Source organism: Lepeophtheirus salmonis, chromosome Z, assembly GCF_016086655.4.
Source record: "Lepeophtheirus salmonis chromosome Z, UVic_Lsal_1.4, whole genome shotgun sequence".
Classification (NCBI taxonomy): domain Eukaryota; kingdom Metazoa; phylum Arthropoda; class Copepoda; order Siphonostomatoida; family Caligidae; genus Lepeophtheirus; species Lepeophtheirus salmonis.
Window position 1 is genome coordinate 21547576 of NC_092584.1, and position 144179 is coordinate 21691754.

At 30.7% G+C, this 144179-nt stretch overlaps 2 protein-coding genes and 1 long non-coding RNA gene across 3 annotated transcripts; all 3 read left to right on the forward strand.

The window, feature by feature from the left end:
* The first annotated feature begins 10226 nt into the window (after nucleotides 1–10226).
* LOC121130351 (SET domain-containing protein SmydA-8) lies at nucleotides 10227–23669 on the forward strand. Its single transcript, XM_040726106.2, has 4 exons — nucleotides 10227–10494; nucleotides 21957–22071; nucleotides 22134–23151; nucleotides 23218–23669. The coding sequence occupies exons 1-4, from the start codon at nucleotides 10331–10333 to the stop codon at nucleotides 23451–23453; spliced, it is 1533 nt and encodes a 510-aa protein (XP_040582040.1). The 5' UTR covers nucleotides 10227–10330; the 3' UTR covers nucleotides 23454–23669.
* A 19176-nt stretch (nucleotides 23670–42845) lies between these two features.
* LOC121130512 (SCAN domain-containing protein 3-like) lies at nucleotides 42846–97982 on the forward strand. The gene is made up of 3 exons (XM_040726248.1): nucleotides 42846–43238; nucleotides 43477–44007; nucleotides 97770–97982. The coding sequence occupies exons 1-3, from the start codon at nucleotides 42846–42848 to the stop codon at nucleotides 97980–97982; spliced, it is 1137 nt and encodes a 378-aa protein (XP_040582182.1).
* A 28360-nt stretch (nucleotides 97983–126342) lies between these two features.
* Nucleotides 126343–128801, forward strand: LOC139907349 (uncharacterized). The gene is made up of 3 exons (XR_011783895.1): nucleotides 126343–126733; nucleotides 126986–128165; nucleotides 128215–128801. It is a non-coding gene; the product is annotated as an uncharacterized lncRNA (long non-coding RNA).
* The last annotated feature ends 15378 nt before the right edge of the window (nucleotides 128802–144179 follow it).

The following is a 144179-nucleotide window of genomic DNA, read 5'->3' on the forward strand; positions in this document are numbered from 1 at the left end:
AATAAACGTTTTAACTTGACTTCATCATTGTTGATGTCGGTCATTTTTTTATATTAACTTATTATTTAGATATTAAATTTATTGAAAAAAGTTGTAGACATAAAAAAATTTCCAGAAAAAACAAAATTTTTATGGACAACCTTCCTCGAAAAAGATTAATTTAAAAAAAAAAAAAAAAAAATGTAATATTGAGCAAAACTGGGAGTGTCAATGGCCCCTTGATGGGCCATTGATTTGATCAGTCTGTGATTTGCTGTTGTACGTGTTTTTTGTTCTTTTTATGGTCCTCTCATTTATATAATGAAGAATCAGCAGGAGGTTTAAGGGGGCCTTGATCCCTAATATACATTTTTAATTATTTGTATTTTACAGCCTTATTGGATGACTCATTACTTGTATTTTTGATCAAGTTCACCAATAAAAAACTACGATTACGAAGTTCTGTATTTAAAAATATCTAGTAAGTTCTTATCCTTTCTAAATAAAAATAGTATCATTCACATCTGCATTTTAAAACGTCGTTATGATTTTTGTCTGTCTGAATCTCCGTTGAAATATGACCTTTTCGTAGAGAACAAAAAATAGATGAGGGAGATACATCAAAAATAGCTTAAACTAGATTGGTGGTACTCATATTTCTTTGTGAGCCATGATATTGTGGTAGATATATGTAGTTGCTATTCATGAGTTTCTGTAACATACTTTTTGAAACAAGGACTATTTCAAAATTTTGTTTTAAAATGAACTACACAGAAGAAATCATTTTAACAAAAATAAACATCATTCTAAGCTTGATAACTGCATAAGAGGTCATAACACATATGGTACTTTTTAGCAACCCCCACTCCCTTTCGAACCACGTTTTGTTAAGCCATGCCTCTACTCCCCCCAAAAAGAAATAAAATGAAATACAGACCATTTTGTTGACCTTTTTTTATCACTATCAGATGACTTTTTCTATAGAAAGTCATATTTAATTTTATTTATAAACTAAACTTTTTAAAAAGATTTTGTCATGTAACCTATTTGATAGAATGCCATCTGATAACAGTTTATTTAGATCTATGTTTATGTCCTGTAACGGGTGGTCCATATCAATCTAAACATATACTAATTTAATAATTAAAGAAGTTTAAGAGATTGAAATTACTTTATTTTTCGATGTATTAAAGACAATTTGTCACGAAACAAAATAGACCTAATCTCTCTTAGGTACAAGTCGACAATATACCACTTTAACATGATGGACGATTTTAAAATTTGCACATTAACAAGCAATTAAGCGTCTCAAGGACCACCTTCTACGCCGTCAGCAAGTCCGAAACGTTCGAGAGGAATAAGGGGTCTGTCAAAAATGCGAAAATGTACCGGAGGAGCTAAAGATAACAGCCAGGCCAATTCCCTCAAGTCCATGAGGATCCCTGCAAGAGATCTTGGGATTTCACACCAGACTGTCTATAGAGCTATCAAAAGAGTGGATGGAAAGAGTCTTGTGAGGGTGGAGAGACCACTTTTGACACCAGCAAAGAAAGAAATCCATCATCTTTGTTGCAAGACTCTTTGGAGTTCTTTTGATCTCTTTTTCGACACTTTTGGCCACTCTAGAGTACTCATTCCAACCCCCTTCTAGTAGACTTTTTGGGTGCATGTCACAGGGGAAGTCCTGCAGTGGCTGTCATCCAAACACTGATGCCCTCAAGTCCATGTAAGCCAGCACTTGAACGCATTGACAGAGGACTACATCCACAGTTGGTGCCATCCCTTCCACCACCGCCTGAAAGCCGTCACTGTCGCTAAGGGCGTCTACATTAATGATTCAGACACATATCTATTTATAGTAGTAATTTGTTAAAATTTTATTGATAATATATAAATTATATCTTGTTAAAGTATAAAACTCAAAGTGTTCAGATATTAGGTTTTAATGAACACCATTCAGTATCCCATGTGGGCATGTTATTCAGGTCTACGTGGTCTGGTTCCACTTCCTCCTTAACGAGGATATAAGTGGATTATAGTTTAATTTTAGCCATGTTATTCTTTTTTTATGTAATTTTTATTCCCCCCCCCCTCCCCTCTAGAATCACGTGTTCTTGCGCTTTTTAAACTGAACTTTTTTTAATGGCGTGGCTTTTTGAAAGAATTTCCTCGAACGTCAGGATTCTAAAAAAACAAATACTTTTATCTACATATAAAATTACTTTTTTTAATTAGGTTTAGAACTTACCCCCCTCTCTCCCCCACCCACCCACCCAAATGGCCACGTGATTTGTAACTGTCTATTTTCGATACATCAATTATTTAAACATCGTATAATGCACAATAATAAATAGTTTTTACTTTCTCCTGACGAAATTTACCTCATATTTAGTGTATTTAAATAGATAATGATATTATCCCTTTATTACGTGATTTCTTTTGCAAGAGAGCACATAAGGTGATGTAAGGCGTACATGCAGTTAGGAGTTTTCTTACACTGATATGTCTACCTACATCTGCTTTCCAGTACACATAATACGTATAGTTACTTTTATTTTAATTCAAGAGTTATGGATACTCGAATTCAATTACAGATTGTTGTTTCTTCTCATATAAGAAACAAAAATATTTATATATTTGTCAAATATATACATAATATATTCATAAAAGACTCTCACGCAGAAAATCATGACGTTCCTTGACCTGAGTGAATAAATAATGAATAAGGAGGCCATTTGAAAACAGTTTTTTTGTTCCTATTAATAGTAGATAACTAATTTGTATCCTTTGTTCTTAACTGAGAGTATCCATTTCGAGTGTACAACAAGATTGTATTACTAGGCTATAACATTTAAGTAAAAATTATATCATTCTCTGACACAAATAGATCCATAAATATTTACTCTCTCCAATTGTATTAATCGACAGTTTTGCAATAACATCATCATAATATTCTTAAGTTTTTAAAAAGTGCATAATATTTGATATTTCTCTAAATAATCTTTCAGATTTATTGACTGTGTTATTCTAATATGCATTACTAGATATTATACTATCAATATAGTTATGAGAAATGCTGAGATAGTATTAATGAGTTGATCTTCACATTCGCTAAAGTTCTTTGTTTTTTCATTTATTTATGTCAACATTTTGCAGATACTACTCGTTTTTTCCCCGTGTCCATAACACCTCAGCAAAAGTTTGATATAATTCCCTCACACAAATGGATACATAAATATTTACTATTTGTAATTGTATATTAATCGTCAGTGTTGCAAAGATATCATGATAATATTCTTGAGTTCTTAAAAAAATTTGATACTTCTCCAAGTAGTTTTTGATTGTTCTATTGAAATATGTACTATTGACCGCTATTCTATCAATGGAGTCGTGAAAAATGCTGAAATAGTCTGATTGAATGGGAAGAAAGAAAAATATGTAACTGGTAGTATTACTAACTTGAATAAATCCTTACTTGTTCAATTATCTTACAATACACTTCGAAGTCACTTCAATTGTCCCGTCTTCAACTATCTTCTGAGGGATTTGATCTTTACATTTGCTACAATTCTTTTATTTGTTTTTGAGTATCGTTTATTAATGTTAATAAAATGTAGCTTATATAAAAAAACAGAGAAATGGAATTGCAATCGTATGCGTATTTATACAAATATCACATTTTTATGCATAAAGTAATGTGAAACATTTACAATATATATATATTATTGGGTTAGCTGTCGATTTTTTATCTACTTTACTTTTTTAGAAAATCAAAAGTGATTAATTTTGGCAATCCTAAATAACAAAATGTGTACCCTTAGTTGTGTTATTTAAACGGGATATACAATTTGTCACGACCCACTTCACCTTCCATTCAATTTTTTGGTCCTTGAAAAACGTTTCACATTTTAAAGTACCCTCTGCATGACATCATATTTATACATTTTTTATCAAACGCCTAAAGCTAACCAATTAAATTAATTTAGTAAGCTTTAATTATAGCTAATCACCAAAATAGTTGGTATTAAATTTACTTTAGGCCTGATTATAATATGTATTAAAATTACAAATTCGTTAATATTTGTTGATACTTTTCCCTGAAATGCAGGATAATATTGTTACGGGAAAATGTTCTTTGTGACGTGTTTTGCTCCCGTTTCGGATACGTCTTTAAAATTTAGGACAGTACATCCAAATTTGATGACCAATACATCTTTTCCCAATAATGCTACATCCAACGTTGAAGAAAAACGGATTTTGATCCTTTTTCCTTTCACTTTGTTTTAAAAAGAAAAGGTTGAGATATTTACAATGATATTTTCCATTTGGATTATTCCATGTTAAATCGACCAGGGCATGTAACCAGGCCATCTCAGACTACTATGATATTTGGGACACAATTTCAAATTCTTTATTAAATCAAGTGTGCCAAATTTCAACGTAACACTTTGAGTCGTTTAAGAGATATAAGTACTCGTCCCAGTACCTTTTTTGGACAAAATTTTAGCTTCACTTAAATGTCTAATTACTGGACGCTACAGTTTTTTTTGTATATTTTTGGATTCAAAATACCTTTTCAAATTTGGTACTTGACTATTCGGAAGTCCCAGGATTCCAAATATGAAGTCAAAGTAGAATATTTTAACGTCTTATCATCTCAAATTTGATTCTTTTTAAAATCTGGAATTCACTGGAATTACTTGATTAAGAATATAAAAAAAATGGACAACCCTTTTAAAAATAAAACTTTAGACGTATGTTCTACTTGTGAAGGTGTATCACTGATCCAAGAATCAAGTTGGTTTTTTTATCAAAGCTTTCAACGTTGAGTCTCAAATTTGGGTTACTTTTCTCAAGGAATTTATCAATTTTGCGTTTGTGTTAATATCTTCAAATTTTTTTTATGATTGAAATAGACTTAAATATTATATTTACAAAAATAAAATTTGGAATTTTTCTCCTTCTCTGTTTTTTTTTGTCAATTTTGCGTTCGTGTTTATATCTATAAAAATTTTTTTTTAATGATTTAAATAGACTTAAATATTATATTTACAAAAATAAAATTTTGATTCTTCCTCCTCGCCTATTTTTTTTTTCTGCCTAGCAGTAGTTTTTGTCCTCTCCTCTATCTACTATTAAAAGTAAGAAAAAGCTGGGAGTTTGCATTAGCCAGTTAATTAGTCTTATGAGAATTCCTTTTTTCCGATAATTTTTCAGGTAGTAACATGAAAGGGAGACTGCATTAACCAGTTAATTCGTCTCAGGTTGTTACAATTCAAATGAACACTTATGATCATTCTATTGAAATAATTTTAAAGTTATTTTGTAGTTGGTGTATGTATTAAGCGATGTTAACTTTAGACAAGCTAGGAATAGATTAGTTTATTACCATCACATCACACTTTCATTATCCTCCCCCATACGTCTGTGGAACGGGCAGGCTCATACTAGTAGACTTACACAAAAAAACAAAAAAAAAAAAAAAAAACTGAACTACGTTTTATTATAATGTTTCACAATTGTCGAAAAGTATAAGAAGGTTATAGTATATTCCTTTTTTATACAGCTGGACATAATTTAATATAGTTTACAAATTATTTTTTGAAGCTTGGAACTGTTGTCGTGTTTTGGCTTTTTCTGATGCTGCTTTTTGAATATTATTCCATGACCCTTTTTTTCGAGAATGAGTAACTTTTAGTTATATGTACATGAAAATAGAATACCTTTAGTCGAATTTTTTATAACATATTTTATTAATGTATGATTTATGAATGCACTTTTATCTCTTTCTATGTAGTCAAACTGCATGTTTGCTATTTTGAAAGAAATCATGGAATATTTGTTTTAAATAGTTTAGTAAATCATTAGCAATTTGTTAAAAATCCTAGAAAAATGTTTTATAGTTAGAAGATTTTCCATAATAGTTTGAAATACCCTACGATTTGCATGTCATATCATTCAACTCCCCCCTCCGTTCAGATGCTCAAAAATAAACAGAAAGTGTTCATTTTTCGCCCAATAACAAAACCAACACAAACACTTTTTCTTAAATATGTTTTTCTTTACTACATATTTACTTTATAAAAAAGTATCAAAGGATGATTTACAGACCGTTGTTCACTTATATATCAGCGGCATATTATTTGTCTGTATAGAGTTATATTGTGTAAGGCTTTTAGCTTCTTCCTATTTCTTCTTATTTAACACCTTCTTTCCCAATGATGCCATATGGCATCATCAACTTCAAATTCGATTATAAAATATTCCGATCAGTTTAATTATCATTCTCATAGGTAGATGGATTGCAATTGTGATGTGTTGCATTAGGTTTGTTGTTAGGCGTGCGCTATGCTTCTGTCATAGTTGATCAGTTGCACATGTCAACACTGCTCTGCTTACAACAGTAGATAGCTAACAAGGTGTACAGAATATTGGTATATTTATTTATTACAATTGAATGTAAATATCTTATAGATGATCCTAAAATTTCAGATAAGCTCAGTCCTGGCCTTCGGTACTTTCATTTCAATGGTAAGATTTATCAGTCTCAGTTCCAGTTTTGGTGTAGGTTATTTTTATAAAGGCTCAGTGTGGGTACAGGTATATAAAACAAGAGGCGTCGCAAATCAAAAAAATCTTTTAAATAAAAATGATATAAGATACAAATATGGATGCAGCTACCCTGTACAGAGTGTGTAGTGTCCCAAGCTCCACCAGGACCTCAAAATCTAAGGTTTGCTTAAGACAATGGTTTTCAAAGTGGGGCCATGAGGCAAGACTTGGGGCAGGGTAGTTCGGTAAGAGGGTTCACTTATTTGATTAACTACCAGATGATTTCGGGTCTATTTTAAGTTTCTTTTTGGATAAAAGGTTGCTTGATATAATAAAAGTCACGAAGTATTTCATATACATATTATGCAGATGCAATATTAAAAGGTTAAAATATACAAATGTTCCAATAACACGGTTCAGGTTCAATAATAATAAGAATACCCATAAAAATACCAAAACAAAGGTTTAAAATCGTGTTTTCGAAAGAAATACTTGATATATTTGGATCTGGATCCAAAAAATGATAAAAACCGTATCGAGTGGTGAGTCAATGTGAAATTTCAAATACGAGTGATGAGTCATGAAAGGCAACCTTAGGTCTATTCAGAGTACATTTGTTGATCTTGAATACAAATGGAATGCACATCTAACCATAGAACCAACAGGATGTTCCATATAAATTTATAATGAGATCTGCCTCTCTTCATAGCCTTGGTCAAACGGGGTTAGAAGCTTCGGTAGACGAGACGACCTCAATGATACAAGGCACAGACCTCATGGTCGAACCTCTCCTCCCGATATAGAAATCAAATATGTTCAGGTTTTGGGTGTTTCAGGCCAAAAATATAGGCTCCAAAAGGGAGGATCATTTTGGCCCATACCCTTTGGCCGAGTTGGGGCGGTGCACTGTCTTGTTGGAAGCTGTATTTTCTCTCTTTGGCTACTCCGTTCAATCAGCGAATGTAAATTAAAAGTGCAATACCAGAATCAGTAGAATGACAATGCTGGATATGTACGAGGTCGCACATGCCTGCCAATCTTTACTGTGCCGTTTGAACGCAGAGATCCAGAGAGGCAAATTATATTATAAAAATTTGTGGACTGCCCTGCCATCTATATCCTAAAATATTTTATATCTATAAATCTAAAAGGGCTGACGAATGGGAAAGAAAAATATGTTAAAGGTCTTGTTCTTTTTGGAATTTCAAAGGAGAAGGGTGGAACTTCTGAGGTAACAAGGGCAGCTTCAATCCGCTATGTCTCTCTCACAATGAAAATTCCTAAATCAGGATGTGAGTCATGGAATTTAGCAGGGGAAGAAATCCGGTACCTTCCATCAACTTCAAAGAATCATAGAAGTATTTTAAAAGGGGTTTTAAAAAACTTTAACAAATATTTATCATAAGTTTTAATTTGCATACTTAATGTTGCTTTTTCAAAGATTGATATTCATTTGAAATTCTACCGCGGAGCATTAATCATAAACTATAATGTTTATTTATGTAATTTTTTACCAATTGCTCCGGTTTATTTATATATATATGTATGTTCTATATAATATATAAACCAAATAAAGAATGTTGAAAAAAAAAAAATTGAATATAATTATATATACCTTTCAATCAAGTATAAACTATAGTTCCTCCTGTTCTAGGTTGTTCGTTTTAGCCAATAAAGAAATTCCTAATTTATCTGGACAATCCTCAAGAATCATAATAAAATATCATTTCTAACACTGAAAACTGTAAAATTATACAAATTACCCGAATAATTTAAAAAGAAAGAAAAAAAAAACACCTGAAATTACTTAGATCTTATATAAAGAACCAAAATCCATCCCTGGTACCTTTATTACTTGAGAAAGAAGTACAAATTTAGTGTTCACGACTTAGATGAACGGATTAGAAAATGTTTTAAAAAACGAGTCCTTCTCAGTTTTTATTATTGGTAGATATTTACTTTTAATAAAAAAATTGGAATAAATCCCTTTTTCTTAAAGTTCGGCAATCAAACTGTATTGATTTCATGATGGTGTTTTTTTTTTGTCAGTCGCTATTATATGTCGTAGTAGTGAGGAACGTGCCCTTGCCGTCAAAAATAAATTGGTAAAAAATCGGTGTGATCGAATATTGTATTAAATTAAAATAATTCAAATTTGGTTCCTAAGTTTTCACAATTAGTAGTCACAATGAAATAAATAGAAAATCACTTATTTTACTTACAAGGCCATATCGGGGCTAAACTTTAACAAATAAATCGAATGATAGTTACTAAATATAGTTAATGTTCTGAAGTATCTCAACGCAACTAATTTATGGGCGGAAATAACTCCTTAGATAAAGAAAGTTATGGGAGGGTACTACTACGGAGGCTAATGAGGAATGCAAAAATTGTATCAGATGGCAACATCTCGGGAAGGAATGCTAAGTAGATCCATTATTAGGGGGCCTTCCAGAAATATAGCTGCAAGAAATGATGGCTTGGAGAATTAAAAACAAATTTGAGGAAGAAGGATATTCTACAGGGTGTTTCAGATAAATTGGGACTGAACTCAACTGCTTATAGATCAATCAAGGTTGCGAGTGGGGAAAAAAAAGTGTAGGGATTCACTTTATTCTTTATTTTAATGATAATAATGTAATTCAAAGTGATCTCCATTTTCGGCAACCCTTCCCTTGATTAGTGGTCTGAAGGCCTTGCACACCGTGACAACTTATGCAGGATCAATAGTCACACAGTTCTTGGTAATGGATGCCTTTGGAGGATTGATGCTGTTGTTATCCAACTTCCCTTAGAAGTAGAAGTCCAAAAGGTCAAATTAGGGGAGTGTTGCACGGGGTTTGTACTCCAAAAGGGATTTTATTGCGTTTTAAGAAGGTCTTTTGTCTTTTTGGCTGTGTGTGAAGGAGCAGACTCTTTCTGAAACACGAACTGTGTTCCATTGGCCTCCTTAATCATCCAGGCAATGACAATAATCTTCAAAGGTTAACATGAATGTCATAGGTGATACATTTACTGACTTCTTCAGCCCTGTCACGAACCTCGTGGTTCTCTTTAGATTACTTCTAGGAATCTGGCCTTACTCTGGACCTTCCAGCCCTTGTTTACCCCGTAAACAGTTAATTTATGGTAGGCAGTAGCCTTCATTATAACAAGAGGGTCGTTCCCCGCGTCAGCAAGTTCGACAATTGTTGACCTTCTTCGCTGGTCTATCGTTAATTATTGCCTGATCACATTCAAAACAGACTTAATCAAAAGATAATGACATAAACTCTGAAATGTTACCTTAAAATGATATACACGGACTCAATTTATATATAGTCAGTCCCAATTGCTAAGGGATATCAGGTCTTTTTAGCTTAAACATATTCATATAAAGTTTCAGGAGCCACCTTAATATCTACATACAATTTGTATAAAAAAATTATTAAATAGAAAACATAGTAAATATCAAAGTGGATTTTTTTAGAATTAATAATATTGATATTCAATCTTTTGTTATTACAACTTTTGGATCTTTTTTTTTTTTGTTTTCTTTTTTGTATTTTCGAACACAAAGAATAGTCTTAAAATAGGAAAAATATTTTTTTTTGTTCAACATCGCATAATGTATATCTAAGCAGAAAAAATATTTTTTTTACATGCTCTTGAAAAGCTCATCTAAATATATATATATATATATCTAGTACGCACTATGAAGAAAGAACTAGTGAATAATTATAGCGCTTAGTGATCACTAATGACTCAGTTATCATTTTAGTATTAAAGAAAAAAAAATATCTTTGAAATCATCAGAATCATGTCAAGTTGTAAATCGTGTACTTTTTGTATTCAATCAGAGTCAATAGTGTGTCCAAGCTGTGGAAAAGGGTTTTGCTGTGAAGAACATGCAGTCATTCATAGGCTTCCAAGAGATGGATCATGCATTCCAATAGATATTAAAGAAGATGATATCAAAGGCCGGTAATGTCAAATAATACATAAATCCTCCTTTCCAATCGGTGTCGTTTATTCGTAAAATTATAAAAACTTGTTCTTTCAACTCAAAATAATGAAATGCTGATTCATATATATATATAATACAGTTTGTGTGTGTGTCTTTTATGGTTGTCCATGCAAACTTTGTATTGGAGCCTCTTCTGAAACTTGCCAATTTTCGTGATCAATAATAATGTAACTGACGTCTCAAAAAACAAATATACAATGAACAACGTTCTCTAAATTTATTACAATTAAAAAAAGCTTTGGGCAAAAATAGAAATCCATGAAAATCAGAGTTTCGTTTTCAGGTGCAAAAAATAAGATACAAAATTTAAAATATTAACTAAAATATCTGCCATTTTATGAATATGAACTTTCAATTTTTCTTCCTTATTTCATCAAAGGTTAATTTTCAATTTTAAAGAAGAAATGCTACAAGACAATGCATTTTGAACTTAAAATTGTATACTTCAACATTACAATATAGCACTTTTAATTTCTGGGTCATTTGCAAAAACGAACCAGTTATTGAAGGTTATTTTTTCGACGACATTATCCTCCATAACTTTTTTGGTTCTACAAGTAAAGAAAAAATCCTGGTAGATTTGTGTTCCTATTTACAATGTCAATGCGTAGAAAATTAGTGAAAACCCATTGTTAGGAATTTTCTTTACGAAATTTAGATTTTGCAATTTATTCACAAAAGTAAAAAAAGGACTTCTAATTTAGACAATTTTTTTATTGCATTTATATTGTAATGTTATTTTTAAGTTTATAAGATAAATTTAAAAAAAAATGATATTATGTAGGTACAGGTGCTATATTATTATGCCTGTAAAAATACCCATACACACTCCCCTGCACCACAACGGTAAGATTAAGAAAAAATTATCAATGCGATTTCTCGCTCCCTCCAATGCATTGTGCAACGCCAGATTTACCCTTTGATATTAATATTTTAATCCAGATTATCCTTCTTTCTAATTGGTGTTGTTCATGAGGAATATTAAGAAGTGCTTTCAACTCAAAAATTTGATGCTGTTTTTACATATGATATCCCGTTCATACAAAAGCAACCCATAACAATGTCTCTCAAATGTAAATTACATTTGTATTCTTCGACGACTACTTATCATACATTTTTATTAACAAAAAATCCTTATTAACCCCTTTGGGGCGCGTGTCGTAATTGTATTGAAAGTAGTCACAATTCATCGTCACAATGCAAGAAAGATAAATTGATAGATTTGGTTTTAAAAGGGCCATATTAGCCCCTTAAATCAAATAAAGTTTACGTACTATACTAAAAAATTCTTCATTCTACAAATTTAAATACAAAGCCCATAAATGACTCCAAGATGTTTATGAAATATGGGGGATTGTTTGTATATGAAGTAAACAAATAAATTGGGATTTTCTACTTTTCTGGATTTTTATTCAAATTGTTTTAATGTTAAGGTACCACACGTATGCCATTATTTAATAAAATGCAAAGCAATATCCCAAATATGTGGATTTACCGGACTTTTGAGACATTGAGAGATACAAATTTGCATTTTATTTCGTTTGGTATGCAAATGTTGGATTTGATTACTAAAACAGTTTTAAAGCATTACTTTTTCATTTTAGGAAAGTATGTTTTTCTTTGTTTCTTAATATCATTTATTTAAATTTATACAAACTATATAAAATGAAGTATTTCCAGGTGGTTATATTTGAACTATCCTCGTAACTTGCTCCAACACTTTTTGCTCGCCAATAAATTGATCCGAGAAAAAGTCATACTGAAAAAAAAAATAACAACTAGTCGTTTATAAAACTGTTTTCATAATTAATGTACCGCAGATTAGGATAAAAATTAGTTTAAGTTAATCTAATCGTGGTTGTCAGAGGCGTGATTCAACTTTTTATAAATCAAAACATTAATAATTTACTAGGGTCAGGTTGTAACCAATCTATTTTAGCTGCACAGATGCTTATTATAAAAGACGTATTGTATCTAAAACATAACACTTGCAAAAAAAAAAAAAAGTTTCATATTGACAATCTGAAAAGGGTTTTGTATTTAGCATGGCTGTTATCACAATATTTCTATGTTTGAAGAGAGAACATATAAGTTTAAAGAAATTACGAGTGTATTTGCTCTTAAAAGGTGGAGACTAAGCATAAGGATTTGTTCGGAGTTATAAGTATTATATTGAGTAACTCCGGTCTCCTTATGCCCTTGGTAGAAATAGGGTAAGATATGTGTTTATTTCTTTCATCTGACGGATAATTAATTACATCTAATCTTATTAAAGGTCATGACATCGAAGCTCTTCGGAAGCATCCTTCAAATTGCTTTGAATACCGTTTCATTTTTGGTTTCTTTTATTTCAACATATTTAGAGGTCAAAATAATTGTTACGAATTTCTATTATTGCATTTTTAAGTAGCGATGTTTCATGATCGCAAATTCTGTACTGGAGTTTTTTGTTTTGTTTTTCAAAATTCTCATAATAAACTCAAGTACTCTTGAGATTTACTAGTAACTCATCAAAAATATGATAACCATGATGTGACAGTTTATCAGTTATATCAGTTTGATTGAATTTGTTGCAGCAAGGGATAAAATAAATAGATTCAAGTCTTACTTGACTCAATTCTACTCTCAGTCCGTTACGCACTTACCCTTTATACTTATTTGTTCTCTCTTAAATAATGAGAGAATAATAATTCAAGTTTCAGAAGATAAATAAAACTGTTCAAGTTGCCGAAAACGACGACAAAACTTGTACGTTGTAAAATACCAATTTAACAAGAATAGTCATTAGATTTGTGTTTTTGGAAATTCCATTCAGTGTCTCCATTTGCAAGTTCGCTCATCTAAATCTGGACCATCTTTAGCTACATCTGGAACAATAAAGAAACAATTTAACTCGGTTATTTTAATTTTAAAATGATACCCACAGCTTTAAACTAGCTGCACAACATTTCATTCAAAACAAGTAGTTTTGATGTAGGAGACAAGGAAAAAAACACTATCATCTCATTTGCTGGCGGTGAACACAGCACAGCGTACATCAAGAAGATGCTCGGGTATCCAAAGATCAGTGTCTACGACATCTACAACTGATGGAAGGAGGAAGGAGTATATACGAGAAAAGTGATATAAACCCCATTCCCAACATTGCAACAGTCTCTTGACCATCAAAAATGACCTGAGGATGAAATCTCTACAAATGACATATCCTTGCAGACAAAATGACGGCCACCCAGGCAGCCAACATGAGAAAATTGCTTAATGATTTGAAGTCCTGTGGTAATCGAATCCTCTTTTATTCGGATGATAAACAATAGACTGTTGACAGATCCCACATCCTCCAGAAAAACAGATCCATGGCCACAAATAGACCGATTTGTGGGCAACACGTCTTTAAAACCAAGTTTTGTACGAGCATCATGAATCTTGGCGTCATTGGGAGTAACACCACTGTCATGCTCCCATCCTCTAAGAGCAAAAAGAGATGGTGGGTTCTGATAGGTAACATGAATTCCTTTCCGACCAATTGATACCTGTGATGAAGGCTAAGGCAAATAGTTTCGAATTTCTGTTTCAACACGACAGTTACTTAATTTTTTTTCTCTTTTTTTAAAAATTACAATTTTACTTAATCAAGTTGATCCTTAAGGACTTGACGTACGTAGACACAAAGAACATGACTACAATAAAATATTAAAGTGAATGAAAGCTCAGAAGACTCCGTTGCTCTCCATGTTCAATCATCCAGTACCTGCTCAACCGTTTGAAAACACCACTATAAGAAAGATAGTTCGGCAACAAAGAATACTCTGGACAGGAAAATATCATACAATTCTTAATTTATGAAAAAGTATCTGAAGCGTCAAAAATAATCTACGCCATTTTATTAAGAGGATTTGCACCAATATGAAAGTTGAGAAACGGACTTTAAGCTTTAAAAAGGATCAAATTCTGTAATAAATTCCAAATAACTTTTTTTGAATGAATAGAAACACTTTTAATCACATTCCATTGAATAATGAACTCCTTTGTGACGTTATAGTTAGTCAAATTTCAGTTGTCTTATTTTTGATGAGTAAGACTTTACATTTGTTCATTGATATAATAATTATATATTATTTTATCTAATAAAAAAATTGATGAGTCCATAACTTAAATATTTTTTATTCATGATAATTTGTCTCTCACGAAAGAGATAAAATAAGAAATACAGTTTTTCGCATGTAAAATAATCAATTTGCACTAAATATAGGAAGTAGTGTTGTGCAGATCGTTACCGAGGACAGAAAACTGCATTCACGTCCGGTTTAGTCTTAGTTCGGTCCAATTCATTCAGAAAAACTATCAAGTTCAGTCCTTGATGACGTAAATCAACTATATTTACTCTTCTTTTTAAGCAGTTCTATTAGTAATTACAGTCTAAAGGACCGACCGTCTTAATGAACGGTCTCAAAGACTGATATGAAAGATTCTGAGACATAATCGGAATAGACCGAATAAAAAAGGGCCGACAGAACACATGTTAGAAGTATTTATCATATAAATATATTTCTTTGATTCGCACTAATCCCGAAAAATATCATAAGGGTCCATCCATGTAATTGTACGGGTAATGGAGGTCTTCTGGGCCTCCACAGACAAATGATACTTGGTGTAGGCATCATACTCGACCCTCTCCTAGAGATAGAAATCCCAAAGGTTTAGGTCTTGGCTATTTGCAAGTCAAAAATCCTGCATCCAAGTGTGAGGACATTATGTGTTCAAAATATTTTGCTCTTTACGGCCTTGTGGGCTGGTGCAATACCTTATAGGAATGTGCAATTTCTTCTTTTGGATACTCTATGTATCCAGAGAATGTAAATTAAAAGTGCCAAACCAGAAGCAATACAATAGCAAAGCTGAATCTGCACGAGGTTACCCAGGCCTGCCAAAGCTTCGAGCGCCGTGTCGTCGAGGTTATCAAGAGAAGCGGCAGATCTCATTATAAATAGTTGAATATATTTAAATGTAGCTTTAAAATAATTAAAAAAGAATGATTCTACCATATAAAGTTCGTTTGTTATAAACCTATAAATATTTTCTAAATTTATCAGGACCACCTTGTATAGGTTTTGGATGCAAAGTAGAATTTGTTTTTATTTCCTCCCTCTCTAGGGTGGTTGCAGATGATCTTATAAAAATACATGTCAGCTTTTTTGGTCTCTTCCCAAAAATTCTTCAAATTGTGAAGGCTACTACGTGTATTTTTGGTCCCCCCCCCCTAAATCAAGGAGTTTTTGCCTTTTACTACAAAATCTATTCGTCGTTCGGGCAAATTATGCATCAAAGGAAAAAATGTAATATTTAAATTATTAAAAAATAAATAAATAACTTTCAATTTTTATTCCTCCCCCCTCAAAAGGAAAGCAAAATATATAATCCTGTAGACGCCAAAGGATTTGAAGGCCTTAAACATGTCTGAAGAGAAGACTTTATTCCAGTACTTGACGATAGATGCCTTTATGGAGTCGATGCTGATGTGTGAATCGGGAGAGACCTTCCTTTGTAACTCCCCCTGATAGAAGCAATCGGGATTCTTTTAGGCGGAGTTTGAGGGCCCGGTCTAGGCGTTTGAAAATGTAACCTTCTCTTCTTTAAACAAGTTTTAGGCCTTGGAGACCTTGTGAGAGGGGCCGAGTCTTGTTGAAACAGGAACTCGACACTTTTGCATCTGCTTTCATCCATGGTATCCCTTAGACAGATAGGTTAATGTAGACAAAAGCACCATCTAACAATAAAATAACGCGATTAAATCAACAATTAAACAACATAACTAAAAGTAAATAGAAAAAATGATAATACAAAACATGAATTGTCAATATTTAAAATATATCTCTATATTTATACTGTTGTCATTTAACCTCTCCTTTGGCTCAGAGAAGATTAGAGGCATGACACTGCTTTGCTTGTAATGCCCCCAAGAGTCATGCCGCTGATCAGAAAAGTGGTTTTAAAGACGTATAAGACATATATTTCTCTGGCCAACCATATTTCGTTCTGGATATTGTGGGATCTGTCGACACTACATTGTTTAATAAAAGATAATTCGGCTACCATGGGACTTCTAATGGGTTAGTAATTTTCTTCCTTGGGCAGCCCATGAGGCCTTCATTTTGTTGGCAAGGACATCTCTTTTGTAGAGGCAGAATGACTTTATACTCAAATCACTGTTTATGGCCTTAAAAACTGTTGCAAGGCTCGTGTTAACATTTGGAATGTTTTGCAAAGACTCATGAATCTGTTATGTTGAGCATCTCAGAGGTATATTCTGACCAAGAGACAACTCAAGCTTCTGTAAAGTCCATTGGACATCACAAAGAAGAGAAATCAAGAATTTGCAACTGGTAAGATGCTGTATGATTGGTTGTAGACCATTATATGTAGGATCCTGTCCTAAGACCTCGTGAAGTACTGAGATGTTCAACAAATCTTTTTATTTTAGACACTTAAAAGTCCATTCCGCTTGAAGTGCCCTCCCAAAACCTCTAAAATCCCCAATCCTTGAAGTGCCTTAGAGGTATATATTCGTTTGCAAGAAATGTTTCTCTTTTTCTTGAGATCTAAATATCCATCGACTTTTTGGCATACAATTTCGTCAAAACCTGTTACTTTAATATTATGAATGACTTTAGACATTATATATGTATTCCACACGTCTATACTTCCCATCGATGGAACCTTAGATATTTTATAGTTTTGATGTGGAATTCAATAATTTTTTAAACATTTTCTGTGTTGATTGAAGAAGCCCTGTTACTAATTTTTACTCATAAAACGTTGATTTCAGTTTTCAAAAAAAAAAAAATTATAAAATAGCATTTTTTTTTCTAAACGATTTCTCTCTTATCTTCATTGATTTCTATGCCCGAGAGTTTTTCAACCCAAGACAAGGTTTGAAACATTTCACTTATTGCACTTATTCCATGAGGGATGTAGTAATATCAGCATAGGTTTATAATGGTTTTCTCCATGAACTCTGGTCTTCTATATTAGTCTGTTACTGCCTATAGCCCTAAAAAGGGATAATAAACATAAATGCTGTAACGGGGTTGCCTGCTTACATCTTCATCCAACGTTAAAAGTCTAGAATTCTTAGTACCATTAACATACCTAGTTACAGATTTGACCAGCATAGTCACTATTGCCCGTACAATAATATCTTCAAACCCATATGCTTTCAAGTTTTTTATAAACAAAGGATGATAAATTGTGTCAAATGCCTTTTTAAAATTAAGTGCCACAATAGTAGCATTCTCTTCATTTTCAATGGCCGTTTGAAGATTAGTAATAATATTTTTAATTCTTTTCCCAGTAACAAATCCCCATTGAGGGCACATAATATGTCAGGTAGTGTATTCTTTAGTCGTTCATTAATGAAATATGAGAAAATTTAGTAGATAATATTTTGATGGGTTATTGATCTAAAGTTACTACCAAATCTTGTATCCTTATTCTTTTTTAGAATAGTTATGATTAATCTATCATTTATAAACATTGGAAACTCACCTTCTATAAAAAGAAATTTGAATAACTCTTTTGAAATAGGCGCAAGTTCTTGAGTATAATTTAAAAGTAATCCAAGATGTTCCTAGAGATTTCCCTTTTTTGCTACAGCTTTGGATAGTGAATACTCTTTCTGCCTCAGAAATATGTCCATCTGTGCCGGACACTGATTTGGGAATCTATATTAAATGAAATTATTGACTACTTTATAAGAGAAGCAGTCAATAGAAAAGTAAAAATAGTCAGAATAATCAAAATGTACAAAAGCATTGAAACTTGAAACTTAAATGAGATCTTCGAAATGATCGACAACTATATTGTTGATCATTAAAAGGTTCTTCCCGGTTTATTATCAGAGGCGTATATTACATTGTCCAGCCCATAAAATCTTTTTTGCTCCCTTCTATTCAGAAATTTATGCTTTTTCTTGGCAGCTTTATTTTTCTAAATTTTAATTCCGAGCAGGTGTCTCCAAATTTTTATCTGTAAGACACCTTATTTATATTTAAGTTTCAATGCTTTTGTACATTTTGATTATGTTGACTATTTCTACTTTTCTTTTGACTGCTTTTCTTATAAAGTAGTCAATTGCAATCTTCTTTCAGGAGTTTCCCATAGTTTCTATTTCATTTAATATAGAAGAGCCTTGTCTGAGGCAAATTCTGGTTAGAGTAATTACATTGAGCATTTTCCTTTGACAGTCTGAATCACTTAAGAGAGAACTGTTAAGTCTTCATCTCTTACGTTTGTGTCTCCTATTTATCATTATAAATATGGTCCGTATGGTTAGATGATCTGATATTGAATTAGGAATTACTTGAAAGTCTACTGGTTAATAGCTTCCACTGTTTCTATAAAGGCATAGGTCGAGTCTGGATGTGACTTTCTAATTATTTTGTGTATCAGTAGAGAATATGTATATGTTGTTCTTTACGAAACCAGCAGTGAACTCAATAATATTTATATTCATCATAATTTACTTGATTGCTACGGACATTTTTCGAATCACCATTCCATTTGCAGTTGTAGCCACCTTTTTCAGTTTTAAATTAAGTGCCCCGTAATAATTGTATTCACGTTACTGATTAAAGGCTGAATCATATTAAAATATAATTCTGGATTGTCTTCATTAGGGCAATATATTCCAAAGATATCAATATTCAAACCACGGTGTTCTATGGGTTATGCAGCATAGATTACCACTTGGATGTGCATACCTCATGATGGTTCTCAAGTTTTCTTTTAGCAATATAGCAACCCCTCTGTTAGCACTGCCTTCTAAAGATTGAAACAGAATGTATCGCTCCTTAAATCCATAATTTTCACTTATACTTGATCTTGTGTTGCAAAGAACAATCACATCGGAGCAATTCAGAAAGGAAATACATTTAGTGACTTCCATCTTACAGCTCAGACCTATGCAGTTGTTGTGGCAAAATTGATATAAATAGGGTTCCAACCCGGGATGCCTACTGCACTGGTAATCTCCCCCCTCATTCACTCTTCTCTCATCCCTCACCTTATTAATTTCATCACTGATTTCTGGAAAAAGTAACCCCAACAGGGAGTACAGAACGTGCAACGTCACTTGTGCCCATATGGCCACTCCGAAAATTTTGAAACCCCTTGTAAACAGTTCTAATCGATGGTGCAGAGTGCCTATTTTGTATATGAAGCTATTCTTTAGTCTCACAAAGCGTTTTGTCTTCCATAAATAATGTTTAATCAACACAAAAAATTCTTTATCGTCCATTTTTTGAAACTCACTCCTCCTCCTCGTTTCAAACAAAAATAAATAGACTGATCTGAATGAAGTTGGTGTATGTTAGTCCTAGAGATGCTACTAACTAAACATAACCACGTTACGCGCCAGTAGTGTAATTTCTTGGATTTTGCATGTACTTTTCAAACGACCCAAGTAAGCCTTAGATTATAACTAAGTTTTATATACATAAATATAAATAATCTTTGTTGCACGAGTTGAAGTCAGTAACATTTTCCGATATTTGACTCCGATTTCATCAAAAAGACTCCAATATAACTCAACAGCCCTGGTTCTAAGATATTAACAAACACTCAATAATGAATTATTAACTTAATATAGATATTTCTATATAATGTTAAAGTGCCAAAACACTCCTGGGGAAGTACTCCATTTTGGATTCTAAATGAATTATATACAGAAGGTTAAATAACTTCATCATTTGTTGGAGAAAAAAGAATCTGAGTTTCTTTATGTACATAACTTTAATTTGTTTGTTCAAAGAACAAAGTTTCTGTTTTTCAAACCACATTTCGTCATGTTTTTGCGTGTGTGTCATTTGTGTATTGGTAAATATCTGTGACCTTCACCTCAAAGTCTTTAATGAGAACTAAATTAGTATGACCTTCTAATAGTTAATAGCTTTGATTTAAGAGTAAAATAAAAAATGTCCATTGTCATTATATTATTTGCTAACTATTTTTTGTTTTAATGAAATAATTATTGTGTGAATATTAAACAAAAAAAAAAAAATATTTTTTTTTTAAATACATATTAATAACTAATATTGATTGGCGCGTGGATCGGAAATTGGAAAATTAGTTTTTTGACAATCAAGTTTTGTTTTTGAGTATTTTTGATATTTTTTTTTCATTTTTGTATGTTTAAATTAACTTTTGTGAGAACATTATCAAAAGATATTAAAATAAATTAAACATAAGTTTTTATCTATTGTACGCACACGCATACAAAAAGGTGAATGGATATATTGTTTTTAAGAATTCTATAATATGGCAGTTTTTTTTCATCTTGAATCGGAAAAGTTGTAATAGAAAATTAAGAAAATAACATACGCAAAATTTCATTCCCCTAAAATGTCTTAAATAAGTAAGATTTCTTATTCAAAGTTTGAAAGGAGACAAAAGTTATTCATTTCGTCAATAAATAATAAAATTCAGCATTCACTATTATTTTGTAGTTTTTAATTATGATAGACTTTATTCTAACTAGGGGCATCCACAACGGGTGAACTGGAGGGCCCCCACAATATCCAAATTTCCAAAAAATTAATCCTTCAAAGAATATTATAATATTCAAAATTCGAGTATGATAACATTTGCTTCATATCATTGTATAACTAATGATTAACATCAATAATATAATGATGTTAGTCTTATGTTCCTATCAAAATAGGCCAATCATAACAGTAACTTATTCAATGTTTATTTAATAAACAAAACAATCTTTAGTAAAAAAAATATAAAATCAACAAACAACATTACATTGACCTATCAACAAAATAAAATAATGATAAACATTCTTTCAAGTTTATTATTAATATACTACAATGTTGCATTGAATTCTTCAAAAGTAGCGCAATTGATGAATACAACATTTATAGTCTACATAAAACTGCATCAATAATTGATACATGTAAATTAGCATAGAAATTTCAAAAAGATGAGTCGTTTGTAGATTATCAAGATATTTTAAAGTGAAAATAAGGAACATCTTTTAAGAATTTAATATTAAGTTAATGCTAATTTGTCACACTTTTTAAAATAAGATCACGGAAAAAAATATATTAGGAAATATTTACGCAACCTATTAATATATAAATCGCCTAAGATATAGAAATAATAATTGATACACTCCCAAATATATTAATTTTCAGTATAAAATGCACAATGATTTTAGTAAAACTTTAACTTTACGCGTATTTACGATTATATGGCCAAAAAATATGACCTTGTCATGGTGATATTCGCCTGCAAAATAGATTTATTGAGCCAAAATTTCATTTTGCTGTTCATATAGATATTGTATGCAATTTTAATGAATATTTTTTGAATTTATTATTTATATATAATCTAATTTGCGTCCACATTACTTTTCTAGACATATAGTTGCGTCCAGAGATATTAATCCTGGAGAAGTAGTATTTGTTGATAGACCTGTCGTAGTTGGACCAAATCATGAAGTCACTCCTCTTTGTATAACATGTTCTGAAAAGGTTACATTAATATTTCAAAATGTGAAAACATCAAGTAATATAATCATCATTTTCACCAACAGGTCAAACCCAATAAGCTCTGCTCATCATGTGGGTACCCCTTATGTGATATGGAAAAATGTTCCTTGGTCCATGCCTCCAACAAAGAATGTACGGTTCTCTCATCCGTCAAGGACCTATGCACAGAGTTCATTGATGGGGAAATCAACAATCAAAATTGGTTTGTGGTTCTACCAATGCGACTATGTTTATTAAAAGAAACAAATCCGAAAGCATATGCCTTAATAGAACAACTTATGGATCATTCCGATAAAGTCATCCAAACGGATCGATGGAAGGATATTGATCATCACATTGTGAAAAGATTGATTGGTTACTTTACTCAAGAGGAAATCATAAAAGTGTCAGGTATTTTGGATATTAATGCATATGAGATACGCATTAATATTAGAGGTCTACTTCCAATTTCATCTCTATTAAATCATGGATGTCTACCTAATGTAGAGCATATTTATTCCTCTAAAAAGCCATATGAGAATATTTGTAGGGCAACACTACCCATTCACAAGGGGGAAGATATTTTATCACTATATATTAACCCCTTCATGTCCAAAATCAATAGGCAAAAGAGTTTACGAACTCAATGGCACTTTGATTGCTGTTGCTCTCGATGTGTCTCTGAAGGTAAAGAGTTCCTTGATCATGTTAAATGTCCATCATGCTATGGATTTGGCGCTCCCATACATAATACAATACCGGATCAATGGAAATGTACCAATTGTTCTGAAACATTTGGTGGACTGGATAAGATTCACTATTGCGAAAAGGAACTACAAGAAATTATACGCTCAGATCGATATAATATAAACAGATATTTAGACGTTTATAAAGTAACAAAAAATATTCTACATCCTCAACACGAACTAAATATTAAACTATATAGATGGCTTATGCCTATTTACTGTCGTGAAGAAACACAAGGCTTATATACATTGAGCGATCTTGAATTAAAAAAAGAAATGATTGACCATCTACTAGCATCCATTAATGTAATTATCCCCGGACTGAATCGTCAAAGAGGTATATTAATATATATATATATACTTGATACACTAATTATACACCATGCTTTTAAATTAATTATAGGCAAAGTTCTGTTCGAATTAGTTGATGTGGACTACAAATTACTCAATGCAGATTGCCAAAGAGGATCAGTACAGGATTTAGTATCCATTTCTAAAAGAGTTCGAGAGTTTTTAAAGTTATGCAAGGAAATTGAATGCATTTTTAAGATTGGTGAATTGTCAAATTTTGAAAGAGGAATACAGGAAGTAAACAATAGTAAAATAAAGTACTTTAATGATATTTTAAAAACACTTTAAGAAGAGAACGCAAGTTTTTTTAAAGAAAATCATCACAAAACCTTAAATTGAAGTATATAATATTTATTTTTTGTTCAAATTGTGTCTCTATTTTTTGAAAAATATATTAATTATTATTTATATAAAGCTAATTGGTTAGTTGGATGTCCCTCTAATATTTTTGAAATGACTTGAAACTTTGTTAAAACGTAAAATAAAGTATCAAATACATAAAAATACTTTGAATCTACTGTGATTGTTGATTACCAAAATGTAGTTTTCATTGCATCTTCCAAAAAATCCTCCGAAAAGAGAAAGAAATAAGATCCCAAATTATACGGCAATTACTCCCATTTTCTCCAATTATTTCTTTTCAAATTGTAGGGAATACTAATTGATCATTGTAGTAGAACATCGAGTTCGTGTTTAATAAATTAACATTTAAACGCTAATAAAACGTTTTCAGGTGATGTTACAGATTTGATGTCTTCCATTTTTGGGGGCCTTAACAACCAAACTTTATAGCAAAAAGAACCCCATTTTTTTCATTAACATTAAGAAAAATTGTGTAATAGTGGATGTCAAAACAGGGCCAACAAATATATTGACTTAAACTTTACTTAGAATTAAAAGTGTATTTTATATAAGACATTAAAATGTATTGGAAATTTGTTAATTCATTTTTATACAAAATAATTTCCGTGTTTAAAAACAAAATTATTTCCTACAATGAAAATAATAAGATATTAATCTCTGACTATCCTAGTTTTTGTCGGGCCTAATCGATCAAAATAACTGAAATTTTTTCTAAATTTAACCATTTATTAGGGAAATTCGGTACATATTACATTGATTTAATTCAAATATCATTATTTATCAAAGGCATAAAGTAGTATTGCATGGAGATGTTTAGTCAGGTGCATTCTTAAAGCAATGTGATGGAGATTTATCAGGTTTATTACAAATGAGTTTATTTTGTGAAGTATACATATCAATTTTCAACCCCCAAAATGACGTCTTCTTCAATTATGATGCAATTTATGACGTCAATTGATTTTTTTATAACGAGCAAGCTAGACTCTTAAGAAATCAACAATTGAAAAAAAATAAAACAAAGGTTTTTTTCTTTTAGAATGCTAAACAATAATAAAACCTTTATTTTTTCTACCAAATACGTCATTACTCATTTGTCAATCTGTTTTTTTTTTCACTTGATTTCAAAAAGAATGTGAAACAGTTTATAAGCATTTATGGTGGCTATGTGAAATTTTTGCGTATCTACGAGTAAGCGAATACGTATTAATATGAAACAACGTTGCTCAGTAGACAACACACTCAAGAGAAATAATACACTTGAACCCAATGTGGTTAGATTAAATTTATAGTGATCATAATATATTTTCAAGGTGGAGGGCCAAATTATTTACCATTTATTGTATTTTTTTTTTTTGGGGAGGGGGATGGCAGTGAAGTTGAACTTTTTGCCATCTTTGACAAATTTTTATTTTCAATAAATTTTACAAGGAATGTTTATTTTGATACCTTACTAATCGAAATTGGAGACAACGACAGCAGAACCATCTCATTCTAATATTCCAACCTTTCAATAATTAATAAATACATTGGAATATATTGATGTAGGAAGAGGAGAAAGGTCTCAACTTTTTCGAGTTATTCAGTTAATTAGCAGTTGTAAGGTCTCATCTTGCAGAACAAGCTATGGATTTAGCTTTTATGGAGTATTCGTTGGAGGGGATGTGAGCTATATCGGAGTCCATCCATTGACTGAGTCGAGACCCTTGTTTTCTTCCTCTGTCAATATACTCTTTGCGTTCCTACACTGCTGGAACTTGGACACTACACGCCCTGCGTATATGGAAGGTGAGGCCCTCTTGTATCTAATATAATTTCCTGGGCCCCCATTTTCTAGCAAAACCCCTTGTCTTTAAGTGACCGTTACCAAACTAAGGATGTATAAAAAGAACCAAAACCGATAAAGCCGAACCGAAATCGTTGAAATGAAATAACCAGGACAAGGATCGATATAACTGTTAAACTTGAACCGGACACAACTTTGATTATTCCAATTTAGTCTTATTAACGTTGAGTTTTTGGAAATGAAATAACTTTTTTTAGGTTCTAGGAGGATTCGCCTTGAACATTTTTGCCTTTTATGTTTTTGCCAGGTACATATATATAATACTTTTTATTCCATATTGAAGTCAGGGCTTGAGTATGTACTACGAATTGACTTCCATACTACCTATAAAATAAATAAATATCTCCATAAGCTTGAAATTTCTTTTTTTTACCTTTTCATCACTGACCATGATACTAGAAGATACATTCCAACAAAGACATCCACGAGTGGCTTAGCACTCTGCATAATGCTCACGTGTATAGTTTTAAAATTCATACCTGTGATGTGAATTTTGGATCAATTTGACGAGTCAGACTATTAACAGTATAAGATCTTTTACATCACTTTTGACGGCAAAAATGTAGGGCGGCAAGTATGCAGCATGCCAAGCATGTATGACGGAACAAAAATTGACGGCGAGGGTGCAGTAGGAAAAAGAGTGCAAGGCAACCATGTTTGAGGCAAAGCTGCCTGTCCCTATATTTAATTAAGGGTTGAAGAATTGTAATTGTCTTCTTTTTTTAATAAAGTTTTTTCTAATTTCTCAAAGCTGGAATACAATGGTAAAAATTATACTAAAAAAATATAACCCCGAAGAAGTAGTGTTACCTCCATCATTATGCAAGGCAAAGCACGTTGCAAGGCAATACAGCACAAGGCAATCCCTCCTCACGGCGAAAGTACCACAAGGCGAATGCGTACAAGACAAAACGTAAAATGCAAAAATGTTCAAGGAGAATCCTCCTGACTCGTTTTTATTAAATAGTGAATATGTCTCTCTTTTGAAGAATAAGTTAACTAGCAAATAATGTATCCTTTTTTTAGTATGTGATTTAAAATAAATTATTTAAACTGTCAATGAATGGTCTTAATCATAATTGATTAAAGCTCAAATTACTGCATTCATCACAATCCCAGTTATTCATTAATCACAATTATTAATCATCCATTCTTTTATAATTGACATAAAATATAGACATATTACTCGCTTTTACTTATGACACAAGAGTCTGACGCTGATGAGGGGAGATGAAATAAATATGATAATGGAAGAGTATTTTTGTAGTTGCAACCTTAAAAATTGTTCATTTTTAATTTTCGAAGCTATTATCATTTTTAAAGAGGGAACAAGATTATAGTAATGTGGGTGAGGGTTGGTTTACATAATTTTTTTGAACAGAAATAACAAAAATCGTTAGTTATTTACAAAAAAATAATTTAAAATATTTAATTTAAAAAAGAATCAAAAATCTATTGTTATTCATAGAAAAAAAATTCAAATATTCAATTTATTGGAAAAATAATGCAAAATCCGTAGAGATTCCAAAAAAATTTCACAAATCCATAGCAATTCAGAGAAAGTTTAATTTACAAAAAAATAAAACATTTAAAAAAATTAAATTTTAAATTTTTTTTAATAAAAATTTCAAATACTAAATTTTTTGGGAAGAAAAAAATTTAAATTCAGTTACTCAGAGAAAAAAAAATTGTAATAAAATGATATAAATAAAATTTTTTCCAAAAATTGACAGAAATCATAGCTATTCGCCAAAAATTAAGTTTTTGGAGAAACATTTTTGAATATTAAACTTTTTGCTCTGCTACATAATTAGCCCGAATGACGAAAAACAATATCTTGTAAAGAGCTAAAAGTCCTTAATTTTTTTTTTTTTTTTTTTCCTCCAGTACACTCCCTGCGGCTGCCCCTAATTGAAGTAATCATTAGTTCGTGAAGGACGGAGATTATCACTGAGGAATGGTGGCAGAGTTAGACTAGGGATAGAATTGAGGATCAGCATCAAAGAATATCATTGCTATATCCCGAGTGGGGTTTGTATATTTTTTTCCTTTATGTAACAGCTGCTCGTAGCTAATTTATTGAACGTAAGGTGAGTTAGGCAGCTTTTCTAGAAAATGTAATATACATATAAGTAATATTTCTTAAATTTTAATATATGAAATTTAATTCAATTTTAAAAAATATTTTCCAAAATCTTTCACTTTCTGTCAGTGACTAGATTTTTTAAATTTTTTAGCGGGAAACTTTATATTTATATTTGATTGAAATTTATTTTTTTCCCATAAAATTGTAGTTTTTCTAAAAAACTTTTTTCCTTTTCATTTTTATTCTCTAAAACTTAATATTTAGAGATTAACTATGAATTTTTAAAAATCTTTACCAAAAATTGAATATTTAAAATTTGGTTTCCAATTTTTTTTTTTTTTTTTTGAAAAATGTCATATTTAATATAATTCACATACTAACGATTAATTTATCCGGGGTGTCCATAGGGAATGTTCTGGAGGACTTGTAGCACTCCAGCCAGATTAAGGAATTTTTGCCTTTTTACTTTAATTTTTTTTGGTCCTTTGGGATAATTATGCAACAGAAAAAAAAATAATATTTATAATTTTTTAATTGAATAGTTTTTTTTTTATTTTTGATATTTTTTTCAAAAAAAATTTAATATTTTGATTTTTTTTTCAAAAAAGTTATAAAAACTGGGTGTACTCTACCCTCCCTCAAAAAAATATATGCATATATATAAATCATCCTAAGTACGCACCTGCTATTCAGATTATCAGAGTGATCATGTTAATGGTTTCCTTATTTTTGTAGCATATGAACAGATTAGATATATTAATTTCATCCATTGTCATATCTCATAACTTGAACATAAGTACTCATACAAATAAGCAAATACTCGAAATAAACCGTCAATATTGAGAGATGTATCACGTCTGAAAATAAAAAGAAACTGTATCCGGGTGCTTGTAAAATAAAAATTATAATATAAGTGGCTGACTGCTTATTCTTCCGGAAAATTATAATTACTTTTTATGATTTGCTGTTTTTGTCACATCGTTGTACAACTTACAACCAATAAGAAAGCGAATATATCTTTTTAGACAAAGTAGGCTAAAGCACAAAGCTACATTACTTTCTGTAATCCTTGTAAGAGCTTTTTTTCCCCCTAAGCTAGATTGTCATTAATATTTAACTCATGAATACTGAACTTCCTTTTCAACTACATTCAATTATATATCAGCCCCATTGGAAAAGGTAGAATGTAAACTTGAGGATTTGCTGTTAAGTTATATTTGTAAGTTCTTTGTCGGACTCAGAGAAGAATTGAGGATCAAAATTGGAGTAATTTCTACCAATGTCCGTGTCTATTTCATTCTCCCCCTCCTCGCTTGTCGCAACTAATTTTAGCTGATCAAATGAAACGTCATGACGTCTTAGCTGCTCTTCGGTTTCTTTTACATGCCCGAATACAAAGGACTTCTATTACCACACAACTGCAAAAAAACAAACACAGGATCGGAATACTTTAAAAAAATGATACCTTGCAAGATGTCAGTTATTTTTTACATTGATGTTCCATGTACGAATACGGATATTACGTGAAACGATCCCTATTATAGAGCCATGTATTTATCCTGAATAAAAAATAGGAACTGGCAGAGTACGTTACTCCCAACTCATTAAATGTAGGGATATCATTTGAAAATGGAATAAGCTGTCCCTAATTTTAAATATAATTTATCTACATTGTAGAGATTCTATCTATTTATCTAATCTCCTTTATGTATCCCTTGTCATTTGACTTTTATCTTAATTTTGTATGCACATACGATTATAATAATGTACTCTTGGAACATTTGGGGATTGCAGTGAACAGTGGAAAAAAAAAAGAGAAAAAAATAATACTCTCAAAAGCCATAAAACAACTTGACCAAAAATAGTAATAACTAAAAAATGAAGGCAATTTATGATATTCGTAACATGAGATTTAATCATAGATCTGACAAGGGGAGATGACCAAAAGATTGAAACATCTATGGATCTCTGTAAGGAAATACTCTATTATGGAATGGAAGTAAAAGGTACAATATATTTATAAGAGTGCCCCAAAATGACAGCTAAAGTTTGGACATTGGTATCATAGAGTATTTTTGTATTTTGGATTTTTTTCATTCAAACAAGAAATTAACTTTTAAAAATCGTAAGAAAATGATTTATTTATCTTGTTCCTCTAAATTATCGAATGAAATCAAAATAAGGAACTGCCGATTAAAAATGCATCCTTCAACAATATTTTACAACATAATCTTGTATTTTTAAGCATTAAAAAGATAGCTTTGATGGTTCAAAATGATAAATAAGCTTCATAAATTTTCATATTTAGCATCAAATAACCTTGAAAGTTTATCTATTAATAATATATTGAACAATTCGTATAAAATAAAACGAGATTTGAGTTGTGAAAATGAAGAAAAACGTCAAAAGATTTCCGGCTCAAAGGAGTAAGTTTATTTATTTGCAACATATAAAAGACTAAAATACTTTTAACGTGCCGAAAATCAAATGTATGTGGTTAAAATATCGTTGAAAGATATACACTTTTAATTTACATTAATCTATATAATAAAAATTAATTATCTAAATTTGAATAATGTTTTGAAGTTTAAATTTAAGCTGTATTGGTAAAAGGGGCTATAGCCTTCTCCTAAAATTTGAAGTTTTTATCGTTTTATAAATTCATCATCCTATAAAAAAAAAGGTTCAAATTTTACTTTATAAAAAAAGTATTTTTTCATATTTAGCCTCGTTCAAAAAAAATTTACTTTAAAATTTATAAAAATGTTAATTGTCAAATTTTGTATTTAATCTATCCTTCCCCCTCCTCAAACAAAAATCCTGCGGACGGCCATGTTTACACTTAAATACTCTTTACTCAAGAATTTTAAAATAAAAATAATGGCTTTGCTATAATATATTTTACATATACTCTTATTAAGCTATAGATAAAATAATATCTTGACATACGAGTTTAATTCGTTCCTGAACTGAGCTTGTTAGTCAAAGTAATTTACCCCATAGACAAATAACTCAAAAAAATTAAACTTGAATCGGTTCTCCGTTCTGTCGCCAACTCTCAACTACCTCGTATTTCCACATCAACTTCTATGTTGGAGGTACACGTATCCCAAGGTATGACTGTATCTCTTTTTAAACCCTTTCTTATTTTAGCAGAATAAAAGGACTATAATCTACTACGGCCTTTCTATACCAAACTGCCAATCGAAATCCCTTTGTAGTCTATGTGTATTTATTTTCTTATACGTGTTTTTTATTGATTTGTATATTCTATCCTCAAGAACGATAAAATAATAATACCCTATTCCAAAAATAGAAAAATCCCTTAATAAATTTACAACTACAAAATATCTGGCATGCTAGAAAATACTTAAAATTTACAACTCAATGTTTAAGATATTCATTTATGATCAAAAATAAACTGTTATTATTTAATTCTGAATTCAATTTTCATACTTATTGTTCAATATTTTGTAACACACATCCTTATTGTATATTGTAAACATCAGCCATTTTGCATTAAAAGTTTGTTTTTGAAAGAGAAAAGGATTTGACGGATTTTCTACTTCTGAAAAAAGTGGAAATAAAAATCAATTTCCAAAAAATTTAATACAATTGTTTATCTTTCTATATTAGTTGTTTGATATAAATCGAAATCCCTTTGTCGTCTGTGTATATTTATTTTTTCATGTGTGGTTAATTTGTATTTGAATGTTCTTTCCTCAAAAATGAAAAAATAATTATATCAGATTCTAAAAAAAAAAAAAAAAATACAAAATATATTTTCAACTATAAAAAATTTCGCGTATAAGAAAATGCTTATAATTTAAAAATTAGTTTATTTCAAGGGGTCTCTTCAAATCTGAAGACCTTGAATTTTAAACATTAACAAGATGTAATTGATTAATTAACAATAATTTCCTCAAAATTGATTAATTAACAAGATGTAATTGATTCTTAATAATTCATTTCCTCAAAATTAATACTAGATAAATAGTTGGGTGTCTAAAGCTCTCATAAAAATTCAATAACTTGGGGAAGGGGGGTGTTAAACTATAATCCACTTATATCCTCGTTAAGGAGGAAGTGGAACCAGACCACGTAGACCTGAATAACATGCCCACATGGGATACTGAATGGTGTTCATTAAAACCTAATATCTGAACACTTTGAGTTTTATACTTTAACAAGATATAATTTATATATTATCAATAAAATTTTAACAAATTACTACTATAAATAGATATGTGTCTGAATCATTAATGTAAACGCCCTTAGCGGCAATGATGGCTTTCAGGTGGTGGTGGAAGGGATGGAACCAACTGTGGATGTAGTCCTCTGTCAATGCGTTCAAGTGCTGGCTTACATGGACTTGAGGGCATCAGTGTTTGGATGGCAGCCACTGCAGGACTTCCCCTGTGACATGCACCCAAAAAGTCTACTAGAAGGGGTTGGAATCAGTACTCTAGAGTGCTCAAAAGTGTCGAAAAAGAGATCAAAAGAACTCCAAAGAGTCTTGCAACAAACAAGATGGATTTCTTTCTTTGCTGGTGTCATAAGTGGTCTCTCCACCCTCACAAGACTCTTTCCACCCACTTTTTTATAGCTCTATAGACAGTCTGGTGTGAAATCCCAAGATCTCTTGCAGGGGTCCTCATGGACTTGAGGGAATTGGCCTGGCTGTTATCTTTAGCTCCTCCGGTACAGTTTCGCATTTTTGACCGACCCCTTATTCATCTCCAACGTTTCGGACTTGCTGACGGCCTAGACAGGTGTCCTGGAGATGCCCAACTACTTGGATTGCACAAAGGGAAATTGTTCGATCACATACAAGTGTCATTTTATCGACTTTTAATTAATCTAGAGATCTCAGGTTTGTTTTCTTTTCTAAGTAATTTCAATCACTCAACCTTCATTATCTATTGAATTACTAACTGCACAGATTTCAATGGCCCACACGGTAAGATATACTTCTCCGATAAAAAAACAACAACATTTATTTATTAATTTAGAATGTTACTCTCTTTTGATTTTCAAACTTAATTTGTATTATATTGCTACACATCTCCACAGTGTATGATGACAATATCAACCGTTTCCCATTATTTTATTTTTTTTGACAGATAAAAAGATTAGATGTCTTCTGGTACCTCTGCAATTTTCTACTTTTAAAAAATGTGAAGAGAAAACAATATAGCATCGATTTCTTTGTTTATTCTTTATAAAATATTTAATTGAAAAGTAATGCTAAATTTTTAGTAATAAACACACCTCTTATAAGTTTTAAGGCATTTTCCCTCAGAAATGATTTTTTCTAACTAATTTTTTGATAATTGATAAATGCAGAGTACACCAAAAGACAACTAACCTTTTTATCTTTCAAAAATGAGCACACAATGCTGATGTTGTGGTTTTCAGTACCAACATTGCTAACCAAAAAATAAATACAAAATTTAATAAGGAATGATAAAATAACGGGTTTTTTTTCTCGATCATACCTCATAAATATATTGTTTTTATTATATTTGGCTAACTTACTTTAAATAGCTTCTTTAGAAATTGCAATCATTCCATTTTCAATTCAATGTAATATGTATCATGTAAGGTTTTAATATTATATACATTATATTCTACATACGTATAAAAGGCTGTCAAATCCTGATTATCTAATCCATGTTTCAGGGCAATGATGCGTCTGCTTTAAATATTTCTTCTTTAACGTGTCAGTTTGGAATGTTTTATATAATTTTTTTTGAAAGGAATGTTGTTTTACAAATTCATGTATGTTTAGTGTATACGTACATGAATGTACAGAATAAGATGAAGGATGCGGATCAATGATTTTGTTAAGGTGCGATCTGTATCTATATCCTTGATAGTAAAGACGACAAAATAAATCGAATTAGATAAATATACAAGTTGCATAATCTATCAATACCACGAATAGGATTTTTGTAAATGCAATTTTATCTCTTTAACTAATTATCACATTTAAAAATAAATATAGATTTTAAATTAATTTTATTCTTTAAAATCACCTCCACCCTCAATTACAGTTTCTACAAGAGGTGGAGAGCAAGTCCAGACATACGCTACTAAGTCCTTAGCAAATCCTGGATTCCTTTCTTGATCCGACTGATAAATTCGTCATTGGTGGTGCAGGGGATTCGGTTGGTTTGGCTTTCAATCGCTTGCCTTAAAAAAAAAAACAAAAAAAAACGATCAGATTTCGAACTGTCAATTTTGGAAGCCAAAAGTCTGGTTTGATAAAGTATTCAAGGTATTTGAGGTACGGCAGGGAGCCGAGTCCTGCTGCCATATGTAAGGCCTCCCATTGGCTACTATGTCGATCCAGGGATTCACCTTACTCTTGACAAGTTTTTATGTTTTGTCTCTCTAATAGTGCATTCCAATGTGGGCTCATTTTCTTTTCCAAGTATTGGGGACAAAGAATTCGTCAATTGATTCTATTTTTTCAACTACATAGTGCAGGGTTGAACAACTTATGTAGAGAAAAAAAATATAAACTTAAATGTCCGCGTTTACCCCGGAGAATACCCCAAATTGGCAGCATTGCACACACTCTAGGGGTGATTTTATTTTGGGGGAAGGATTAAGAATTAATACTGTCATACCTCTAACTCCAAACTTTTACTTCATACTTTAATTTCATTTTGATTTATTAAAGTTACATAGTTATTGCAATTATAAGTAATATAACAGTGATTAACAATATACTTATATTTTAGTAATTTGTATTAAATATGGATCATTCATGAAAAATTCAATCATTTTTCTATTGTCATCCAAAAGTACTGTAAATCCTTCATTTAAGATTAGTCGTAAATTTTTATTTTTCTAATAACTTGTACAAGGTGCAACTTGTAAAAAATCTCAACTTGTATACAAAAAATTATTAGTGATGAAATTTTGTTGCTTAGTGTCATGAAGTTTCAATGGATCAGCTACAATCAGCTGTGACAAGGGAAGAAAGAAATAAACAAGGACATCGTCAAGAATTACTTCGATGCCAATCACCAACTCTAATTTCAGTCCAACAAGGACTTAATATTTTAATTCTGCAACAAATCCTTAGTCTTTTTTTTTTGCATACACGAATGATTAATGAAGTTTGGAAAATAATTGGATATATTTAGAACACAAAGTTCACTATTCAGGAATCAAATAATAATGCAAACGACTACAACGGAAAAGAAAATTCATTCTTCAGATTACCAATTTTTCAAAAAAGTAACTTCTTTCTTGATTATTATGAAAACCTTTCAATATTTTAAAGCAAAATCAGAAATCTTGCTTCATAAAGGGTGATTTGAAATTGGGGACACCATTGAAGGACCGATAAATATGACTGATTTTACATCCCAAATTAAGGAAAGTCCTAATCAAAAAAATAAAACTGTTTTGTGGGTGGAAGATGGGAAAAATGCAAAATCATTACACGCATCACATTCAAAATGAATGAGTTTTCTCTTCAACTATTTTTCATTGTAATAGACATTACATATTTTTTTCTAAGAACAACATTAATAATTCATATAGTAAATTAAAACATATTGAGAGATCTAAAAAATATAAAAAGATACATCCTACATTGTTTTCACAATAATTGAGGAAAAAATTGATAAATTTTAAAACTTGGAGATCGTTGAGCTACCTTTAAACATTGTTCAATTTTGCTAAAACGTTACTAATTGTTTTTTTTTATCAAAAATAAAGTATTTTGACCCGAATAGTTGGACGTTTCAACAAAATAAACAATTTACAACATCTTACTGTATCTGTACAAAAGTAAAAGTAGTTTAGGGATCATGACGACAGCTGTTCCAGATATAAAGCAGATTGAATTGACAAAGGAGGAACGGCAGGGAGATGTGAGGATGATTTCTGCCCACAACAACACGGAAAGCTCAAATTGGGAGATGTTTCAAAAGAGACTGGTGTCCCTATCCGGACAGTGCAATTGATTTGTAAGGATCATTGGAAACCCGTAATCCCAGATCAGTCATCAGTCGTAGAAAAGTCACCATTCATACAAAAAATTTAGACTATAATCGATGACGACCCTTTCAGAAGCTTCAGCTTAATTGTTGAGGAGTTTGGGTCAGAAAAGGGACCGTGAGAGCTTGCGTATTGAAGGAATTGAGATTCAAGTCCTACAAGAAGGAGAATGGCCACAGACGTCGGGATCGGAATCCAATGGATTATTTTGTCTAGAACTACTTTGAATATAAAATCATTATACTTTTCTTGCCATCAAGGACTCTCTGAGTACCTCCATCGAAAAGAAAATGATCGATATGCTAAGGAACTACTTCGTCAACCCTTGCTACTTCTTCCAGGCCCGGATCCAGGCTGTGATCCATGTTGGCGGTGAATACATTAAATAAGCTCTTTTTCAACATTTATATGTCCAATTCTTGCCATTTTTCAAGAAAATCCGCAGTAAACTGTGACCTGGGTAACAATTTAAAGCTTTTATTGAATATACACTGATGTTATCTTAACAGCCTGGATATGAACAAAAATCAAGCGAAAAAATTTCATTAACACTTGAAAATACAGAACATATAACTTAAATGAGAAGAAATATGTCTTCTCTCTTGCAATATTAAGATTTTAATACTTTTTTTCTTAACTCATATGTAGAAATGGTAATATACATACAAAATAACATGCTTCTATTAAGAATACAAAGCATGTTTCACAAACATAGACAATGTATTTTTTTTCTCAACACACACACATGATACGAAAAATGGATCCCTTTAAATAAAAATAAATAAAATGAAACGTGTGTTTCATCAAAATGCTTGCATGATAGAGAAATATTTTTCCATTAAAATATTTCACAGTGCCTCATAAAACTGTCAAGAGTAAATAATTTCCATTAATTGCTTTAATTAAAACTTCTATCATCATCAACAACATCTAAATATGAATGTTGCTTTATGTGTAGAGCGTATATAATATACACATGTTTATTACAAATAGGCATATCAAAGTACCTAATTGGGTTTTTTCCATCTTTTGAGCAAAAAAAAAAAAAACGAAAAAAAAATAACCAACAACATTAATTTGGCGGTGTTTTTTTTAAAAGTAAAAGAATCAAAAGTTATACACATATCTCCAAACTAGAGATGTTGAACCCTATAACTTCTACGGGGAGTTTAAAAAGAGGAAAATGACCTTTTGTGCTGTATTCAGAGGTGTCGAAATAATAGGGGCCAGGGGCTATCGCAGTAATTTTTTTGTCGTTTCTAAAAACTTCTGAATGTTACACGAATTTTATATTTGCTTCAATTACTAATGAGGACGTTTTGGACGTTGATATTTTAGTATGCTTGAAGCTAAGAATACCTATTGAAGGAAATAAATTTATTTAAAATCTTGATTTGTTGACACAATATAGCAAAAATTACGAATAAATTATAATAAATACTAGCTCGAACACGCTATCTTAAAGATAATTAATGAAAAATTAAAAATATTTGACTAATATTCAGTTTGTTTATGCAATAATTCTAAAATAAAACAATCTACTATAAGATATAAATATATAATACGTAAATTTCTACTGTAAAACTTCCTTGTACACAATATTTCTTGTTGTTTTCGGTCCATTCTTCGTAAAAATAATCAAATATAGACCCCCTTTGGACACCTTCTCTAGGCCACTGATTCCACATTGCATCATTGTCCTTGTTTCGGATTTTCCGGAAATGTAATCCGTTAAACTAAAAATTACATTAGTCTTTTTATGTTTTTAAAATTAAAAATAAATTAGTTATTATTCTCAGTTTAAAAGTTGCCAAATGCCACGTGTAGGAAATCGTAATAGACAAACATTACATTATGTTCTTATTTGAAATCTATTTTACTGAATATTTTATTTTATAAGAAAATTATTTTTTTAAGGATAAACACTTAGTATGATTCATTTTCAGATTTTAATATCTTTATTACATAATTGCAACGTTATTTACATTGTTTTAAATGAACTAAATTAATATGATTCCAAATGTAACTAATGACTAGTAATGGTTATATACATAATAATATAAGACATAAGCTCTTACATCAATTTCTGCATTTTGTTGGTAATTCTTGGTTGATGAAAGTGGAAAGTACTTCAAGATATTTTTTCTATTATCGAGGCTATAATATCCCAATGTTTAAAAGTTGTATACTACACACTTAATTCAAAAGAAGAGTAAATATTTCCTTCAAAAACTAAATTTTCTATGAAAAGACAGTATGTCCAAAAAAACAACAACTAAGAAATTGGGAGTTAAGAATATGGTACGAACTGGAAAATCTAGTTTTATATTAGATTTATATATATATATATATTGCAAAAAAGAATCAGCACATACTTATGATTATAATTATTTTTCTCTGTGTTCTCAATCTGTTGCTTGGTTGTGTAACCATTTGCCAAAAAATAACAATAATTTTGTATTTTTTGACAATTTGTTTACGACTCATGAGTTATTGCTTTATTTCAAATCAAATGGTATACAAATAATTTACACTTTAAGAGTAAATTGTTTGAAAGTATATCTTCTGAAATCACTTATACCATTCAAAAAGCAAGAAAAATGATCCTTCAACCACAGAACTGATGGCAATTCAGGATTAGTTATTGTGACATGGTTGGACAACAGTGTGGTTCAACTGGGTTCAAATTTTGTAGGTGTCAATCCAATTGAAAAAATAGATTGTTGGTTAAAAACTACTAATGAAATAAAAAGATTCGACTGCCCGAAAATTGAATCAAGGTACCAAAAGAATAGGGTATTGTGAATTTAGTAGAGATGTTGATCAGTTTATATAGGACTCATATTATATTCCTATGATTGCACATCAAAATGTTTTGGCAAATGATGGATATTGCGAAAGTGAGTGCATGGCTTTTATAATGTAGGCATTACAAAATTTTCAACTTACCACCAAAGTTTCGAAAACCCTTCGCAGAATTTACAATAGAAATATGGTATTCCCTCATCCACGCCCATAAAAAATATTTAATTGTAAGTAATAAAGGTTGACCCTGGTATTGAAACTATGGCTAAGATTAGGAAAGAAAACATGGACCTGTTGATTCCATTTGCAGATGGACGACTATAAAGTAATCTCTATTTCCCAAATTACATCGCAGGAACAAATAATTTGTGTAAAATAACTATCAGAAAATTTACAAACCACTACAGCCTTTAAAAAAAATATTAATAGTATTACATAGATAGGTTAATAAATAACTACATATCGAGTGCGAACTCTTTTACATTACCAAAACGACATTTTACCAAATTAAAACTCTGTCAAATGGACACTTTACTGAATGGCACTTTGCGTAAAAAATAATAAATATATGTGAGTTACGATTCATACAAAAATACAATGTAATTATGATTCCCATTCATGTTAAAGCAATTTTAAAAGATAAAATGTTTAATTTATTATTTGTCACGAATATTACAGAACAAATATTAATATATTTGGAATGAAAGGAACAAATGATTCTAAATTCAGCATGTTCCGTTCTTGTGCAAAAAAAAAAATAAAACAAAATAACGTAGTTTTATTGGATAGTGCATTTATACATATATATCTTAATGTTAGAGATATGTGTATAAGACTCTGAATTTGTACTTGATTCTGATGATTAAGTGTTGATGAGTAAATAGTTAATTAATTTCAGAATGAGAATGCTTCAACTCGAACAACCACTCTCACAAAAATGAGAACTAAATCCCAATAAATAAATTAGAAATAGGAAAAAATGTTTAACGAAGAAAATGAGTCAATGATTGAGATACAATGGACAATGGGAATCAATCAATCATTTAATGTGCCGGAGTACTTATGTACCGGGTCAAGTCCAGATCGATACTCATCTATCTCAAATTTGTCTATAACTCTACTATTTGCAAGATGCGGATGTTATTGAAGTTGTGGATAACTTCAAAGTATTACAGCATGAATAATCATTATATATACTTAGTGTTTTTTTCGGCAAAGTGTCCGTTTGGCAAAATTGGATTCGGCAAACAGGTTTTTGGCAAAGAGTCCTAGAACCACTATATGTGTATGTGGTATAATTGCAAGCATGGGTTTTCTGCACCCATTGCTTACAATATTCCTACGAGAAATCTTTCTAAAACTCACGTATACGAAAGTGATGTGAAAAGTTTCCGACCTAACAAAAATAAGTTTTCAGAATGTTATAATCCTTTATTTTTCAGCATGGTCTTTTTAACTCTACTCGCTTCACTTAGCAATGTTCCAATCTCTATAACCCGTCCAAAATTTTACTCCCCGTTTTTCTCTGCAAAATAATTGTTTACAGAAGTGATTGCCACATCATTTGACGAAAATCTTTGGAGTTCCCTTTTGGAACTGTACAAGAGTGTATCCAAGTTTCATCTACAGTAATTATTCGGAGCCAAACCTTGGATTTATTGCATCAAAACTGAGGCGACAGAGCGATACTTAATTTGGTACATTTTCACAAAAACAGTCACATCAACTCACTCAAATCACTGATAGATAATAATTGTTAAAATACAAAATGACTGGCATTTTAGTAACTAACTGTCAAGATATTTTAGATAGATCTGACTGGCTTTTATTTATAAGTGATGCCATTTTCATGTTGAGGTCAGAAACTTTTCAGACCCTCTATGTATATATATTTTTTAATTTAATTAAAATTTCAAATCAGAATTCCCTGAATTTATTTTTCTTTAAAGGTAAATGGGAAGTAAATACCACATAGTATTTAAAATATAAATATATATATTTTCCCTCCTACTCTTTTAGAGTCTACAAATAAAAGAAAAAAAAAACATGAAAGAAAATAAAAAAAATTTCTTTCTTAAAAACTCCTTGGAATTCATAAATTATTTTAATTAAAGCAACAAGGAAAGGGCGGACTATATAAAAAATAAGAACAATTAAAACTAAAGATGAATATTAATGTCATTCCGTTTTTGTTTTAACAAAAACTCTAATGTTTGAAAAGGCTGTCGTTATTTTTTTTTTTTTTTTTTTTTTTGTAAAATTTAACGTTTCTGTTTTGTATATTTAGATTCCTTTTCATTATAAAGTCATTTCAAAATTAGCTTTTTCTATTACATAACACATTTGTAGTGCGTCTACATCAAAAACATCTACAACCAATATGAAGAAAAATAAAATATCTCAATTTATAGTTTTTATTTCATCATTCATTATTTAAATACAATAAACAATTATTATTCGCAAAGTCCTTCAGTCTATCACAGATTGTACAACAAAACTCTACCTTTATCCTGATCTAAGCTTTAGTTTCATAAATCAACTGGAACCAATAAATCATTCTTATTTATTGCCCTTAGTTTTACATTTTATGAAATTATTAATATTGAGCATGTTATGAACTGTTTTATATCAAAAAATTAATTATATTCACTATATGTACCTTGATTTAAAATTGCAAAATATAGGGCATTGTGAGGAGAAATAAAGGGGTTTCAATAGTGGAAATGAATAGTTTATGTGTGTTCTGAAAATTATTCTCTAACTAAGTTATATTGAAAGGAATAATTAGCATTATTATTAATCTCGAGGTGTAGTACATCAACATTCACTCACAGTATAAGGTAAATGAGTCAGAATACCTTCTATTATACTATGAAAAGGTGTTTCTGACTGCCAATCTATTCACAATTTTACTCATAATTAATATGGATACCATGGGGGAAAAATATATATAAGGAATTTATGAAATATCTGTTATTGAATTGTCATGGAAGTTTGATACCTTTGAGCTATATAAAATAATTTTTCTACGATATTTATTTTTGAAGCCATAAATACGCTTATAAGTAGTTCTAAAAAAAACTATGCGTACATTGGACACTGTTATTCCCTTGCTCAGGAACTAAAGAATAGCCAAAAATCCGTTTGGAAACATCTAAATCGGATAATCCATACTACGTTAATTTTATTGTAAAAGGAAAGTGAAAAAACACTTGAACTTTTTAATTCACCTATTGTTTAAAATATGAAATGCTGGACCAAGTTGTCTGATTTCTATTTTCCTTCAAAATTTTATACATTTTCATTTTTCTCCACCTATTGGGTAAAACATTTACTCAAATAGGCACTAAAACTAAACCTCAGTACATTTTGGCTCCGAGATATATTTCTCTTAATATATAAATACATGAGATTCATACAAGGTTACTTTTTAATTTTGGGTTAAATTGATGTTCACTTTCAATTTTTTAATTTGTAATGTATACTAGTATGAGCCTGCCCGTTTCACGGACGCATGGGGAATGATAATAAAAGTGTGATGTGATCTTTGTTTCAAAATGTATCGAGGTATGTACCCCATCAAATATAGAAAGATGATGTTGCCTTAAGTAATCAAGAAGACATATTATCACAGTATTATGACAAATTAGTTATACAATGTCACTATTTGGCTTTATTGAACATATTGAATTCTCATAAGTGTTCATGCAGCAATCCAAGACGAATTAACTGGTTAATGCAATATCCCCTTCATATTACTAAAAACTGAAAAATAGTTTAACACAGTGTTTCCCAAAGTGGGCGATACCGCCTCCTTGGGGGCGGTGCTTTGATCTAGGGGGCGGTAATGGGGGATGGGGGGCGGTAGAGCAAAAAAAAAAACCGGTGATTACATATTATTACATAAAACAAACAAATTGATCTACAAAAATAAAGAAATATGACTACAAAATAGCAGGAATGAATATCTTGAATATTATCCGGTTAATACGATGAAAATACGTTATATCGAGATTGTACAAATGTACTTCATTATTGGGCCCTATATATTTTGCTCTATACTCAGTTTACTCTTACTCTCAAATGCAAACAGTCTACTTCGAATAAATACTTATAATTTTGTTAAAAACGTGAAACTACGGAAAAGTAAGATCCAAAAACTACAACCCAAATTCCACATTCTAAAACTTCAAGCAAGGACTTCAAGGACGTCAAATAATTATAAAACTGTATTAAGAATTTTTTTGCATCAATTAGCTTTTATTTCTTTAACTATTTGGACTATAGACAAATCTTGATCTACATTTCTGCTGTTAAACACATGGTTGTAGTTGAGAATAGTTAGACAAGAAAATACAGTTACAGTATTAACCAGTTAACCAACCCAGTAAGGAGTTATTTATTTATTTTCTTACTGCAGCAACATTACAAACTCACATAACTTACTCATTTGAAAATTCCCAAAGCGATGTTTACGTAAAAACTCTCTAAATTTTTTCACCCATTTCCAACCCTAAATGAGAATAGTTATAGTCGTATCTTATATATTTTTCCAGAATAAAGAATGTCAACCCATCAACAAGCAAAAAAGAAGTGTAGGCAGTATAGTAAAGGAGAGTCGGTATTTGATATCGTTGATAATTTTTTCAAAGAGAAAAAAATCCCACTTACTAATGCTCTGGCGTGTGCAACAGATGGTGCACCATCCATGATAGGTCCTTATCGTGGCTTCATTAGTTTCTTGAAGAAAGCCGTACCTGGTGTACTTACAGTGCACTGTGTAATTCACAGGCAGCATCTGGTAGCAAAACACCTTAGTGGTCGACTTCACAAATCAATTAATACTGTTATCACATCAGTTAATAAGATCAAGGCACATTCCCTCAATTCCAGACTGTTTCGACAGCTTTGCATTGATAATGATGAAGAGTTTGATCGTTTATTGCTACACTCAGAAGTTAGATGGCTATCAAAAGGAAACTGCCTCAAACGAATCTATTCTTTGTTTGATACAGTTGTTGAATTTTTCCAAGAATCTAATATTGGCCTATGTCATGATTTAAAAAAAAATCAAGAATGATATTGCCTATTTGTCAGATATATTCCTAAAATTCAATGAAATTAATTTGTAATTGCAAGGAAATGATGCCAATCTTATAAAAGTCAAATCTGTTATCTCCACTTTCCTGTCTAAGTGTAAATTATTCAAACGAAATTTATCACGTCATGAACTTTACCAATTTCCAAGCCTTTGTGATTTGGATAAAGAAAAGAAAATATCTGATGATGCCCTTCAAGTGTATTGTGCTTATATAGAAGAGTTGCAAAGAGACATGACTGAAAGATATCAGGATATATTAGGGCTAAAAATACCAGACTGGGTTATCAATCCATTACTAGAAGTCAGTAGTGAGGAAACAAGAGAGGTAGAAGAAGAATTAGTTTCAATCAAAAATGACATTGAACTAAGTCCAAAGTTCAAGATATCCTATCAAGATTTTTGGTTACAAAAAAAAATAACTGACCTCTATCCAGTATTATGGAACAAGGTCAAGATATATTTGATTGTTTTTCTAACGTCATATCTGGTAGAACGGGCCTTCAGTGTAGTTACTATGCTTCTTTCCATACAAAGGAACAAACTTAGAATTACCGAACGTGGGGATCTACGTCTTCTTCTTAGTGAGTTTCAACCTGATGTGGATAAACTAACATCCTTACCTCAAGTACACCCATCTCATTAGAAGGAATTGTGAAAAACTATAGTTAATTTAAAAAAAAATATATATTTGGTGTTTAATTTATAGATTTGTTGTTTTAATTTTTGAAGAAAAGGTTATATGTGCAGGGGCGTCCGCAGGGGGGTAGCTGAAGCGGAAAATCGGGGAATTATAAAAAAATTATTAGTAATAAGAAATGAAAATTCAATGGATTTAAAGAAAAAGAATACTATGAAATTAAGAGAAATTTTTATAGAAAAAAAATAAATTTATAGGATTTCTTTTCTAAACAAAGGTCATTAGCCCCCCCCCCCCAAATGTCTATGGAGGGGGCGCTACAAGTTTATTTGGAAGCCAACAGGGGCGCCAGCATGGAAAAGTTTGGGAACCCCTGGTTTAACAGATTGAATTCTCAAATGTGTTCATTTGAATTGCAGCAATCCCATACGAATTAACTGGCTTATACAGTCTTCACTTTCCTTCTATTTTTAATAGTAGAATGTTGAACAAAAAATGTTGCTGGGCAGAAAAAATGGATGAAAAGAAGGAGGAAGATACAAAAAGTTATTTTTGTTTTAATAAACGTGGAAATCCAGTGTGGAATGGGCATGCTAAGAAAAAGAAACACAAAATTAACATGGTAACCCCTCACAATTTGAGTGACGTTTTGGAGAAGAGAAAGAATAATGATCATGACGTTTTATTAGATCAGCTACAATAAGTTGTGACAAGAGAGGAAGAAGAAAAGGATAGAAACAAGGACATTTGCTTCAATTACTCCGATATTGATCCCCAATTCTACCCTGAGTCCAACATAGATTTATAATTATAAATACGTAACAAATCCTCCGGGTTATGCTCCGTCTTTTATGAGCACACACGAACGTTTAAACAACTTTGGAATATAATTGAATCTATTAAGGAAAGGATATTCATTACTCAGGAATTAAATAATAATGAAAGGTGCTAAGAAAAAGAAAATTCATTCTTTTTACTCCCAATTACACATTAACGGGACGGCTAAAAGAACCGGATTTACATATTTGTAAATATAAGATTTCTATAAAATGCATTAAATTGTTGTAATAATGCCCAATAATTTCAATGCATATACATACTATCACAATCTCACTATATGTAATTAGACAAAAATACTTTGATAAAATTAGTATTATAAGAAAAATAACGGCAACGGTTTGAAAGAAAAAGTACTAATCATTTCTCCGTCTTCAATAATTATTTGACATGATGGATTATTGATTCTGGAAGGACTCATAAATTTACAAACTATGCAACTGCATTTTTCCGTCATTTTTCTAATAGGAAACAACAATATAATGAGTTTGATTGTAATAAAAGTTACATAAATTCATTACACATTTAAAAAAACTTCCTTTTTAGGCATTACTCAACAATAACAACGTATACATCTCATTTAGAGAGTCCAGCACTTATCCGTGAAATTTTAATCCTTGCCCAATTATATTAAAATCATTGGATGGCTTCTACACTTGCAAAAAAGTTTGGAAATAAATACTTTTTTGTCATTTTCATAAATGTTTATGACTTAACCAAATAACAATTATTATGAAAAAAATATAACCATAAATATTTTTTTGTTTTGGACAGGTTTTATTTCAAATGTAATGTTTCTCTCTGGCTAGTATGAGAGATTGGTAGTTAATTCTTTCAGATCATTCTATCCTGAAGACGCAAGCCATTCCTTCTGGACAGAGATGAATTGGAAGGAAGTTTGTTTTTTAAGAAGGCTACGGCCCAAAAAATACATCTCAGTACTGCAAACACTTATTGGAAAAGAAAGATGTCTCTCACATCTTATCGTTTATGCAATGCTCAGCTCAATCTCTTGATTTCAACCCAATAGAACTATTGTGGGAACACTTAGACAGAAAAGTTTCTTGAAAAGTTCCCCACAATTGATAATAATAATTGATACATTTGGAGGAATACTTGGAATGAAATAACACCTGCCTATTTTGAAAAACCAAGAAGAACAACAATGCCAAAAGTCTGTACAGCCGTTATAGTGGCAAAGGGATCATTTTTTGATGCAGATAAAATTTAAACATTTTTTTTTTTTTTTTTAAACAAATAAATGTAATTTTTCTTCATTGTAAGGGCCTTATTATTGTAGGTATTACCTCAATTACAAGTCATACGTAGTTAGAAAAATAAGTAAAATTCCATTTTTTCGAAAATTTGAATGTCAGTGTATAAATATTAGACAATTTAAGTTACAATCTCGTCCTTTCCGGAATTAAAGAGCACATGCCGTCCACCTGGAACGATACAATTATGTGTTTAAAAAATTAAGCATGGTACAAATATAATCTTCTCAGATGAGAAAAAGTTCGATCTTAACGCTGAATTTAACTGCCAAAATGACAGAATAATCGGATGTCTCACTTGAAGATAAGGCTGTTATTAAATCCCATTTGCAGCATTTGTAATAATCTTAGGATGCAAAATATTTTTCGGTGAAAGTACTGGTCCATCATCATTAGTATATTATTCCAAATGTTAGCATCGTACAGAATCTTGGAAAATGTAACGGACTTTTGGCTAAGATACTGTATAAAAAAATCATTTTTGACTTGAAGATAAACCCCAATAAATCACAACTGAAAAAAGAATATACCTTCAGAAATGCTCCTTCCCTTTTGAGAGTATCAGTCCTGAGGTCATTGTGGAAAATCCCTGAAATCAAATTGATTGAGAGTGTTGGGAGACGAAGAGGTCTGAATGTGGCTGCAAAGAAAACTTTTATAGGCTTTACGAACCCCATTTTGTCTCCAGCTGAAAAGTGGTTTACTTACAGAGTCTGTATAGACACACTTGAAGTGTCTTCTATTATGGAACCAGAGGAGTGGTTTTAAAAATAAGGTAAATGAAGAGACCACATTTCACATATTATAAGACGGCAAACTCTCTGGGCAGCTTTTAACGTCGTTCAAAAGAGGTGCCATCATTTTTTGGAGGAATCATTCTGAGGCACAACTTTTTCACTTCGGTTCCCTAAAAGAGATCCTACATCATGCCGTTATAACAAAAATATGGCATTACCTTTATTCACTTAAAGCAATTAATGACGCCACATTCTGTCTCTGTAGAAAATTGTTAAAGACTATGATAGATTGTTACTCCTTGTTTAAAAAAAATAAATTATTAATCTTTTAGCTTTTATTTGATTGTTTTTATAAATGGTAATTAAAAAAATTGATCATATATTTTAAATATTTTCTTTATACCTGGGACAATTATTTACTTCATTTAACTTGTAACTACTTATACCTATAAGTAAAATCTTTTAATTATAGTCTCTTGACTCAAATCACTCAATAGTACTTCTATATAGGCTATAATATATATTGTTAAAACATCCTTTGTTGGAATTGAGTGCAATATTTTATTTATAAACTTCCCAGTCCTGCTTAAAACTGTATGATTACTGATGAAGGAGAAAAGAAGTTGTATCTACTAGCATGTTCCTTTGGAAAACATTGTTAAAGACTATATTAGATTGTTACTCGTTGTTTAAAATAAAGAAAAATATTAAGGTTTTTTATTTGGTAGTTTTTAAATGATTTTTTTTTATAGCCACGTATCTATTAAGGATTATTGACGGTTCCTTAGTTTATAAATGCCTTTAGTTTGTTAAAGTTGTATCGAAATAAATGGTAATGTAAGAGAAAAAAAAAAAATAGATGATTAGAATTTGCCCTCTAAAATAACTCAATCCCCTTGTTTAAAAAAATAGATTTCATTGGACCATTATTAGTAATTGAAAGATTAGTAGGTTTCTTTGTCAATATTCATAACATCTTTTGAACATCCATTAACCAAACTTTTTTAAGTATAACAAGAGAAGCCTATAGGATGTGATAAGCATTGTTTTTATCAAGGTGGTCATTACCACATAATAAACTTACTCTATTTATTTATATGAAGAAAGAGACAAACGCACTCAGATTATATTTACACCATTAACTCTAAAGAAAAGTAAACAAACATTTAAAAAAAAAAACATTGTCAAAAAGTTAATTTACTTAATAATATATATAAAATGAAAGAACATTATTATTTTTCTTTTCTTTTGACAATCATTTTCTTTGTCTCAAAATAATATGTCTTATCTAATTTACTTGGATACCTTAAAAGTAAACTTGTCATTACCTCTCATACCCATGCTTATAATTCACCCCTGATTAAGTATTGAGTGTGTTTTTTTTTGTTGTCTGTCTACATATATATATGCATTAAATAACGACAAAAGTCAACACAAATACAAGCTAGAATCATTATTTTTTAAATCGTGGGCCGACATTTGTATGTATTGTTTGACGAATAGTCGTTAATTTCTATCAATGAATTATTTTTATGGATCCATTCGGAGTTTCTTAAATTAGACTTATAGTTGCCAAATGAAGGATAATTTTACCTTTTAATTTGAATAGAGTATTTAGAGACAACTCTTTAAAATCAAATAAAGGTTCTAAACCATATCTAAAATTCTTAAATATCTTAACTCATCCCACATTTTTTTTAATATAAAGCATATAACTTAATCAAGTATGTCTTTGAAATATTGGCCTTTATGTATATTTGAATTAAAAAAGTCAACTGTCATTTTATTTTTGTATTATTTTTGTTCAAAATTGTTTTTATAATGATTCACCAAATATGTTCTTTCTATTTATTTGATATAAGTAGGTTCATTTATAACTATTGTTAGTTTCTATATTCTTTTTAAAACTTTATTTATCATATTTCTGAATAATAAAAGTGTCCCCATTTTAATGCTTTCAAATATCAGACCAAAGTCTAGAAAATCCACCTTTTTTCATATTTTGATGCTGGACATTGAATTTTGCGCAGACTTTTTTGAAAAATAAAAAATGAATTCTTTCAGTTGTATTTGTGAAACTTTTTTTTATAGTCTAATATTGAATATATGGTTGAAAATGGCAAGTTTTGCTATTTCTGTTATTCAATAAGCTAGGGGAGGGGGAGGTTTAGAAGGATAAATTAAAAAAGTCACGTCAAACAAAAAGAAAAAAAAAGGAATTTAGACCATTATTATTTTAAAAATATGTCATTTTGACTAAAAAGTTTTTTGTTTAATTTAGTAAATAAACTGCCAAGTTTATATTAAAAAGATTGAATTAAAATATATTTAATAAGTATTAACGGCAAGATATATTATTTTTGTTTTTGCAAATTTGCTATAGTACTCAAATGGGACACTATCTTGTGTATTTTAGGGGCCTAAAAAACCATGTTTTTTAGCAATAAAAACCTTTTATTAATTAATGTTAAGGAAAATATTAACTATTAGATGTTAAAAGAGGATAACCAAATAAATGGACTGAAACTTTAATGGGTATCAAAAATATATATCATCTATTGCAGAGATGTTCAACTTTTAAACACTTTATGGTCGACTCTGACTAATTCGTCAGATCAATATTTTTTCGAAAAGAATCCAAAAACCATATTTATTTACAAAAAAATATATTTCAAATATTACTTTTTCATTAAATTTTTTAAAAAATTCATAACTAATCACAAAATGGTTAAATATATGTTATTCAAAATTCCGTCTAAAATTAAATTCCGGGCCTAAAGGGGCACCATTGCTACTTGAAATATGTTAATGGCCACATAAACTATTATATTAAATTTCATATAATATGGCTTTATCAAACAAAAGAATTTAATGCATAATTATTTCAGATAAAAAAAAGACCGAATCTTATTTCCAAGGCCAAACAGCTTCAAAACTGGGCAAAAGTTGTTCAAAAGCGTTTGTTGGATTATATATAATTTTTTAATCTTTTTTCTTTGGAAAATAAATTCTTAGAATGATTGGTTTTTCTCATTAAATTTTTTTTAAGAAGAGTGGTTTTTCAAAAATTCCTTTATATTGCGAGTGTTATATATTATGTCAAGGTTAATAGAAATACAAGGTTATCCCATAACGCGTTACGACTGATGTTTGACTTCCACCACGCTTTTAATATTGACGTCATGGTAGATGAGTGTTTTGGTGTTTTGTCAAAATCTATTTCTCTTCCCCAGCAGTCGATACTATTTATTCAATTGAAAATTCTAGTAATAGTGACGTCATGGACTATGTGTAATGGCGTATATTCTCAAAATCTGCCTGTCTTACCCAGCAATCCGTGTAATACATCAGATTACAAAATTCCAGCAAGCCTGATTGCATGATGGTCTAACCTTCTATTTCTATTCACCTTGGTATTACGTCATATGAGTTTTTGATGATATTTTTGCTAAAAAATACTAAGAATACTTGAACTGTAAATGGGAGTGGGCCGCACTAAAACATTCACCGGCCATGAATTGGACATTCCAGCGCTATTGCTTAGCTTTATAATATATCTGAAGCTAAAATGTATTGAAAATATGATATTACATCCTTACAAAACCTTATTTCCGTATTGTCGACAATGAACTCTACAAATAGTTGCCTAAAAAATGTCTATAATGAAATAAATAGGTATTTTCTCCTGTTTTTGATTTTTGTTCAAAATGTTGAGGGACCACAAATATGTTTTTATCATAATATTTGTCCCGCGAGTAGATACAAAAACAAAAGAATTGAAATTTAAAAATCAAGCTTTGTAAAGTATAAGATTTCTACCATAAACATAAATTTTGTGGTTGAATAAAGATATATCCACATTTTATAGGCTCTTAATTTTCAAAGGCTCATAAATGGTATCTCATAATATACCTACATAATGCCGTATGAATAAGTTAAAACCATCTTAGAATTTATTATCTTACGTTTTGTTTACTCATAGCTTTTAATGATTTATCTTCACATAATTTCTTTTGTCACGATTCCCCATCAAACAGCCACAGAGGAATAATGATTAAAACATAGGCAGTTCATCATCTTCTATTATTATTAGTGCCTATAAAAAAATACTCAATCATTAAGAGGCCATTTATGGATGTAGACAAGCCTTTTACATACTTAAAGTAAGGTACAAATTGGTATTCAAATAAAAAATCTTAATAGTAAAAACTATTCCTCAAATTATGGAATATTTTTTTCATAAATTACTCATCCATCATTTTCAACATAAAACAGGCAAAACGATAAATTTACCATATAATTTGCTTTTTGCAAAAATGAAAAGAAAAACCGTTTTTTTATGTGCAGATTTGACTTTAAATGAACTTTTGTTTAAGACATTATTGGTGAATTTGCTACAAATTAGGAATATCCTTGGATTTGATTTTTATGTGAGTTTATCTTACTACAGTTTACATCTTTGATAATAATGATATTTATGTGGTGTAAATGAGGTATAGAAGGGGCTTAACCTGATTTTAAGAAAGCAGTTTAGATCTACAAATTGTATTTATTTCAGGTTAGGGTAACAAATAGGATTGTGAGACATTTAGTTATCGACTATTGTTTTTTTTAGATATCGAGTACAATTGACACCTTAAATAGGTTATGAGCACAAAATAACCCTGTGAGCGTAATTCTTTTAGGTCTCACTCTAGTATCATCCTTTATGAACTCGGTCAGAGGGGGGTCCTGTGAGATTTCCTTCATCAAAGGGTTTAGTCGTAATACTCTTGATTTGAATGCAAGTTTATTAATTTCCATCCCTTTTAAAAAAGGACGATACCACAAGAAAGCTGTGGCTACAACTATCCAGGTTCGTCTGCTTTGGAACAAGTTTCCATGGAATGTTAGTACCTATTACATAGATTTAAAATTACCTCACTGATGGCAAGGTATAAACAATAAAAAAATTGTCCTATTTAAAAAACAAAAAACAAGAATAAAAATTGACTTTTAAAAACGTCATCTTATTTATATGATTAACCCCATCTTAAAAAAACTACCTTGCTTACACCCTTCAAAGTTGCAATTAACAATTTTTGGTGCGTAATTTTAGTAGCAAAAATGTCGAGGAGCATTAAAATACAGATACCAATTTCAGTACTAGAACCTATACCAAAAATACTGTATCGGTAAAATTACTATATTCATTTATATCAAAAAGTTATGACAAATGGTTTGTAGGAAGATTGCCCACGGGTATATTACCATCAATAGAAAATTGCAAGCAATTATGTTCTATAGAGAGTGCTCCACATCAATTGGTCAAATCTTTTGTGTAGAATCATATTTTTTTATTATTTGAAGGTTTCATTTTATTGAAATTCAATTATAGAAAATGATGTCCATCCTATTTGCTAACTTTTGTCACACGGCGCCGGAAGCTTTGGTATGCCCGGGCGACCTCGTCTATATCCGGCTTTACCATTGTACTGGTTTCTCACAATTAATTTTCATTCCTTAGATGGATTGAGTAGCTCAAGGTAGAAATTACAGCTTTCAACAAGACAAAAAAAGTGCTGATTGTCTTGCACAAAAATGTTCTCACAATTGAAGTCCAGATCTTTGCCCTGCATACGGCCCAGACCTGAGCTCTTGCGATTTCTATCGCTATAAGAGGATTTAGCATAAAGCTTGTGTCTATTACCATTCGTCTACTGGAGGCCCTCTACAAATGTAAGGCTGGATCCGTACGAGGTTGCCCAATCCTGACAAGGCTTATTGTGCCATGGTGGGTGTAAATAGTTATAGCTTTCAAATAATAATAAAAAATTTAGTTTTACCCCTTATAGTTGGTTTGTTATAACCCTTTAAACTTTTTCCGAATTTATCTGGACCACCCTGTATGTACTCATTCATATACTCATCTGTCCAGTACACATATAGGACTAACCCATCGTAGGAACCCTAAACAATTTCTCCATCTGCTAAATAATCATTAAATATAGATGGTGGACGTAAAAATGGTATCGTGTTAATTTTAATCCATGTTTTTATATCAAAAAAAACTTTTTAAAAACGGTCAACATTACCCTTCAGAATATCGTCGTGATAAATTTGTCTTTAGAAAAATTCCCCTCAATGGAAAATTGGCGCAATATTACAATATTTGCAGTGATTCATCTACCGATTTCTCAAACTCACAGATAGAACTGAGCCATCTAAAGATTCGCAGATAGTTTTCCCATATGCTGAAAAACCGTTGAACATAACACATCTACTGAAAAGTTCCGGGCCTCACATATAGATGGTGCTATTATTCTTCGAAATTCACGTCATTCTTCAAAAGATAATTGTCAAAACTTGATGACAATTTGTTCGTTAGTTGATAAGTTATTGCTCAAAGTGAGACGCTTCTAATGTTATTTATGAACAATGGATCAAAAACAAATTTCATTTTTTCCAATTTTACACTTCTTTCTAATGAGAAAAATAGGGTTCAAACCAAGCAATGGCTTCAAAAGTGTTATGGGGACTTCACTAAATAAAAAAAAAAAAAAAAAAAAGAAGCCAAATTTGAAAGAAAAAAACGGATTTTCTTTGTTAAGTACTATACTTTTTAGCCCATGTGTTAGACAGTGGAACTAAAAAATGCCATTGATTAACGTAGGTGGAAATTAAAAGGGGTTCTTTATCATTAATGAAGTGGCGACGGTTTTTTTAATCTGTCTCGAGGCTCCTAGTTTATATTTTATAACCCGTTGACCAGGAACATTGGGCATTATTCTATATGGGGATCCTAAAGTTGCTGTGTATTTTTTAAACCTATAATTTGGTCCATCGGTTATCCAACACCGATTTCAAGTGCCTCTGGTGTAACTTGGGAAATATGATGGTTATTTTATGTTCATCTATTTGCAAATGGAAACACTATCAAAGGATCCTTAAATGGTACAGACCCAGATTAGTAAGTAAATTTTTATTAAGTAGTCTAACTGCAGAATGTTTTTGAAGATGAAAATTGTGTTGAGGGCAATTTTCAGATTGCAATCCTCTGCACACAATGAAAAACACACATTGGAATGTTCACACAATTCAATAAAAAATATCCACAAAAACTACAAGATTATAACATCTTTTTTTATTAGATGATGACTTAAGCTAAGTATTATACCTATAATATAAAAAAAAAATATCACTTACCTGCTCAAAAAACGTCATTAATAAAAAATGAAAAATATATATAGGTATCCCCCCCCCCATACAAAATAAAATATTTCATTTAATATAAGTGTATATATATATATATATAACATTATATCAGAATAGCTTGAGTATAAAGATTAATATTTTTTGTAGTCAAAAACATCTGATAAATAAATGAACATGTCAATACGTCCGAGAAAATAATTTTTCAAGAGCTTAATAATAATAGTTATTTTTTTCTACGAAAGAAAAAGAATTAGAAAATAAAATGGAAGCGTTATAATATGTACATACATACATTTTACCTATGTTAGCTCGTAATAGAACGATCTGTAACCTCCCTCCCTTTGTATACTGTGTACATACATAAAAATAATAGCCTTCACAGGTTACATCTTTATAAATAAAAATAAAAATATGAGATAACACAAATATTTGAAGATGAACTATGTAAGGGGGGCGTTTAAGGGGGAAAAAAGATTGTATTATTCCAAGATGGAGTTGAAATGATTATATGCAAAATAACTAACTTTGTTTCACCTTTTAATTTAGAGAAATTATCATTTTTTGTTTTCCTCACGAATATGATTTGCTCTCATTCCTCTATAATTTTCAAATCGCAAGCAAAAGCTTTGTCAAATTCTTGAAATAAAGGGTAGAATACAGTCGTATTAACGGTATCAAAGGCTCAAATATATATATTATTAACATGTATTTTCAAAGTAGGGTCGTATACGTGTCCGGTATAGAACTAAAGATTTACTCTGTCCACGTTATAGATACTTGGAAAAGATCCCAAGTTTTATAGCGCCCTCTACAGTGGACTTATTTAGAATGAGAAAATAGGATAATTTATTTCAAGAATAAAAAAACAGGGACAATAGTGACGCTTTATAAGATACTTCTTTATTGATTTATCTTTTCTATTTTCAAAATAATTTCCTTTGGCTACTACCACGGACCATGCCGTAACACTTCTTGATGAAGACTGCAGACTTGGACGCCCAATCCTAGTCGACAGAAGCCTTAAAGTAATCCTAATTTAGATGAGGAACAGTACTACCTCTCTTCTCGACTACACTCTAAATGGCATATTCGAGGGGGTAACAGTTTGGGGAGGAGGATGGCCAAACTTACCCATTATGCTCCAACGACTTCAACAATTTCTGGCCGCACTGGATCCTAGTCCACATTTTTCCTTTATTAATCAAAGAGTTTCCAAATTTATCAATATGTATCAAATATTTGATAATTTAAAATTAAAGTTAAGTAATCATGACTATAAACGAAGACAAATTTAAACATCTACCTATATGAACAACTTAAAACTCTTGGTTATTTAAAACACTTACTTGAATCAAAGATTGTACTCTGTACAACAATTTTAAGTACCATTCAAAATGAAGAGCATAATTTTCAAATAATAAATAAATTTACAGAGGAAACAGTTGAATAATTTATCAAACCCAAAAATGTTTTTAGATGCATGTATGGTAATGGGAAACCTGTAGTCTTAATCTTTATCAATACATCAAAGCTGTTTTTATGTGCTAAGTATTTCATACTGAAGAAAATGGTCTAGCGTTTTAAATTTAAATACTTTTCTACAAGCACATATCTCAAGTCACGGTAAGAGTCACTTCCTTCAAAACATGGAAAAGTAACAATCATTTTTGATTAAGTATGGTCTTCTATACGAATGGAGTTTATTTGTGAAAAGTTGTATGGAGAATAAGCTTATGTCACTCCTAAAAGAGCAATCATAATTATAAATACTCCTTTTACATTTAAATTTTTCAATTTCAGTGGAAAAGGATTAATCAATGAGACGAACAATATCAAAAATATTACTAGAGAAGAATCACTTGTTCTTTAATTCCAGGAGTGACGAAGTAAAATGGTCTTTTTTCACATTCAATTCCAAATATTTGCCAAGGATTCTTATATTTGTATCTTTGATTTGATGAAGAAGGCCTATGACTTTACACAAGACAGTCAAGGCAAACTAGTAATTATAAAACAACTAGATTTACTATATTTGGGCTTGGATTGATTGATGTAATTGATACCAGATCTGGAGGGATTGATTTATAAATAATTATATTTTCACTCATTTGGGTCAACTAACTTTCGGCTTCAAAAAATTTCCTTGCTTGTTGTGAGCCTAAGTACTCAATGTATTTTATCTCTATGACTGAGACGTACAACATTAGCTACAGAATCATAATCATGGAGCTATTTTTGTATATAATACACGTAACATCATCAAAACCTTTGTGGTTCGAATTGTATTCCCAAAATTCACATTCAGTTAATGAATATTTTTTAACAATTTTTATTACAAAAAAAAATTAAATGTTTTTACTGGAAGAATAAGCAACTATATATTTTTGAAACTTTTAATTCATTTTTTGCTAAAAAATATTTCAAAAATAATGATTTAACTCTTATCAATGTCTTAAATTCATACAATTAACTTTAGTTGATATTTACGAGTGACAATCGGCTGGAACCTTACAAAAAATGATCCAATAATGAAATGACGTAATTATACAATTTTTTTCAGCTGTTTATCATGCAATTAAATACCCTTTCTATTTTGTATTTCTTTTTTGCCCACTAACCGTGTTGTAAAAAAGAATTTTTGCAAATGGACCCTTAAACTTCACCTATTCTTTATTTGACTTGCTGGTGTATATTGAGGATGTTCCCAGCCACTACCGAATTCATTTCTATAACCATGTAATAAAGGGGTTTGTGTGTAATATTCTTGGAGTGATTGCTTCTTTTTCCATATTAAGGTTCTTTCAGCGCTTTGTCAGTTGTTAGTTATACAAAATTTCAAATCTAATACGACATGAAATCTATTTATGAAGTTTTCTTTTCATTTTTAAGACAAAAAATATAATAGTCATTCAATTTCATTCTAACCAAATTAGAAAACATTATGCAGTTTCAATGTTCTGTTTGTTGATTGTTGAAACTAAAATTAGTTTTTGTTCAGGTCTGAATAGTAATTTCATAGTTGAGAATCAGAAGTTAATTAACAACGGATCTTCATATTCAACATTTAGAGCACTGCTAAGTGGGGGAAAAGTAGAAAATTCGACAGTTGACAACACAATTCAGTATGTATTTTTATGTTAGAAAATAACATCGTCATTATGTAATGAAAATCCTGATTTTGATAACTTTAATTACTAATATCTAATGTTCATTTATTCCTTGATTTATGAATGAAAACATCAGTCCGGTCCAGTACTGGCATGGGCAGGTCCCATTGAGTCCTTCATATCAGTAATAAAACTTTGTCAAATAAGTTCTAGTACTGACTGTCCGAAGGACCCAGAGTCTTAAGGACCGATGTGTATCTAAGATATAATGATAAATATGAATATTTTCAAAGGAAAAAACAATTTTTCTACAAATTATTTAATCAATAAAGTGAGATATACCATTTTTAACATAATATCATCTCTTATAAACTAGACAAAGAATTTATCTTTAAAAAAATATACAAGTATAATTTATATTTCAAAACATAAATAACTTTTAAGTGTTCTTTAGAATATTTAAAGTAAAAAATTGTATTTTTGACCCCTAAACTATGTATGTTTTTTTTTTTTCACTCAAAATGAAAAAGATTTTTTTCACAGATGAAAATGCGTTGATGTTTGATATTCTCTCTACTTCCAAATATGTATAATAATACTTATGAACCTTCAAGGTACAATTTTTCTTAATATTTTGATTAGGGTGTACCTAGTTTAAAGATGCAATGAATAATTAATTAGATTGAAGTATATCAATATTGATATTCCACAGAAACAGGACGACACATTTTTCGAAAAAGTGACGATTAACTATAAAAATAACATTTTTATCGTCTCTGACATTACAAAGAAGCACAAAATTAGAAAAGAAATAAAGTTAAGAGAATCTAAATAAAAATCAACATATATATTTAATTAAATTTTGTCAAATTTTGATTTGTTGAGTTGATAATCCTTTGACGGTTTTGATCTAGAATGACCTAAAAATATAATTCAAGAAGGGTTTCCTTTTTTTAGGAGATTTCTATTGTGCTAACATACCCCATAATACGTATTTCCGTAGTAAGATTTTAAAATATATGTGGCCCGTCAACACAAAATGATTCTTATTCTAATTTGTCTGTAGATTAAAAAAGTATTCCTCAACGTATAGTTATTGTTGATTTATATTAGCAAATTGTTTTAATTTAACTCTTTGGGCGTGGTGCAAATTACACTCAGAGTATCAAAAATTGATCGTCACCTTAAAATAATTAAAAAATATATATTTAAATTTTAAAAGGAGTGATATGTAATAAAAAAATACGTATGAACTCGAAATGTTCACAGTAGATAAAATAGACATAATGCAATAAGAAAATGTAATATGACATCTCAATGAATAAAAACTGTCTAATTATAAATAATTTAAATTGATCGTAGAAATAATCAAAAATTACCAAAATAAAAAACAGTTAGAATAATTGAAAGAATGGATATGGGTGGTAAACTTATAACAAAAAGTTATAGGAAATTAAATTGATGGGACGGCCATGCCCCTATCCTGACAAAAGGGTAATTTAGTTTAAATTATGGGTTTTCTTAACTCATCCAATAAATTTGTTTAAAAAGTCTAAAATAAATAAAATTTGTCAATAAAATATCAGGTATATATAAAGTAAAAAGTAAAGTAGGGATTGTCTACTTTTTTTATTTTGTTCAAGACTGTTTTTATGGAAACCGTTCACATGTAAAGGCTGCACACAGAAAATGAAGAACATGAATAATATCACTTTTTGAAACTCTTATCCATTGCTTTTGTAATTAATAGATATTTGTTTGTTAAAATCATATTAACGAGCGGCAGTAGCCGGCATTCCTCGTAGAATTAAGGATCGACGAACATACATGTTACGCATTAATGAAATAGAAGATAATACCCCAACAAATCCGTGGTGTTAGACATACAAGGTAATACCATAACGCGTGTACGACTGATTTTTGACTTCCACCACGCTTATACACGCTTTTGACGTCATAGACTATGATTGGTTTGGTATTTTGTCAAAATCTATTTTTCTTCCCCTGCAGTTGGTACAATACATTAGATTGAAAATTCTTGCAATAGTGACGTAATAGACTATGAGTGCCTGGTTGTTTTGTCAAAGTCTACCTGTCTTGCCCAGAGGTCGGTACAATACATCAGATTGGAAATTCTAGCAAGCCGGATTACATGATGGTCTAACCTTGATTTTTATTTAAGCTTGGTGTGCCTCAAGAATGTTTTTCATGACCATAATCACACATAGCCACTCTCTCAATACTTAGACATCCGTTCCACAAGAATGTAAAAACAACAAATTAGAGATGTAAAATAAAATTTTATGTGATTATTTGAGCCAGGGAGTACTTCAGTTCTTCAGTTTCTTTCTTCGGGAATCACTTGGGCGTGAACCTTCGCACAAGGTGCTCAAAAGAATAATTTTTCCTGAGTCCATGAGCTACAGGGAGTCCATTCAATTATGTTTTTACTCACTAGATGGCTCTTCATTTGAAATAATGTGACTATATAAATACTTTTTACGATAAAAGCAGAGATTTTTTATAAAATATTTGTATCAACTCAATAAATACTCGAATTGTATTTCATGGTCACTTAATGAAATGTCTTAATTTATTTAACGGCCCATCTTTTGGATAGAAAGAAGTAAGATTTGATGTAATTATAATTACCGGGAGTGCAAGTTTGTTTAATTAATGAGATATCATTATTATATGTTTTCTAAATTGCATAAACCTTATCTAAAATCACAATCATTTGTTATTTTTATATAAAGTACTTCTAGATTTGTTTTCTTTTTCTATATAAGTTGAACTTAACGCCTGCGAGATTGCATTTATTTTATAGAGTGCTCCTTGTATATTAAAGTAACTTTTTTTATTTATATTGTATTGGTATATAAATCAAGGAATACTAAATTCACTGTACTCGTGACTCATTTTCATGTATTCGTAAATTATTTTTCACTCGCTAGAGGGCTCTTAAGCTGTATCAATGTTATTTTTTAAGTACTTTTCACTATATTTTGTAAGATCCTTTTTTGCAAAAGAACCAATGTTTCACTCAATTTAATCAAATTGTATCAACTCATTGAATACTCAAATTGTTTACCATACTCATAGAATAAACTGGTCTAATTTCCTTAATGGAACATATTTTTAGAAGGAAGGATGTTTTTATAAATACCCAGTATAGTGCAATTATGTTTTATTAATAAAAATATATTACATTTTTTTCTTTTAATAGCCTAGTAGGTCTTAAAATATATTATATAACATTTTTTTAGATACATTTAAAAGTCCAAAAATATCCATAAAAAAGAAGAAGTTTATAATCATTTGTAGAAAGAGATTGAGTGTTTTTCTGTCAAGTTTGAAGATTTTCTTTAAAAACCAGCCTCACCCTAATGCCCATATATAAATAAATAGTAACATACCCACTTGTTATGCGCTCAAAGATGTAAGAAATAAGATAATAAAAAACCTCCAAAATTAAGATACAAAAAGTGTGATAAATAACTACTGTGCGGGTATACATTTTTTTCAAGTGACTGGTTTATAAATTGATACTTACATCCTCTTTAATCAATGGTCAAAGAAAGGGGGAATCGTAACCAGGGCAATTTATATTGTCTAATAACAATATGTATAACACAAATCCACCATTTTGTTATTGTTAATCTTATTAAATGATCTTACACAAAAGTAATTGAAGTTGTCTTGCTTTGAAGTGTCCTACGCAGTACCCATAAAGATCCTCATTGAGCACCTCTAGGTACATAAATAATATGTGAGTAAGTAATGGAGTCATTTGGAAAATTGAGCGTTCTTACCATAATATTCTAATAATATACCTTTATATAGCACGTAAATAGGTAGGTTGATACATGTTTGGTAGATTACATAACCAAATATGTACCCCTATATAGTGCGAAGAAGGAAATCCTGGAAATTAATTTCAGGTTCATTCTAAGAATAATTAAAATCATCCGAGAAATTAAATTCTTCAGAAGTTATCTACAAATATAAACAAAGAAATCTAAAAAAAAATGATCCACCAACCTTTTTTGGAGATGAAAGCCAAAACAAGCTGCATGGAATGGAATACTCTAAACCATGAACCAGTCCTAAAAACCCCAGAACGACCGCTACTTGGCTTGCTGTGTAGATGAGGTGACCTCATTAGTCCAAACAATGCATCTTTTCTTTCAGGATTCTCGAGGTCGTTGTAGCTCATTACAAAATAATGTCCTTTTATTGTTTCCTTATGTGCCTCAAGAGTGGTATTGACTTGGTTGAAGTCAGCTATGTTTAGAAGTATAACTTGGAAACTAGGCAAAAGGTAAGACAACCCAAAGATAGGGTTTTACCACCTGGTCAGTCTTAGCCTTGGAAAAGTAGCCCAAACTGTAAGACTTTGGACAATAGCATAGATGGTGCCGTGGAGAAGAATGCTTTTGTGGCCCATCATGGCAGTGTTGAAAAATTGAAGACATCTGTTGAAAAGGAATGATCTGGTATGTACAGTGGATTAGTCAAAAATACGTGTAAGGCGATCAGGCATCGGAATTAGGCCATGATTGGAACCAATGCAGCCTCATTTTCAAAAAGAGAAAAAAAATAAACATCTAACGTATGTATAAATAAATTTAGGAAAGTTCAAAGCTGAACTTTGTGTACTTCTTAGAAAAATTGAAAAGGTTTAACAAATGTGAAATTTTTCACTTTTTCTTAGATGATATGAAATATATGTACTCGATAGGTTGAAAAGTCCGTAGACTGATCCATAGACGTCCCCACTAAAATTAGATAACTTTTTTTTTAGTTGGTATCAACCTTTAAACCTACGTGTAAAGGAGGTTTTGTCATCTGTAGGACATTTGGTTTGTAAGATATGGAAAATGATCAAAACCTGATAGCATCTCTTTTTTTTAACTCTAAGAGCAAAACAAATTTTTCTTGCCAAATTCGAAATTTCAAATACTTTATTTTTCACCTTTAATAATGTTTTTAGTAATAGTTATTGTTTATATCCCTATGGAGTTTAGCTGCAATACTAGAAAAAGTTGTAAACAGTGTCTATAGCATTGTAGGTAAACAATTTTTTTATTATTAAAAAATTAAAAAAAATAATTTTACTTTTAGGTAAAAAAAATAATGTTAAAGGTAAGGCTGGGCTTCATAAATATTATTTGGACTTAACATAACATATTTGCAGACACCATAAATTGTATTTTTATTGAATGAAACAAACTTTTGGACAAAATTTTTATTGTTTTTTATTAAATAAAATTCAAACATTTCCAATAAATCTTTATACAACTTTATCAAATGGCTTTATTAATAATAGAGACTTAAATGCATTGAATCCTACTTGATATCTATGATAAACTTTGACATTTGAATATAGTCATTGTAATATGTATTAAAAATACCTAAACAATTTGTACAATTTTATGCTGTTTAATCAATTGATGACGTAAAAAGTAAGATAATTAGGAAAAAATAACCTATTCTTTCCATTGTAATACATAATTTACAGACTACAATATGGATATAAGTTTGTGAAACGTAGTTATAACAAATTTCAAACTCATTTTAGAATAAGATTTCTTATAAAAGTGGGCAATTGAAGGCCCCCCTGCTACAAAAAAAAAGCCTGACATCAACAATGCTGACGTCACATTCAATTCAATGTCCCGACTTTGTCAAAGGGAGCTTCATTTTTTTTATTTTAAATAGCGTGTATAAAATACAATCTGCCATTGTCTTTTGTTTTCCTTCCTCTTTTGAATTCTGTAATCTGAACTGAAAAATTGTACTTCATTTCAGTTCTGTTTGACATAATTCAGAAAATATATTATTTCTTGTCTTATGCACTTATTGAATAGATATTAGCTCAATGTATTTATTTAAAACTATATTGAAACATTGTACTTAAACTTTTTGACCCATAGCCATTTGATTTTAAATTATTTTTTTAGTGTGATGGCCGTATTTAAAAACACAATTTGTGGAATAAAAGGTCAAAGAATTTGCAGAAATAGTTATTTTATAACAAGATCTAATGTTAGGTTCCAAAAGAAAATACAAAATCAAATTAAAAGGATCCCTTTTTCTATACCATGAAAATATGTACGAAATAGTTGAAAACTTTTATTTGATTTGAGGGACTGAAATTGGCTTAGATATGGTGTTTTAAATTTCTCATTCGTTTATTGTGATGATAATTTCCAATGCACCCAAGGGTTTAATAGGAATAACTTGTTTCAAGAAGTTGATGATAATTCGTTGAAGAGTACAAATGTAGCTCACTGTCAATTTTGAGAAAAATCATTCTAGCCTTTTTTTTTTTTGTGTTGACGGGTCAAATATGCATACATACATTACATACAGCCAATGAAGAACATATTGACATTTTTTGAAACAATGCTATCAAAAGATTTCTTAGTATAAAATATTCACTAGATAAAACTCGATCAGCTTTGTGCTAGATGTAAAAATGAATATATTTTGATGCAATAGAACAAATATTTTAATTCGGTAATTAGAAAGTATCAAAAATAGGTTGATCGTAAATTTATTAGTATTTCTTAGGCCCCAGCATCACCCTAATACATAAACATACATGTTATTTGCCAGAGGCGTTCTAGAGACTGATTAACTAAGAATGAAGTGTCTTTACTCCGTGTTGGTATCATAACAAATAAAAATTAACCTTGTTAACATGACGTTGACATGACGTATGAGCTCATTAAAAACTTTTTTGTAAATATATCGTAAAGGTATCATTCTCTAAGTCTACCCGTTTACAATACATATTTGATACTTTGTTATGTACACGACTACTTTTTATAGATATCAACGCTATAAACAAAGACCACGTGATCAATATTTGTCCAAAGTAGTGTTCAACACCAAACTTTTTTTTCGTTCTCTTGGGGGTGTTGAGTTACTACTTGAAATTACTCTATGAACAACTCTTCAATGCTCATTACTATAACTGAAGTAACAATGTGAATTCTGAAAAATGAAAGTAATTAACAATGATCGTCATGACTCAAGTAGAGGTTTATTAATTCTAAGTAGTTTTTTAGCTTACGAGTTTTGTTGTTGATTTGGTAACCTATAAAGGGTTTCCATTTTCTAAAGCTTGTACATGATTCTTTCATTATTGAGGGGTGAACATCTAAGGAAGTCGGTGAATAAATCTTTACACTTCGTTTTTACTACATAAATTAAGATGTTAGTGAGTACAGAAAAATTGTTTTGGTAAAATATTAAAAAAAAAAAAAAAACAATCTTCCTGAGTGTCTTAGAAGCCGAGAAAATGCCATTTGAACGTGACCAATGAATATTGGTACACCTACATGAGAACACTGGTACAAAAACCCGGAGGAAAAGTTATTACCGTGGTTCCAGACCAACAATCTGGACGTGAACGTGGTGTTCCCGCAGGATGGGTTCCAAAAATACCCAGAAGTGGTTGAAGGACAACTTGCCAAAGAAAATGTGGCCCCTTACTCACCAGATGCCAACCCAAGGTTCTCTTAGTAATCTAAAGGGTCGGAAAAGTAGATTCGATTATTCAGGTGAAACTGCAAATTCAGGTGATCTAATAAATAAAATGGTTTTCGAACAATACAAGTTAGCTTTTGGGAGTTATATACCAGTTCCTAGACCTGCAGTGACAATACTTCTTCGATTGTTTTTTCTTAGTACCTCGGATCTATGAAAATCCAGTCAAACTCCGACATGGGGCCTTTTGTTAAATACTTGAAGAGCATGGCAATAAATTAACATGTAGAGAAAAGCATAAGAGTTATAAAAAATTACTTACTCTCATCATCAGAAAAATGGTTAAAGTATTGATTAGGTACTTTTAAAATAAAAGCAAAGTTTTGTGTACCGAAATACAATAATATTTGGCTTTTGTCGGACCAAAGACGAGACTTGCAATCATTTTCTATTTAAATGCGAGACGCTTGTTCCAATTTATAACGCCATTGGCAAACTTTTAGAGGAATATTTTGATTTTTACAATATGAACAAGAATGATTTTTAGCCTTTTACTCTGGACAAAAAAGTGAAGATTATTAATGGAACTATTACAAAGGCTCAGTATGTCTTGTATGCAAACGCACTTTCTTGGAATATGATATCACTTTAGTGTTTTACAACTGATGGTTCTTTTATGAACAAACTCTACATTTCAGTATTTTCTTTTCAAGTTTTGTCTTTATTTTTGCCTGATAAAATTTATATTTTATTCCATGTCTTTGATTATATTTTAGTGTCTTTCCGTTTTAGTAGACGTGTGTATGTATTATTGATTTGTATAATTTTTGTTTTTTATAACTCTACTACTAAATTAAATAATGGATACGCCTTGTTGGCTAAGAGAAGAAAAATAAATAAGAGCTTCAACACGCCTGCGAACAGATTGACAGCTTTTGAAAGTGAGGACCGTGTCGTAGTAAATCTAAATTTGGATGAGATTTTGGCTGACATTCCTCTCCAAGACGCTCAAAGCTGCCAACTCTAGGGGGTGGAAGTCAGAGCTGGATGAAGATCACATAGAGGCAAGCCAAAAATCAGCTATATTGTTAATGCAGAATTATACTTGGCTGTATGGGATGCCCGCCATATTGTCGCTGCATACGTTTTGGTTATAATTGCCTGTTTGATAGAGTGTGACATCTTACGTTCAGATTTAATTCCTTAAGAATAGGTGCTTTTAGCTCCAGAAGGACAATGTACCTCCCCACTTTAATGTAGGGTCTTCAAGAATTAAATAATAAAAATAACAGCTTTTGAAAATATAAAAGCTTTTTCATATTGCCAAATACACAAAAGCCGCTATTGGGCATCCTTTGTTCATCAATTTCATTGAATGAAGATTGCGAATTATGAAAAGAAGAAAGAAACGATAAAAAATATCACACAATTATGGCTTTAAATTCTATGCATTTGCCAGTTTGAAATTTTGGTTGTTGTTGTTGGCAATATGGGCATAGTTTATTATTATCTAAAGCTATAATCATTATTCTTCTATTCTCGAGGAGAGAATGTGAGAGTTATTCACGATTAAAATAAATGAGGAGTATTGTCCTCCTTTCTCCAGTGCGCTTGCTCTATGGAGATAAACTTTTGCAGTACAAGGAAGAATGTTTTGTCCTCGCCTGGACATGGATGGAGCGGATCTATAGGCTGCTGTTCATGGAGAGGAACCTGTTTAAGCACCGCCATGGATTTGGTGCTTGGGGGGGATGATATGTATTTAATATGTCCTTTCTGGTTTTTATCTTCTGTGACATGAATATATGAACTGTGTACATTATTCCTCCACGTGAATTCTTCTCCTCATTTCTCTCGGTCATCCTGGATCTCTCCTATTATAAATAAGCTTGACTCTCTCCCTCGTCAAGACGCAACACTATGTGAGTATGATCCACGAGTGTGTGCTCATGAATGACAGTGAGTAACCCTGAGGATTTATTAGGATCTTAGGCGTGTAACTTTATTGTCGCTCATTTGCTAATGGGAAAGCTATCAATCAATCCTTCAAATGGGTCAGATCTGAACATGAATAACTATAAGTCTTTTATTATTGAGAGTAATTTTTTGTTGATGACAATTTCCCTCTGAACAATCTTCCACGCACGATAGTAAATATGTTAGTTATAACATGGATTTTTTTAGTCAATTTTGAGTGAGTAACTTGTCTGACATATTGTTTTATTAATCAAATTATTTATATAAATATATGCAACTTAACTGTGTCACCCAACCTTTTCTATTCTAATAAAAATAAAGAAAGAAAAATACCCAAAATTACATGCTTATATGGTAGTTAGCCAATTATATCATTATCTCTAAGTGCTTGACTATTCTCTATTTACCTATAACTAGGGATATTAAAGGTCGTATGATAAATAATTCGAGTTCAAGCAACAAATGTTCAAAACATTAATAAGGGGGTTGAGAGTAGAAAATTTATTCTGAGGAAAAAGTAAAATTAAGATGTTGATATTTTACTGTTGTACTACAGTTGAGTACGTATATAATAACATATTAAATATTGGTAATTTTTTATCATCATTCTTTATTTGTTAAATATATTATACATAACATAAATATATTAAATAAAACGAAGCTATTGCGTTAGTCATTATTTTTTAACAAATTTATTTTTCATTTGAAATATCTATTATGCCTGAAATATTAATATAATAACTAGAAATCTGAATTAAAGGAAATAAAGCATATTCCAAAAGAAATAAGAATAGATATAATAACTGATAGGTACATTTCTGTCAAGTAAAATAATTTTTTGACTGCTAATCGGTCTTGTATATTACCTTTAAATCTAGACATGCTCATCTATATTTCATATCAACTTTTGTTTTTTAGAGAAGTTAAGTATAAATATGAATAATTTATTTGTACAAAAAATAAATGATTAAAGAATAAAATATCGAAAAAACATGAGAAAGTATATACATTTTTTGATAAAAAAACATATTGCTATTTGCAATACCGAACTGCGAACCGTTAATGGTGTACCGCGGTTCATAGCGAACCGTGGCTTAGAGTAATATCCCAGCCATTATGTCATATGATAAAATTTTCGAGAGGCAAAATTAATGCAGTAAATTTAAAAATCTTTATTTATTATTCAATTCTCCCAAGTTATCCATTTAATTAATTCCAGGCGAGTCAAAAAAGCTGATATTTTAATATAATAAGCATTATGTCTTTATTTTTACATTATAGCCGAGTTAGTTTGAGGATGATATCACGTTCTGATAAACTTTTATTTGAATGTGTTCTAAGATTTAGAACAGCAAAACACGTTAAAATTTTGGGAATAATATTCTATAGAAAATCTTTATTACGTGTTTCATTTCTTAAACAATCCGTATTAATATTAAATCTGTGTAATTACTTGTAGCAAATCATTCGTAGCAAATTTTGTCAAATATAAATTGTGTACAAACCAAAAATTAAAATGAATTACAATGGCAAGAAAAAGTTTGTAATAAAATTGAATTTAACTTATTTTTCTAACTATCTATGAGTTTATCATCAGGTCACACAGTAATTAGGTATTAAAATGAAGAAAAATGAAGGTTTAATATGGGTATAAACATTTATTGGTAAAAAAACCAAAATATTTTTGTTTAAATTTCAGCTTCATCAAAAAATCCTTCCCTTGGCGCTATAACTGCTTAAAGTTTTTTGACATTCTCGCAGTTAGTTTTTCAAAATAGGCAGGTGAGATATCATTCCAAGCATCTTTCAAAATGTTCCACTTACTTGTGGGGAACTTTTAGCCGAACTTTCCTCTCCAGGTGTTCCAACAATATCCGTATTTGTTTCAAATCATGAGTTTGAGCTGGCCTTTGCATAATAGATAAGATATGAGAGGGTTCTTTCTTGTCCAATAAGTTTTTGCAGAGGTTAAATGTATATTTTGGGTCGTTGTCTTATTGAAAAACAAACTTTCTTCCAATTAATCTCTTTCCCAAAGGAATGACTGGTGTCTTCATGATAGAAGGGGGACCATTCTGAAGGAATTATTATTAATCTCTTATACTTGCCAGAGAGAAACAATACGAATGAAATAAAGTCTGGCCAACACAGTTGGATTTTTACAGAAAATAATTGAAAAATATTTTTATGAATCTATCTTTTTCATAATAATTTTCATCGGTTTAAATTAAAAAATATTGATAGACTTATAAGCAGTGATGAAAATGACGAAAATTATTTTTTCCAAACTTTTTCCTGCCAGTGTAAGTAAACCTGATTTACTGTAATGTATCACGCAACATTTTATACAAAAAAGGAAAGGAGGTCCAAAATCAATTCATAGTTTGCCAATTCTTTCCAACTTTTGAATTCTTATTTATCTAAAATGGGCATTCTATAGAAAACAAAACTCCGCCCATTGTAAATATTCCTAAATTGCATTTTTTTTTTCTAAATGAGACATCTTTGTTAAATGTTCATGAAACACCAACTCAATTTGTTTCAAAGTTATGGTCAATTATGTATTTTATGTTTTGGATGTAGCCCACGACAAAATAATCAATGGGATAAAGATAGCGGCGACTGGGGGCCACTGGTCCTTGGTCACGAGGTTGTAGAAGTTATCTTCAAGCCAAAAATAGTCCTCCAGGGGTTCTTCGAATCCTCAAATTTATTCCTGGGTTCTTGGATGTAACCCATAATCAGCCCAGTCATGTTACATATACCGAGGCTGATGATTTGTCCTTGATTATTCATCAGACAAATAACTAAAGCGTATCTCCTTCCTCTTATGTGAACTGACTCCCTGGAAGCTCCAAGTATATTTCTTCCATTATGACGAAATTAGATTGAATACATGATTTTTGTTTTTATACTACAAGGTATTTAAAAAAAAATAATATGACGTTGATATTTGGTTCCAAGGTGACCCAAAGAGGGTGCAGATTTCATCTACAAATACCGTATAATCTTTGTACCATGTAAGATCAAAATCGAATGGTTACTTTTGCTGTAATTCTATTGACCAAGAAATAAACATACTATCAAACATTAGGAAAAACATAACCTCCTCTTTAGAGGAGTTATTAAGGGTTCTGAAGTACTCATTGTTTAACAGGCGGTAATTCTCATTTAACCAATCAGCATTTAGAACACTCATTGACCATTGACAACAAAATACATTGTATATTTATGTGTCAGTGAGTTATCGCCCTGACCTATGTAAATAAATTAATATATTTGGCAAGAAATATTGAAGTATAATCAACTTCCTTTGACATTTGAGAATGTATACCTATTCTACATACAAAACCGATATGTACTACTAATATTTTATTGCCTAATACTAATAACCTTTATGCCTGATTACATTATTATTATCATATTATGAATATTCATATGAAATGTTCGTACATAAAGGTATGTAAATTATAAAGAAAAAAACTTGATTAACTCATTATTTTCTTTATTCAAATTACAGACCAAGTACTATTTATAATTATTGTTTGTTATAAAAGCAAGCATGAAATGCCTTACTATATAGGTACACTATACATATAATATAAGCAGGATAAATTTCTTAGTCATTGGGGGGTTCCTTTAAAACCTTTTATTCAAGTAGTTAAATATTCAATGATTTTTTTTTATACTCTATATAATTTTTTGTTAATTAATCATAAATATATTTTTATAAAAAAAAACATCATTCATACCCAGACTTTTAAAACAGAAGGACTCCTACATATCAACATACTATGTGTCCGATCGACATAAAAGAAAGCAAATATTGTTATTGATAAAAATGAGTATGAAATTGTTGTTTTTTTTTTGTCGACTTGCTGCCTTAACTTTACTACCAAGATATATACATATTTAGACGTAACTCAAAGCAAAAAACATAGCACATCCAATATTTATAATACTATGAAACAAAAAAAATAAATGTGGATCGAAATAAAATACTTTTTAGTTAAAAAACAGTGGTACAAATCAGAAATAATGAAAACAAAAAATTAAAGAAGAACAATTAAAAATAAAATTATGTTTGAAGAAAAATAGTATCTTGTTAACATAAGGACTATTCCATCACTTTAATGATATATTTTGCATTTATAATATGTTGACTTTTGGTAATAATGGCCTTAATCCTGACTTCCTTCTTCCTGCAATTATGTCCTCAAAATTTATTTATATCAGTTGTTGCCCTATTTATCAAGTAGGGCATGCCAGCTCAGCTCATAAGACTCTTGAAAGACCGTAGTTCTATACTATGTTGTCCCTTGTATCACTCACTACCTTCCAATACGTTCCCGAGAGTAAGCGATATTTTCACCACTTCTCACAAGATGTTAAATTTTCAATTTTTCTATCTTTGATGTTGCTGATTGATCCACCATTGATGTTTATTTTTCTCAAATAATAATTAAAGAAAGCTTTATTTTTTTTGAAGAAATTTTTGTCTCTTCAAAAAAAAAAAAAAAAAATGGTGAAATTTCGTTTTTATAAAAAGACAAAAACATTTTGTCAAAACTCCAATTCCAACCCCTTCAAGAAAAAAAAAATCCCGGGCCCACTCCCTATGACGTCAACATTATGTTATTTGGACCCCTACTTGTAAATACATTCCGGTGCTGATGATCCACGGTCCAAGAAAGTTGTCTACGGAAATATCAGTATTTGTAATATTATATGTTTTTAATTTTTTTTTGCAAAAATCCACAACTATTCAAAAAAAATTAATTATTTTTGATTTTTTTTTACAAATCAATTGGTAGTTACATTTTTTTTTTTTTTCTGAAAAATAACTTCAGAAATCCAGAGCTGTTCACAAAACTCAAATATTTTGGGAAAAAATTCCAAAAATATAATTATATATATGTTGTTAAATTACTTATATTAAATTGTTAGGGAAAATTTAATAAAAAAATTGAAATGAAAAATTAATTTTTTTAGAAAAAGTCCAAAGCTATTGACAAAAGATTAAATTTTTACCCAGAATGTCGCCTAAAAATATTAATCCTGACAAAAAAAAATTTAATGAAAATCAAAAATTCCTTTATTGCGTGGAGCCTCCGCCTATTCAGTCTACCCACTGTGGAGGTACCTGTAGTGAGTTGCTGTAACTAGGAATTAGTACTCCATTACCCCAAAATGTTTCTAAATTACCCAATTTGAGGCAATTTACTCCTGTTCCCCGACCACTGCCGTAAAGGTTACCATGGAGAAGTAGTGGGGTTATATGTGCGGAGGACATGTTGAGAATCCTGATAAAGTAGAGGTTCGTAAATCATTCACAATTTGCAGGAACGTCCTGTATTCATAACTACGACACTGATAATTTATTTAGTGTTTTGCTCAAGATTGCTTTTATTTTGACGCATGACATATATAATAGAGGAATAAAATACCTTGTAGATATCAAGATAAGATCATCTCTCCCTCTTTGAACATTAATGTTTTTATGACTTATTTAAAATAACTGCGAGATCAAACCTCGGCCCGTCTTCAACATACATGGGTGTGCGTTTAATGCCTTGTGTGTTGATACACTATACAAAAAGAAGACATATTATTAATATTATATATTAACCACCATCATTAATCAATACCTTTTTACAAGGTGAAGTTTCGTTTGGTATTTTACCTTTCGTCACAGTTTAATATTTGTCAAATTTTCATGGATATTTGTCATGGCTATTAAATTGTCTCATTATTATCTTATTTTATTTTGCAAAAAATGGACAGCAAAATCGTACACACATTGGATAGTGGATAGTAAGGTGATTTTTTTTAGTATTTATAGGAATGAGAATAGTACAACTAAGAACGATATATATGTATTAAAAAAATACCAAACTTTTTTTAAAAATTAGTGTTGGATTCGAGTATGACTCGAGTTCGAAAATAAACTCGAATTTCCTAAAGCTGACCATTTTTTGATAATTACTCGTCCTCACTGCAAATATTTTTTTTTTTGTAAAATTCAACTTTATCTGAACTCGAATAATCAAAGCTCCACACATTCATGTTTTCATTAGTCAAAAGTATTTCATCAGTCACTTACAAATTGAAAATAAGATATTGCATTACATTTCATCATAATAATGTCAAAAGCTTGAGCTCAACCGAACTTTAAAAAAATATATTTTACATACAAAGACTCGCTTTGACACAAAACTAAAAAAGCTCTCGATCTCCACCAAACTTCGACAGTATTGACTAAATTTCAAAACTTATTTGAACATATTTCCCAGATATTACATTTTAAAAGTAATGGTTGGATTCCACAACTTTTAGGTGTGCACAGATAATTTATCTCCAAGAACCTTGTATATTAGAATCTTCAAACCTCAACAACTCTCCCTTTCAAAATGATGAGATTCTGTGATTGAAAAAGTTTGTATTTTTTTAAGGAAATAAAACACCATAATAATAATTTTCGTGCCTGAAAAATTTTATATATCATAATATTTTCACTCCTATATACAAGATACATTTCAAATCACCAAACCTCTATTTTTTAATAAAAAGAGTTGTTGAGGTTTGAAGAATACAATAGTCAAAGTTTTTTGAAATTTATACAACATAATTACGTGATAGATGACGTAATCATCCTTAAAGGCTCAGTATTGTCTTTTAGAGTAAATAAAAACTGAAAGATCATAAAATTATAACTTTTGAGGCAATGTTTTAAATTTAATACGGTAAAAGTCGTACAAAAATAGTCCATTTAGATTAAAAATACCAATTTTCAATGGCCTGATCCTTGCCAAAAAAAAAAAAAATGATATGAGAGGCTTGAAACATTGCCAGTATTGTTTTTTATTGGGCCTTGTAAATAACATTTACTCAAAAATAGGATAGTTTAATTTGCATATATGTAATGTTGTATATAAATAAACAATATTTACAAGGGTGTACCATTTATTGTATAACAGAACTACCTATAAACTATTTCTGAATAATGACTCAATTATAATTAAACACACTTCGGAATCATTAAATTGTTCTTAATATGGTTTTTTCATCAATTTGTAACTGATAAGTGCCAATGTAGTTTTTTGATTAAAAGTTAGGATAAGTTTCTAAAAAACATTCATATATGTGTGTCAGAATAAAATAAAAAAATCTTAAACAAATTTCAAATCCATATGGGTTTTATTAAATATGTACTTGATTTCAGGATTGAGATTTAAAATCCAGAGAGTTTAAGGATAATGTATATTACAATTTATTTCAAAAAATTAATGCAGCAAATCTTTAGCTCATATATGTAGAAGTTCATAGTAAAGTAAATCCCTCCAACCAAACACTCTATGCTTCAACCACAGCCTATAACCTGTCCCTCAAACGGGTACAGGCCTTGATGAAGAACTCCTTGTCCATGTATGTCGCTTCCTCGAGAATAGAATGGAAGCCCAACAGGAGTCAAAAGTCTTATATGCACCTTAATTTACCCTCTCTTTTCACACATAGTAGTCCAAGGGGTTCAGATCCAGCTAGTTAGGACGCCGTATTTCCATTGATCTTTTGCTTCAGGATGTCTAGAGTGTTTTTCTTTTCTCTGAGGACTAACATGAGTCTTCCTGCCAGGTGTTCCCGACCCATCAGACACATAGAAAGCCTGGAAATACCCTAAATAGTTGATTCGGATAGCTTCATTAACTCAATAATCTCCTTGAGCGTGAGCCTGGCAGGGATGAATAAATAAAGGTCCCACGGTTTTGTATTTGGAGGGCATCTCAAGGATATTGTATTTTTTTTCTGATAAGATTATGTTAGTTGAATCTGACGAGCACACTTTTACAAATATATATATCATGGTTGCCAAGATATTGAGGTCTAAACTTTTAAACTTGTTCCGGATAAAAAAATAAAAATATATGGAACCAAATATATTACAGTCATTTGAAGGTTTTGCACTTGTATTTACAGGATGAGTTAAAATAATTTTGATTATAATTCTGAACTTTTATTTGATTTAATATTGTGACTGATATAGTCTTTCAAATAAAATTTATTCATTTCTCATTTTTAGTTGTGACGATCAATTTCGGGTACTTTAAGTGCAATTTCCGACATTTAATCTCCATGAATTTTCACGTTTAATGGAATTTCCAAAATAAATTCTGAAAAGGAAAGGAACATAGTTTTTTATAAAAATTTTATCTATTCAAAATTTAATATAGAATTAAATACAGTAAAGCCTGAAACATATTTTCGTATTTTAAAACATATTCACTACATATTTGTTAAAAAAATTTACCATATTTTTCCGGCCCCTATATTTCAATAAAATGTAAATTTTCAAAGTTAAGGAATAAGGATATGATTTATAGAAATCCATTAAATTAATTATCCAATATAGTAATTAAATAATTTTATGTAGTACGTTCTGCTTTGAAAAGAATTCTAAAAACCTTTTATTTCAGTGGTTTAGGATTTAGAGTTACGTACGTCAGGTATTTTTAATTCTTGCCAGACAAGATTCTTTGACTTTTGAGGCAAGTTTGATTTTTCGCTAATAAGTTGATTTTTTTCATAAAACAAGATCAATTCCCCGTGTACTGGGTGCTGGCGAAAAAATCTTTACAATCCGTTTTTACTACATCAATCAAGGTGTCAGTGAATGCGGAATTTTTTTTCGGTGAAATATTAAAACAAAAATAAATAAATATATAGATCTTCGTAAGTGTCTTAGGAGCCCAGAAAATCCATCTGAACATAACTAACGATTTCTGGTCCGCATACTTTTAGACGCAGGCCAGAATCTAACGGAGATTGCCATGTCACAATTGGTCCACTACAAACTACCCGTGTTACATTTGTATTGTGTACAAATGTCTGTAGGTGGTGGAGGACAACTTGCCTTTCTGGGCAAAGAAAATGGGGCCCCCTACTCACTGGATGCTAACCCATTGGACTTCACTTACTGGGTGCATGTTGAGTTCAAGGCCTGCATCGTCCTTCACCCAAATATTAACAAACTCAAGGACACCGTCAACCAGCTCTGGGATGTCATGTCTGAAGACTACATCTGCAATGGGTGCAAGCCCTTCCGTGGCCTCCTGGAAGCCGTCATTGCTGCCAGAGGGCAACATCTATGATTAGGGTAGCCTACCCATCATATTATTTATTTTTATTTTATTGACATAGCCTATTAAAATTGGTTACTGAAATAGGTATATCTTGATAGAGTTCTAGATTGAAAGTGTAAGGATTTCTGGCCGCACCCGGTATGAATTAATCAAAAAAAATCATTAGGATTTTCTTTTTTCTTGATGATTGCTCCAGTTTGTTATTAAGTTGACGCAACCCACATACATCCTTCGATATATATCAAAGAATGGAGAACTAAATATATACGTAAGGAAAAAAAATTGGCAATTAATACTGAAGTAAAATTGATTATTATAATTTATTTTTCCGCTCAGTTATACTAAAAATATAAGAAAATGATTCTTTTCCTAATATTTTATAATTGAATAAATTTATCAAAATTGGTATATTTAGAATGCGATATCAAATTAGTTCTACATCAGTACGTTTCTTCAATTTCAAAAAAAATTTACAGGGTATTTTTTGTCTGCTGATGAGCTTCTTTTGTCCATACCAGTATTTTGCACGTTCATTGGTTAATTAAAAATTGTTACTCTGTGAACTATCTCCAAAAATTATTCCGTTATAATTATGTTGTTGTTCAGTAGCTAATTACATACTCATAATCAAGTCGTTAACTTGATTGTATAATGAAACCTTTTCTCCAAAAATAAATAGAAAAATGCCTGAAATATTTGGCTAGTTAGCCTAAAAAGTCAATCAAATTGACTATAATTCATCTTTTGAGTACTCTTAGACATGTTACCTATATTTCATCATGATATCCTTGACTGAAAAAAATTAATAGAAAAATGCCCCAAAATCATCAGTTAGTTAGCTAATTAAGTCAATCATACTAAATTAACATTAATTTTTTAATTGTTCTTAGAAATATTGTTCCCTTTATTGAATCACGCAACCTTTCATCTAAAAAAAAAATAATTAAAGATTCCCAAAATCATCAGGTATTAAGACAAATAAGTTAATCATACCAACTACTGTTTATCTCTTGTAAACTTTCATAAACGTTAGGGTGGAGCTTATTTTTCAATTTTAGAAATGTTCAGCAGTAAGGCTTGCAATTTTTCTTTTTAGGTGAAATACATTGTATATAATTTTAAAAGATATTTAGAGATGTGGATCCAAAGTTTTGAAATTGTACGATTTTTTTTCAAAAATGAAGGTTTTTACGTACATATCATCTAAACACTTTGTGTTCCAACAACCTTTATAATTTAACAAATTGAGCTAAATAAACTTGCTATCCAAAATATATTGTAGATTTTTCACTAAAGTTTTGTGCTAAATTGTTAAAAAGAGCAAAGACTACCATAATTTACATATTTTGCTATATGTCCATCTGAGGGTTGTTAAAATAAATGATATCCATATAAAATTTAATGTCTTCCAAATTATTCCTAATTGTTAATTTATTATTCAAATAAAATAAATAAGGTTAAGTTAGGATAAATTTGACCTATTTTCCGACCTTTTACTCACTTTTCTTTGCATAAAAATACTTTATAAGCAAAATCCATATAATTATTCGTAATTGATTATTAAGAAATACTCATTGCAAAGTTTTTGACTTTTACTTGATCCAACAAGTCCTAATAGTGAAATTTTAATCCATAAGTAAAGTAATTAAACCTTATTTTATTTCAAATTGAGATAAAATTTTTGAGGACTGCTATTTTTCCCATTTTTCAAGACGGAAAATACATTATCAAATTCAAGGCATGTGCTTTGACACAACAAATTAACACACAGGTAAGACTTCTACATCTTGTGCTCTTCTTCAGAAAATACCTTTTCCTTCTCGCAAGTAGACATTATAATATGGAATTAATCAAAGCACAGAATTACAGTCATGTCAAATAAAAGTTGTTCAGAATTTTCTAAATTACGTACGTAGGGCTATGTTTCATTCTAATCATACCAGATGCCTGGGCTCTGGAGGGCAAGTTGATTTTTTTTTGCAAATAAGTTGATTTTTTTTTGCAAATAAGTTGATTTTTTTTCACAAAACAAGATCGATTCCCCATGTTTGATAGTTTATTTATAGGTATGGGTGGTCGATTCGAAAATGTACCCAAAAAAACAACAACAAAATATTGTACAAACGCAAAAAGGGAGAAGATATATTGAATATGTATCAAAAAATGCTATTAGGAACAGTATTAGCGATTTATTCTTAGTATGTATCTTCAGTATGGTTGATTATAATTATAATAGCCATAGGGACAGAAAAACTTTAAATGTTGTATATCGACAAGTCTTACTAAATTCTTGATTTATTTGAAGCATTAATAAAACAGTTCCAAATAAAATAAGGATACGTCTTATTAATTTGATAATATTAAACATTAACTTAACAAAGTTAGTTGTATGCAAGTTTGCTCCACAATCCTAGTTAAAACCATTATTTTGTAGAAATTTTTATCATATTATCTTTTTTTCGCCACTTGGTTATTTGATTTTAGGCAGGCTAAACAAAAACCTGAGTTCACGCCTGCAAGTGCATACAAATTGTACTTAAGGGCATCATTGTCTTATATTTTTTTTCCGGAAAAATACAAAGCAATTTTTAATACGAGACTGGTACAAAAATATTAGTAATGCAACAACACTAATTTAATCCTTTACACCGAGTAACTTATATTCAACCAATCAACATTCATGTAAGATAAAGCAAACTTGCTCCTCGTAATAAATTTTAAAGAACCTTCTTACTGCTGTCGTCCATGTCTTTCAGCAAAAACAAAAAAATAACAACCAAAAAACGTGTACATCATTTATAGTTACCCTTTGACAGGACCTGATTAATTTATTTATCTTCAATGTTTGTATAGGGAGAAAATGTATACGTGACTAACATATGGATACATGACTATTTTTAAAATGAGCTACTTTCCTCTCGACAATAAGGTTTTTAATTCTATTGATGTAAGATTGTTATTTTTTTATCTGTTCAAAAATTTGCTAATTGTTTATTAGTACATTTTCTCATTGGTTTCATAACTCAGTGGTAATTCAGTTCTCATGAAATAGAAAACCAAATTTTACAATTAAATCTGGGTGTTATCCCACAAACAAAATATAAAATGATATATACATACTGGCCTTTGAACACAAACGCTAAGAAAAATATTTTTGTCGAAATTAAATGTAAATTAAATTTGTATTCAAAGATAAATTATTGCCAATTTCTAAAAGCAAAGTATCCTTATTAACGCTTTGGGTGTACTGCAAAATTGATCGCCATCATAAGAGAATAAGGGAGATACATATTTTCTTTGAAATATCACACCGAGCCAAAAGTCATTCAAATTAAATTATAGTTCTAAACTATAGCTAAAACTTTTAGGTATCTTAAATCATCCCACAATTTTTAATCAAAGACTATTATTGATTTCACATATCTATGAAATATTGGCATGTATGCACAGTTGTAAATTTAGCAAATGAAATCCCTTAACATTGAGGAACTTCTCCCCGTTTCTGAAGATTTTTAAAATTCATTTTTCGTAATATACTATGATGGGGTTTAAATGAAATAAAGTACTTTAATTCAAGATTTAAACTAGACTAAATAAACAGCGCTAGTCTTAAAAGGAAGTCATTGTACCATTTTAATGACTCAGTGAAGGGTGTATTGGAAAATATAATTAGTTTTTTTAATGGCAACCATAAAAATAGATAACTTAAAATTATTATAAACTATAGATGAGCAATTCGTCAGTTTGGAAGAAAAAGCTAAAAAAGAGCTTTTACTATCCAATGGTTGATTGACTTTTAGATCTTGGTAGGATGCCAACAAATCGTCAAATGATTGGAAACATTCATTTTCTATTTAGGAGTGTACAGAATATAATTAATTGAGATATTCTCCTTTTCTTGATTCTGTTCAAGGATATTTTTATATCGACGCACCACATATAAATATGTATTGTCTATATTAATAACGTAATCATTTAAAAAAAATATATCAATCACCTTTTTTTCTATCCTATTTGTAAGATGGAGTTTCATCAATTAGGTATGAGTAGACTTATTTTAATACAGTTAATTCATTTGATCTGGAAATTAAAGTCAGTATTCAAGATGGGGAGTTTAAACCTCAATACCTTATACCTAACGTGACCTTACAAACAACCTAAAGCACATCAAAAAATCAAAAAATAATTTTTGAATGTCCCTTCTATAATTTTTTATTTTATTACTATATAATTGTGGATATATTTCAATTTGATCGGATAATTTATACTAATAATACCTACTCTGTTGAAAATGATCCACTAAATATTAAGTATCTCAACCTACCAACTTATAATTTTTGATTTTTGGGTAATTTTGATCAATTTTATTCCTACATAGAAATTAAACTTTTTTTTTGAATTTTTTGTATGGGAGTGAATTATTACCTTATGTGCTTTGTCACTCAAATATGACTAGTGTTTGACAGTAATCTTTCAAGCTTTTACTCACATATAGTAATAAGATGGAGATACATTCGAAACATCAGATTACTAACGGCTAAACAAAAGAAGTAGCTAGCAAATATAAGGGAAATGACGTAGCTCAATGGACAATGCGCTGGGCACAAATTATTCTCTTGATCCCAATGTGTGTAGATATGTTACTTGGTCGTTCCGAGGTCAGATGGAGTAGTTGTTATACTACAATATATATCTATACTTAATCAGTGCGACTCTATCTGACCAGTAACAGGAACGTTAAAAAATTTATATATTCAATGCAAATATCTGTGTATGTATGTCCAGGAAACACACCCCTACCAATGACTCATACAAATTTTCATATAGGTTTGTAAGGCTCAAGAGATGGTTCTGGTAACATTTTTTTTGGCGTTTAAGGGGGTTGCAGCTACGCTACCCTCGATGCACTGAAGTCGTATTTCCCCCTGAGTAGAAAAATATAATGTTTTCATGCCATGCTTGAGGGTGGAAATGTCGTTATAATTTTTCTTGCTATAATGTCACTTACTTTTAAAATAAACTTACAACTAACATTATTGAATTTTCTTAAATTTGTTAGTAGTAGTCAAACATCGGCAAGGTATCAAATATTTATTTTCTTTAATGTTTACTTGAGTTTTTTGATTTTATGTGCACCAATAGATCAAATGAAATTAAGTCTAATTTTCAAAAATTAGATATGTAAGACTACATATATAAGAAATACTCGCCACAAGGAACCACACACTTTTTGCTCCTTCAGTTTTGTGACATTGTTAAGGCTATTTTTCTATAAGTAAAATAGTTTAAAATAACTTTACTCTGTCACCAACATTTTTTTATGTATGTTCTATATCAATTCCACAATTGCTTTTCAATCAATACTGATACATTTTCATGAGCTCCCTCTGAAAAACACTTATACTACACAAAACAAAACAAAAAAATTTCCTCAATATATGAAATAAATATTAAATTTTTAATATTAAAAATTTGGTTGAATTAGATAATTTACAAAAGTATCAAAAAATTTCATGTGTTTGTTTTTTTGTATCCAAAGCGTATAGTCAACTTTTCATTTGAAAAATAGGAATTTATTTTATCTAGATTTGACTGCATATTGGTATGAGGGTTATATAGCAAAAAGTTGTGCACACTCTTTTGGGCAAACACGTAGAAGTAGACAGCTTTATTTTCTTAGACAGCTTGTTCAAATCTGCACCAATGGAAATATAGAATGAATAACGAATTTTTTGTTCCAATTATTTGAAAATTAAGCTTTGAAAAGAGAGCAACAACATCACTATTGCTTGAACTTTGGGACTCATTGACACGTTCATTCGCAAGATTACGATGACATTTGAGGCATTAAAAGGTAAACTTTAAGGCCACATCAATATAAGCTGAGGTAGAATGGCTTCAAGAAAATTTTGACCACTTCCTCTCGACCAATTGTTGGGCTCCAAACTCGTCAGATCTGAGTCCGATGATTTCTTTGTATGGGGTGCGATCGAACGACAAACCAACCGATCCCTCTGCAATACCAAAGACAACCTTATCAGTCAGATCAAGAACAAATTTTTTAAAGCAAGTGGCGAAGGCCTACTTTCCCTCTTGGCCTCGTATAAAAACTGTGATTTAGGCTGAAGGATTCGTTTCAATTAAATAAATCCGAATCCATCGAGCTTACATAGTCTGGGTTTATTTTTCCTAGTAAATGGTTGGAAACAAAATTACGTTTGAAAAAATCTCGGATAGCTTGCGAACACTATACATAGTTTTTTGTTTTTTTTGGTATAAAGATAATTTTAATCACCAAAAATATAGTATAATTCCTTGACATTTATTTCCCGAATGTTTAAATTTAGTTTTCCTTTCTTTTTTTATTTAATAACTATACTAAGTAATTTAAAAAAGAGTGCACGTTTAATATATGGAATATTTCTTGGTCTATATAAGAAATTTTTTAGTTTATGTTCAAATTGCACTGGAAAGGACATTAAAGGATATTTTTGAGTACGTAAGTGGATCAAAAAATATTATATCCCAGATTATTTTTGTACCCAAATATTCTCATTATATGAGGAAGGTACATTTTCATTTTTTTCTCTCTCAAGTAATTTTTTAACATTAGATATAATTTTTTTTTACCTTCATAGGCGAAAATGTAATATTTAACTTCAATATATTTTATGATGATTACATAGTCTCGCAGTATTTTATTTTATCTATTTTTTAATGTACTCTCTATTCAAATTGTCATTAGTTCATTTCCATTTTAATGTTAGCCCAGATCTCCCTACATGGCTACGTATTAATGACACTTCCATCTCGTTTCTCATAAATATTGAATCAATCAAGAAAGTTTTACATTAATAAAATAATTATAATTAACAAAAAGAAACGATACTAAGCTAACCATTGATTTTCATCATAAAATCCTATAATTTGGTTTAGACTAGTGTTACAGATTATTTGTCTATGATGTCAAATGTGTTTCAAATTGTGAGCCTTGACACAATAACGTTAACTGTGTAGGATAAATCCTATTTGAACAACTCATAAATAAGTTGTGAAGATAAAATCGGTTCATAGATTGAGAGAAAAAAAAAAGAAGAAGGATTTACTCATTGAAAACGATTAAATTTTGCCAAGGTCATAGATCGATGTCATGTCTGCAATGTCGGTCTAAATGTGTATAGAGGAAAGTAACAATGAGGATTTGTTGTCGAATTATAATTGTAAGTCCTTGGATTCAGTGTAGAATTGAGGATTTTCATCACTACTAATAAGACAAAACCGAAACAAACAGTCTTGGTTCGAGTCTTAAAACTACTTACCATAAACGATGAATTCCTATTAAAAATATCAATTTTGAGCTTCCAAGATAGCATCTCCATATATGTATGATGACACTTATTACGTAGGAATGTAATCAGAGCTCGCATTTGAGGAATAAAAAATGTCTTTTGTGTAGAGCATTCTGTTTAAAATATGAAACAACTTTTTTTAATGAACATTATTGTTCTCATGTCGCCTTCACAATAAAACAAACACACTTTAGTTATAAAAAAAGTAATTGAAAAGCAGTATGGTAAACCTAACAATTTGTAAAATATTTTAAAGGAGAGTAGCTTAGCAATATGACTTTTCATTTGATCAGATACAAGTAGTTGGGACGTTGGTAAATAGGTAAGGATTTATCTGATGTCAATTCTCAAATGTACTCTTTGTACAAGAGTGACGACAGTTTTTTCATTTCCTAAACAAGGGATCAAAAACAAATTGGTGTTTTAACTTTACACTGCTTCTTGAGTGTAAAAATTATGTTTAAGATAAGCAATGGCTTCAATATAGCAAGGAATCAAACAAATGAAACATAAATATATATATTGCAAATAATTAATAATTTAAAAAAACAAAGAACTTTGGGGCTCATATGATACAATTATGACTTGACAACAAATGTTCAGAATTACTCTCCGTCTCTTATGAGTAAATGCAGATTTTATATTGGATTAATCAATCTAATGGTTTTAGTTGTATGAAGTAGAATTACTACTCAAGAATCAAATACCGGGCCGTGCAGAATTATTTACCGATGTTTGTTCAGAACATATCGCGGACAATAATAACATATGAATGACTTGAGAAACAATTTATTCATACATTTTTAGAAAAATAAAATAGTTTGTGATCAAATTGAATCAATGTAGCCACCATTTGACTGAATGACACTGGCCAGGCGACGTCTGAAGCTGCCACAGACTTACTGGATGTAATCGGCGTCCATGGAGGCCCAGGCCTTGTTGACAGCAGCCTTTAAGGCATTTATGTTCTTGTGTCGTTTTTTACAGGCCTTGGTCTCCACGTGCGCCTAGATAGGGAAGTCTAGTGGGTTCAGATCTGGGCTCTGAGGGGTCCAGTAGTTCTTTGCCAAAAGTGCATGTTGTCCTTGAGCCACTCCTGAGCTTTCTTGGAAGCATTCTTGGAGAGTTGCCGACTATGGATTTGATCCACGGAAGGACCGTGGACGCCAAAATCTTCACATAATCCTCTACTGTTAATCTGAGCCAGTGGGGAACCATACCGGCTTCATGGCCTTCCTGTTGGATCTCCAAACATCTCCAAAGCTCACAACACGGTCATTTTGCCTGTTGAAAACAGGATCGACCGTAAAAGTTTTCTCATCTAAAAAAATGATGATGCGTCCAGATGAGCTCTTGATATCATTCAAGATTTTCTTGGCACGCTCTAGTCTGACTTCTCGCTGACGTTCAGTTAGCAGAGGGCGTTCAGTACGCCTCAGGGACTTTCCTCCAGTCCTTTTCAATGCCCTTGATGATCTCGACGTTCCCATCTTTCTGGCCATGTCGGCAATGGACCTGTTGGGAGTCCTCTTGAACACTGACTTTACTTGCCTTGTTGCGACAGTGGGGCTTCCTGCCAGCCCCAAGGGAATGCTTGAGATCACCTTCAGCATCCAAGCGCTTGGAAACGTTGTAAATTGTCTTCAACGAGGCCCCAACCTGTTCCTTAATGTTGTTATGAGGCACTCCCGCTCGGAGGAGGACTGCAATTTCGATCCTCTTTGTTTCCTGATTGGACATTGTCTCACGTGTGGAAGTTGTTACGCTCTCACAGGAAGGATTTTTGTTTATTTTAACAGTAAAAATACGAAACAATCAGATTGGTTGCCACAAAACCTCTTAAAAAGTATAATTACATCATCGGTAAATAATTTTGCACGGCCCGAAAATAATGATATCAGCTAACAACAAATACATTCACTCTTCAGGTTGCCAACTAAAAAAAAGTAAAGATGCTTGTTCTATATTCGGCTTTTTTTTCGCCGACAATCCTAAATCATAAAATTCCCTATGAGAATTTTCCAATTCCCATTAATGGCAACCATTAATTTTACGGGCGAGCTAAAAAACAGCATACCTAGATAATCTCATGGATATTTAAGTATCTTTTCAAACTAACAAGTGTGTTCTTCTGCATTATTGTAAAACTTTAGTATATCCCAGATTATCTCATTAAGAACGAAATGTAGTTTTATCTAGATGGCTATTTATATTAGTTAAACATGTAATATCTCCATGAGTATTAAATTTATTTCAAAAAATTTCTTGCTGAGGACGCTTATGATGAACAAAATGATAACACATATTAGTATTTTTCAGATTAGAAGTACTTTTAATATTATTATAAAAGTTATGTTCATAGGAACAAGTTCAAAAATGTCACGCCATTTGCATGTATCGTAACGACATTTATACTTTTATTTTTTTTACGATACATTAAAAAAATAACAAGGAACGAATTTTGAGACTCATTTCTTATGAAAAAAATATCATTTGAAATTATAGAGCTGCTCAAATTGAGAAAAAATGTAAAACCCTCGGTCTGAATTGGATCAAACTTTCAGTATTTTTGTTCAATATTGCTTTGGTGTTGACGAAGTACGTTTAAAAAAATAAGTCTGCAATTGTAACTTGAATCCATTTATCACTTGCCATAATTATACTTTATTGTGTTTTTATGTATTTAATATATAATAAATGATTGTATTTTTAAGTAAATATAGCAATTATTTTCCTTGAATAAAATTAATTAATATTACCCACCCCCCCTAAAAAAAAAGTGAAGAAACTTTTTCCACAACAAGGAAATTTAGGGATATAAATATAATTATTTGACATAAATATAAATTACTATGTCGACTTAACTAACTATGTTAATAATGTATATACCAATATAACTGTTTATAATATATACTTTTGCAAATTGGACATCATAATTTAAGCATGCCTACACATAATTATTTCTACTTACAGTAACCCTTTGGACTACGAATATATATTCAGTGTACGAGGTAAAATCGTGGAATTGACTATTCAACATTTAGGCAAAATAAAAATTGTGTATGAATTGCAACACGCTCAAGTGAGTGCCAAGGAGATTGTGAAGGTCGTAGGGTGCTCCCAGGGTCTTGTTAACAAGATAAAATGGATGGTAGCTTCAGGTCAGATCCTTTATAGGTAACCTGGTAGGGGTAGACGCCGGAAAATCAGGATCATCAGAGAGTTTAATTTTTGATTTTTTTTTGCACCAAATTTAATATTTTGTGAATTTTTGAAATTACTTCTTTGAAATTTTTTTCAACAAGAGTGAAGTACGAACGTTTATGCTTTAAACAAACCTTTCTTTACCCGGGTGTCCTTGGTTACTGTGAAAGCAGTTGTCAACATATTTTTACATAAGATACCTTCTCTCAATACTTCAAATACCTCATCACAGTCCAATCACTGACATTGAGAGCCTTGACGTTTTGGCGAATGTCTTTTAGATTTGCAAAGAATAATCCTTATTGACTATTTGGAAAAGGGTAAAACTATTACAGTTTCAAATTATTCAAAGACTGTTTGAAAACCGACCTACAAGGAAAACGCCAACGATTGACCCAAAAAAAGTATTTGTCTATCACAACATTGTATCAGCTCAGACCTAAGCAAAATTAATGGGAATAAAGGTTCCAAATGGAGAGAGATACCAACAGCATTAGTAATCTCATTTCTGCCCATATGGCCACTCTGAAATTTTTTGAACCCACATATAAACTGTACATATTGAAGGTGCAAAGTCTCCGTAATGTTTATCAAGCTTCTTTTTATTCACTTGATGCGTTTTCCTTGTCATAAAGTAATGTTTAATCAAGACACGAAATTCTTTTTCGTGCGTTATTTGAGGATCACTCCAGTTCTTCGATACAAACGAATCCCAAACAGACAGAAATTAACTGATCTGGCTGAAAGCTGTGATTTGCTCTTCCCAAAGATGCTCCTAACTAAACACAATCTCGAAACTCACCAATATTACCATCTCTTGGAGTTTGAACGAACTTTAAAACTACACTTGTATATATGAAGGTGAAAGTTCCTTGAGGCAAACATCCTACAACCATTGCTTTTAATCTATGTCCATTTTATCACCAATACTTTTCTGTATGCTCCTAAAAGATTTAATCTGAGTAGATGCAATTCATTAATTATTTAGAAATGTATTGTTAAGGATCCCATTTGTATATTAAACAATTTTTAATTGAATTTTAGTGAATTTAATTGAATGTTTTTTCTTACAAGTCGTTCCTTTGTTTTTCCTTTTAAATTCTGTCATACTTCTTTTTTTCTATATGAGTACTGAGACATTTAACGGTAGCAATAAAATTATAATATTGTAGGCATTATTTAGTGTATGAACATATACGTAACCTCATTTAAACTGCTGGGTACGTTTCAGATGCCCAAAATTCGAATAATGTAATATATATTTCCTAGAAATTTATAATAAAAAACAAAAATGTAATCTTTTTACGGAAAGAATAACAAGTTTTTATTTTATTGAAAAATCTAGGCTCAAGTTTTTAAAATTATTTAAAAGAAAAAAAATTTCTCAATTTTTTATATAGAGGAAGCGGGGATTAAATTGTCGCCAAAATATTTTTCTACAAAAAACAACACAAAATATACATTTTTTAACTTGTTTATTGAAAATCAAAACTTAGTAGATATTCATTCGATATAATCACCGTTGGCATCAATAACGGCCTCAATACGGCCTCTGAACCGGCGCAGGCTCTTCTGACCATCTCATTGTCCATGTTGCCGAATACCTCCTTGATGGAGTCCATCAGGCTGGCCTTGGTGCTATGGGGATGTCTGTTGCTATGTCCTTCGACATGGTCCCAGACAAAATAGTCCAAAGGATTAAGGTCGGGAGAGTTAGGAGGCCACAAATCCTTGGTTACGACGCCATAACAGTTCTCGGTTAACCACTGCATGGAGATTTTGGACACATGGCAGGGTGCTGAGTCCTGTTGCCACACCCAGGGCCTGTCTCCAGCCTTCATGGACCTGGTAGGGTCATCCTCAACCATCTTCTTCACCTTGTTGACAAAGTCGGTGTCCCTGACCTTCCTGTCGACTCCTTCCTCTTTGAGTGCCTCTTTATGGTGGCATCAACATCCCAGGTGTCCTCTAGCTTCTTATGGATACGCTGAACAGTCCGTAAATTCACTCCTAAGGTTGAAGTAATCGTTGAATTGGAGATTTCACCTCCATTATTAACCAATGCCATGACTACGGCGGACCTCAAAAGCTCCTCGTTCCACTTATAGCTCTTTATCTCCTCATATGATGACGGTATGATGCTAACTGAACTACGTGTTGTCCGCTGACGAGAATAGCTTTCCTATTTTATTACCTATTTTTCATTATATAATGTTGTCTTCAAGTTATCAAGGTTTAAAATAGGCGACAATTTGATCCCCGCTCTCTGTACATACAAGTTTTTTAGCATTTTATTTGATAATTACGAGTACAAATACCTAAAAAAAATACAAAATTTAAATTACTCTATTTTTCAATTATTTATCATGTATTTAAGTACTTTTTTTTCTTGGCTTTTCTTTCGTACTCAAATAACTTACCGCAATATAATATGGCTATTTTACCTTTTTTTTTGTCTTACGCGTCAAAGTGACTTATTTTTAACTCTAATTTACAAAAAAATATCTTTTATTTACACTTTTTATTCGTCAAAAATTTCTTGACTTTTACTAAATAAACCTCGATATTGGAACAAGTAAAAAAAACAAAACATTTTTTATCAGTTCATTTCGCTAAAAATTACTTGTGTACAAAGATGACTTAGGGGTCATTTTGACCTGTTTATTATAAACAATGTTTTATATGTTAAATAATGTTCGAAAATTATATATATATATATATGAAACTCAAAAGGAATATTAATGTACATTCATATAGAGTCCAAATTGATCATTTCGACTCAGAGAATGGATACATTTATTTAAAACACAAATATTGTTGTACATGAATATTACCCTAAAAATATCCTTAATGAGGAAGAATGGCAAGTTTCAAAGTTTGAAGATAATGCCGATGATTACTTGACTCTTCCACATATGGAAAATACATTTTTTCCTGAATATAATACTTTATTGCCTCCTTAATGAATACAGTAAGTAAATATTCGCAATTCGAGGTAATACTGTAATTACGATATATGAATATTATATGTGCCGTTCTACCATAGCCAATCTGCAATTCAATTCGTGCAAAGAAGATTAAAGTCTCTATTAGAGATTCTACAAATAATATAATACTAAATGGATTCATATATTAGAAAATGAAACGTCGACAATATATACATATATCTATGTATACATGAATATACATAAATATTCATGCAGTATAGAGGCATCGTTTTAAGACCCATTTACATATTTCTCCGTCTTAAAAATAAAGAAATGACCAATTTATACATAAATATATATTTACATATATACAGATTTTGGGTTGTGGAAAAAGGGACCTATTTAAGATTAGTGCTTCTTTACTTACATGAGTCTTCCTACACCCTGTATATATTCATATCCAGGCATCAAGAGCAATTTTTTTACAAATAGTGTGCAATACGTAATTCTTACAACTTGTTATGGAATAACTCTTTTTAAAATTAAATTTAACTGCAGTGGAGAAAATATATATTCAATCCATTCCCGATTTATTAAGTTGCACATTTGTAAAAATTGTGTATAGGATTGAATTCCAGGGATCGCCAAGGCCACTGTATGAAATTAATGTGCTTCTTCTTGAGACATACTTTTGTTGCTATGGTCGTTCTGAAATAACCATTTACGATATATTTTCAGGGCCCTACGCCAAGGGAAGGAAGTTGTCTTTCAAGATGTTGTGGTATATGGGTGTGTTCATCCTTTATTTCCATCCAGTAAAATCTTCCCTTCCCTTAGAAGAAAACCCCTCAGAACATATTTTTTCATCCTATGGTTGACCATAGGGATTCTATTTGTCCGGTTTTAATGAGACATTTTCTTCCTGTAAGGGATAATGGAACAATTAATGGGAATCGGGAATCAGGAATGGAATAATCGAGTGTTTCTTTTTAGAATTGGAATTTATTATTTATTATTTTTCTAAGCTATAAAGACATTATAAAATATATCCGTCTAGATATGTGACCATGTGAATTTATTACTGGAGTTACTATGCTAATAGGACAGCTTGACTCGGGGCCCTAATCATAGTGCCCAGGACCTAAGTTATAAATATTTAGGCCCCTCTTACTTATGGGGCATTAAAGTAAAAGCTAGGTTCCGGCAGAATGAGTTAGTGCTCGTGATAAACAATGTGCCCGTAGAGGAGTCCTCTTAAAGGAGAAGGAGGATGTCCTCCTTAAAGGTGCTAAACAAAAAGTTGAGCTCGATCTGGCATTTTTTTAATTATTAATTTTATAAATATTTTAATAAAAATTTTTTGATAAAAAATCCTCAAAACTTGAGAAGAAATAAATGAAACACAAACTAAATGGGAAGGAATGTCTTCTGTACACATGTGTCGGGACAGATATTGTTATTTTAGGGAAATATGTTTCGTAAAAAAGTCTAAGAAAGCTTGCCTTTGCAAAATTTCCCTCTGGAAAGTTTATTGTAGGATTACTTGGTCTGGGAAAAGCTCACCGTACAAAGGAATCGCTTTCCTATATATAATGTAAAATTCATTTACACTAAACAAAGGAAGGTGATTTATTTTATCAATTGTATTACTTAGAAATTTATAGCAAATATTATTTTTTAACGTTTATTTCAAATATTTCAAATCGGCATAGGATTTTATTAAGCCGTCCCTTCAATGACTTATTTTGCTTATTACGTTCATTTGTTAATTGTCAGTGGGCATGCTTACAAAATCGCCAAGGTTTCAAATATTTTTTTTCTCTTCTAAATGTAATAACTATTGTTGATACTCTGTCCAAAATTGAATTTTTTTTCCGATTTGGTCTTAAACCGAAATAATTGATTTATTTTTCAATATCTTTTGGTCAAGACTAGACATGGCCTTATATTAAATAAAAATAATCCAATATATTTTACAAATGAGTTGATATCCATCTGTCTGGAAATTATCTGTTTTACTCTGTCAAAATTAGTTAGTTTCCTTTCCAACAGATTCATATCCTAACCAAATACTCTAATATTTGATAGGTTATTCTGGAGTTGTAAAATTTAAGAATAAGTTTTTCATTCATAGTGTTTCGCCCTTGTTGGTTAGTGCATTACTGAACCGAAAAGTTTGGCTCGCAAGTGACACATTTATTTGAATAAATAAAAATTGAGTTCTTAAGTACAGATTCATTAATTTTCTAATGGCTAAGAATTGTTAGGCATATGACTTTTTTTTTAAAGTGACCAAATATTATGGACGACAAACTAAAGTATCATTGGAAATGAATGAAACTTATTCTGGATATAATGGCCTAGAAGCCAAACTTTGGGTCGAAATTGTTTTTAAGAAGTACATAAGTCATAAAAAATGCATTCGTTCTTTGAACCTTGGGAGATGTATTAGATGAAACTCCATCTCCATTCTACATATAATTTCCACCAGGTTAATTGGCTTTCATGTTGGCCAGGCTGTCCAACTTAAAACCTTGTAGTAGCTAACAGCATCCATTATTTATTTGTTTATTCGAAGAAATATACATCAATCTTCTTGTTATCAGACACTATGATCGGATAATCTTCCGATTAATGAGGGTGTTTTGGATTTGGAATGCAGTGAAAATTTTATTGCCCGAAAAAAATTTAGGGTCTAAAACAGTAGGCATTTTTTTATTTCTTACTGTGCAATGATTTTTTGTTTTATTCCAAACAATCTAAATTTATCCCGGGGGGGGAGGGTAAGCCGGACAGGGCTGTAGCCCTGTCTCCAAGTTAAGGAAATTTTCATTTTTACTAAAATTTTGTTTTTTTCATAGTTTTTATTAATAACTGTGAATTTTTGAAATTTTTTTCATAAAATTTAATTTTTGAAATTAAAATTTTTAATATTTTTTTTTTTTTTTTTTAATAAATTTTTTTGTGAATAACTGTCGATTTGTTCATTTATGTATTTTTTTTTTTTTAATTAAAAACTGAAATTTAACCTGCGAATTTTTCATTCAGAATTATAATTTTTTGATTTTGATATTAAAACACAAAATAATTTGATTTTTTTGTAAATAGCTATAAATTTTCAAAAATTTTGGATTGTTTTTTTTTTTTAAATCCAAAAACCAAGCCCCTCTTAAAATATAACCCTCCGTGCTTGCGACCGAACTAGAAAATATTGCGATCCAATCAAAAATCACTACGATATAGCTATATAACGATTAGTGTCATTTAGTCAGTGATCCGATCAATTTAATTGTAAGCATATTCAAATATACAGTTTCTTTAAACCTATTTATGAATACCTTTTTAACTTAAATAATTGATTTATCAACCTCTTTCAAATGTATTTTATATAGAAAATTTTACTATAATTAAATATATGTAGAAAAAACTAAAAAATAGTCTGTCAGCGAATAATAAAATATCTATAAAAAATATTTCTTTTCAAGCTCTTTATTTGACAATAACAGTTCAAAACCAAGACTTGGACTCAATATCCAGACCAAGACTTTAATTTTGTCAAGACCAAGACGAGAGGAAAACTATGAAAAAACATTCTCAAGATAAAGACCGGTCTCGAAAACTATAACACTTTTACATGATATGTAATTCTTTTTTGTTATTTCTGTTGCAATATAAAGATCAAGACCGATTGCGATACTACGATGAACGATATAATATTGCCCTATCGCAATTGATTGCCGATCCAAAAAACTTAGATCAACAAGCCTGACTATATTTAAATCACAGTGTAAACACTCATTATTTACAGACATATGTTTGTATTTGATTATTCATCCCATAAATATGTAAATTTATGGTTTTTTTATAACTCAAATACTGCCATATTTTTTAAAAGTATTGGGAATGAAAATACAAAAAAATGGTCCATGTCGAATGGTTGATATCTTCATGAATAGCTTATTTTAAAATCACGAGTTTGACTCCTACCTATTTATGTGTATTGAAGTATTCTTGTCATTTTAGTAAAGTCAAATAGAGAAGGTGACAAATTTTAATTTTATTCATATTGATATATTTTAAAGAACGCTTGATTAGAGACATTATGATTAATAAATATACAAATTTATGTAACATAGTCTATGATATTTGAACGACATTAACTTCATTGCGTACTCAAATCAATAAAATTGAATATTTAATAATTTGTTATATTATATTTTCAACTTTAAGAGTACACATTTTTTGAGTTTTTATAGCTTTTTAAAGGCATTAAGCCTACTTTTGAGCAATTGATAAATAATTTACCCTAATATGAATTAGTTTTATATTTTAAAATTGTATGTTAATTATAAATATATACTTAAATTTTATATGCGTTCATCCAATTTTGGTTAAATCCAAGGTAAAAAACCACCATATTTTATGGCTATGGTTTGAAAAATAAATAAATAATGCGTTGATTTCTTAATTGTTTTGATCCCAAAGGAATTTATTTAAAGTGTAAGAATCAAGGTATGGTTTAACTGCTATAGTGTTTATTTTAAACTTGTATTAAGGAGGGAATGAATTAGAAATTGTTATATTAGAATTTGATAGTTTGCAGCTGATCTAATAAAGCACAATGATGACTAGGAGTCGCTTATTCGCAATATTTTTCTAATTTCGACAGTTACCATGTCAACAGTTTTTGCAGGATTACTAGGATACGAAAAAAACATCTTTTTATACAACCTAAAACGATTTTTTACATATGGAGTTCTTGTATTTACCAATATCAGTTGATTTTGTTCGATTGTCAGCTTAAAAAAAAAAAAAAATGAACGAAACCACTATTGTGCAACACGAACTGAAAAAATATCAAGCCAGTATTTATTGCATAATTTATTTGTCGCTATCGATGCGTTCTTCCCTTGGAGGTAGCAAAGATGTAAAATTTGCTTCCTTTGAGACCTCCATACTCGACGCACAATCATTCATGACGGAACCAGCCAATTGGAATACCATTTTTGAAGCACTTGTAGTATACACTCCCACCTTTGTAATACTCTATGGTATCATCTGATGTGACCAATAATGAAGAAGATATGCTTAATTAAAAAATGGGGTAGGGAATCCGAAATAACTTTTTCCCTAAACTAATAATTGTAATTTTTTTTTTAAACACCTAGTTTGAATGTTGTTTTGATGAAAAAGTATGTTTGAAACACTGAAAAGTCAAAAGTAAAGAACGTACTGGTTTTTTTGTGTTTAATGATCTAATGATTATATATATTTGCAATTGCATCTATAAAGTTTTTGGGACAAGAATTGTCAAACTGTTCAAGCCTTGGACTTCAAAAGTTTATCTAGCGATATGATACGTCAAGTATTATGAAAAGGTTAAGAAAGTCATCTGAAAAAAAGTATATTATTTGATTGGTCAATTTATTTATAAATATGGCATAAGATGATTCAAGGAATTCATTCAATATAGGACAAAAAAATTACCTTAAAAGAAGTCTTATTGAATTAAAATTTTCAAAAGTGAATGACATGTGAAGATTTGATCATAAATTATTTCAAGGTCAATGCAATTGATGTTTGATAACAAGATGCATTTCAAGATTTATAACTTAACTTTTTACTCATAATAAAAAAACTAGCATCAAAAAACTGAAGTATTATTTTAAAAAATAGGCTTATTTCACATCAAGAGTAATAATTTATATCTTATTAGATATGTTTTATATGACTATAAATAATTTCAACAGCATTTTTGAAGCCTGACATTTATTTTAATAAACTTTAACTGCCAAATCCACACATTGCAAATTCATTTATTTCAAGGTTATACCCATAAGGAATGAAATACAAAAATACAATAGCATGAACGAATGATTTAGCACTGATACCATCTGAAAAAATAATATAAAAGGACGTAACATTTATACTTTTTTTTACATTGAAAAACGGTATTTCCCAATAGAGAAATGATATTCAACTATGATGGATTCTTGTGATGTAATGAAAAGTAACTCAACAATTTAGTTTTGCAGCTGACGTTGAAATTATAGTACATCTTTATACCCAGTTGTAAATGTTCCATAATTATACTTTAAGATATGAGTTGTATTTGAACTTTCATGGAGCTTGTGATTAAAAAAAAATTATACCAGAATAAATGACGCAAAAAAAAAGATGAAGTGTATAGGGGCTCTAGTATTCTACTGCCAACTTTCGACCAGTTTGTATAATTTTTTAAAATCTGATTAAAAGTATTACTAATTACACAATCTTAGAGAGTTAACATTTCTACTATTAAAAATAGGATCACAAATTAAAAAAAAAAAATAACATATCGAAATGAAAAAAAGTGAATAGATAAATTTCAACACTTAACTATGGCATTCGTTTCTGTTGCTACCTCCTTTCATTTGGCAGATCGGCGTTGCCCTTCTAGTTTTATATAAATATTTAATTGGTATTTCATTATCATCAAAACTGTCCATCAATGATATTGATCTCTGGACTATCTTCTGCATTTAATTAGTTTCTTCTGCCTACTTGACTGACTGTATTTTTGCAATCAAGACTTATATTTTTAACTTTTCAAAATACTTGACGCAGTCCCCATTTGTGACTCTGCAGTTCCATGTTTTCTTTACCATTTCCTCCACTCTGCCAATTTAAGGCCGGACGGGCGACCTCAGGAAGAAGAGGTGCTCTGAATTTTCAATCGCCAAGCGGCATAATTTATTTTTCTCACCTTATTTGTTAGTGTAGAATGAGAATGTAGCCATGCAATATATATGAACCACTTTATTTCATCAGAAGTAAACGAGTTCCAAATAGGCTCAGCTCGTATCTTAAAAAAAGCATCAGATATTGTGGTACAGCTATTTCAAGGTATTAACAGTGATGATAATCAAGAGTGTTTTGGTTACGTTGAATAATAGATTTCAAAAGTCAATATGTAACTCTGATTATTTGAAAAATGATTTTTAAGAGAGCAGTTGAGCTGGTCTGACGTTACCTAAGATCAGCTACAAGCAGCTGTGACGAGGTTGGAAGGGAGAAGGAAATAAAGAAGGACATCAGCAAAAAAATTCCAACAAAGACTTACAGTTATAATCAGGTGCGTCCGCATGGGGAGGGCTGGAGAGGTTGTATATGTACTAGAAAATTTAATTTTAGATTTTCTTCCAAAAAAATTATTAATTTGTTGGCACCTATGGATTGTTGAATTTTAAAAAAAAAAATTATATATATGATAAATATAAAATAAAAATATATTTGAAATTTAAAAAAAATTGTATATTTGAAATAATTTTTTTTTTTTTTTTTTAAGCGCTATGATGTTTGAAATCTTTTTTCAAAAATATAAGACTAAAATTTTTTTTTCTGAAAATAGTATTTTATAAAGTTAATTTTATAAATTTTTTTTCAAAAAATTTAAATTTTTCAAATTTTTTCCCAATAATTGTAATTTTTAATCAAAAGAATCCAAATACTAAATAATGTCATGTCAATATTAGTTTAGAAATTTTTTCCAAAAAAATCAATATTTTAGAAAATATTTTTCCAAAAATTTTATGTATAAAATTAAAAAAAAAAAATTTGAAAGATTTTGTATTTTTGAAAGTTTTTTCCAAAAAGTTTAATATCTTAAATTTAAAAAAAAAATATATATATATATTAAGTAAAAATACAAAATTTAGGTTTTTGGGGACACCCGGATGCAAAAACCCACAATTATTACTTTTATTTAAACCACAAACTACGCAATATGATGGTTACATTTTTCAATTGCAATAGGGTTGTCCTTTAAATGACGTTTTTAGATTATAATTCCGACTCAGAGACATACTTTGAAATGACATAACTGTATTTGTCAAAGTTAAAGGAAATAACATTTGATTATAAATATTACAGTATTCTTGAGAAAAAAAATTTTTTTAGTTATCTTGAATATGGTTCCTACAAAATGTATCTAATCATTCATCAGTCCAGTGAAATGAAGATAATTAGTCTGTAAAACAATCGAATTAATTTCAAAACATTTTTACGCAACATTAAAGTGCTTATTTAATATAAAAATTAAAAGTTAAACAAAAATTCAAACTTTTTTTTGTCATCCAATCTTTTGAAGTTGTAAGGTTTATTCATTAGTTTTAGCTATTATATAAAACAATTAAAAAGAAAGTGAATAAAATATTAACTTTCATATATGAAAGAGTACCATATATGATCCTTCATTTTAGTTGTTTTTTGTAATTATTAGACCCATTTTGTGGGAGTTGTACTTAAGATAAATTAATGAATAGTTTATATTTTGAATCCTAATAGTTTTTTATTAATTGTTATTACTATAAATATCCATCTATATACTTTTTTTTGTTCAAAATATGGATTTGAATTATAAATTAAATTTAAAAAAAAATACCTTAAAAGACCAACCCTACTGTGATTGGAAGTTTGATTGATATTTTGTGTTTCATGGTTTAAATAACAATACTAAATATGTTATTTAGCAACAAGCAAAACGTCAGAGGGTGTGCCATCTCCTCCGTGCACAAGTTAATCCAAAGAAGATCGCTGCCATTGTCAACATGTCCATGACCAGAGTCTGCAACACCAGGAAGATGATGAACAACTCTGACACGATTTCTAGTAAGTCCGGAAGCGGAGGCTATAACAAAAAGAGTAGGGCTGAGTTTTGTGCCAATGGTCAAGGAGGAAATTGAGAAGAACCCAACGAAATCTATGAGGAAGATGGTGAAGGAGATGGAAATTAACTTCAAGACATTCTGGAAGTTATTGTGTGCGAACAGACAATAAATATTATTATTTCCTAGAGACAGCAAGACGAGAAAGAATTATCACCCGAATGTACTAGTAGCAACATGCCCTCAGACTTCATCAAGAACAGCTGTGCTTCAGTTTGTCCCCGGATTGAAGACATAATTCAGAATATTTGGGGAAATATTGAACAAAAAGTGTAAAAAATTATTAATGTACCAACTTTTCGTTCAAAAGTTTACTATAACAAGGGGACAAAATTAAAATATGGAGAAGTGAAAATATTCAAATTTTTTAAATCTTCACCCGTAGTAAGTTTTATATTCATTATTCTAATTGTTTGTACCTCATTGTCAAAAAATTCAATCAAATGATGTTTATTTTACTGCTTCAAAGCAGTAAGAGATTATCCTTTTATTTATTGTTTTCACTTACAAAACAGCTGATTAGTTCTCTAGAAGTATCGTTGTATAACTATATATTAATGTTTCAACCAACTGATAATGTGTTCAAGCTATAAACCCTGACTTAGTGGAACAGTTTTTCTCCAGTCGAATATTCATATAATAAGTAAGCATCATTCTATACAAAAATCAAATATCAAGACCATAAAAAGTTCAAGTACTTTTAGTAGAATAACTATTTTTTGTCATTAAATGATCAATATTTGTTGAAGAGAGTCAATTTTTATTACATCAAAATTGTTGATGACATTAATATAAGAAAAAAGAATACAAAATTGTATAATTAAGAATGATTATGAAGACATACCCATTTATTAAACAACTCAAAATCTCTCAACCTCTTCATCTTCTATCATCGAGTTTTTTATATCTACTAAAACGTACGTACTTACAAAAAAACTAAATTGAGCATATTATTTTACATAGATAAATACGACGACAGCGACATAAAAAGATATAACAAAACTACGCTAAATTCGCTGGGCTTTTTCATGACTCATTATTCATTATTATTCTGTATTCTGATTGGTCGATTCTTTATATGTTATTTCTTTATCGAAAAAAGTTATTTTTAGGGATATTTAAATAATAAATTTACGATCCAAAAAAATGCAGATATAAGCATATGCATGCATTACTTCCTTCAAAGAAAAAAAAAGAAGTCATGCAGATATGTGATACGTTAGCATTAATATAATCTTAACATAAATCAAGAAAATGGGTAACAAAATTAAATTGACTAATTTTGGCTTATTATGAATTTTATAGTCTAATTTCTGGGATTGAATTGTATACTCAGGAACATTCACTATATTGTGAACTCTTTATTTAGTATATGAAACTTTGTTAAAGCCCAATATGGTCTTTCAAATGGAAAATATCGTTTTTTTTATTCATAAAACTGCTTAGGGAAATGGCAAGCCCTTTAAATACAATTTGTAGGGCTCCGGGAGGGTTTATCAAAATAGTTTAAAAACAGAAATGTAAGATAATTTGATTGAGAGTACAAATTTTATAAAATATATAACTTCAAACAAAATCAGCCATTTTTAACTTGATATGCCATATATGTACAATTGAGTTAAAAAAACAGCCCAGACTAATCTCCTCAAGTCCAAGAGGGTCCAGGCAAAAAATCTCAGGGTTTCACAACTGAATATCTAGAGAGCTATAAAAAAGGAGATAAAAGAAGGCTTGTGAGGTTGGAAAATCACTTTTGAACACAGAAATGTAAGAAACCCATCTCCTTCGTTGCAAAAATCTTTTGAAGGAGTTTTGAGTGAGTCTTTTGAGAACTTTGAACTCTTTTTCTAAACTTTGGGCCCATTCATTCTGCCTTGATGCCAACATTTGTCAGCCAACACTGAACGTCACGATAGAGGAATACATCCAAACCAGGTTTCAGGCCTTCTGCCGTCCCCTCATTGCCTCTAAGTGCAAATACATTAATAATTAAGTGAGCTCAGACACACATCCTTTTATGATATTAATTTTGTTGTAATTCTATTTTTAATTAATAAATTATATCTTGTTGAAGTTTAAAATTCAAAGTGTTTAGATGTAAATGGACATCCCGTTATATACTTCTAAACTTATGTCATGACGTTAGTTAGTCCAAATATTTTATAGTTCCTTGATTTAGCATTTATAAATTTTGTAATTTTATTGCAAAATGACTTCTTGGCATACACTTTGGCATATTTTAGGGGTATATGTTGAGCTGAATGATTTTCAATTTCCCTGTTTTATCAATATAGATGTAATTTCAGGAAAATTTTACTCTTGTTGAAGTGATAGTTGTGCCACACAAAAAATAGGAGAATAAATTAGAGTTGTATATAATATGACCGCCCAGTATGAAAAAAACAAACAAACTGACGGTTACCATGGTGCCTCTATTAATTTGAAGAATTTTATGGAGGAGAACAGCTGAGCTGGAATGATAGTTTATTATATCAGCTTCAAGCTATGCCATATAGGAATTAAATACAAATACACTTACCATTCTGCAACAAATCCTTAGTATTACCTTTCATCTTTCACGCTTGCCTGATTACTTTAATACACATAAGTTATATGTTCTCTCTACAAAAATAAAAGAACTGACTTATAATAGCTTGGACATATAAGTCAACAAGATTACTTTTAAAAAATACCTCTGCAAAAGGTCTTAGTGTTATTCTTCGTCCATGACAGACTAGGGATTACTTTATACTGAGATGTTCAAGTGTAAAGTAATAATGGTAACATCATTAGAAAAAAAACAATGCATTCTTTACTTTACCAATTAGAAAAAATATTGCACGCGTAGTAGCTCATATTTTCCACAACTCTAGATATTATTTTTAAGTATCTGTTGGTGAACATATTTTTTTGACTTAGTTAATATGCCTGGACTCGACATTAACATTGACTCAAAATTATTCTAATTGAGCATAACCACATTAAATTTGGAGATGAAAATGAAATAATTTGTGATTATTATGGCAAAAAACTTAAATAAAATAGTAACTACTTTTAGTATATTTTGGTACTAAAAAGTTACTCATTTACTTTGATAAAATTGAATGTGATATATGAGCACAACCTGATATTGCATTTGTAGTAATGTGGATATCTTAAGTTAAAAAAAAAGAAGATAAATAGACAATGAAAAAAAAAAAAATGACTTACGTGTGAATAAATTTAAAACAATTTTTGAAAATTCGATTGCAGAAAATCCCAGTTCACTAACAGAGGAAAGTTCTTTGGTCAGTGGTGATAAATAAATAAACAAGCCCAAAAACCGGACAGTCTAATGTTTAACTAATAGAATAACTCCTATTAATTCCGCATGGCTAATAACCTATCTCTATTTTTTTTAAGAACTAAAAAAAAAATGAATCAAATTAAAAAAACCAGTTAGAGTTAATTGGTCAATTGTCTTGTATTTCTTATAAAAATAACACTTATCAAGAAATAAATGTTTGGTTTTTTATTATTATCTTTTTTGCATTTCATTAATTAACTTTTATAATATTTTATATAGGTATAGGAATATACACGGAATAATCAGATAAACTCGTACCTAGCATGATCTACTCTCCCTCTATGAACAGAATATCAATGAGATATGTTGTACTAAAAGAACAAAGTAGGGGAGACCGATAACAGTTGGAATAGTCTCTTTTCTCGAACATCAAAAAACCAACAAAATTAAAAGAACTAGTTGATATAAAAACAAAAAATACTAGGGAGTCGGCTATTGACTTTAAATTTATAGTCCATTGTTATTTGGGACGTTATAATAAGGTAAAAAATACAATCTGAATGAGAAACGTGAGTGATTCCTCCAGGGTCCTAGATGTCAGCTTAGATTTTGTGTGTCAGGAGGATCTGTTGGTGTATTGCTCAACTGGGCCCTACACAAAGAAGTCCATAGTTTTGAGGGACGATGATCTTGGAAGCCAGGCAAACACTGGTTCCTACATTGTTAAAATAAATGAATTTGACAACAAAGTCAACGATTTCTTTGCAATCTAGCATGGAGTAGAGTTTAGTTGCCAGACAAATGCCCTTACCCACCCCTAAAGACAAGGGATATATTTAGTTGTGTGGTTTTTTTTTTTGAAGCTTCTTTTGAATTTCGATTAAGGCTACTGTGAAAAAGTTGTTAAATGGGAAGAAACTTAGGAAAGAAATATTATATTATTCTACGACGTCAACCTACGTCACATATCTCGATCAAATTATAAAAAGAGACACACAAAAAATTTAGTTTGTTTATATATACACTTAGAAAACATTTTATATTATTGTGCATAAAATAATTTAGATAGACAGTTTTCTTACCTATAAAAAGTGTTTTATAGGTTTTAAAAAAAAAATCTCCTATGGATTACAAAAAGAATCAAAAGTTAGTAAAATTTGATGATCGCACCATTTTTTTATTCCCTCTATTTTCTCCATAGTGTAACTTTAGAAAAAAAAAAAACTTTTCAAATATTGTTTATGGATGAGAATATTGTTTATCATATTTAATTAATGTAAAATAATGAATAATGCTGTATTTTAATATTTATTGACGAAGTAAATAACTTTTGTTTCCTTTCAAACTTACATGAAGAGGTACTACCTAAAGATGACTTTGTAGGTTGAGGCTTATGTCTAGGCTTAAGAAAAATGCAATTTGAGCATTGTTTCGTCGAGTACTTATTCTAACAAGGGCACTCTGCTTTTCCACAATTGTGAACTAAATAGTATGTTGATCGATTCCATTTTTTTAATTGACGCTAAACAACTTTTGACTAGCCACCAAAACAAAAAATAATCTCCTTTCAGCTGTTTATGAGATACAAGGTTTAAACTATCTATTGTCTTCCCTATGATAAATTTCTTTGGTGTAGTTTATCGTCTCATTCGTTAAAAAAATCAATAATTTTTCAGCATTATAAATTATATACATACTGTTTTGATCAATAAATTGGTTGATGTTTAAAGAAGAATGGAAAAAACGATAATTCAAGTTTATTTTGAGAATATTTGTAATATAAATAAAAAAACACACAATAAATTATAATTTAAGGTTCTTGACAAAAAAAGTTTATATTTATTATTTTCCATTAAAAAAAGTTATTTTATTTGTTAATAGTGTATTCTAAGAAATTCTCTCTATGAAGTCATTTCACTTTTTTTTTTCTTTTTTTAGTTTGAGGAGGTGGAATAACCGTTAAAACATATATCTATACAATATGAAAAATATAACAAATCACTTGTATATTGAAGAAAGAAAAAAAAATTCCTTGTTCCAATATCTAATTATTACTACAAATGTTTCTATTTTTCTAACACGATTTATAATTATATGGTATTTTACCTATCATCACCTGACATGTATTATCCATGAAATAAATATCCTCTAATAAGCACCCAGTCACCTGTTAGAAGCTCATTATTGACTCAACATTTTATCTACCTATATTGATGTCTTATTTTATACTATTATGTGTCAGTATAAATACAATTTTGAACAAACAAAAAAGAGAAAATCCCAATTAGTTTTTTTTAATTCATATATACAGGGTTGGGATTATAAACCAGGAAATTTAAGGATAATCTCCATGGTTGGAATCCAAGTTTGGACTGTGAATTTATTTTCATTTTCTCATAAAAGTCGGAAGGTTTGGTGATTATTTTTTGACATTCTGGTTCAGCTACACTTTGGTTATAAACATTTCCTCGTCTGGAGTGAACAAGAAGGCAAAACGCAACGTATCTCATAGATTGTGAAGTTGAGTTGGCGAATATTAGGATTAACAGATGTGGCCCTCATCGTCTCAAAAATTGATCTCGACACCCAACTCACTATAGACCGCCATAGTGGCTGTGTGGGACAACTTGTCTGAGGATTTTTATCGACTCCTGAAAGGGCTTCTAGTGATGCGTAAAGGCTTGAATGATACTGAAGGTGGCCATATTGAGTGACTAAGTTTGTAATGGGTTTGTTTACAAGTTTTGAAAGAATCATTTTTTTGTAATTATTGACTTATTTATAATGCAACCCCTCGAGGCAACCTGTTTTTATCCAACCCAGTGTATTAAAATTTATTTCCCAAAATTAATTTAGCTAGTTACAAAAAAAAATAATATTTTACCGAAAGGAGTCCTTGGTGAAGTAAATCCCTCAAAAAAAAAACAACACGTACCTCCAACAAATCCTCCAAACTGGCTCTAAAACATATTCATATTGTCCACAATTCTATGTGCACGTTTATTTGAATCTTTCTCCAAGACACCCCCTTCATAGTAATTCAAAGACACAGCTAGCAGACCACATTTCCTTAGCCTGTAGGGGGGCCTTCAAGAAATCTGGTGTGTGTTTTTCGCTATCAGAATGATCATGATTCTTCATTGAAGGAGTACCCAACCCACCAGACTCCTTGAAAGCCTAAGTAAGAACATAATAAATGGATTTGAGCAGATTAGTTAACTTGATAATCCCGATGGGTTTGCGCACAGTAATCAGGCATGCAATAATGACCACACTGCGTTCGTATTCCGACGACATAAAAGAAATTTATTATTATAAAATTTTGTCAGTTGAATCTGATGATCATAATTTCATAGACATAAATTTCATGATTGCTAAGATGTTAAAGTCCAAACTTGTTCCGAATTTAAAATGTCTAGCCTGTACTGTGCTGCTCAATATTTCTTAGGCATATTTAAGTCAATTATTGCCTTACTATTCAATTTTGTAGGATGAAATGAGTGTCTCTATAGTTTTAGGTAGAGAGATCTAAAAACCTATATTTTATTTGTAAAACATAATTTCCTCCGAATATGGGCCTTTTAAATATGATCAATCAATTTATCATCCTTTTATTGAGGCAATAAAATTTGACAAACTTAAGTGCAATTTGCGATTCTTTAAAAGTGCTGATGATAATAGTTAGTTGATAAAAACTTACCACATTCAATTTTGAGGATATTCAATCTATCTTGTTTTTATGCTGACAAATGTGTGTGTGACATGTAACTTTGTATTTCTTCAAAATTGATTATTTTATTTTTTATAATTGCTATTACCTTGAAATATGTGGATGCTCAGGATTTTTTTTTCTCAAGAAAAGTAATCTAATTAGGAACAAATTGTAAAACTCCAATTAAAATATTACCTTTTCTGAGATATTCCTTTTTTTTTCAAATGTAGAATCCTATTTCTTTCTTTATAATTATATCGAATCAAATAAAAAATTACGAGGACATTTAGATTATCTTTCAGTGAAATGGTTTTTCGGAGAGTACTCAAGATATGTATCCGTATTGATTGAAATGCAATGTGAAATGAATTTGAAAAGAAATTAATACCTACAACATAAAATGTTAAGACCAGCTCACCATGTGCACCAATAAAAAAGAAAAGTTATCATGAAAATAATTCCTTCTCATGCATTTCTATGAAGTTGACATCAAAAAAAGGAAGAAGAAACTGCCTTTATGAGGATTATTTACTTCATATTTCTTCTATGGAAATTATTTTTTGTATTAAAAAAATGGTCTTTGAGAAAACGTTGAATGATCACGGGTTTTTTTTAAATATCCAAATTTGATTGTATTTAGATTAACCACTCATTATATTATTCTTTATAAGATATACTTATAGATTTACTAAAATAATTCAATAAGTAAAATGAGGAACTATGCTAAAAAAAATACCTTGTAGAGGGGGTTCTATAATTTGGAACGCTTTTGAAGGACTAATAAAAGAGAAGGGAGAGGTAGCTGGAGTTTATTTTTTAAAAGTTCAAATATGAGGGCCTTGGGAACTCAAACTGTTCCTTTTCGTCTTTAAATAGTGTCATTGAGCGGACTATAAATATTTTTCAATATGACTCGAATTTAGCCAAAAGACTAAAAGGAACATTTTGAGACCTTAATGACATCATATTCCGAACATTTAAAAAATCAGTTCCACCCTTACCATATAGGGGCATTGGAAGTCCTATATTTAGGATTGGCACAATCCTTTAGCCCAACAAGCCATCTATCATAAGACTTGAATAATGACGTAAATGTCTTTCAGTATTTTATTATTAGGAATGTTAATTCCAGTTGTAATGTAATTTGTAGTAAACATTGAACCTTAAAATAATTAATAGACCTTGCTCTTTTGAAAGAGTCTGATGAATTAAAAATCTACATTTAATAAATAGATAGATAAACTAACTATAGAATATGTCTTTTAATGTACTCACATTAAATCCCACATTGTCTGCGAATTATATTGAAAAACAATTAATTTTATGTTTTAAAAAGTGGGTTGTGTGATCAAAAAATAAATAAAAGATGGGAATAAGTTCTATTAAAGACCTTTGTTGTAACAAAAAGTTTTTCTTTTTAGCTATTTTTTTTATTATTTAATTAAAATAAACTGCCTTTATTTGACCTGAAATGACATAATCGTAAATTGATGTGTGTACTATAAAGGTTGCAAAAATAAGTTGCAAATATTTGTGTAAGTGTGAGATCTTTTCTTAATTTAAATAATCAATTACTATAAATTTTATTGCTCAAAATAATTTGTTTTAGGTTTTGAGGTATTTAATTCAAATAGTCAATACTTTTTAGTTTATTTCATTTTAACTCAAATTTAGCAGAAATACACACCTGATAATTAGATAAATAACTTTTTATACAAAATATCTTATATTTCCTTAAATAAATAAAAGGACTTTTATACACATAAAATTTCAAAACGTCTGTAACTGTGATTCAAATACAACTTTTAAAATATCTCTAAAAAAAAACATTTTTGGAATTGAATAACTTTTTTTTTTCGTTAAAACTAAGTTTGAAGTAATTATCTTCTTTTTTTTACTGTTTGACCTTCATTTTGACCTCTAGGATAACGATTTATTATAATGAAAAAGTATTCAAAATTAATATCTAGTTCTTATGAACAATACATTTAGCTGTATTGTATATCTAACAAACAGAAAATGATTTCTGTCTATTGTTCGAAGTCATCCATTTATGACATTCTTTTAAAAATCAAAAATCCCTGTCTTTTTTAAGTCTAGAAAAATCAAACATTGGCAGGAGATACATTATACATCATCAATGCTTAGGGTGCTTAAAGTATGGTTGTTCATCTTAAGCATCCCTATGTTTTTATTTTTTAAAGCTGTTATCCAAATTTATTCATTCTTGAGGAGAAAAGATCTAAGTATAAATTGTTAAAACCAATGTTGAGGTGTTTTAACCCATTAAAACGGAAGTTTTTACATTTTTTCTTAATTTGATCACCTTCTTCTTTTAAAAGGATAATTTTTTAAATAAAAAATGAATTGATAAGTCTTAAAATTTGCACATATATTTTCTGACTATAACTCCCCAATTAAGGAGTAACATGCAAAAAGGTAGGCCTAAAATAATTACAGAAGAGAGTCTTTTAATTGTTGTCCAAACAAGAAGAAATTTGATGAAGCCTACCTCATATTGAAATAGTATTTTTAAAATGAACTTACAATTCTCCAAATTTCCAAATAAATACTCTTGTTATTCTTCTAATATATTGTATAAAATAAACTAAAAAGTATATATAACGAAAAAAGGCAAAAATGTCTTTACACTAAGTTCAAAATGTGAGCCGTGCCATTTATGTTCTTGTTTCTATGAATAATTCTACAAATAGTAATATTAAAGGAACTTAATATCTTAAAAATATAGCAATAAGGTATTATTTTGATCATGTGGGCGTCCTATGCAAAAACAAAAGTTCGAATAAATTAAATATTCATGGAGATATAACAAGTTTAAACTTATATCAATAGCCATTTCGACAAATCTACACTTTGGTCCTAATGGGTTGTGTAAGTCCTTGTTGTACTCAAAGTAGAATTGATGATCAAAAATGGAGTAGTTCCTGTCATTGTCAGAGATGGGCTTTTGTTTATTTATTTCATCACATCAATTCTTACAACCAATTTAATTAAACGTTATGAAAGCTACATTCCTATTTTTTCGTTTCTTTTTTTTATATACCGAAAATGCTTGCAGTTTTTTGCCTTTGTATGACAGTTAGGTTATGGATAGAGAAAAAGTTGTAACATTTTGTAGTCAGTAATTTGTAAAATTTTAAATGACAACTTAACATTAAAAGAGATTAAAATAACTCACGTAATATTTTAAATACAATTAGAATTTCAATAAAATATTAATTATCAATTTTTTGATTAAAATTATTAATTCGTAAGTAGACACGTCATATCATTAAAGGCTCATCATCTAATGCTAAGTGTTTCTCAAAGTATATCCTCTGTCACGAAATGTATAATTATTGTATTAAACTGATGAACCAGAAAGAAAAACTTTTAATAGGCTTGGTTAGATCCCATTACCTCATGATATTTTTAATAAAAGAATTGGTCAAACCAATAAAAAATTAAATTATACAAAGGAAAAAATTGCAAGGTGAACATATCTTCAATGGAATTTCAGAACTAAAGGGGTTTTATCTTGATGCAAATCCCTCAAAACTAATTGTAGTTTTGCTACATTTTTCTGACTTCAAATTAATGTGAATTTATACTTATTCGGGTACAAAAGTTATTTCAAGTCATTTTTCACATCGAATTTAATTATAGAATTAAAATAATGTACAATATAATTTATTTATATTTTAAAATATATTGAATTTAATTTTGATAGTCTAAAAAAAAAGACTAGTTCCTAAATGTAAAGTTCTAAAAAGACTTTGAGATTCTAAATATAAACTAGGATGAGCAACAAATTGAGGTATGTATATTATTTTGTAACAATTTTATGGTCGATTATGCATTTTCTACGTTTTGTCTTACCTTGACCTTTGATGTTGACCTCTCAAAATTTAATTACCTCTTACTTTGACCATATATAATATCTGTACCAAGTTTCATGGATATCAATCCGTAACTTTTGCCATAATCTTGTGTATATCAAACATTGACATAAACATTGTAAAAATAAGCTGTAAGCGTGTGCCGAAGGCAACACAGTCACATGGTCAAAACAGAATCTTTTTATTCTTTAAATATACATAAATATTTATATGTGAAATTAAATTTAGTCTATGAAAAATAAACTTTTTGTTCCTAGCTTTAATTTTACCCTCAAGGGTAAAATTAATGTGGCTCGAGAGAATATATCCCCATCCCTCAAATTTGTTTTTATCACCGTCTTTGTATAAAATTATCATTTTTACTAAAAAAAAATGATTTCCTCTTTAAAAAAAAAAAAAAAAAAAATATTTGTTCAATTTAATCTCATCCAAACAGTTTTTACTCAAAAATTAGAAATTAAAAGTTTTGTGTCAAATTTGGCATTAAATAAAAAATTTCAATGAGGGCCAAGTTCAATCCCCCTTTCCGGATGAATAATATATCAAGATCTCACACATGTGTCTTTTGCCATAGATTCAAAATACCCCATACTCCAATGATTGCAAGGTATTTTAATAATTTAACTGGATTGAACTCACAATAATAAACCTCTCAAGCATGTAATTCCCCATCTTTGAAATATAATATTACTTATCTTCTTTGTATTTCACACATTGGTTAATATATTCGAGTAACTACCAATCTATGTAATAGTCAGGTAAATCACGAAATAAAGACATTTGTAAAAAAAAAAAATAATAATAATAATAAATTTTGGATTCTTAACACCAATTGTATGAATAATAATGATAGCTTCATTATTGCTCATGGAATTAGTAATGTGCTCTTTTTTACTTTGAGCTTGGTTTTTATTTGTGTGAATAATATAAAAACACTATTAATAAAAACATATTTCCAAGAATCTAAAAAATAAAATGAATAATAATACATTTTTTAACCTTGACAAGGTAAAGTATACACGATCTATATGCACTAGTGCTAAAATCGGTTTAGGATCGACGTTTAGATTAAAATCATGTTCTCTAACTTTGTAAAAAAAATTGTTTAGAGAGTTTTTGTAAAGATTTTTAGGGAATTATCGAAATGTTACCCTTTTCAAATCATGGACCGATTTCTTTGGTCATATTCTCTGGACCAATTTTCTTCCCCTATCCGTGTAGATATATGAAGCACTTTATACTTCACATGACGTAATTGTAGTACTGATTTTCCCAATTGGAAACACATACGACGGAATGATTTTTGTTTGACTAAACTAATTGGGGTTTATGAAGAAGTTTGGCCTGGATCGTTCTCAAAGTAGAATTTGATATTTAAATGACACTGATCCAGACTGGTTCTATACTGAATTGTTGATGATGTCATGTATGCTTTAAAATCTGGTACATCGATCTACAGGTTGAAGACTCAAAAATTAGAATCTTCTTCAAGGCCGTCTAACCTCAGTTCCAAATGTTTGACCATTTTGATACCTGACACCATTAGAAAGAACCGACAATAAGACAATATGCTACAATATGATGTTTGCTTTGTTTTTCTGCAATCAAAAACGTCCAAGCAACAAGCAAAAAGGTAGAGGTATGCGCGATTTCCTCTGCGCACAAGTCGACAAGTCTATGCTTTTCTGAGCAGGAGAAATGATCGCTTCTTGGCTTAATCAAGAGATCAGGGCAAGGGAACCTTTTTGACCAAACATATAGCTCAGGCCATGATCCTGGGCGTCGTTCATGCCTTCCTACTTCTTCAATGCGAACAAGAAACTTAAAACGGACGTCTACTTCAAGGTCCTTAGGTAGCATATCTTGCCATGGTTTAAGAGCACGTTCCTAAGGGAACATCTATGTGTTTAATCAAGACGGTACCCCAGCACACATGTCAAAGAAGGTGAAACATTTATGCAGGAAGAACATAGCCAGAATTCTAGCCTTTGTCCTCACCTGACCTGAACCCCATGGACTTTGCTGTTTGGCGTGTCTTAGAGAGTAAGACAAACAAAGGCTTTTAAACCGAATTTTGATTTGCCTAAGGCCGTGAGCACGGAGGAATAGAACAACTTGTCTTCAGACTTCTGCAAGGTCAACTGTGCTTCTGTTCGTTCCCGTATTGAAGCCATGATTCAAAATGAAGGGAGATATGTTGAATAAAAAGTGTATAAAATAGTTAAATTACCAACTTTTGCTTCAAAAGTTTGCCATACCAATCGCACAAAATAAAAATATGAAGAAGTGAAAACAGCTCTTAATTTTTGAGTCCTCACCCTGTACAAAAACATCATATGAATATAATTAACGTCTTGCATAAGTCCTCTTTGTACAACTCATAAATCAAGATAAAGAAGAAAATTGATCAAAAAATCGGTCCAGAAAAAAATTGCTTAAGACAAACCCGAAAGTTCATTCTTGAACTGAGTCTCAACACTAGTCCACATGCAATTAAGTGCTATAGGCACATTCCTTGCTTCCATTTTTGTTCCTGGATAAATAAGGAGGCGTGAAGGCATCAAGGAATTGTTTATTTTGATGTCTTAAGTAAGCTAAAAAGAAGCGGAAATTCTTTTTGGATGTGAATAATATTAACAATAATGAAAAAAGGGCCTTGTCTCACAGCAGGCAAAAAAAAACACAACCAACCTTCAGTATTTTTGATTTTTTTGCATAGAAATCATGTAAAATATAATTAAGAATTCAAAGACGTGACGTTTCAAATTGTATTTTAGTATAGAATAACAGATGATTCATTTATGTGTTTTTGTACATACTTCAATGATCCTTTTCACAGTATGGGTTCAAATAAAACCCATGTATCCGTAGACCTAGGCGTATTGTAGCTAAATCTGCATATTTACAATGTCTATTATCATTTTCTAAGGAGTCGATTGGAAATCAAATGTTGTATAATCATAACTATGGATCGTAAAAATATGTTGTGAATATGAGAAGAAAAATGGTGAATGTAATAAGAAAATTTCCCAAATAGGTTTTGATTTTTTATTAAGTGTATTTAATATTTGAAGTTTATAAAACTTTTATAATAAGGAATTATTCCGTTCTTTTGCAAAAGTAAAGAGGACAATTCTTTGTGGTCGTTGTTGAGCCACTTGGGCTTATAGCTTTTCATATATTTATATTCATTATACTGTTACGTTAACTAAATCTGATGAGCTCACATTCATACACATAAATAAATCTCAGGGTTGCCGTACTATTGAGCTCTAAACTTATTTTGGATATAAAATCACACCTAGTATAGATTAAAAGATGAAGAAAAAACGAATAAACGTAAAAAAAAAAAACTTCGAACTTATACAGAGTGGGAATTTTAATTCCGGAATAAGGTTAAAAACTCAATATCTTAAGAACCCCGATATACAGGGTCCACAGAAAGTCCTATAAAATTAACTTTATATAATATAATTATATGTAGGGTTGCGAGATAGTGTGTTTAAACTGTAGATGGGTCAAAATTAGATCAAAACAAACAGTTTTGAATAAAATAACAGTTTTGTCAACCAGAATGGAAACCAAGAGAGAGGCTATAATCAAGGAGTATCTGAAAAGCAAATGTAAACCAGGCATCTCAGGAACCTAAAGAGCCAAAAGGTAAACCCCATGCTCATCAAGAGAACCATGGACAGTTACAAGGAGACTCAATCTATGAAGGGCAGACCCAGATCAGGCACACCAAGGTCAAAAATGACATTTGGAGTCGTCAAAGTAAGGATTGCAAGAAAAACGAGTAGGAAAACCTACCAAGATGACCTATGATTTCACCTTGGGTACACCAACATTGAGATATCTTATCAGAGATTATCTTAGGATGTACGCCTTCAAATTGACGAGGCAACAGTACCTGTTATGCAAAGTCAAGTCTAAAAGACTTGAGAGAAGTAATGCCATTCATCAGAACCTGATGCCTGGCACGGCATCCAACATTGTGTTCAGTGATGAAAAGATTTTCACTTTGGAAGAGGGTTTTAATCCTGAAATGATCAAATTATGCTCAAGAAAAGGTGAGCAGGCTCACCATGGAGTCAAAAGAGTGCAGAAGCCAAAGTTTGTGGTGGTTTGGGTCGTCGTGACAGAGAGGAGGAAGTCTCCCTTGCTGTTTGTGCCGGTACAGCTAAATATCAACACCAAGGAGTACTTAAGCACCCTCCTGGAGGAAGGTCTTGTTTCCTGGGCCCAACAATACTTTCAGAATGAGCTATAGAAGTTCCAACAGGATGTCGGCCCACCCCCCTCATATCCAGAGAGACACAGTGGTGTTGTGAGGGAATTTGTGTGGCTTCAAAGACAAGACGGTTTGGCCCCCTCCAGACTTGACCTTACCGTCATGGATTACTTCATGTGGTCCATTCTTGAGTGCAGAGCCTGTGTGGCCCCAGCAAGAACTTGGACCACCTGAAGGCTAATCTTGTGGTTTCCTGGCACTCCATTCCCATGGACATGGGGTGTGCAGCATAAAAGTGTTTTCCTGAGAGACTTTGGGCTGTAGTCAAGGCTAAGGGTGACCATTACGAATAAAAGTTATGTCAAATGTTTTTGAAACTTGTATCGTCTTATGTCTATAATTATATGGGCATTATGTAATTAGTTATATTATTAGTACTTAATGAACATTTAACGGAACTTTCGGAACCACATGCAGCCAAGGAAATTATTGAGTTTATGAAGCTGCCCAAATCAACCTTCTACAATGTTGCCAAGGTTTTCAAGGAGTCTGATGAGTCGAAAACATCTGCAAGGAAGGCTCTTGATAGTTTCGGACTAATTACTCGTTTTATGTAAATGGAGTACACGATTAAAAGGAATGTACATGTGGCCTCTTAGCTCCCCGGATCGGTGTGAGACATCTTGGAAGGGGAGTCCAATAAACGTGCACATAACACTGTTTACTCCTTGTGGGATTCCATTCTCGAGGCAGTCACCAATATGGACAAGGAGTTTCTCATTAAGGCCTATCCTAGGTCCATGGTCTGATAGACGTTTTGGTTGAAGCTGCAGGTGGTTGGATTGAGTGATTGTATTCACTATAGAACCCTACATATAAGTTCAAAAGATTTGTGATATTGAAAAATTAATTTGAAGATTTTCCTGTACATCTCTGTACAACTAAAATAAGTACATTTAGAAAATCAATTATAATTTTTCAAAAACCATTTGGAAATTTTAATGGGTGTTAATATAAAATCATGCAAAAGGTCTATGACAGTTTTACCTAATTTTGCCGCATACATGTTTCTTCTGATAGTAAATATCACCTCTTGGAGTTTTTTGAACCATGACTAATAAACAGTCCCACCCTTCAAAAACTAATGTTTAGTAGTTATTTCTGTATTAACATTTTTTTCATTAATTATTTAGAGTCTTGCATCGTTGTAATTTCTTATCTTATTCTTCGCTAATGCTACCTTTTTTTTTTTTTTTTTTGTTGCGTAGTTAAATATTATTGATAAATAGTATCACATGTTTATGGCTTTGGCAAATACTAATTTGTCATCCGGTACAAATTGTAACTTAAATGAGCAGATAGTACTTTTTTCAATATGTAAGTCTCATACCATCTTAATTAACTGAAACTCCAACTCTTAAAGGTACCGACTTAAAGTTTGATTTTATCATTTTATTTATATTTGTTAAAATTACTGATGTCATGATTAGGGTTTGAGTCATTATTTTTATTATTTTTCCGTTCGCATCAGAAATGATTACTTCTTTATGGATATGAACAGATATTTTAGTACAAGCCGAAATAATAATCATAGACTGAAATTAAAACCGTCGACCAAAGTTGATATTAATAGTACATACCATTTTCCTATCTAAAAAAAATGTGAGACATTTTTTTCCCTTTAAAAAATTCACAATTTTCTGTAAAGCAACATCCTCATGTAAGTTAACTGGATAAAAAAATGTTTTTTTTTCAACCAACGGTAATAATCAAAGCCAATAAGGGGTAGATATATATCTTGTGTGTTTTACAAAATATAAAAATTATCATTCTTAGTAAATTAATACTTATGAATATTATAATAAAATAATCACCAAATGTAAATCGTTTATAATATATGTGTCAAACAAAAAAAACAAGTTTCTAAAAATATCTTGAGGTCTGCCTCACTTCTCTAGCGAAATCAGTAAGATATATAATTCCAAAAACTAGTGTTGTGAACAAAGAGTCTTGTTACGTAGGGAGAGATAGCCTCTATTTAGTATCCAGGGTGGAGGAGATATATTAGTATGCTTTTTTTAATTTGGCGGAGCGTAATAACCTCCTTAATGGAACGCCTCTAATTCAGAGTGATGAGGGCCATTTTAAAAGATGATCAACAGTTAAAATGATAGTTACATCATTTAAATTTGGTATCTTTCTTTTTTATAACTATTCCCTCAGGTTTACACTTGTAAATATTAATTAAAATATAAAACTCCGAGAAGAAAACAATCGTTATTTTAAAATAATTTATAAAACATGAGTAGGGTAACTCATCAAGATAAAATTAAATATTCTCATGGAAAAAAAATTAAATTTTTATTTTAACAAATATTTTTATAAAATATTCCTGACATTTTTGGGCAAATTTTGGGAATCAAATAAATACCCATAAGTTTTTGATGAGATTGCGTTTATTATATAAAATAATATCTTATATTTACTAATTTTGTATGCCTCAGTTTTCATTTTGAAAAAGAAAAATCCAGGAATTCAAGGAGAAAACACAAAGGAATGTCTTATAAGTAATAGAATTAAATAAATTCTCTAAACTTCGATAAAAAATGCATAAATATACGAATGAATACTGCAAAGGCATTATCAAGATGAAAAATAATTCCAAATAATATTTTTTTTTGTAGCATACTGAAAATTATTGGCGGTAAAATGTAGACTCAAAGGAAGAAAAAGTATTTTTTTTTTTCATCATTTGTGGATTTAATATCACAATTAACAAAAAAAAATACTGGATCAATAATATATTTGGATACCCTATTGTTTTTACAAGACTGGCCAGACCGAAGTTGGATTAAAAGATCTCGGACTATTCTAGAATTTTCTCTCTGAAATCGTATATTAGTTATTTTACGTATATGAGTGAAATAAATGTTGACCCTTGAATTATTTACTGCGCCCCAAACTAATTGTTAATGATACATTTCCAAACAAAAAAGTTAAAAGCTAAACTCTTAATATATTAAACATCCTATAGAATTGACACTTTTGTAATAAATTCTTTATTATCTCTGCTAAGAAATTTAAATGGATTATGTTTTTGCCTAGATTCGTTCCCTGTTTCAAAAATGGATTATGAAAGAAGTTAGAGGCTGATTTTGATAAGACTTTTTTCGAAAGATTATATATGTTAACAGTAAGAGTATTGCAGAGAGGCTAAATATAATTTTTATTTACCTTAATTAGGCATTGCGAGTATTGGTCACACGAAAACAGAAGCAGGATGTTCCACAAAACTATAAAACAAGATTTCTATGATATTGCATTTAGAAAAAAAATATATACAGCTTTGTAGAAGAGTTACAAATTGATGTTAATATATGGATTAATATCTATAGGGAGTGGGGATCAAATTGTCGCATACTTTAAACCTTGATAACTTGAAGACGACATTATCAAATAAAAACCGGTTACCAAATAGGAAAGCTATTCTCGTCAGCTGACGATACGTAGTTCAGTTAGCATCATGCCGTCATCATATGAGGAGATAAAGAGCTATAAGTGGAACGAGGAGCTTTCGAGGTCCGCCGTAGTCATGGAGGTGAAATCTCCAATTCAACGATTGCTTCAGCCTTAGGAGTGAATTTACCGGCTGTTCAGCGTATCCGTAAGAAGCTAGAGGACACTTGGGATGTTGATGCCACCATAAAGAGGGCACCCAAGGAGGAGGGCGCCGACAGGAAGGTCAGGAACACCGACTTTGTCGACAAGGTGAAGAAGATGGCTGAGGATGACCCTACCAGGTCCATGAAGGTCATGGCGAGGATCTGGGCTGCCATGAAAAACAATAAGGGACTGTGTATCTGAGGATTTAAGTTGCTGGAGTTACACGATGCAGGTGGGCCAGATCTTGACCCAGAAGGCAAAGGACAACAGGCTGATGAAGTCAACAAAATTGATCAACAAGCTCAAGCCCCCAAAGCAGCCCAGGATGCTGTGGTTTTTCTCTGATGAAAATAATTTATGTCAAGATCAGAAGGTCAACAAACACAACAACAGACGGATAGCCACCTGCACCAGCCATGTGAGGAAGGTAATGAAGACCAAGTTCCCTGCAATGGTCATGGTGTTCGGGGTGGTCAGCAGTGAAGGTCATGTTATGCCTCCCCACATGTTTGAAACAGGTGTAAAGGTCAATACAGAGGTCTACCTGGATTTTATGGAGAAGGTGGTTCTGCCCTGGATCCAAGGGGTGGCCGGAAACAGGCCCTAGGTGTGGCAACAGGACTCAGCACCCTGCCATCTGTCCAAAATCTCCATGCAGTGGTTAACCGAGAACTGTTATGACGTTGTAACCAAGGATTTGTGGCCTCCTAACTCTCCCGACCTTAATCCTTTGGACTACTTTGTCTAGGGCTATGTCGAGATACATACCAACAGACATCCCCATAGCACCAAGGCCAGCCTGATGGACTCCATCAAGGAGGTATTCGGCAACATGGACAATGAGATGGTCAGAAGAGCCTGCGGCCGGTTCAGAGGCCGTATTGAGACCGTTATTGATACCAACGGGGATTATATCGAATGAAAGGCTACTCTATACCTATATGCTCGTCATAGTTTTGATTTTCAATAAACAAGTTAAAAAATGTATATTTTGTGTTGTTTTTTGTAGAAAAATATTTTGCCGACAATTTGACCCCGCTCCCTTTATTATCCTCAAAGGAAACTTTGGAAACATTCCTGCCTTGGAATTACACATATGTAAACCTTTTTCGATTCAAAATACGAATAATAAGAATATTATCAACTATCTGAAAGACTGTCATTTACAAAATACTTGGAAATTGTCTGAATAGTAATTTGATGTGTAATTAGTTAAGCCCTGACTGATAAATTATTATATTTTAAAAGGTCAAGGTCGCCGTTTTAAACGCATATTCAAACCCTAATTAACTCAAATAGTTCATTTTGTCGGTATAATAGAAGCACTAACTATCTATTTAAAAATAACAACGTCAAGGTCACAAAAAAGGTCAATAAATCTCCAACATTATAAAATTTGGTCTTATAATATACAATAATTTAATTCTTATGGAAATGATTTTGGGGCGGAGATTTGTGATCTACCCAATGGCCATTCTAATTCAAATTGTTACGTCTATTCTTTTTTATTGCAACTTGAACAATCTACTTTTTGTACATGTTAAAACTTGTACTCATGATGGATGATGATCATTAATTGAACTACGTTTAGAGTCAAGTGACAGCATCACGAACAAAATTCATTCAATACACTTATATATTCCCATATAATAGGGATGGGATTAAAAGATAAGGAATAAACTGACACAAAATGAGTGGTTGATTGCCTTTTAAACAAAAGTAGACCGTTGTTTTTTTATACATGGGGTATCATGTTGATAAAAAAACGTCAAAATTATATTTTATGTAAAATAACTCGTTCCATTTTGAATACATTGTGAATACTTGTGATTTGAATAATGTATATGAATATTTTTTATTATTATTGAATATCCTAATCAAAGTATAATAGACAATGAATTATGAACAGGCTATCATTTGTGGGCTGCGTCAAAATGAATTCTTTTTAAGCAAAATCAAGAAAAGGAAAAAAAATTAATTAATTTTTTTTCGTCGTGTATATTTTTCGAGTATATAATTGAATAATTCCTCGAGTTATAAAGGGCATTTATAGGCCTATTTTTAAAAATTGTAGGGTAAGTTAAGAGTCACAAAATTTTTACCTATATTTTAGAATTTTATTTGGTCTATGAGACTAATATTAGGCTCGAACTGTCTACTTTCATATAATATATACTCATTTTTAATTATTTTACAGTTAAACTACAATTTTTTACAGAACGAGAGGGTTTATAAAAAAATGTATCCACTCATAATAATGAGAAAAATATCTTACTTATGTGTTGACGGGTTACATAATATTTTCTTATACAATGTAAAAACAGAATATCCACTGGAGTAAGTGATGAATATAAGTTGGTTAAACCAAAGACATGAATGAAATGTTGTCTAAAACACAGTTTTTTTTATGTATTTACAATAGTAAAGGACTTCATATCTCAGGAAATAAATGTCAAATTATAAAAACGATATATATTTGGAGTTAAACAATACAAATAATTATTTTTTACTCAAATTTATCTAATTTGAGTTGTTGAGGTATGTAATCAGACATGAAAGTATGTGTAGCCGATCAACACACAAACAATCTTATTTTCTTATTCCAATTTTCCTAAATTGAATGTAAATGACATTTACATCAACAAATCCCTCTTATGCACCATTTGAAAGTGTTGCAAATTCAAATTAAAGTAGCCATTTTATATAGGAGAGGCCATATCATATTTCCAATATATCTTTTAAATTATAGTTAAAATTAATGGATATTTACACTTATCAACATATCTTTTGTAGGTCACGTTCAGATGGCATTTTGTCGAGTTCTAAAACACTTAGGAAGATCTTGTTTTTTGTAGTATTTGACCGAAACAATTTTACCACATTCTCAAAAACCTTGATTTATGTAGCAAAAACTATGAATAAAGATTTTTTCGCCGCAGCCTGTAAAAGAAACTTTACATAAAATAAAGGTGTTATACCACAGCTGCAATTTTGTTGTTATCTACATTATTCAACAAATCATTCTTATTAACTAAATGGAGTTGTTGCAAATTATAATTAAAGTAGACAAAACTGATCGTAGCAATAAAATAAGGAGTAATTGAGAGTTTTATAGAATGGGCCCTATTGGGACCTATATAAAACTTTATCTTTATCTAATAAACATTTCTCTTTGTCATTATTCATTCCACAAATTTGAATAATAAGCTCAAAATGAAGTTATATCTGGGGGGTATGGGGGGCTGGGGGGGTATGGGGGGCATGTCTATGAAATATAGGACTCTATCTACAAATATTTGCAGTAATAAATATATTATTATTATACTTTTCTTAATTATTATTTATACCTGTTTTCATGTTGACACGCCACATATTCACTACACATTGTATACAAGCTTTGGCATTCCCTTCCATTCCCATTTGGATAATTGGATCCAAAGTCAAAGGAGGAAATAGCCCATATATTTCACGAATCATTTTATATTTTTTTTACATATCCAATGAACACGATAATGAAGTCATATTTCCAAGAAGAGGATAAAAAAATAAAAAACCAATTTATGACTTTATCATCAGGTCGTTTCTTAGAAGAAACGAACCTTCAAATGATAATTTATTATTTATAGTGAGTATTACTATTTTTGTTTTGTTTTTAGTTCTTCGACGCATTGGGGAATTTATTTTTATATGTACAAATTCTTTGCCACTCAAGATAGTAACATTGGTATGAGTCAGAATGGAATAAATATCATTTATTAAATTATGGTTGTAAATCCTTAGCATTTGTTTAATGTAGAGCCGTTTCTATTTATTGCTGATGGACACCTCAATCGCATTTATATATATTAAATCCAAAATTGGTACACAACCAGCATATTTTCAACTTATGTGAGTTTAATCCCATGATTCCAAATATGAGATGATTATTTCTCTGTTAGCCTCATGGCCTGCAAATTATGGCATACAACTATATGGACTTTTCTTCTGAGATCAATTCAAAAATGAATTTTACCCTCGAAATATAGTGGCTCTATCTCAAATTGAGAACAATTTAGAGTTTTTTTTTTGGGAAGGATCTTTTGGTTAAATTAAAGTTCAGTTTTTCAGCTATAAATGAGATACTTTTAAGCTGATTGGATATATTCGTCTTGAAGCTATGAGTTATGCTAAATGAAGAGCTCCTATATTCTATTTTAAACAAAGATATCGTATGTCCATAAGAGTGATATGAACATTTAAAAAATGCTTTTGTATAACTTTTTAACATTATATTTTGAAATATATTTACATATTTATCTCTACCTTCAATATCAAAAGCTGAAAAAGCCTTAGAAGCATACAAATTGCCAGTATTAAAAAAAATATATGACCTTTAACTAACAGGGTAACCTCGAAAAAATAAAGCCATATTTGGAGTCAGCGCATAGCTGTTCTATTGCTTCAAAAAAAAAAAAAAAAAAGAGAGCTTTTGTTGCATAAAATATGACCTAAGAGCATGTGATATTTTTTGACCTGGCTATTCGAAACTAGTGCTGGGTCAGTCCTCATTTATTAGGTCTAGTCCAATCTTACGATTGGTCCTTAAGACTGGAGATAGGACTGATAAATGAGAAAAAAACATGTTGAATGACGTTATCCAGAACTAAACTTTATAATTTTTTAGGACTAATACATTACGGGACCGTAACGAATGTGAGACTGGACGGAACTGCAGTGTTCAATCCTAAATAAGGACTGTCAAAATACTACTCGGAACAATGTTTTTTTTTTCTTAATTGAATATAAAGATCGAGTAGAATAATTCACCTGCTATAAGAAGAGATTATATAAGGTTTTGAATTCGAGAGACTTATAATAATGTCATAAAATTTCGGCTTCTCATATTTTAACATTTTTTTCGACTTGTGAACGGAACACAAAATTGAACGGCGTTCCATTGCACGTACGTTCAATGAATAGAAGGGATTTGTTTAGTTTGCACACTGAACACTCAAAATAAAGTTTTAGCGTTAAAGCAAAGATATACGTTTGGGAGAACTATTTTGTAGCAGTGGAAGAGGAGCTGATAGGACACTTTTTGAAGGCTGAATGCTCATATCGAACACGAAAGTTTCTAGTACTCTACCTTAACTTAAACATATAAACTTTACCAGTTCAATCATTCTGAGTCATGTGGCTGAGGCTCATCATTTGGCCGTGAATCTAAGGAAATGGGGCACTAAAAATATGGAAGCGGAGGGTCCTGCAGGAACACATTGTTTTCCTGTGGGTCGTTTGACTTTACCCAGGGCAAGACCACCTCTTAAGGACGTTCTGGTACTCCATGTCCCACTTTTTAATTGGGTTTTTATTAAACAATAAAAATATTAAATTAATATTAAAATACGTTAAGAGGGATTGTGATAAAATCAGTCATGAATAAACGTTATAGTTTAAAATTAACCCCCTAGATCATAGCCCAACTCTTCCATGTTAACAGTGTATGTTTTTCTACAGACTATATAATATTACACTAATGTCGACCACTACAAAATATCAGAATATACAATATGAACATGATTAAATTAAAACAGACAAACAAACAAAAACTATGTCTTCAATGTTCTATTCCTCATCATCATGTATCTTCATATTAAACATTTAAGGGCTGAGTAAAACATACATGACCATTTCGTGAAAAATTGAACAATATCTGGAGCGCATTTCCATTCTTTATTCTCGAAAAAGGGGATCCTACAAGATGAGGCTGTGTATCTTGCTGTAGATGCAATAAACATTTCCTGAGAGAGTAAAATCTTATTGGACAGTCAAAAGTGAGGCAGATAACTATGTATGCTTTAGCACTAACTAGAGCGAAGCAATAACCCCTAGTTTCTGGGGTTGCCTTTTCTTGCCCTTTGGGCATTCCAAAAAGAATGTAGGCAAACAGGAACAGGAGAAGGTAGTTACTCAAATTAAAAAGATCAATATTCAAATCGAGAAAATATCAAAGTCCAGATAATGCTGGGATCTAGAAAATTGATGGATGACTAAGTCTTGTTGCTATGCTAGGCGCTAATTAAATCGCCTATACTTTGCCTTTGGGCCTTCATCTTGATAATGAATGAACTGATTTTATTCAGTTGTGGCTCATTTGAACACACACTAATATTCACCCAATTATTGTTTTAAACATCTTGAAACTTAGTTCTCAAATAAGACCTCCCTCACACTCTCAAATTGGAGTTTGCGATTTGCTGTATTGCAGTCTATAAGGTACTACCATGTGATTGGAACGCAGAACAGCACGGAAATAATGAACAAACGCTGAACGTAAAGAAAATAATTGAACGGAACGCCAATGAAGCAGAAGGTTTACAAGACAGTTTTTCCCCATTCATGACATAGATCCTTACAGCAAAAATAAGGACAGCTAAACTACTCTCTTCCAAACCTTATTCAAATTGTTGGATTACTAGGTTATTTTTCAGTTATTTTTTTCACCAAATATCTAAAACCTTCATTATAATTCCTTTATCCAAATGTTTAAACTGTCCCGCTAAACTCTTGTTGTTAATTGTTGTTGAACAAAATGGAGGAACATTATTTTGGATTAAATAGATAATTGTAAATCATTGAATCCTTAAAATATTGTAAAACAAAGTGCTCAATATTTGAAAAAAATGAAACAAATACTAATAACTATTTCAAAAATACAATTTTTGACTCATAGTAGGTTTTACAAAATTTTCAAAAATCTTTTGGAAAGGGACTTCTCAGATTTTGGTAGGTTGAAATGAAACGAAATGGCCCGTTTTTTGTGTTTAATAAATAAAAAATACAATCCTTGAAACGTCCTTGACGTTCTTGAAACTGGAGAAACTCATCCACTAGTGAAAATACTTTTAAAAAAACCTTCAACAATAAGCCTTTAAATCCAGAGGAAACCGAAAATAATTTGTCGGGGGTTTTCTTGACAAGGAAACCTTTTAAAGACTCACGTTCTATTTTTGCAGAATGCAAGAAAACAACATCAATCTGAGCTCGTATTCTGAGTCTGAAAGTTGTTGAATAAAATCATGAAAACCGCCAGAAACGGGATTGTGGAGGGAATTAAATTGAGACTTTCTTCACAGGAGATCCTATAAGTTTTTGCAGGAACCTGAGAGACTCTGTGTGTGGCCTCTAAAGTAATGATTCGACTTCAAGAATTGATTTCCATGGCACGATAAATGGATATTCTGTAAAAATATAATTTAATAAAGGACATTGTTGTGATGATTTTAAAAATAATTTTTAGTCATTTCATCGTGTATATTTTTAGATATCCCGGTTGAGATAGTAAAATTTTAGTAGTCTGAGTAGAAAAGTACATATCCTATGGATGTTAAATTATTAATTTTGTTCATCCTACATTAAATCATATTTATTTCAGTACAAAAAGGCTGAAAAATGTTAATTCAGAGCAAAAAATCATTATTTAAAAAAAAATTAAAATGACTGTTGAGACCTGAATTTTTGACAAAGTTATTTTTTGATTGTCCTTAGAGAAAAAGGTATTGTGGAATTGAGGAAAAATTATTTCCTCGATGATGGGAAAGTCTATTATGTATGTTGATTAGCGTGGCCCTAATAAATCAATCTTATATTTTTACGAGTATCGCCCATTCATTTTGCTTCCTTCATAATTAAAGTTTGCTCTGTAAAATAATGTTGACTTCAATTAATATTAAGGGATTTCCCTCAATTCTGAATGTTTCACCATATATTGAAAAACTACACGGAACTAAATTTAATATTATCATATTTTTTGAATAATATTTAGCCACAAAATCAACTGTGTCTTTAAGTAAAAATACATTTTATTGCAACATCCATATCTTTACTGCCTGGTTTAGTGGTGTTTCTGGTTTCAATGTTAAATCTTTTTAATAACATCTTTAACATTCATTATTTATTGGTAGTACTACCCAGCATTGTCTGGAGTAATTAGAGGTCCCCAAAAATACAAATTTTAATTAATTTTAATACAAAGCTGAAAATCCAATGAAATGTGCTTGTTATAAAGAAAAACCGAAAATCAAAATGGTAACCCTAATAATTTGAAGACTTTTTTGGAAGAGAGAAATAATAATACTCATGACGTTTCATTAGATCTGGTACAATAAGTTGTGAGTAGAGAGGACGGCGAAGAGGACAAAACAAGGACATTTGCTAGAATTACTCAGTTTTTGATTCCAAATTCTACTCGGAGTACAACAAGGACTTGTAATTAAAACTCCACAACAAATCCTCAGGGTTACGCTCCATCTTTTACGAGCACACAGGAACGTTCAAACAACTTTGGAATATAATCCAATCTATTTAAGAAAGAATGTTCATTACTCACTAATTAAATAATAATGACAAGTGTTAAGAAAAAGAAAATTCATTCTTTTTACTAACAATTAGACATTAACGGGCCGGCTAAAAAACCAGAACGGATCTGCATCATTGGATATGACGTATTTTTTCCTCAAGAATGAAAGAAATAAAATTAGATTTCAATCATAGCATTTAATAATATGTTGGAATGACTGGATTGTACGTTTGTCTTAAGAGCGGTTATTAATCGAAACAAACAAAATTAATCTAACATAGAAGCATTTTTATTTCATTTAAATAAAATCTAAATTGTGCTTTTGTATAGATTCACAGAAGTAAAAATATTGTAATAATGCGACTATTTTATTATTTCTTATATCAAAAATATTTACATTTCTTATTTACATCATGGAGCACTATATAAAGTACACCCTGTATACTTTATGGACAATATTTTAATGAGATGACTATATTTTTACTTATAGAGCAAAATATTTTGAGTATACATCAGGTAGAACTATATACACTAAATGTGATATATTCATACAGACAGATAGAAAGCCAAACTTTGCTCTATTAATTTTGATCGTATTTCAAAATACTTTATATACAAAATTCACCATTATTTGCTAAACTCAATCCTTTGGTTAATGGTTAGGTGACAATTTTAGTCAAAGGCGTAAAAAGAGCAAGAACCATCTCTGACTGTTACTCAAACCTTACAATTTTTGACTAAGGAATATATTTTTACAATGTGAACCGATTGAGAAGTTGGGAGAAAAAAAAAATAAAAAAAATATTTTTTTGAGAGCCACCCTAACATACGGGGCCTAGGCTTAAGAAAATAAAAAGTGTTATAAGAGAAATAATCATAGGAGAAAAGATTTTGTAACATACATAGAGTATCTCATAATTATATACTGCAATTTGTTGATCTCTAGAGACTTCAATTTCCATTATTATACGCTTACGTATGTATTATGGTGAGACGTAGAATAAAAAGACCTCTAATAATAATTATAATACATCGAATGATACAAAAATATATATGTTTTTTATCTCTCTTTGATTGTTATAATGAACAAATTACGAGTTTTCAAATGGATGTGAACACATCTCTCTCACAGTAATTGCGGATTAAGGCTGATTACTTCTTGTTCTCTAGCCTGCACTTAATTTTTATTGTTATTATTTCAAAAGGGCCCCTTAACCTATTATTTTATATTAGGATTTGAAAAAAGAGTAGTAACGGAAAATTAGGAATACAAATGAAACCTACCATTTATCCTCACAAGCTATGTTTAGTGATGAAAATCCTGTGTGTTTTAAGGCGTGTCAAAAGAAAAAGATACCAATGATCAACATGGTTGCTCTTACAATTTCGAGAATGTTTGAAAGGACAGCTGATCCTGATCCCCAATTCTTCTCTGAGTCCAACAAATACTTGCAATTATAACTTCACAACAAGGTTACTCAAGGTTAAGTTTTGAATATATGTAATTAAATCAAGAGTTCACCTCTCAAGAATTGAATAATAATAACAACCGCTAAGGGAAAGAAAATTAATTCTTCTGATTATCAATTTTTTTAAAAAGGGGCTCCTGAAAATATACCCATGATCTACCCATGATCTACGTCACTATATATGGGAATATTATATAAAATTTGGTAATTTTGGTGAGGGCAAAATATGAAAATGTATTCCTTCCTATTTTGAAAAGTTTAGCGTATCAGCGAGCAAAGAATACTGTTATTATTTTTAATTATCTTTATAGGTGTATCAAATATGACCTAAAAAGTGGGTGATATGAAAGATACAAAACAAAAAAACAAATCAAATCGGTTTATTGCAAGGACATAGGAAGAACTCTCTATCTCTAATCGTAGTCCATTCATAATTACTTTAACTGGAAGCGATGCGAATGTCAAAATAGAAATAAAGACAAGTCATGCTTCGTATGAAGCAAGGAGAAAGACAAGAACTACTCTGATGTTGATTTTCATTTATACTTTGAGTTCAATCATCACTTATCCTTATAGTTCCAGATTACAGCCTCATGGTTACTCTCTGTCTTTCATGGCCACACGCACAAGTCATTACTTTAAACTTAGATTTTCTGTCTTCAATATTTCAATTATAATTAGTGTACATTAGTCTAGTACATATATCAGACAATGAGGTTTGCTTGGGATGTATATGTAAGTCTTTGTTAGGCCCGGAGTAGAATTAAGAATATACATTGGTGTAATTTGAGCTTGAATTACCTTACAATATAAGGATTAGAAATTGAGTTTATTTCCTTCCACATGCCATCTGTATTTGTCGATCTTTTTAGTACTTCCATCTTACACAAAGTTATATAAAAACCTCTTTAACCCATTACTGCTGACTGGGAACGTATGTGCCCACTGCAGAAAAAGTATTATTACTACATAACCAAACAATTTTTTTTGTTAAAATAGAATAGTAAGTTCGATATAAGTTTTGTAAATGTTTGATACAAAGTAAAAACATATATAGTCAGTAACTTACAAGTAGTAGCCAAATAAAATAGGTCAAGTCTGGTGTGGAGAAATATGAGGCAATCCTACAGCACAAAAAGGCCTTGTTTTTACTAAACAAATGGTAAAATATATATAAAATATTTTAGCATAATTTCATGCATGAAGTACTGTTCCATATTTTTGGATAATTTTATTTCACATTTTACATATCTTTCATTATCTATAAGCATAAATATGAAGGGTGGGAGCAAATATGCCCACTCGGTGTTGATATAACGCTGTAAGCCAAAAGACGTGTTTTGTTTTATATCATAGTTATACGTAGAAGTTGTACCAATTTATTGTTTTGAGCAATATATATGACGAATAATAAGTGTGGATAGTTGTGAGTGCCTTTCATTTTATTATTTTATGAGATTGTCTTTGGAAGAAATACAATCTTTGCTTCAAGAAGAAGATTTTGACTGTGAAACTGATTTCACTCAGGTTTTTAAACATTGAACTGCAAATTGAAGAAGCATCGATAGACTCCGACAGTGACTCTGATTCATCTGACAATGAGGTAACATGTAATCCAGATCATTTACCAATAAGAATTTTATTTTCTACAGTCTCACCAAATGAAATTGAATCAGGAACACCTAAAGCTTCAGCTAGAAAGAAACCTAACAAAGAAAAAATTATTTGGTATAAAAATTCCAACACATTTAGAAACATTGAATATGATCAACAAGAACCAGCCTACAGAATAATGATATGATTAAAAAAATGGGGGTTGCCTGTGTTGGCATATAGTACGTATGCAAGAGTTGTCAATGCTTCGCGTTTCAGCTTACAGTGTAACCATAATCTTACCCACCTGAATTTTACTAGAAATGTAGTTATTGCAGTTGTGAAAACATGCGGGGCAAAGAAGTGTCCAGGTCCCAAATATCCATTGGGAAGTGCAGAAGAAAGTATTCGACTGAGCAAGGAAGGCCACTGGACTGCGATAGGAGAGTATACTAGAAGTAAATACAAAGAATGTACAAGGCTATATGTAAAAAATGCAAAGTTCCTTTGCACCCAGAATGTATGACACGTTATCGCACTAAGAAATACAGCCTCCAGTATCATCTTACGATTATTTATTACATAATAAAAATGATATTTTCCTAGTTGAAATTCACTGTTATGTAATAAATTCAATATTTTTAATGTTATTACTGAGTGGGAAAATATGTGCTCGAGCAGTATTTATTTAGTTATAAGTAAATTTTGAAACGTTATAGTTTTAAAAGTGCCTTATTACTTTTCTAAGACAAACAACATTACAATTACCTCAAATTTTGATGTAAATAATTCTCAGCCTTAATTGGTTAATATCAACTCTTTAGCATCCAACGTATAACCATGTTTTTTTATCAAATTGCACGGGTTGTGCTTTAGATACATACGCTCGTTGCTACATTTTTAATTTATTTGATAAAGTAGAGATGCCATTAAGCGTACAAACAAAGATGTGTCCTTCACAGACAAACTGAATACCAACTTTTTAGATGAAACAGGATTCCTAATTTATCTCTTATGTTGTTTTAGTGTTCCTAAAATTGAACAGATGTAGTTGCAATAATTAAGTATAAGTACATATTATTGTATTAAAATTACCCCATTTTATCGAGAAACTGTCTCTGAAGTCCATTTCCATAGTGTATATTTTCTTTTCTAGGAGGAATCATGGATCGCAAATTAAGTTCAACATAATAAAATTTATCTCAGATGTGTTGCCCATTGTGCTGAGGCGTTTCATATATTTAGATCCCACTGAATTGCTGGCAATGTACCTATTACATATTCCAGGAATTGTCCATACAGTCCTTTTTATTTAGTTTTGTCATTGATTGCCATAGTACATTGATTGCTGTAAACTATTAAAGCTGTTGATTCTAAAAAAAATATCCCCAAATATCAAATATTTTAATTAAATGAAATACTAAAAAACTTATATTTGGTTGAAAAGTATCTGAGTGTTTTCAGACTTACTGTAGTAATTAACATTCAGGAATTAAGATACAAATCTAAAATTTAGCTATAATATGATAAACAGGATACACAGCTACTACTTAATTTTTGAAATTTTTGTGAAGGAAACTTCACGTATATGTCTAAACCAATGATTCTTAAAAAATTGACAATGCACATTTATTGCAATTTGCAACATATTTGATTATGGAAGTATCAAAATCGTCAAGTACCTCCATATCATAAATTCGGCAATTTTGGGCAAAATGTTTTACTAAATTTAAGAAGATTTTCACGTATGAAAAATCTATTTTTTGATTATCTTCTTTTTTATAAAAAAAAACAACAAACATATGTGTTGCCATTTTTTGAATATTAAAGCCATATTAACTCAAGCCTCCACTTATCACTAAAGGGGAGTTTGTTCAACCATGTTTGAACAACCACTGACTTAGGGTAGTTCAGTATGTAAATACTGTTGGGTTATTAGATTAAAAACTCAAATAAAACAGTATGATGCTAAATTGATATTCAAATCCGTATATGAAGTACTATTTGGTTAGGAAAATTGGAGTACTGATGACGTATTCATTTAAATATCTGAGGCAAAATACAAAAATCCTCTTAATGTATCAAAATATAACTATTTAAATCAAAAAAGCTTTAGTAAACACTATCCAAAAATATCAGACGCCCCTAGAAGTGCACCTACGAAATAATTCCTCGTTATATACAACTTACAATTAAGGAAAAATAAATTAATGACAACCCATTTTTTATATTCTTATGTGTCCCAAATTTATACAAACTTGATATTTATTAGCAATCCTTCTGTTTCTTTTTAGTAATTTTTCTAATTAATACGGTTATGCATAAATAAAATAAAAGCTCGTATATATATATAATGAAATTATTTTTGTTACAGATCGTTGAATAAAAATCAAATGACTTCTATTTTATGGTACATGATTTTATAATACGAATATCATACAATTATATAACTTCAAGGGGTTATCTATTTATCTATGTATTCTTCAAAAGAATGGAAAAAAAAAGAAGAAGATTATCTTTGATCTTTGTCAAATGCTTTTGAAAATTAGGTCAAATGTATCAATTCTTCTAATTACATAATATTTATTATATAAAAGATATTTTTACAATCCTGCAATTTTAACCCGGATATTTGATTAATAATCTACTGTATCACTAACAATATTTAAAAGCCATTAGTAGTCCGACAGATATTCTACAGGTTTTGATAAGTCCAAAATTAAAGAAGTTGTCCATTTTATTGCTTTAATGTAACTGATGACAGATTTGATCTAATTAACATTTTTGGAAGTTTTATTTACATAAAATAAGGGAAAGAAAATTCTGTCAAAATAAAATATCAATGTTCTTGTTAAGGGAACAGTATAATCAGCTTCAAACATTTCCTCTTACGTCATAGTTTCTTGTGTCATAGTCTTCTATTTTCTACTCTGGCAGTGCCTGGCTCTGTACGTAACACACACAGAAGTTTCAAATTTGAGTTCGTGGATACAATTTTAAGTTCTATTATTTTGTAATTATTATAAGCCTTTATTTATTTATTTTTTTTTTTTTTGGTGTTTTGAATTCAGTCATATATAAAATGTTATGATGATGTTTCAAATAAAAAATATCTTATATCATATTTTTTTACCTCGTGAAATTTCAAAATTTATTTATTTTTTTATATCATGCCTCACTCAGGGTTATTAGGCGCCTACAAACAGATGATATTTGTTCTAATAGTATGTAGATGCACTCTTCTTTTGTTTTAAATATATTATGAGACGCTGAGTCTTATCTCACACGCTTAATACTACATCGTTAATTCATGGATCAAGTAGTCACTGAAATATTCAGTGCATACTCAAAAATGATTATTCTGGAGACAACAAAATTTTTTGTTTTATTTATTTAAACTAGCGGGTGTACTAAGTATTGCTTGGGGCTCTTAGGCGTTGACAAACATTCTAATTTATCATTGAAAATATTGTGAGATATGAACTACTATTTTTCTTCATTTTTATTATTACGCTCTGAGCTTTAGTAATATCAAGCCTTTGTACATTGTTATTTCTTAAATCAAGTATTCCTGGTATTCTAAGCACTTAAAAACAACACTGAAATGAAAATAAAAATATTTTTTGGTTTGTGCTCATTTTGACTGAAGACAAACTAATTTTCTTATATTTATAAAGTAAGTGTAGTAGATTAAAACTTTTACAATTTCAAACATTTAAAAGTTAATGCAATATAGGTTAATAGAAACTGTAAAAGTTAAACAAGTATATTTTAAAGACATGGAAATGTAGTGGCTGGGAAGCACGACGTAATCTTTTCGTCCATATAAAAGGTTTAGTGATCCTTCTATGACATTCTTGTTCAGATATTTTTTTAAATAAAAATTTCGTCATCTCCTCATCATGAGTGAGAAAAATACCACAGCATAGCGGATCTCAGATATCATAGACGCTAAAGTTGAGGCAGTGATAATTATGCAGATTTTGAAGTACTCACTCCAGAAGCTGAGGTTTCAAGGTGATTAAGATGAAGAATGATGGAGAAGACCTCCTTAGGAATGCTTGTAGTGTAGAGCACAATTTCAAGAGGGATCAGGAGTTCTGGGAAATCTTTAAAGAAGAAGATGAAGGAGGAACACACCAATTCAGTAAATTACCTCGCGTAGTACTTCTCCAGGGCAGCTAAGGGCATCAGGAAGGTTGTGAAGAGCGACTTAGGGTTGTCCTCATACACGAGGATCCGTCACCACATTATGGTAGGGGTCATGAAGGCCATGATGCTCAAGAAGTAATGAGCTGAAGAGATGTGCCCTCTTTGCCAAACTTTGACCTGCGGGGTAAATTGTAGAAGTACACAAATAAAACTCCACACCTATATGTGGACTCGCTGAATACCGTCAGAGTGGCCGTGTGAGACAATAAGTCTGTTGATTTGATCATAATTCTTGCAAGTCTTGCCTGCGACGTGTAGAGGCCATGATTGTTGATGAAGGTGACTATATTGAGTAAGCAAATTTGGAAAAGGCCTTGTTGACGATTTTTGTAACATTATTTTTTGTTATAATTGAAAATTAAAAAAATAGTAAAGTATCTCTCAACCAACTTCTCGAGTCCACGTTTTGCTGTCCAATATTGTATGTACTTTTTCAATACTCAATTTTATAATGAAAAAATAAATAAATTATAGTACACAATACACACTCAATCGGTGAATCTAAAATGGATCTTATTCACAAATCAATCCACCTTTGGAAAAACAACATGAGTAGTTGAAACTTTTCATTTTAAAATTTGAATGAAGTTGGCTATTCTCTTTCGAAACCATTTATTATAAGCTTATATATCGAATAATTTTAATGCAGTTACATTAAAAAGGGATTTTTAAATTGCTAATACTGCATGAAGATTCCTAAAATTGGCTTTGGCTTTTGAGTATTGTGCATAATATAGGGGTTTCAATATAAAACTGGGTAAAATTGCAAATTTATAATACATATTCAATGTCGATAAAATAATAACACATTTTGTACAAATGAATTCAACCCAAAAAAAAAAAGAATTTATTTTTGAGCGCAGAATTCAAAACTGATCTCAGTTTTTCGTTGAGTCATCGGAATTCTGAAATATCTGGGATTATAGTCATTTAGAACTATTACTGTATATACTCATTTCTTACCCTTACAACAATCTCCAAATTAAGAGTAAGAAAAAAAATATATATTATATTTTTGGTGTCTTACATGATTAAAAAGTATTTGTATTGCTTCTGTATCTTTAGGCTGAAAAATGATGAAAAACGACACTTTTCGTTGGACCCTTTTAACTTATTGCATATAGAGAAGGAACATCACATTATAGAAAAATATTCAATGTATAATTTAAGAAAAAGGTTTATTTAAAAAATATGTATATCTACGGATATTTGTTCCATTTTGTATTTTTTAAGTTATCCCATTTTGAAATATTAAAATTATCTACTCATCGTGCATGAATTGCTTTATTTTTTCGATCCTTGTATCTCATTCCCAAGGGAAGAGTTCACACTCCTCCCCTCTGCTGTCTGGTAGTTTTCTTCGTATGAATTTTCTTCCGGTCGTGCCTCTTGGAATTTGGAAACACAATTTAAACATCTCTTGACATGATTCGATTGTCTTTTACTATGCACGAAGTCATTAAATATGTATTGGAATTCGAAAAAATAAAATGATAACATTGACTAGTTGCATTCCCCTTAAAAAATGAAATCAGTACAAAATGGAACAAAAAACTTTGGAGATGCAAAGTTTTATAAAATATCTTTTTATATATATATATTTCATATTTCTTTATTATGTAGTCTATGATATTTCTAATCACAACGTATTGTGAATAAGTTATAAGGAATTGTAAAAGAGTGGTGTTTATGTCCTTTTTCCGCCTAACATTGAAAATGTATCGAGTTAAGAAAATATACAGAATCACTTTTTAATATAATAAAAAAAAAAACACACTTTTACATAAGTTTAAACATCCTACTTTTAATTTGGGGATTGTTTTAAGGTAAAAAATGACTCCGAACGGTAATAGTGTTGAATTAGTAATATCCCAGATGTGTCAGAATTCAAATGACTGTGAAAAAAATTGAGATCAGTTTTATATTTTGCGCAAAAATTTACTACATTTACTTACCAAATAGTGTAAGTATTTCGTACCCCTTCAAGCAGAAACAAAGAGCACGTTTCATACTCATTTCAGAGTTCCCTAGAAGGCCAGACAAACTTTGCTCATAAATCAAGATAATAATTACTAATAATAAATTGATTTTATATTGAATAATATATCAATTGAGGTTCTCGTTTATTTTTAAGTTGTTTTGTTTTTGAAAGTTTTATTTATCGTTCCTTCAATTGATGCGTATAATTTATGCATTCCTCACTAATTGAACGCCTAATACTTACGGTTTAAATTTATTATTTTGATATACCGTTATTATAACCATGGTTTTCTTAATATGGTCAAGAAACCCATACCATAATAAAATTGCAAAAATGACATTAGTACAATTATTGTAAAAAATAAGAAAAAAAATGCATAAACTATAAAACCTTTTCTTGGCATAAAAGTCATAAAATAATATTTACGAAGAAGTAGACGAAAAAAATATCTTTATTGAGATTGGATTTATATAAAAAGAAAAATGATATCATGTTCTTAGAAATCAAGAATAGAAATAATAAGGTAAATTAGCCTAATCATGTACTTGAATAAAAATATATTTTCTTATAAATTTATATTCTATGCACTGGGCCGAGTAAAAGTTTTGAGAGGCTTTTTATAACTTAATAAATCACTGTAAACTACATTTAATCAATTCTTTTTCAGAGAGATCAGAGTCCTCTCTTTTTGTTTATGTTAAGTTTGTTTGTGAGAGGCATATTGATTAGAAGTATATTGCTTACACAACGTTTTTTTGCTATATTGATTGGTCTCTTCAGTTTTGCAGACAAAAAAAAAAGTTACATATCCATGTACCTATGATTTGTCACCACTTATGACACTTTTGAGCAAATCAGCATTATCATTGACGTCTGTCGACAACTCATTCGTGATGTACATACAACGATTATTTTTGTAAAAATTACCCAGTTTTGGATTAAACTTTTTTGACATTCTTCTTGTGCCCAAAACATTCGATCACATTTCATTACACGCGACAACCGATATGACAATCTCCTCGGCAACTTCTTTGATAGGCATTATACTATTTGCAAAAACAATTATCTTCACTCCTTTTACGTGCTGGGGCGTCCAGAGTGAGGCTCGTCATTGGTATATTCCCGCCAATCTTGGAAGAGTTGGAACCTCTTATCAGAATTTATTAACTTCGAATACTTTTGCCGTATGACATTGTCAACAATTGTTTTGAAGTACTTTATTTTATATATTTCACCAAATTTTTTGCCAATTCTTTTATCCATGTTTTTGAATATTAAACAGATTACAAAGGTTGAAACGATAACTGTAAGTTATTTTTTGAATGAAGTAACATAAATAAATGAAAAAATTGAGGATACCAAATATACATTACTCGTTAAATTTAAATCGTCATCTTACTTTTTGAATGCAACTTGTATCAAGGTCCTTCGTGTCAAGGCGTATCAAATAGCCTGGTGGTATTCCACTATATGCTTAAAAAATATTACTTCTGACCGCAGAGATGGAGAAAAGGGAACTATCAGTTAACTTCCTCTTTTTTTTTTTGTGTGTACCCTTGAATACACGACAATGACCAGATATAAATGCCCTGGAATATAGTAAATGTAGGCCATTAGAGTACCAAGCCTTGATAATACATGAGTCATTAATAGAATACATTAGCATACTTGGTTCAGGGGTGCCAGCAGGGTTATATTTAAGTTAGAGCTTAGTTTAGGTGTGCCATCAGGATTATGTTTAGGGTAAAGCTTAGTTTAGAGGTGTCAGCAGGATTGTAAAGCTTAGTTTAGGAATTTTTTTGAAAAAAAAATCAAAAATTTAATTTTTTCTTCTTTAAAAAATCCAAACCTTTTCTCCGAAATCATTTTTTTTTTTTGAGAAAAAAAGTTCAAAAATCAGTAGTTCATTTTAAAAAATTTCAAAAATACACTGTTTTTTCCAACAAAATAATTTTTTTGGGAAAAAGTTTCAAATCCATAGCTATTCATATAAAAAAAATGGTTTTTTTTTTTATTTTTAAATAAATTCATTTTTTCAATTTTAAATTTTTTGAAAATAATATCAAATACTTAATATCCTAATCAAAAAGCAAAAATTCCATAATTTGGAGGGGCGATAACAGCCCCTCTAACTCCCTCTTGCGGACCCCTTTGGTTTGCTTTCTTTTGATATCCTTGAAAACAGTTAGTGCAGTAAAAACATACCAGGATTTTATCATATTTGAAACTATATACATTAAGTTCAAAAGAATAATTTATCCAGAGTGAAATGTTCCCTGCACTTGTCCCTCAACCTAGCTTTTAATACTTTCTATCATAGCTGTAGGTTATTTTAAATATTAGAATATCAATATTTGCCATTTAAAAACAAAAACCTTGACAAATCCCGACATTTCGCCAGAAACTCCCATATACAATTTACAACAATTAATTCATTTATTTCTATTAAACTTTAAATACTATTTCAGTACATGCTATACTTTTAGACATATCTTTCATACCTTGATGACTGTTTGAACAAGTTTTCATCTCAATAACAAATAAGGAAATTAAACAAAAAAAGATTTTCGTAGAGTTTGAACAAATAATCCCTCAGAAGTATCCGTTTTACAATATATATATTATTATAAACAAAAGAATTTCGAAATTAATATTAGGATCCCCTCTTCATCCATCAACCTTCAACACAAACAATGGGCTTACTCAATAAAGTTCTAACATAAACTATCAAGAGCACATGCTTTCTTTTTCAATTCCACCTGTCATAAAAGGTATGAGAAAATGCCTCACCATATAAAAGAGATTATAATTATCATCAATTGAAGCACTTTAGTTATTTTGGTACAAGTACAAGAGATTAAAATATTGTGTCGAAGACAATGCACGCAGGTTCAATTCGGAGTTGCTTATAGGGAAGATATTATGTGGACAGTCAACACAAAAGCAGGCTACATTGATTTTTCTCAAAAATTAATTGTGAATAACATCAAAATCCAGCACATCTTAAATGAGGACCCAGGGAAGTCCATCCAGGAAATGATTCCACACGGCTAAAAAACTCGCCGAATCTTAATCCAATGGATTTTTTTGTGTGGAACATAATCGAAAGACAAAAAAATCAATGAGCACCAAAAATCCAAATATCAATTCCATTTTTCTTAAATAAATACAAGTCCCGAAATTTTCAAAGCCATGAAGTAACATTAAAAATATATATTGTTATACATTTGTAGTGTAGAGTAAATGAATTTGTAGAAATAGCGGGCATGGATATCAAACATGGACTTCTCATTTTTTTACTCCTTTTTTATTAAAATGGGGATTTATAAATGGTTCCCAATTTTGAGAATATTAAAAATCCAAAATTAAATTAATTTAATATTGATTTAAGAAGGAAGATTTACTTTTCTTCTATTCCACGTATAAGAGAGTATATATATATATATTTTAGTAATTATTAAATTAGTCTGCAGAATTATTTCTACATACAAAATTAATAAGTGATATAAATAGATTATACATTTTTTTACTCAACTTTTTTTCATATTTCATGTATGTTATTTATTCATAAACTAGCGTGTATACCTGACATATTAGAGCTAAACTAGATTATTTAAAACGAAATAATCTTTTTTAAATTCAATATTAATTATTAAGCCTTCTAATTCACTTCTTTGGCGAAAAAACAATTGAAAAACGATTCTGAAAACTTAGTTATTTAATAATGAATGAAAGTTGGATAATTGTATTTAATTCCTATTTCAATACATTTATTAATTCAGTAACATTTAGTTACAAAACAAAACAAACCTGAGCTCTGTAACTTACGTACAAGTTCAGAAAATTAGAATTGAACGTGATCTTCGAATTTTTATTACAAAAAAACACTACGCACTTGAGCGTCTCCAGGATAACCGTCTACGAGATCAACAAGTCCGAAACGTTGTAGAGGAAAAAGGGCTCTGTCAAAATTACCAAACTGGGGGAGTTAAAGAAAACAGTCCATCCCAATCCCTCATGTCCAAATGGGCACATAAAAGAGATCTTGGGGTTTCACACCATATTCTCTAGAAAGCTTAAAAAAAAGTGGATGGAAATCGCTTTGTGAGGCGGGAGGGACAGCTTTTGACACAAGCAATGAAAGAAAAACCATTTCCCTTTTTGAAAGAATCTTTTAAACGAGTATTTTGAACACTTTTTTGGGCCCTTAAGCCCCTGATGCTAACCCCTTCGAATAAAACTTTTGGGTACATGTCAAAGAGAAGGCCTGCTATGACTGCCATCTAAAAACCGTGGTAATCCGTCTTTACTCTAAAAGAAGCTCATACCTATAAAAATTATAATCGAATATTTTCAAAAATCAGTTTTGATAAGAGAAAAAAAAAAAATTGTAGATATATATCGTTGTGTCAAATACTACTACAATTGTATATTATACGCAGAATATTTTTGAAAAAGGAAAAAAATCTTGAATTATGTTTTTAAAATTCTACTCCCGTAATGATACACCTGTTTTTAATCTCAAGGAACACTCCGGTGAATTTTTTGAACTGTGTACGATTCAAGTTCAAAATTTGAAATGCATGTGTGTATACAGATCTGAGTCCAATAATAAAAGTGACCTTTCGCTCTCTTCTTTCATAAAGGAAATTAATAACTTAACCATAATGTGCAGAGACTTCAATATTCCTGCAGTTGACTGAAATACTCTGACACGTAGATATTCCAACTGAGCAAATCTACTTATCCTCCTTCCTCCACGAATACATCACTGAATCTACACATATCAAAGGAAACATATTAGATCTTGCCCTCTCGAATTCAAAATGTAATATTAATACGAGGTGTCCCTCTCAGATCACTACCCCATTGTCATTGACGCTGAGTACATCATCAAGTTGAAAGAGCCTCATGACTCACCCCCCTACACTCTAGATTTTTAAAAACGCCAATTACATAGCAATCCAAACAAGCTTGTTATCTATTGACTGGGTTTCACTATTCTCCGCACCGAATATCTCCACAAATATGGTACGAGGTGTCGAGGATATGGGGTCTTTATTTCGTGATATACTTCACTCCCTTATTGATAAGTACATTCCAAACAAAAAATCTCATACTAATTGGGGCTCTCCATTGACTAATCATCTTATTAGCAAAGAAGAAAAGAAAAGCCTGGAGTCAATACAAAAAATTCCCATGTCCTCCAAACTTAGAAAAGTATAAAGCTCTCCAAAATGATGTTAATCTTCTGGTGTCGTCGAGTAGACGTAAATTTGAAGATAAATTATTAGCCAACTTTGATAAAAATAACCTCAAGCCTATTTTCTCTTATATGAAACACAAACTGGGGCCACTTAATAAGGCTTTTAACAATTTTGAATTAGATGACGGTACTAGAATGACCGATGATCAGAGAAATGCACATCTTTTTAACGACTTCTTTAACACAGTTTAATCAAAAGATTCTGAGACTCCCTATATTGATGAACCACTCCCAGAGAACCGTCCTTGCCTATCCAAGATTTTCTTTGTAGAATCAGCTGTCCTAAAAGCTATTTCCTCCCTCAATTGTTCTTTCTCGTCGGGTCCTGATGGTATTTATGCTTTCTTCTTGAAGAAGCTTAGTAATGTTATTTACTTCCCACTTACAATGATATTCAATAAGTCTATGCAGGAGGGAGGGGTGCCTTTTGACTGGAAATGTGCCAATATTATCCGAATATACAAAAAAGGAAGCCCTAAGGATGTTCGTAATTACCGACCAATTTCCATCACAAGCCAGATCTCTTGACTAATGGAGAAGTTATTCAATTCTGAATTGAGAATTTTTTTTGATAAATACAATTTGATATCTCCCAGACAACATGGATTTCGAAGTGGAAGGTCTTGTGTTAAGAACATGTAATCATTCTGGGAAATATGTCGCTCGAAGTAGGGACTCCTCACTGGATACATATGTTTTATACTTTGATTTCAGCAAGGCGTTCGACAAGGTGTTTCATGGTGGGCTTAAACACAAACTATATTGCATTGGGATTGAGGGGGAACAGTTACAGTGGATGTCATCTTGACTCAGAAATTGAGAACAGCGAGCTTTAATAAACGGCATTGGATCAGCTGCAATAGTGTCCCATTTTCTGTACCTCAGGATAGTGTCCTTGTACCTACCCTCTTCTATGTCTATATTAATGACCTGTGTAACAACCTCAGATCCAAGGTATATATGTTTGCCACTCAGAAGATGAGGCCAAACATGACCTCAGATAATTTCTGAGGTGGAACAACCTATGGAGAGTTTCTGTAAATCTTGAGTAGAGCTCTTTTATGAGTTTTTGGGACTGTGCTATTGATCTTGGAGAGGTGAAGAATGTAGGTGCCTTTAAGGATCTTGGAGTGGTGACATCTTCTAATATGAAATTCAACACTCACATTTACAATATTGTTAGAAAAGGAAACAGAGCGCTTGGGTTTATTAAAAGGAGTTTTAAGCCCAGAAATATGAAGCTGATGAAAAAGCTTTATGAATCATATGTTATGTCTATTTTAAACTAGGCTTCTCAGATATGGAATCCAATGTATAGAAAGGAAATCAGAGCTCTTGAAAATGTACAGAAACGCTTTATTAAGATGGTATGCGGCGATATATCCTATGAGGTTGGTTTACATCTAGTCGGGCTGTTGTAGCTTGAAAATAGGAGGAAACTTCAGGATGTGGTTATGATGTTTAAAGTTATTAATGGACTGACTCATTGTAATATCAAGCCCAAAGTATGGTAAGGTGTACAACACTAGGTTGTCGTCCGATTTTTACCTAGATCAGCCAATACTAATTACTTCCAACATAGCTTTTTTTAATCGAACTATACGGATATGAAACTGCCTCCCCGAAGAGGTAAGAAGAACGTCTTCACTTTACGGTTTTAAGAGTATTTTAAAAAATAATCAGCATCTACTTTAATTCCACACCAAATTATATCATTTCACTTTACCATATTATTTTATTAGATTTTATCATATTGTTTTATATACTTTATCATAATGTTTTATTATATTTTATCATGAGTCGACGATATTTGGCTTTTTTTTAGCCACTAGTCGAAACCAACCAAATAACAAAAATAAATAAATAAATATAGTTTCTTGATGAGTTTTGAGTAGTTTTATCCACAATTGTAGATTGTTGTGAGGAAGTTAGTCCAATTCAAATATGTTTACTTCAAGTTGACTAAATTTGGGGTCTCAATAATACACAACTATAAATATTTTTAATTCAAATTTGAAATACTAATGACTAAAAACTTCTCTCGACTGAATACTAACGATACAAAGTGAGGCTTCAAAACCTGCAATATAATTAAATTAGGTTTTCATCTCCATGATTTTTATTACGGCATTTCATTCCGCAACTAAATGAAAGCTCAAAATAAAAGTTACCAAATATTGTATTGTTCCCTTGACTCTATATTTAAAAATGTCGGAGCAATAACAAAAAACAAGAAAGGCAACACATAGGGAATCTCCTCTGCACCGTTGTAAGTACATAGAAAGCTGAAGATACCTTTGCGTATTCACTCAAAGTGCCTACAACATCAAGATGTGTATTGTAGCCCCATAAAGAATAGAATCTATTACAAAAATACAGGTGACTTCTAACCTGCTTCCATGTATCGCTCCTCCAGAGTTGTCCTTAATGCCCTGGACTTTGTAATTTAGAATGTTTTTCAGGAAAATCTAAGCCGCATTTCTCATCCAAATATGAATTCCCTCTGCGCTTCTATTTTGACAGCGTCGTACACCATGCACACGGCTATCTTCGTCAAAAGCTGTGAATCTGTTCATTGGCTGGAAAATCAAAACCGATTTTCTCATCCAAACATGAATCTGCTCTGAGCTTCTATGTTGACAACGTGGTGCATCATGTACACGAATTTCTTCGTTTAAAGCTGTGAATCTATTCATTGGCGTGTTGAGGCATTATTGTATATAATTGAGGTCATATTGAAAGAAAGTTAAGTTAGATATAGTATTTAAGCATATCATAATTTGGTTTGGAGCTGGCGTTTTTTGATTGTATAATAATAACTTTTTTCGTAATTTAGTTCTTGCTACTGTAAGTTAAGGGCCCTCCACTTTGTAATTGATGTACTTATGACTGTTAATGGTGATTAAAAAGTTGATCTACTTAGTTTTACTTACTCTTGCCAAGTTGTGAATAATCGACAATTATTAAAATAATAATTTAACGGTTGGAGTGAGTTTTCTTTAAATATAAAACATGATTTTTATTTCTATATCTTTTTGTATGAAAGGCTGAGTGATGGAATACTTATATATTTGTGACTAGACAATAAATCATTCTATAAATGTTTATCATAATGTACTTATTTAAAAATCATTGTCAAATAAGGGATATATGCCCAAAATTAATTACTGTCTTTTCATTGATATGAAACTTTTCAAATAATAGATTCCTATATTTGCAAAACGATTTTAATTGCATTTATCAACATTTCCTACGAAAAAAGAAAAAAATGTTATAATTACATGGTTAGTAATAAGGTAATTATGTCATTTTCCCATCTATAGAGTATTAGTTAATCCATTAAAGCAAAGTTTTCCTGTCTTGATGCAGTTCGATGTTTTGTTTTTGAGTGTTAATACAAGCTCCTGTGTCTAAAATTAAACACTTTTTAAAAATTCCAATATTTAAAAAAAATATAATCAAATTAGTAAAAATATAATATATAAATACAATCAATGGACATCTTATTTACATTAGGGATCAATATAGCCGCCCCTTGCCTTAATGACCTGCTCCAGGCTGATTCGGAACAGTGCACAGAAGTTATTTACAAAGCTTGCCTAGGTGGGTTCATTCATTGATGATGTTGGTATTCAGTTGCTCCTTTGTTGTGTATCCACATGAAAGCTTCCCCTTAAGTTGCCTTGAAATACAAAAATAAAGGATTTTGCAACGGATCACACGTTTTACTCGATCCAAAGCCTTGATATCCTACTGAAGAGTTTTGATGTAAGGATTAAGGTTTATGTCTTGCTCTACTAAGCTGCGCATGGTATTTTGGATGCATGCAAATTCACAAGCAAGCCATTTATGCTCGTCTCTTCTGCTTGGCTTTAACTGCCTCAATCAATTCTTTTGGCCTTCATATGGACCTAAAAAGCATTTGGCATGCCTCTCGTGGTCGTCTAGTAAATAGGTGGTAGAGCGGTTACAACCCCAGTGTATTTTTGGTTATGACACTCTTATAGCTGCGTGCAAGGGTTTGTATTTTGGGGATGGTTTGAATATCACTTTTTTTTCGACTGACAATGAATTCTGATTTTAATATGATAAAAAAAATAATGAAAAAAAACTTTGGGTCAAGTTATTTTTCTCCAAAAATAATTAAAGACATTTGTTAGTATAACTGGGTTCGTTTTTAACCGAATGACGTTTTTTATAACAATGCTTGATTTAATTTTTATACATGATGTTCTTTCAAAATAGCCTTTAATAAAGTAGCAAAAAGCGTCATATGAACAAAACAGTAGAAGCAAGATCATCCTGTTTCAAGAATACGAATGCTAAACTGTTTTAAAAAAGATCAAAATAGACTAATGGAACAACATTTTTATTTTTTTAAAGCGATAATTATGATTGGATTGTTTCCTTCATTCCTTAGTTTCTGATATATTTTATTCAAATGACTCCAAGTAATGCAGCGTACTCCATACAAATAAACATATTAGTACTCTTAAATTAGAGTTCATTCGAAGAAACTTTAAGTCACTTGTTCAAGAGGATATTTGTGAAAAGGTTGCGAGATA

What these genes read in the sequence shown, in the direction of transcription:
- LOC121130351 (XM_040726106.2), top strand. Translation starts at nt 10,331, where the DNA reads ATGTCAAGTTGTAAATCGTGTACTTTTTGTATTCAATCAGAGTCAATA. An exon ending in GAAGATGATATCAAAGGCCG is followed by an intron (nt 10,495 to 21,956) that starts GTAATGTCAAAT and finishes TTACTTTTCTAG; the next exon opens with ACATATAGTTGCGTCCAGAG. An exon ending in CGGACTGAATCGTCAAAGAG is followed by an intron (nt 23,152 to 23,217) that starts GTATATTAATAT and finishes AATTAATTATAG; the next exon opens with GCAAAGTTCTGTTCGAATTA.
- LOC121130512 (XM_040726248.1), top strand. Translation starts at nt 42,846, where the DNA reads ATGTCAACCCATCAACAAGCAAAAAAGAAGTGTAGGCAGTATAGTAAA. An exon ending in GTTTATTGCTACACTCAGAA is followed by an intron (nt 43,239 to 43,476) that starts GTTAGATGGCTA and finishes TTCCTGTCTAAG; the next exon opens with TGTAAATTATTCAAACGAAA. An exon ending in AACTAACATCCTTACCTCAA is followed by an intron (nt 44,008 to 97,769) that starts GTACACCCATCT and finishes TATGTTATTTAG; the next exon opens with CAACAAGCAAAACGTCAGAG.